The sequence below is a fragment of the Megalops cyprinoides genome, chromosome 4, assembly GCF_013368585.1.
Source record: "Megalops cyprinoides isolate fMegCyp1 chromosome 4, fMegCyp1.pri, whole genome shotgun sequence".
Lineage (NCBI taxonomy): Eukaryota > Metazoa > Chordata > Actinopteri > Elopiformes > Megalopidae > Megalops > Megalops cyprinoides.
Window position 1 is genome coordinate 18,090,927 of NC_050586.1, and position 144,179 is coordinate 18,235,105.

The 144,179-nt window shown below is 39.5% G+C and overlaps 2 protein-coding genes across 3 annotated transcripts; both read left to right on the forward strand.

The window, feature by feature from the left end:
• Positions 1–53,498: 53,498 nt before the first annotated feature.
• Positions 53,499–110,606, forward strand: srrm4 (serine/arginine repetitive matrix 4). Of its 2 annotated transcripts, XM_036526746.1 has the most exons (14): positions 53,499–54,363; positions 91,531–91,671; positions 97,019–97,105; positions 97,304–97,378; positions 97,739–97,765; positions 97,853–97,903; positions 99,617–99,703; positions 102,000–102,171; positions 105,946–106,280; positions 106,545–106,742; positions 106,925–107,032; positions 107,359–107,511; positions 108,136–108,156; positions 108,505–110,606. In XM_036526746.1, the coding sequence occupies exons 1-14, from the start codon at positions 54,233–54,235 to the stop codon at positions 108,839–108,841; spliced, it is 1,923 nt and encodes a 640-aa protein (XP_036382639.1). In that variant the 5' UTR covers positions 53,499–54,232; the 3' UTR covers positions 108,842–110,606. The 2 variants fall into 2 exon arrangements, with proteins under 2 accessions (XP_036382639.1, XP_036382641.1); XM_036526748.1 differs by lacking the exon at positions 108,136–108,156.
• A 2,639-nt stretch (positions 110,607–113,245) lies between these two features.
• hspb8 (heat shock protein b8) lies at positions 113,246–119,557 on the forward strand. Its single transcript, XM_036528005.1, has 4 exons — positions 113,246–114,041; positions 115,397–115,460; positions 118,518–118,690; positions 118,862–119,557. Exons 1-3 carry the CDS (start codon positions 113,654–113,656, stop codon positions 118,684–118,686), a joined length of 621 nt encoding a protein of 206 aa, XP_036383898.1. The 5' UTR covers positions 113,246–113,653; the 3' UTR covers positions 118,687–118,690; positions 118,862–119,557.
• Positions 119,558–144,179: the final 24,622 nt, after the last annotated feature.

Genomic DNA, 144,179 nt, shown 5'->3' on the forward strand with positions numbered 1-144,179 from the left:
CTGAGACAATCTGGCAAAGAGGAAAGAACAAAGAAAACAGCAGGGTGGGTATATGTAGGCAGGGAGATGATGAGGTGACAAGACACAGGTGTGTGGAACAGTTCAACTTTTCTGCCTTTATTAGGCTTTTTCTCTAACATGACTTGTGTATCAAATACTGTAACTATTCAGCACAAAAAATGAACTTTTCCCTTATGTTTGGAACAGAAAAAAAAAAAACATTCACAGCACAGAAAGTATAGTTTCACAGTTAACATAAACACCAGTTATTTTGCATGTGCACACACACATATACATCACACACACACACACACACACACACATATTATAATGTAATATATATATCATTGTTTACCAAGATAACAAAAAACAACACACAAATGTTTTCTAGTACTCTTTACTATAATTACCATGGTGGGAAGTTCATTATGAGTCCCCTGTAAAATATCAATTTATATGTAAAAACCCCCAAGCATAAACTTTGCTGTGGATTATGACTGCTAGATTGGATGCATCACTACCATAAAGCATTAGTATGTTTGTGATTGATTCAGTTTGTGTATCACTGTGACTCTGAAACCCTTTGCCTCACATCACAGTTGAAAGAGGGCAAAAGAAAAATCATAATTATCATTAAAATGATAATAATGGTCACAATTCTTCCCCCTTCAAGAAAGAGGATCTCCCATTCCCTATCTGCAAAAGATTTTCTCTTGTTTGGCTCTATCTGAGTGCATTCTTTTATGAATGGTGCCTAGTATGGAGGTGCTTCTGTGGACTGACTAAGGAACAGTTTCTCTACTGGATTTAAAGGCTCAGCTCTAGGTATCCCCTCAGTAGTTTCATGATCCTTTTATGACACACCTATCAAAGGCAAACACTGCAGATCACTCAGTTCCTGAGAGGAAATTCTAATATTCTAAGATTCATCCGCTGTGGCAGATGAGAGCTGTTCATATATGGCTGCTTTTAAGACACACCATAACAATACTCCCTGGTATCTGATAGGGGATTTTGTTTTTTTACATTAAAGGTGTGTTTAGGTTGATTGTGAGCCTGGAATATTCTCTTGTGCGGCACATTTTGAGGACACCACTGTATTGTGTTTGGTTCTTTTGCTCTTAAGCAAATCTTATTGGCAAATCTTATTCTTGTGTATCCATCAGATGCCATTTTTGCTATTGATTGTAATAAAACAGCAATATTTCTTTAACGAACATTTAACATTCATTTACATTTATTCATTTGGCACACACTTTTATCCAAAGCGACTTACATAGGTTACAGTTGTTTTACAATGTTATCCATTTATACAGCTGGATATTTACTGAGGCAACTGTGGGTTAAGTACCATGCCCAAGGGTACAGCAGCAGTGTCCCAGCGGGGATTGAACCGGCAACGAGTCCTGCTCCTTAACCACTACGCTACACTGCCGCCCATTCATTCATTGCTATATATCTGTTGATGAAATTTAAAAACAGAAATGATCATCATTTAGAGCGTGGACTTTGGAGCTCTATGAACATTAAGACAGTGCATTTGAAAGAGGTTAGTTGTGGGTGCTTTTCAGCGGCATTTTGTGTAATGAGGAGAATATTCTCATCTCAAAAACTTAATTAAGAGAGTACAACTGAATAAAGGTTTTTTTGCACCACAGAATGCTAAGAGGTGAGAAAGAGAGAAAAATTATGAAGCCAATGCTGTACTCTCCCCACTCATTTTTTTCTCTAAGTGACAGTAGTTATCTAATTAGTTTCAAAATGTGCTCAGCTTGAAAGAGGACAAAAAAAGAGATCACACCCTGGAATCTCGATGATGAGGAGTAATATTGCGTAGCATGTGTGGAGCAAGGATTAAAATAGAAGTAAAATCTTTTCCCAGGAAAAAAAAAAAAAAACTGAAGGGCTGTGGCTTACATGAAGGCAGAAGGATAAATTAAAACGCTGGAGACGTGGACCTTCTGGAGGGAGGTGATAAAATCCATCATCTCAGGACTGCTCCACAAATGGAGCTTGCATTTGAAATCATTGCCCAAGTGTGGACATGAATATTAAGTAAGAAGTAGTTTACCAACAGCTGTTATGCGTTAAGACTGAGCAGCTGGAAGTCACCCATTCTGCTTCTATATTTATTGAGCCCAAAACCAGTCACGTTTTGAATATTAGTAAGAGTGAACAAAAGCCAAAAAAGACAGGAATTTCAAGCAAGACACCTACAGTGCTTCTCTTGACCCATGGTCCAATAAGGCACATTGCTTATTTAAGCAGACACAGTTCAATTCTCATCACCCCATACTACAATGATCTATGGTCTATATATGAATCCATAAATCTGATTGCTCAAAGATGCTTTTCCTTGTAACACTTTTCAAATAAAAAATTTATTTTATTGGAACAGCTGAGGAATGATGCTCCAGCATGACTCGATTCATCACTTAATTAATTTATTAAATCCCAGTCACTGTAAATGTTGAATATTACATTGAGTTAAAAAGTAAACACATATTATGATAATAAAGACAAACACACAGGATGTAGATTACACCCATTCACTAAATAGTTAAGCTGTTCCTTATATTCCCATAAGCATTTAATATCTTTGCAAATTAAATCCAATTTTTATTTATGTAGCACATTTAAGAATGAGCGCCACAACATACCTCAACAGAGAAAACATAAATCAACAAAGAAGACTACATTTTCAGACAATTCTTAGGCAATTAATAAGGTGGGATTTTTTTTTTTAATAACAAAAGTTCAAAAGTATGAAAATCCCACTTTCCAATTCTGTTTCATGTCAGCTGTTCACAGAATCCCTCTTCCACCTCATGCCTTCCTTTTTTCTTTTCCCTGTATATTATGTCCAAATGGTGGGCTAACAAGCTTGGCCCATGGCTAGGTGCAATCCCTTAAAGCCAAAGATCAATGCCCCTATACCCTCAGTGACAGCAACACTTACATTTCTCATTGTAGTAAGGTTAATATCTATTTAAATTAAACTAATATAATCATAATTAAACTAATATAATAGCCCTCAAGGTTATGAGAAACAGTCTATTCTTAGTTCAGTTTCAATCAATAATCATTACATGATCAACTGTCAGTTTTTCACATAGACAAACATTGATTTTGTACACCAACATAATATTTAAATGCATACAGTATGTTTATGGTTTCATTTTTGGAATGGCAGCATCAATTGTCTTAATGTGCACCTCAGAGAAAGAAGAAAAAGCATCTAATTCTGGCCAACTTTCTGCTTCCTGATTCTGAATCAACAGAGGAGTACCCAACTACAGGGAAGATGAAAAGGAATAAACTCTAGCCAGAGCATTACATTGTAAAAACAGTTGGCATAAGAAGTACCATCTGCCCTGGGAGCTAAATTTTATGGGCTGTTGTATTTTGACCATACAAAGGCAACATCCTCACTTGTGTTTGAAATGAAGACCTGCAGGACTGTTATCTGAAGAGCTCAGCTGTCCCTTTTTTATGTCAATGCAATTGATCTGCTCCTGAGCACCATACCTCAAAACCTTTCTGGGAGGCTGACAAAACAAAGGGAGAAAAAAATGGCCTTTCAAACTTATATGTGAAGCCACCATTTCTGTGTTTTGCTATGTTTGGAGTTATTTTCATGCATGGTCACTTTCACTTGAATTACATTTAAGGTCAGCTGCAACAGATTCACACAAAGGATATCCATTCCTCACTTCCTTCTGAACCCTCTGAAATTCAAATGATGTTAAATATGGATTGCAATAAACATGGGTTTATCATACATACATAAATTTTACAGAAATAACTCATCAATCGCTGGAATAAAGGATTGGAATATAAGCACGGTGGGTACTGTAGTTCATATGGAAACCATGTCATGTATCCCTGGTTCGGTAAATGGAGAGCATTTAACCAATGTGAAACATTTACATTTATTCATTTGGCAGATGCTTTTATCCAAAGCGACTTACAAGTGAGGTACAACACAAGCGAAAAAACCATACAGAGTCAACAATATTAGAAGTACTGCATGAAAAAGTTCCAAAGGTTGGCCAGGCAAGGTGCAAACTAGCAGGTAAAGCTAACAAGTGTGTTAAACGATTGCAATTTTTTTTTTTTTTTAGTTTAGTTGGAGAGTTTTAATCATGAGAGTTCCTTTAGGGGGGGAAGTGTTTCAGGTGCTCAGGTAAGAATGGAAGAGCTGTGTCTTCAGATTTTCCTTGAAGGACTCAGTAGAACGGAGCGTGGAAGTTCATTCCATCATCAGGGGAAAATGGCGGAGAAAGTCCTGGATAGTGATTTAATGCCACAATGCGACGGGACCACCAGGCGCTGTTTGGTGGCAGAGCGTAGCAGTTGGGACGGAGTATTGGGTTGCAGCAGTGAGTTCAGGTACTTAGGTGCAGTTTTGTTGGTCACCCTGTACGTGAGCATCAAGGCCTTGAACATGATGCGGGCAGCTACAGGGGAGCCAGTGGAGTGAGAGCAAGAGAGCTGTAACATGAGCCCTTTTTGGTTGCTCGACATGTCTTTATCACTTTCCGATGTGTCATGTAGGTGCAAAAGGAGTGAGAAAGTTAGAATTCAAATGCCATACATGAAATCATTAGTGTCCACTTGAAGCCCAGGTAACATAAAATTAATTTTCACAGTGTCTGCTCTGATTTAATGCCTGTGAACAAGCAGAATATTTGACCTCTGGGTATAAAACAGGGGACAGGATTTTCTTCTGTCGCCAATTACAGACAGCTGGTTATCTGTACGTGATAAAAATGTAACAAATAGATCATATTGTATTGTACCTCACTTGTAAGTCGCTTTGGATAAAAGCATGTGCAAACTGAATAAATATAAATGTAATGTAAATGATATGTTAAAATTGTTCTGCAACTGAAATACTCCCTCAGTGTTGTCTAATTATTGCACTACCATGCTTGTTTAAAAATAAAACATCCCATCACAACATTTAGAAATTCACACACATTGTGTAATTTATATGATTGTTTCCGCCTGTAGCCTCACAATGCTACATCTGCTTTGGTGTCATCAGGAAATCCCTTGAACTGATGTTGACTGCATATTGCAGATATCAAATCTAACACTATTCACATTAATTACATTGGTGACTCACGGAGAGCATTGTTTCAATTCAGTGAGCCACCTGCAGCACGTAAAGAAAATGTTTTGACAGTTTAAAGCCTCCTAAGCCATTAAAAATAATCCTTTTTCACCATTTGCAATGATTTCATGGATACACTGCTCTACGATGGCATGGCAAACCACTAGTATAGGGTAAAATAAGTTTGCTTGTTAGTCAGCTAACCGAACAGGGAAGCTACACGCATATTTTCACAGACCTACTCTGGAAGGTAGGTGACCTTTTTCCACATTCTGCTGACTTATCAAACATTTTATGATCATTAATTATTTGTTTGTACTTACATTTTATATGTTACCCATTTATACAGCTGGATAATTACTGAAGCAAATCAGGTAACTTTCCTTCTCGTGACAGGCCTGAATATTTTACCACTATGCCACCAACTGCCACCCTGGCATTTATTAACCATTCATAGATTTTGGTTTATTTGTAATTAACATCTAGAACCCAAAAGCTGCAAATGGTGCCAATATGAGCTCAGTTCCTTGTTTGCTAAAAATGGTAATTTTTTTTACATAAAAACTTTATTTTTCTGTGTGCACAAGACATATCACTTTCAGTGTGTTGAATATAGTGTGAGTAAACCAAAAATTGGTTCTGCAAGACACAAAAGTCTGACTACATTTTTGTGCCAGCGGTTTTCCTGTTTAGTTAAAAAAAAAAACCCAACTCCAATTAATGTTCACTCAATATCTTGGTCATTTCAGGACCTTCTTTTTAGATATGTACCAGAAATGTGGGACTAAAATGGTGTTCAGTTGTAAAAACTAGGATTGTATACAACAAAGACGTAATTTCTGCCTAGTGATAAGCACGTTGTATTCAGATGTGGGTCTCTCTCAGCTCACCTGACCAAGAAGATAAGACAAAATTTGATAATTACTGATGGTAGCTTTTAATTGGTAGCATAACTGACATAGGGACTGATGTATTATTTATCCATTTGACTCCAATAACTTGTAAAAATGTATTTCTGTTTTATATTGATTTTAAAATATTGTTAATGTAAATAGCTATTTATTGTTGTGATTGTTGTTTTATCTCAAGATTTATGTAGTTATTTATTGTTTGCAGTGTGTAAAAGAGCTGGTATTTGCTTTTGGAGGGGCATTCAAGAAAACACTTTCATCAAGCTAAAATGATTTTACTTTATATAAATGGGGTTATCAAATTCCTCCTGGGTTCTAATGGCATTTTCCATTAGATAACAATTAGTTCTCAACAAAATCTTCTATGGTGTTGGTAGCTGTTACAGGTCCTGAGTAACATTATTACACGTAAGACAGTTTTTGTGTTGTCATTCTGCCTCATGTATTGCCTGCTATGCTTCCCCTCCTCATTTGGTACACAGGTGACTATAACTGGTGGTAGGTTCACTGACATGAAATAAGTTTATGGATGTTTCAAAATGGGATTAACATGGGTGTGCAACGGAGATACCATTGGTGATGTAACACACGTAGTGGTGGGTAATTTACGGTTTACGATTTACAGCTCCTAATCACCTGACCTGGATTGACAACTGACCATATTTGGTGGTAGGTTCACTATCATTCATTGAACTGGGGTTACATACTGTATGTAACCATAATTTTCTTTCCTCCTGGAGATTTCTACTACCAGTCAGACCCCCCTTTGATGTTGTTTCCCCTCCCCCTACCAGTCCTATACATTTTTCATGGAGGAGTGTTTTCACAACGTTCTAGCTACATCACACACTTTATAGGCCAACTGCTCACAGTAGTCCATTGCACAAGATTATTGATCAGAATGTGGTTAGTTTGCCGTGAAAAGATTCTGAGCTCTTCAAGGAGGATTTGGGGTTAAAACCCTGGAAGCCCAGTGCTAACAACGCCACTGATATGAAGACAGACAAAGAAGCTTCATTAGATCTCTGGCCCTTGTTGTTCTTCCCCCACACTGATTCTGCAAAACGGTACACTTCATGTGATGGGGTTTGCTTCTAATATTACAGAACTTGTGAACTGAAGAATGATATAATGGTAGCTCATTTGAAGCAAGAAACAAGAGTTCAGTAACTAATACAAGCAGAGAAATCAATTCACAAGTGCTTATTGCATGATGGGAACTCAGGCTGTGTGCATGTGGGGGATGCCGCTATTTCTATAGCTTCTTCCAGTTACAGCCAAAAATAGTTTGTTGAAAACCTTAATTTTTGCTCTTTTGTTCGCTGGTGTGAGTGCATTTATGGCCTATGCTTAGACATGTATTGTATGTACAGTAAATCTGTACATGCAATCTATAAACTACAGTTGGGGGCTTCCAGAAATTTCATACCCATATGAAAATGAAGAGATGAGGATATTGTTTTTTTTCTTCATCAATTCCTTCAGCCTCATGATAATGGATATTCCTCAGCCATGAAGGATATCTCAGTTGCTTAATTACCTGTCATGAGGAGGTTACAGTTATTCATAGATAAGAGAGGGGCTGCATCGTCCAATACCAACAGTAGTCTAAACACTAACCTGTCTCTGCATGTATAATGCCAGAGCTTCTTATCACTCCATCTTTTCATTTGGAAAATACATTTGTAATTGGCAAAAAAATAAAGTGACTGCCCTGTGTTAATTGCATTTTGGAAATCCAATGCTGAGCTGAAACTCACTTGGGGCTGAGCCTGTTAAAGACCCTAGAAAAGCAACTGTAAATCATTTTTCTCCGTAGATTAATTCAGAAGGGCGAAAATCTTTATGTATATACAGTATGTAACAAGTTTTTTTGGAATAAAGACACAGCTGAATGGGAAGTATGGAATGTGACTGATCTTCTTTGTAATACATCTATGTTATGATGAGTTGACATACTGAATTTAGGTTTTAGCAGTAGTAATAATGGTTCTGTCGCAGCCAGCCAGAAAGTAAAAACAATGGAGTAATAATGTAACAGCTGGTAAGTAGTATGGCAAGTGTGCAATCTTACACGTGGCAGCATACTGCTACAGTACCTTATACAGAATCTACATACAGTATTCACTTAATGTCAAGAAACTGCACAAAAAGCATGACATGTAAGATTCCATGCATTTCCCATTTTTTACACAATTTCATTTACGTTATAACGAACATTAGTTGCAATCACAAGTCTGTGTACTGCGAGTCAAGCTGGCACACAAAACAAGTGCTTTTGCAAAGGCTCAAACACTCATCTGCTTCTGCATTGCCTTTAGTTTTGGCTCTCATGTTTTGCAATGTCTTATATTGCATAGTTGTATTACTGCTTATATGGTCAACACTAACAGCTTACAGAAAACAGCTATTTTTTATTTATGTTCTGTTAAGGGATGCTTTTTTTGGTTGTTGGTTGTCTGTTGCTGCTTGTGAAACCCAATGCTGAAGACAGTTTGATATTCATTCACAGCTTGTAAGGCTGAAACAAATGCTTCACTGAGTTCAAGCAGCAGACACATCTCAACATCAACTGTTCAGAGGAGACTGCATGAATCAGGCCTTCGTGGTAGAATTTCTGCAAGAAACCACTACTGAAAGAGGCAAATGAGAAGAGACATGCTTGGCCAACAAACACAGGCAGTGGACATCAGACCAGTGGAAATCTGTACTTTGGTCTGATGAGTCCAAAATTAACATTTTTGGGTCCAGATGCTGTGTCTTCAGGAGATTCAGAAAAGGTGATTGGATGATGTCTGCGTGTGCGGTTCCCACCATGAAAAATGGGGAAGGAGCTGTAATGGTGTGTGGGTGCTTTGCTCGTGACACTGTTGGCAATTTTAGAATTGAAGGCACACTTAACCAGCACGGCACCACAGCATTCTACAGTGATACACCATCCCATTTGGTTTGCGCTTAGTTTGGCGGTCATTTGTTTTTCAGCAGGACAACAGCCCAAAACACACCTCCAGGCTGTGTAAGAGCTGTGATGGAGCGCTGCATGAGATTGCCTGTCATCCAGAGTCACCACCTAAACCCAATACAGATGGTTTGAGATGAGTTGGAGTGGAGAGTGAAGGAAAAGCAGCCAACATGTGCTAAGCATATGTGAGAACTCTTTCAAGACCATTGGGAAAGCATCCCAGGTGGCTACCTGATAGAGTTGGTTGAGAGAATGCCGACATTGTGCAAAGCTCTTATCAAGGCAAAGGGTGGCTACTTTGAAGAATCTAAAGTATAAGATCGTTTCGATTTTTTTAACAGTTTTTGGTCACTGCATAATTCCATTTGTCTTATTTCATAGTTTTGATGTCTTTGCCAGGGGCGTTTCTAGCTATTGAAAAGATCAGGGGCTAAGTCAAGTTTGCCTGGGGCTTGTCTTTTTTTTTCGAAGGGAGATCGACATCAATAGGTTGGGGAGGTCATATCTACCTTTATTATAAATAAATGTTATCACACCTTTGGATGTTGCAAGTCAAGTTCCCCTCTGTTACACAGTCTGTTGTTTTGCTATAAACACTTCCTTTTTCGGGAGGTGAAATATTCGGGGCTACGCTTAAAATATTCGAGGCTATAGCTCGAATGATCGGACCTAATGACGCCACTGGTCTTTACTATTATTGAAAAATGTGTAAAATAGTGAAAATAAAGAAAACCCCTTCTGAGTAGGTGTGTACAAACTTGTACAAACTCAATAAAGCATATATATGCTATATTGACACATTGTAATCAACAACATCTAAGGATTAAAAATGAAAATCCTTAAATATTTTGGTTGCATAAGTTCTCATACCCTTAAATTAATCCTAATTAATACTTGGTGGAAGCTCCTTTGGATTTGATAACTGTATTGAATCTGTTTGGATAAGTCTCTACCAAATTCTCACATTTAGATTTTGCAATTTTCTCCTATACTTCTCTGCAGTAGAGTTCAGGTTCGCTTAATTTGAGAGAGGACAGCTTATGAACAGCTCTAGCAGAGGCATGAAGTCTAGTCTCCTAACCTCAACTCACGCCAAAGAGGAATTACTGAAGTAAGTGTGTGAATGTGAGTGTGTGTGTGTGTGTTTGGCAGAGTAGAAGAACTGCAGGGCCTACAGATTAATGTCATTTCACCATAGGAGATTTTGAAACTATTCAGTAATGCTACAACACCTTATTTTGAAGCTTAATAATACATTGCTACTTTAAATTATCCAATATATTGTTTTGTGTGTTAAAAGGGCTGGTTACCTCTGCAAGTCGTGATTAAAATCATTATAAAATAGAGATTTATAGGATTTATTTGTTCTCAATCACAGACATTGGGGCAAATGAATGTAGTACTACATTCAGACCGCAGGCTTTAATGCTCAATTCAAAGTGGTTTTTCACATTTGATTTTTTGTCTGACTGTTCATAGTCATTTTTGAAAGTGACCTATATCTGACATCAGTGTGAACAGACCTCCAAAAAGAAGTCGCATCTGTTGCGAAAAAAGATGGGGATAGCTTCAGAAAAGATTCAGTCTGAATGTAGCCTAAGAAGCTGCTTTATCTTTTAATGGACATGGTGTGTGTGGTGCCTGTTGGATGGAGTGATATATGTAGCAAGTGAAGAACAGTATGCTTACTTTTGTCACTGGGTCCTGGGAGAAGGCAGACAGAAAAGAAGGGGAGGCATAATAGGAAAAGAAAACTGTACTGGCACTCAGTTGTTATTATTAGTTAGTTACTAACATTTACAATTTATGAATTTAACTGTCAGCAACTGTGGGATGGGAGTGTTACTAGGGAAGTGCAGGTGGGTGTGGTCAGTTGTGGTGGTTACATGCATAACACCTGGAACTAGTTAGCCAGCAGGTTGATTCCTTTTAATATAAACAGACCTGAAACACGCAGTGAGTACTGTGTTGAAAGATGATTTTTTTTCCTGTTTTCAGATCATACATGCAGCTAAGCTGTGTTTGTGAGTCTGTGTGTTGTATATCAGTGGAGTGGAGAGGAAGAGGTGCCAGGCGGATAGTAGAGTGGGGACTGGCATGGGGGAATTCTGGAATCCACTGAGTCCAGAGAGGTGACAACTGAGGCTGAACAAGAAGGGCAGCAAAACCATGCATATACTGGCTAAACCCCATTCAGTTCAGGAGAGTAGGCTTGCCTTATGCTTGCGTTGGCATGTGTGACGACCCTTGTATCGACACAGTGCTGAGTTGTCTCATCTGTCGACAGGTCCATGGTGGCAGTGAGGGAAGCGGGAAGTAGCATCCATTTGGTGGCCCTGCAAAGAGAAGGAGAGAGGAGGAGACTGGTGTGAGAAGGGTGTTGTGGAGTGGCAGTGGCTCCAGGACTCTATTTTTGATGGAGTGCTCATCCTGGCCAGCAGATTCTCAGTATGTGGCCCCATTCCTCCTTTGTGTTTTGTGTTTGTCTAGTCAAACCTGTGGTGTGGAACGTGTGAAGCTTTGCCTCCAGTCAGGTGACTATTTAGGAAGAGGGTTTCCATAGGGATGCGAGCACCTAGAAACCAGAACGCACCTTATTAGAAGGAGAATGGGAATGTGTGGATTAACCACCTAATGGAGTGAGTTGTTCCATGGGCTGCTGATTTGTGTGAGCGATGTGCTTTATCCTAGTGCATGTAGTTACCTAGTGTACTTACCTGTGTTGCTCTGTTCCCAGGGGAGGTGGTCAGAGGAGCTGGGGCTGTCCGGGAAAGGCAACCTTTGGCTATACAATTTTATAATGCTTTATATGGTTATAATGGTTTATAATGGTTACATGTATGACTTATAAACTGTACTAAAGATTACAGTTTTGCTACCTTACCTCTGTGTCCGTGATCTGCTTGGAGGGGCTGGTGGAGGATTCCTATTGCTGTGGTCAGTCTTCTCCCAGTCTGTGCTGTTGTGGTGCATACCGCACACCACTCCACCAGCCAGCCCCACCATTGTCTAACCTACTTTGTTCTCTTCTTTCTGCATCAGGACCGTCCCCCTGGAGCCATCTGACCACTGCTGCTAGGCACGCTGCTACTAAACATGCCACCTCCATCACTCACACATGCTGACACCTACAAACACTGTGTTTTTAAACAGCATAAATCATCTTTGCCAAAGTTTGCATACTTACTAGCCAGTCAGCCCTTATTGCTGTGAGCTTTCCCAACAAAGAACACCATTCCCTTCTTATCTGCCCACACCACCAAGACTGATCACTCATCCCTTTCAGATGCGCTCAATAATCTCTACTTGCCCCGCCTCCTGCTCAAACTACAGTTTTACTCCTATCTCCAGCTGCAGTTTCTTCTGCTCCCACTGACACAATGATATTGTTTTAACTGTGCAAAAGACATTCACAATACATTCATCTCACACCTATGTAGCTCCTCTGAGAGATATGGTTCTACCAGTTCCATCATGGTTTGTTTTTTTTTTTTTTATATTTTGCCAGTGCCTCCATTTGTAGTCACTCTAACCATCCACTGTTTAGGGGACCTTAAATAGTTGTTGTCATTGGATTTTTATTTCGGTTTCAAAGTAATTGCACATTCTGATGAGATTATCTGTCTAATGACTTGTAAACTACATAGAGGCTCGGTGACATAAAAACTGATTATGAGGTAGCAATGCAGGTCACACAAAACTCACAGCCCATCATATAATTTGATGCTTTGGGGAAAACTATTGGAACATAATGAGGAAGATGAATGCTACTGAACTTGATAACATCTTATTCAGATATTATCTTGTAAAAATCAAGTATCATGCTGCATTTATGAGGCGGCAGTATAACATAGTGGTAAGGAGCAGGGCTTGTATCAAAAGGTTGCTGGTTTGTTTACCTGCTGGGGCACTGCTGCTATACCCTTGGGCCTACCCTCAGTAAATAACCAGCTGTATAAAAAATATAAAAAAATATAAAAACTGTAACCCATGTAATTTGTTCTGGATAAGAGCATCTGTTAAATGATATCTGTGTAATGTAATCTGGTTCAAATCTGTCATCTTGAGTTCCCAATACTGGCATGTTACCACATAACCAGAATGGCAATGTGGTCTGAAAACAAATAATTGTCAAAAAAAGATTGTCAAATACGACTAGCTAGTTTTGGAGTTTTTGAAAAAATACAGTTTTTCGTCCCCCCCCGCAGGCTCGTAGAAGTAAATAACCTTTTAAACCACCCCCCAACACACACACACACACACACACACACAGAGCAAGAACACAAAGCACATGTTTCAGTAATAACTGTCAGTGACCAGTGTGTTCAATGCTCTGATCTGTCATGTCCAGCCCTCCCTCGTGGATTGATTGTAATAAAACTGAACTGTGAAAGAAATGTTGCTGAACATATATATGGATAAAAATGTGTGCCTTTCCTCGTTCCTATGGCCCACCACAGTGTTTTTATTGAGCATAACATAGCGTATTTTATCAGTGTGTAGAGGTATATTGTTATAGATTATAATTACGATTGTTCATTGAATGTAACAAATTCAAATTCAAGATTTTAACAGCAGTTCTGTGAACATAGTTAATTCATACTGTCCAGCTATATTTGTTGTGATCCTGATGGTTGATTCCATATTTATTCTATTTTACAAATGCCCGACACATTAGGGGAGTGTGTACAAAAATCAGTCTTGCTTGTTGTGAAAGTTAAAATGTTGAAAGGGGAGTGCTGTGAATAATTAGTTTGATATTACCTACAGATGATTTATAAATTAATGACTTTCAGCTGATGAATTTCAGCTACTTGGTCACAACAGATAACATGAGTTCAGCTTGTTTATCAAATCTTGTTTTTAGCTTTGCTGTTTCATGGCTTCACAGTGCTCAGAATAAAAATGTTAGGAGGATACACAATGTACAGTTTTATGACATGCTTGTTACTTGCTTTGTTCTTTGTTTTAACTGAAACTGTTACTGTGAAACTATTATTGTGAAATCACGTTATTTACAATAATTTTTTAAATGTGTTGCTGCCACAATTGGAAAGTGTATGCTTAGGGGTCCAAACAGCAAAGACTGCACAGATTTTTATTTTTTTTTTACTGACATATTCACAAAAGCAATCTTGTACGGTCTTCAATATAACAATTACATTAGTCACATGGTATGAACATCATATTGGATTTTATGGATAATTTTCAGTATGCCCTTGTTACAACACCAAAGACTGGGAAGACCTGAAACTTCATAGGTACCTTTCTCTCTTTGATCATAATAAGTCCAGTAAGCATGAACAGCACAGGTCATGTGTTTGGTGGCCACTCTGATTGATTCCTAGGCTAATATGGATACACCAAAGAAAATAAATAGAAAACTAAAATAAGATCTCTATATATGATTGTACAGGTGTATCCTATTTTGTTCTAGTACTTTTCATACCAGGCCACATGGCCACAGCTTAAGAACTGCTTTGTTGCTGTAGTTATAGGGACCCCTGTATTAATGCTTGTAACTATATTGTTACATGCTTGTAACATATGACATGTGTTTGTGGCAAACAAAGGGTAATGATGAGGGATCATGAAAATGCAATTTATGCATGCATTATGCATGCAGTTTAACCATACCCATGTCCGCACAAATCGCATTGAATATATTTCAGGGTAAGAAATATTATGTAACACTTAAAATAAAGTGTAATGATTAGGATTAATTTATAAGATTGCATTTTATTACATTTACATTACAATTAATTTTTTGGCAGTGATGGCACCAGAACTGGAATTTGTGTGGGGCTTCCCTGCTTCCTGTGTAAGGAGCTCTAGGGAAATACTTTAATTATAAATTACTTTACCTAGCCCAAAACATTCATTAAACTGCACTTTGCCTTGAGAGTCTTCAGTACACTGATTCAAAGGAATGTGAGGTGAAATAAGACCTCAGCCATCATCACCTTGACATGCTCTACAAATCTGCCTCTGACCAAAACTGTTTGGATCATCTCTGTATTGTATTCACATTCCATAGCTGCCTGTGACAACTTTCATAGTCTAGCCATTCTCTCAAGCCTGCAATGTACTGGTTGCATGAAAGGCATTGTTTTTTGACAAGTGGGGTATATTGATTCCTTTTGTGGTTTTCTTTCTTGCATGCTTGATTGAGGCTTTACACTGGACAGGTTCAGTCACCTCATCACCTGTTCCCTGCCACTTCTCTGACTAATGACTAATCATGCAATGGTCTGGGGCGCTAGGGTATATCACTGGTGGTCGTGAATGACCAATAAATCAAATTGAGGTGAAGATATTTAAACAACATTCACAATCAATATACTATATATTTCTAAAAATGTTAATATCTATAAAGAGTGCTACGTTTTTCACACTCTGGTTCTGGTGTAACAGCAGCCAGAACACATAGATATGTTCTGTATGTTAGCAGTGGATCTAAAGTGTTTCAAAGTCTTTGTTACACACATGTTGGTTACTAATATCATTATTAATTACTTCAAATATATCACAAGATATAGATGCTTGAAATACATAAATACTGCAAATTAAACACTAAAAAGCAGACAAATAGTAGGCAGATGCAACAAAATTAAATGGCAAATGCAAATATTCTTATTTCTATGCAAGAGCAACATTTAGTGCTGCTCTATTGTAATAGGATTATAATATAAAGAAATGGATTTGGAGCTGTGGAAAATTGCATTTTGCACACAGGGAAATAATCAAGTACACAAACATATTTTTCTCATAGTCTAGATTTTACAATGGAGCAAATGCTTAAGCTGGATTTAAGGTTTATTTAGTGTCAAGTACAGTTTATCACAGAAAAAGGAACAGACCATATTCCAGTTGTCTTTGACTTGGATCCACTTGGCAACACTGGAAAATAAAAGACCAGCACAAATCTCCCTTGAGTCAATCCCTAATGGACAGCATTGCAAATGCCCAAAATAACATAAAAATATTTTCCGTGAAATGCCTCTGTCATCCAAAATAAATGTACATGGGTCCCAGGCGCAGCTGGGAGAGTAACTGGTGCAAATGACTTTTTCCATCACTGGGTGCAGTTTCTGGGCAGTTTTGCATGACACACAATTTATTTTTTGATTTGGCGCCTTCCACCTCATTCTCCCAGTCCTCCTTACATCCACTGAATCCACAAAGAGCACAAGGCTGGTGTTGCCCCTCCAAACCTTTCGCACCAAAGGCACAGACAAAAAAGTAGCAGGTGTAAGCACTTCTCCAACCTGGGACTTCACCTTTGATTCTTGCAAACCTTCGCAAAAGTCTGCTGTGACTGACCCATGTGAGGGTACATATAATTTTTAGATGTGTTTAAATATATGTCTATCTACACCTCTCTGTAACATTATGGATGACAATTTGGCACAGTGGTTATGGATCCTAAATTTGTAGTTAAATGTTTGCAGGTTTGAGTCCTAGCTGGGACCTTGCTTTTTGTACCCTTGAACAAGGTACCAGAACATGATCTCTTTCAATAAACATGTAAAATGTAAATTGTACTGGCTAAAACAATCTTCTAAGCAAATACAAGCACTATAACACTGGAATTTTCCATTGCAACTGCACTGCACTCTTTCAGACTGCATGGATATAGCTATGTAGCTACAACAGCTGTGGGAGGATTCATAATGCACTGTATGCACATCATTTCAGTCATGAAATTTCCAGTTTGTGCAACACCCAGGTTAATACATCAGAACTGCTCCCTCAATGCTAAATTCACATTTATATGTGTAGTGGCCTTGAAAATTCCCCAACTAGAGACTCCCTCACCAGTAATTATAAACTTTTAATGTTTCCTACACTGTGAGCCAATTAAATGAATACACAGAATAAAAATAATACCAGCCACCTTAGCTTGTCTAGCTGTTGAAAAAGATTTTAAAAAATACAGGGATAATGAGCTTTATATCGTATGCAATATTTTGACAGGGTGTTGAAATATACTGCTGCAAGCAACAACTTCATTTTCCCCTTGTCTAACAAAGTAGAAGAGAAAATGGAAATGAAGAGACAATCATTAGTTTTAATTTCTAATGTCATCCCTCACCAGACAAGTGGTGGCTGCTACTGATAAGCATTGATTTCTTTTGTCTGGCATTGTTTCAGGGACTCTTTTCAGTGCTGGGGCGTAAAAAGACACTGCATTGTACATCACTTCAGTTATTGAGAAAGCAGTTGGTTGTCAGAAATAAAAATAGCAGAGGGTCTACAAAGCATACCTATGAATTGACAAATTTTCCAAAATTAAAATGACTTTTGCATGAAATATATTTGTAGTGCATACTATTTGACCTACAGAAGCTGACAAAATAATTGAAACACCAAAAAATTAATATTTATTAATTAATCTTGCGGGTTAGCAGACCCGGACACCCAACTGCCCCAACCACCATCAGCCCACCACAACGCGAGACCAGGTAGGTAGCAAAAACCACACTTCATTGTTACAGTTGTGGTTAAAGTCTTACATCAGTGTAATTCATGTTAACACCCTGGAGGCACGCCCTTTTGCCTGCTCTTCCCACTGTAAGCCCCAGTGGAACCTTGGCCCCTCCCTCCCGAAGGATAGCACCCCTCACAGGTAAGTGCACGCACTCCAACCCACAGCACATGGTGGTCCCCTCACATCCTGTCAGAAAGAAAACACTGCAAATTCCCCTCACAAGCCTTGGTTGGCACCTCCCTCTGGCCAGGGTCCCGAATCAGGGGCTGACCAGGTGGGGGTCACAGGCTGCCACAGGGAGCACACACACACACACACACACACACACATTACAAAGCAGGCGTTGCTGATAATCGCCTCGCCCCCAAGCAGCAATGCCAAAAATTAAAAAACAAATCAAAACACAAAATACCACAAAAAGAATCCCCAAGAACACCCTTGTGTCCCCAATAAAATAGAGTCCCTTGGCTGTCCGGACGCCAGGCTCCACGTAGTCATGCTGCCGGGTGGGATTACACTGCCTCCCAGATCTGATCCCTCGCCGCCCCTGCAACTCCTGTGAACATGAAGAGGGAACGGAGAAAACCAGCATAGCCACCCCCAGTCACACACACACATGCCTCGTGCAGGACTGAATGCAACACATTCCTTACGATAAGCAGGGCAGTCACTCCTGCCATTTGTGCCAGTTGACCAGCCGGGCAGCAGCTTCTCCACAGCGGGTCTGCAGTCGACAACCTTCCTCACACAACCGAAAAAAACGGAAAAAAAACCCCAAAGAAACTAATACAACAAAGGAAAAAAAACCAAAAGCAACTTAGTACACACCAAGACAGAACCATGTACCCCTGCTGATTTTCTCCAGGCGGCTGACTTTTTTACCACCCCAACCCACTGCCTTTTAAAAGGCTGCAAAGCAACCCCAACATGCCCAGCTCACAGGCGCCTGGCATACCTTGCTCGTTATTTCGTCATTCAATGATCGCTGTGCCACACCCACATGCAACTCCCCGGGCTGCCCAAACCACCACCTGACAATAAGTATTTGTTCCATGCTTTGCTTTCTATCTTTTTTTTTTTTTTTTTTTGCACATCTTGCACTGTTTCTAGTGGGATATTGGACCATTCTGCATGAAGGAAAGCCTCCAGTTCTTTGAGAAATGACGGAGGTGGAAATCTACTCTGCACTCTATGTACCTAAAATTCTCATAAAGGTTCAATGATGTTTATGTCTGGTGATTGGGGAGGCTATGGAAGGTGTTTGACTTCATCCTGTTCATGACATCACTCTTGAATTTGTATAGCAGTGCATACATGGGCATTATTGTGCTGGAATATGGGAACACTCGAGGAAACAATATTTGGCTAAAATGGCTTTGTATTCCTTGGACGTGCAGAGGAATAATTGGACCCAATGACACCCACAAGATGGCTGCCCATGTCATAATAGATCCACCACCATATTTAACAGCTGGGTACAGGCTAAGGGGGTTAAAGGCTTCCTTTGGCTTTCGTCAAACATAAACCCATCCAGATGTAGGAAGAAGAGTAAAAGACTATTCACCCCTTAATTACCACTACTAACCACTTCCTTTGTGTGTCAGCTGTTCACAGCATCTGTCTTCCACCCCACTTCCCCCATTTGATGTGTATGATGCCCACACAGGGGTCATGAACCTTGGCCCACAGCCAGGTGTGATGACTTTGTCAGGCTCCAAGCCAAATAAAGTACCAACATAACCATATCATTGTTATCAATGCAATCTTCACACTTTGATTTCATGGGAATTCATATCTGCCAAATTGTTATTTAAATCATTAGAATTTTAATGTTTGGAGTATGATGCGGGTGACTAGCCATACCAGTTAGTGTGCTACAGCTAAATTATATAAATTATATGACAATACATTACTTGGCAGATGGGTTTTTATTATCACCAAAAGCTACAAAACACCACTGCATCACATTAATATCATTCTCTCATTCTGTTAAGAATTTCATCAAACATATAGTGATACAATGGTACAGCACTGGTGCATTTTCAAACACACATGTTGAGAAAATAGTCCAATACAAGGAGCACAAAAGGCATGCATGTCTGATTTGGTGACTCAAGATCAGGGTCTTTTTTTTTTTTTTTTTTTACCAAAACCACAAAACTGTAATGCAAGCAAATCTGTTTTCAGCTTAATTGTCTTGTACCAAATTCATGTGCATTGTGATGAGCTCGGCTCTTCTTGGTGGTTTGACATCTGAAAACAGACAGGTGTCAATACGATTGTGGCAAGGCAGCACCTTGATACTCACTGCAAATGAGCACTTTGTTGTTGTTTACAGCAGTTGAAAAAATGATCAATGTGCCCTGTTTCTCCAACATTCAAATTTGCATTTGACTTTGCTTGATGACCTCTGGTGAACAAAGGTTAATAAAGGCTGTAAGGGGAATAGATAAAACAAAGACATAAACAATGGTTGATTATTCACCAAAACAGCTATGCCCTTCTTGTATTAAATTATACCTTGTTTTGAATTGCACATTGCATTACAATCATTATGATCTGGCCAATTGAAGACCATGAAAGGAAGTGTTCAGAAGGTATGAATTTATGTATAGGAAAAAGGAGACCGCATATCTTTAATAGAGAGACACTTTAGTCATTTCAGTTGTACCAATTTTTTCATTTTGCACTACCAAAAAATAGGGAAATTTATTAAATGTCTAATAATTGTGTCTATTCATATTTTAGGCAGTTGTTCAGGTGAAAACTAAAACGATTTACTTCGTCAATTAGGCAATTATTGATCAATAAAAAGATTTGTTTTTTATCTCTATGTGGGGGTAAATACATGTATTTAGATGGTTTAAATTGACATATGTAAGGTAATTTTGCCATTCATTCCATACCTGTGTCATAACAAAACAAAAAATGTAACTATTGTTTATTTCAACATTTTTACATGCCATACTGATTCAAATATCAGAAAACCGCTGATTCAACTAAAACACATCTCACACTTTGACATCCCAACATATAATTTACTGACAACTTTTTAAACTTTTTCCATGTCCTCTTTTCACCTTTCAGAAGTGCTGAAACAGAAAAACAGTACTTATCCACAGTGAACAGCAACAGCTTTTCATATCAGCTGGGAATGTTTCTGCCTACTCAATATGGCACTTGTCCAGATTATATTGTTCAACAATGACTCCACTTGACCCAAGCCCAATGGCATATCTTCGCCCACTGCCACCATTTTATGAAGACAACTGTACAGTATGTGGTAGCATAGGCCTACTGCCATGATCTATCCATAGCCTCATATTGTAGTTAATGCTAGTAGTGAATAGGTCTTTCTGTACATGATTCTTTTTGAATTTGGTTGATTTGAAACAAGGGGTGGCTCATCTTATACCAAGGCTCAATTCAGCCCACACTCCCCTACTGTATACTGTAGGGATTATAAACCCCATTTATAAAGGTATTATTCTGAGTTCATAGACTACTTGGTTTCATAAGGCATGTAAGAACAGTGTCTGAATGAATTAGGATGAACTGTAATTTATAAAATCAGTGAAAAGAAAACCACTATTTTGACTGGAGTAACAATTACAATAAGACAGGCTATAAAATTAGATGCTCTGTCTTGTTCTGAATGCAGATTATCAATAATAAAACGAAAGACAATCATTTTTAAATTAGACTTGTCTCAAGGAAAAATCATCAGCGATCCTTTTAATCATATATTGAAATATACATATTCCATTGCCCAGAGATGGGCAGTATTTCTGTTACTTGTATCTGAAATACGTATTTCAATTACTGTTTGAGTATTTTGTAATTTGTAATTGTATTTGAAAGGGCTGAAAAAATTCAAATGTAATTTGTAACAAGATACTTTAGAGTGGAGTAATTTTGTATTTTCAAAATACTGAAAATACTTTCTCCATGATTCATAAAACATAAAAAATCATGTAAATACATCTTAAAATGCAGAACAATACACTTAGACACACTCACACACGGTGATTTTGTAAGCTCACACTACTCACAGTATTTCCGTAATCAAGTTCATCTTCTGTGAAGTTCGAAATGGAGAGTATAACAATCTATTGCTGAAACTTACATATAGAGTAAGGTACTACTATGTGTCTAGTCATACAATAATATAACCATTAAAACACAAATGCTCATCAAATGTTCCATTTCTGTAGTATTTCCAAGTGCGTTCACATGCAAATAAAGTTTCTCCTCAAACTTTACATTTTATAGTCTGAGTATCAGACTGGCTCCTCTAACATACCACGTCGCTGGTCTTGCTCCAGCTGAAAGGTCCCAAGTTTAATTTCCCTACGGTTGCTTTTCCTCCACACTAATTTCCTTTACATGGCTTGACATCTTTGGACGGCAGCCAAAGTCATGACCAATAGGCTCACATGATTTATAGCGTGATTTGCCTTTGGATCGAGCTGTCTCACCTGCTGACTGCTGGACCTGTGCTCCAAAGGAGGGAGCAGCTTTCTGCATTCCATTAGTTAGCAATGCACTGTCTCCTTCAGTCTTAGAATGCTGTCCATGTGAGGGTGTTCTCATTTATTTATTTATTTATTTATGTTCCTGCTTATAGGCTAAAGAGTACCTTTGAGTGGGTGGTGGGATGTTGAAGACAGCATCAACAATATGGTACTGAGCATGTACCTGTTCTGTGTAGCATATGAAACTTCCACTGATTGTCACAGAAAGGGACACTGCATCAACGTAAATACATTGACTTCATTTCTAGCCACTATTTACAAGTGACAACTTGTAACAATAAAATCATGATTGAAACATAACAAAATATGATTCTTTTAAGGTAATGCAGAATTATTACACTTGATAAGGAGATAAATTACAAATAGCAAAGATACCTGACTATATGACTTCACGGGATGTAATTTCCATGCAAAGAGGTGACATGGTAATAAATTGTATTTAAACAACAAAATCTTTAATATTTGTGGAACATAGGTATAGTGCTTTGTAAAGGTAACCTGTGGGTAAAGGTTGCATGTGCCTGTTTGATTCCATTAGATGCCACTAAAGGGAATTATGAAATACTGAATCACTATTACTTTAGCGGTACAAAAATGAAAACACTTTTACAGTAGAATCAAATGTAAGAGTCAATCCTTATGCTAAATTACATATAGAAAGCATTGTATGTGCAACTCACTTCTATGAAATTAGCTAAATTAGCTCACTTGAACTATATATTTTCAAAATAATTTTTCTCAGGATCGGTGGATTTATTTACCACATGCATTAATTAAATAAGAATATTGTTCAATTATGGCTGGCCATACTAATGGTATAGTATGCGTGGAATAACAGGATTCAGCTTTCACCTAAAGTAAATATGTAACAAAAATAGAAAGATATGGATGTCTTTTAAAAGAAATCTGTGTTACAAATACACAATGAATCTGTTAATCTTCATGGTTTGAAACACAAGTGCAGATTTCTAACATTCTGAAATAACTGAGATAATTTTTACAATACAGGAGAATATTTCTGTATTTTTGCTGGATATTTTGTGGTGTTAGCTGCCAGTGAAAAATACCATACTTCTCTGACTATAAGGGTTTATGTGGAAAATGTTGGAATGTTACTGATAAAAATGTGCTTTATAAATTTGAGCTTCAAGTAATAATGGAATACGTTCATTATTAATATGTCATATATACATTATATGAGCAATGGCCTAAACATATATAATTATAACATCATGGTTCAGTAATAGGGAGTGCTGCATGAAATGAACACATGAGACATTTGAGATAATCTGGGAATGATGAGAGTCTCCTGCATATGTCACCTTGCTGTACAAAGGATGGAAATACATGTCAGTAATGTTACTGTGCTTCAGGAATCTTAATATTTTTGCATTTTTAGCATTTTATAACAGCAGGGGACTGCTCTAGAGCAGTCAATTCCCAGTTCCCAGAATCCACGTCTCTGGAGGAGATACCATCAGTAGAGAAGTTACTCCTCAAAATGGGGACTCAGATAAGAAATCCCCTGTATGATTTCTCTAATACCTTTTCAAGATGAAATTGGAAGATAACTCACCCATCTAAGTGCTATATTGCCATTGCTGAAAAAAGGATACTCTCAAAGTCAAACTCCACTATAAAGTTTCTACCTTTTGTGTAAAATGGAAGTCATTAAAGAGGGCGTATTTCCTGTTCCTGTAAATGAAAATAGCTGTAAAAAATTACACAATAATACATCTCAGGTGTACATTCATGAACTGTAAATTATTGCTTTTTTAAACAGTGACCCTTTCCAAGATGCTTTCAAGGAGAGTAACTTCTTGTACTGGCTTTGCTTTTAACAGGAGGAAATGAGAACAATGAAATAAAAGTGAACTCATTAATTTCTGTCTTGCTGTGTGAAAGCTCTCTATGAGGCAGGCAAACAGAGACACTACTGCTTTGTATTCACAAGGAAAAATACATTACTTACCAAGCTCCACTTCAGCTGAGCCAACAGGCAACAGAAAGATGCCGGTAGTCTCCAATACCCTCCCGGCAGTTGTAGTGAAACTGCAGGAAGTCCATCCTTTTTCATACTTAAAACGTTCTATGGAAACAAAAAATGTCACATGAACAGAATAAAGACTTCCAAGGATAAAGAAGGAATAAAGGAATATATTCTAGAAATACATTTTGTTTTTTTGTTTCTCACAAAAGAGGGACTTAATTCCTGCAGCTACTTCAAAGCTGCTTCATTTATGTGAGCCCAGATTTCAATAAACAGCCATTCCTCCTTCTGAGCACAACTTTGCATTGTATATAATAAATGATCTAGAATTCTAGAACAAACAAGTCCATTAACAGGCTGAAGTGTTCATACAGTAAACTCCAGGAGAATGTTACATCAATCCATTTTTAATGCAAGGAGTGCAACTGAGGTTATGGTCTTTATGGTTTGAGGTCATCATGGCACCAATAGAGTATATGTCACAAAACAACACCTCACAATATTACAGACAGTAGCTGTAAGCATAAGCAGACATGTCACTTAAATTGGGTGAACACTGTGGAATTGATTTCTCCCATCTGAAACAATTTCTTGCCATTCATTCTGACTTTGATAAAAGAGGAAATAATGTAACTTAGAATATCGAAGGCAGTCACTCAATTTTACAATCAGTCGAGTATGTTTTGATCTGGCGAGACTTCATAGCTAAAAGAACAGGAGCACCACATGGGGAGAACAAATTGCTTTAGGGCCTCACTCTGCACCGGTTAACCAGATCAATAGGCAGCAAACCTTAAACTGACATGACAGAGATAGAAATATGTTGTTGGAAATATGTAAATTTGGAAATGTGGACTTTGGCAGATACTGTACTTTGTATTTCCTGAAGGTGCTCCAGTTTATGCATCTGGGATAGAAAATTGGTCCTAGGAAGACTGTCAAGATTCTGCTTTCTATTTTGTTTAAAAAAAATCCAAAAATATGTTCTTTATTGAGACAAAAACATTGAATTCAAGCTGCAAAGTATGGTGTGTTGATGCTGTACAAAAGATAATGCATGTTAGGGATGTATCAAATCAAATCATCATTCATGTGAAAATTATATTTTTCCCAATATTAGCTTGTAACAAATACTAACATCAGACTTCAAGGTACCACTGAATGTGATCTCTCCTGTGGTCTGTCAGCCTCATGCTCGCAACCAGATAGGAATTAAGAATGTGTGCACCCTCTCTCTGTCTCTCTCTCTCTCTCTCTCTCTCTCTCTCTCTCTCTCTCTCTCTCTCTCACACACACACACACACACACACACACACACACACACACAAGCATGAAATATTTACATCTTACTATAAGCAGTGAGAGGAAAGATTTTTGTGTTTCATGCAGTTGTATTGAGTATGTAAATTACATAGCTGACTTTAAATTACATTATAATTATATAACATTATATAATTCACAGACAGAATTTCTTACCAGGTGCAGTATAGATCTCTTTCCATTGTATGGTTCCACCAAAATAATAGCTAGTGTACACTGTGAGCTCATCCAACCAATCTTTTATTTGATAAGGTACATTTTTACAAGAAATTTGTCGCAGAGCACTTTAAATTAAAAGGAAAACACAGACATTGTGAGCAGATCAAAATCAAGATATCCACAGCTTTAGATACAGGCTCAATACTTCACGCTCTGCCACAGCAGGAATATAGGTCATTATGAGAATGCACAGCAAGATGATGACCATTGTCAATTTAAACTGTGTGCAACTATGTGAAATGTTCCAAAGGACAAATGTACAATCAGTCACATATGTCATATTTACATGTAGACGATGATTCACTTTTATTCTCCTCCTGTCTGCTTAATGTCAGACATTGCACACACAGCCATGCAATATTTTTATCTGTAATACAATAGTGATGTTATGTCTTTAATGACACAGAAATCTGGAAATTTCATTTTATACATAAACAATGGTATCTGTGTTTCAGTATAATTTAGTGTCATATTAAACCTTTATTTATACACAAACACATTCACTTGGTGGATGTTCGTATCCAACACGACTTACTAAGCGACCAGACAAAAATGCATCCTACAAACATAGAAGGAAAAAAGTGCATACAGAACACACAACAAACCACATCTGAACATCAAAACATTTGTTCTTTTCAATGTGACCTTTGTAATACGTTGCGTACCTCTACAAAGTAATCTCTTCTCAGAATAATAGACTTTCTTTAACGCACAGCTTTATTGTCATGTATTTGTAATTACTTTATGTATATTCCCTGATGCACTTTTGAAAGGCTGACATCCTTAGCAAGGGGATATTACAATATGCTGTATTTTGTGAAATAGAGCTGCATATTTACAGAACAATTTAGCTAAATCACCTTGCTTAAGAAAACTCATTCAGCACTCAGATCCATGACCCATAAATGTAGAGGGTCCAGTGTGTTAATTAATGCACCATGTCCTGCCAAATTAAATCATGTTGTTTCTACACATGTAACATAACACACTGGAAATACTCAGTTTCAGAAAAGACAAGCATGTGCATTTTAATATTAATCGAAAATGAGAACTTCATACATTCTTGATGAATGGCTCATGCATTTAATTGATTAAGTGAATCTAATTTCACCTCTGGCCAGGTCAGATATATCATTTTACAGGGAATATTTTTGCACTAATAGAAGAGTGTCAGTGCAATACATTGGAGTGGTAGGGTGTTGTTGTGGCTTAAGCATTAGACTGGAGAGGGTTGCAGGTTTGAATCATGGGTGCAGTACTGCTGTTGTATCCTTCAGCAAGTTTCTTAAAATTCTTTCAGTACACATACTGCCGTATTATTGAACAGGTGGGGTCCAGGGCTTGACAGGGCTTACTAGTTGTCCAAATGCAAAGGAAATGAAATTTCAACTAAGATTGGACAACCATTTTGTGTTGTCAAAAAACTGTAAATTGTTTTTCCCTCTTTAAATAAAACTGTTTCCCCTCTCATTGCCTAACAATAGTGGCCCACCTTTACAATATTATCTCTCACCATTGCAGAAAACCTCAGTGTTTCCCTTACCATATATTAGAGGCTGCACACTAATTGCACCTAAGGCCCTCCCCCTCATTCATGATTGTTCCCACCATGCTTTGTGTTTCATTCAAGTTTGTTATTTGCGTTATTATTCTGTTCATTCTTTCATATCGCATTTAGTTAGTAGTAATTGTGCTTATGTGTTTTGCTAACTGTTTTAGTGCCTGTCCACATTTCTAATTGTGATTTTATTTTTATAACCATGGATGAGCCCTTCTCCACTGAATTGACAAGGTCATATAAACACATCTTGTCTGTTCCTAACACGCCTCAGAGTGAGCTTCTTAGTGATGAGGCTACAAAACATACAATTTTGTGCAATACACAATTTACTTATCCTTTTATCCTTATACCATTATGGACAAGGATCAAAGGATTAAACAATGTTCTCAGGAATCTAACTTACATTTTATACAATCACTAAGTAGCCCCTTTGCCTACTATGAGAAACCTTTACTTGCAGCTGTCAACTTTTCCCCTTTTAGTTTTCCTTGCTTTGCCCATTCAATGTGCAAAGCAAATGTGATAGCTGTATGGTCGATGGTTAGCCATTTCGGTCTTTTTTAGCACTGCATTGATGCTGTATAGCCTTCAGTTCACAGTGCTGGCTTCTCCAAGGCTTGATGCTATCTTTAATTGCGCTATGAATAATGCCATTCCCAGGGATCAGATGAAGACGGAAATGATGTTCAATGTTTGCTGTGTGGAATGAGCATTACTCCACTGAAGCACCCCGTGAGCCCAGAGTGTAATTACCAATGTAGATGCAGACAGAGCCAAACCAGTAAAAGCCTCATCCGTTATGTTCAAGACAGCCTCTCCTGAGGCTCTCTGGAGGAAAAATAATTACACATGGAGAAAAGACTTGAGAAGTGCAAGGCAAGGTGTCCCAGGTCTGTGCTTCAGGACACTTTAAATTAGTAGTGTGAGTGCCACCAACAGAGACTTGACAATGAGGTGGCCTGTCTGATGTTTTTTTTTTTTTTTTTTTTATTACTTCAGAAGTTGAAGGAGTGAAACATAGGTGGTAAACATTCCGCCGCGTTCTGCCTTGTGGGATGATGGTGTGGAAGGGCCTATGGATTGGAGCACTATTTGGTGGAAAACGTAAGCAAACAGTACTCTTGCATTAAATTATAAGCTGAAGGACACGTGCTATTTCACTGTAATATAACATGACATGTGCTATTTCACTGTAATATAACATAGTCTTGGTGTTATTCATTATGAATAGTTTCATAATAGCATTAGATTTATAACATGGGCTACTACAATTAATGCTGGGCATATTTGATGTTTATTACAGCCATGCTGGTAGTTACAATCAGAGCAGCTGTTTGTTACTGAAAATAGCCTAATGGCTTTACATATTAATCTGAATTCAATAACAAACTGTCATTGATGTCGGTAGCTAACAGTGCCTGAAACAGGGCATCAATTCTACGTATTTAAAAATATCATTGAAGTTACATATGGTTGCCCTAAGCTAGCCATTTATACTTTTCCTTTATCGATAAAAAAAATACTAGTGGGCAAATCAATTTGTATAAAAATAAGAAGAACCTAGCTAACATTAGCTAAGGTGGCCAGCTGCTGTAGATGAAAGTAGGAGGTGTGTGAGGTTAAGGCCTACCCAGCAACAGGACTTTATTGAGTTGACAGGTTGACTATCTACTTTGTTGACATATCTAGTCTTTACAAATTGTTCATGATAGAATAGAACTTAGAACAGTAATTTTTGGTCTCATTTTAATTTGATAGATAGCAATCTAAGTGATACTCTAGCAGATTAATTTCTTTGCTGTAATGAAGACATTTTATTTAATCTATAAAATTTACAATGAATTCTGTCTCTCTTCACATATGGGATTTAAGTATCTGATGACAATTTAAAATTAGCATGTCCCACCACACACACCACACACACACGAAGCACTGAAAACATTTGGTTTCAATATATGAACTGGCTCATGTTGCTTAGGATAAATAAATAAGTAAGAAATAGTTCTTAAACCTCAGTAGTTGATGGACTTTCTTAATGTTGCTTGTTAAATTAGACTTCAGAAACCCTTGCCTTTTTAATGTACGTGCACTAATCTTTGAAAATAATACATATACACAAGTAGGTTTTTTTCATTTTTACGGTGTTACAGACCGTAAAGTAGCAAAATAAAAAAAAAATAGTTGATCAAGCGGAGCAAATGAGTATTTTAGCCTTTCATGTCTCATGTAAAGCATAATCATGAGTATCAGCAGCGAATAGCACAAGTAAAAGAGTAATTCATTAATGTATGCATTTATTTTGTAACATCTGATGCAAAATGGGTGACTCTCAAAGCAATATAAGAATAATCTTAAAACCCAGCAAGCCATGATCTTTTAAATTTTTCTGACAGTAATGTGTATTGATTGCCAATAGAAGTGCAAACATTGCTCCAGATGCCTTTCACATTGATTGATGACAGACACTTCACTTTTCAGTCATCAGAGATGTACTAATCTATCATTGCAAAATCGACTACCCTGGAAGTCTTTTGCAGATATTAGTAAAATTATTTTGCATAGCATTTTCAGTGAAATTCCTCTTCCCCACTTCAAGAGCTCTTTTCAGGTTCTCAGTTCACAAAAAGCCAATAAAGCCAGAAGGAAATTACCCATCAGAAAAACTGCCTCTACTCCAAACTCCTGTATGATCGCTTAACCTTCAGGGAGAGAGGAGGCAACAGAGAGGCAATTATAATGAACAGCATGTAACAATCCCATTGTATTTCTTGAGGCTACTATATTATTAATCCCATAGCAACTGGTGTGATAACTGGAGTAGGAAACCCACCAGCCCTCCACCCACGCTAGTTTTTTTTTTTCCAACAGCTAGTTACCAGAGCTACAGTTCTAACAAGGCAAAGATGCTTTATTCTGTGGCATTTCTGTGAAACTGTAAGGGAATGTAATGGTGGTAGTACTTTTGCATGCAGCTGAGCCAAAGTGCAAACTTTTCATTTTGCCTCATCAAGCAAATTCTTTACATTTTGTTTTCGTACCATGTATTTTTGTTCAATTTATGGTTCAAGATTTTCTCATAGAACATTCATAACATATTCATGAGACATTCAGACACATAGAGTTTTTTAATATTTTGACATAGCACTGTTATTTGTTATGAAGCTGTATTGAATGAATTATGACGTGTTCATGACTGTATTATTTAGTGTGTGACAAAGCAGACATATGAAGTGCTGTGTCAAACACATTATAAAGCTTGGGGTTGTGTCATATTTATTTAGTCCTTTTGGGTGTGTCATGAATGAACTATATAGATCCGTTGATGCAGGTCATTTCTTCCTACACTAATATTGCTGTCAATGCGTGGCCACACACAGTTTGAGTTACTGTGTGTGGACATGCATTGACCCCAGTGTTGGTGTAGGAAGACATTCTGTTGGTAGGACAAAGTGTAGTATGTACCAAAAATACAGTATGTCACCAACTGCAACACTACAACACTGTCCTTTCAGGTTTTCCCTTTAACCAATTTAATGAGAGCTAACATTCTGTACTAACATATGAAGAATACAAGGTTTTGCACCTGTGAGAAAACCATGTTTTCACACTGAAAGCAGAGGTTATAATATTCATGAGGGCCAGGTGTGGTTGTTTAATTAAGATATTTTCTCATTCACTATGAGATTTAGCTATTTTATTATATATTTATTTATTTAGAAGTAGCTCATTCCCTCACAATTTGTTGGGGATGCAAATGAAGACTACAGAAAAGTTCCAAAAAGGACAGAGTACCCTCCATTACATTTTACAGCTGTTACTGTATCTATTGTCAGAACATTACAATGCTCATCTGCAGAGAATTATAAGTGAGTGGACACCAGATTTCAGACTTCCTGCAAAATCTGCAGGAAATCTAAATATCAACTTCTTGTTACTGTTCTGGAACCATTAGCATATTTCCTGGGATGTTGATTTGTAAAATTTGATTTGAAACTGACAATGATCCTGTCACCATCACTCCTTGTTGCTTCTAGTCCCCATGATTCACAATGTCCGTTATCAACTTTGGCTATAATATTACTATTTATATTTGAAGTGATCAACACCTACCAAAATCTACTTGTGTCAGACACACTATCTACACTGGCAAGTTCAATAATAAATGCTCTGTTATGTGACAAAGGACAGGTGTGGGTGTGAAAAGCAAAAGAAATTAACATGGCTCTTTCTGGATACTTTCCAGGCAGCTGAAGTAGATCTTGCCTCGTAGTTCATATCGGTCTCTCAAAGGGCATGCTGGGATTTAAGACAACCACAAAGGAGTACCTTCTCTGTTGGTTACATCAGCATTCATTTACTTTCAGTGCTGAACATCATATCAACCATATGCAGTGCTAGAAATATGCCCTGGTGAAATCAAGAAATCCTCCATTTTCTAGTACTTTGGGAAGTATGGCAGGACATGTGCATCCCCTATTTCATGGTACCCAATCTTCAAACTGTAATCAAATCAGGCCTGGTGCTGTGGGGGTGCTTAGGGATGCATTGCACCCCCAAACGGACCTCAGTGCACCCCCAGTGGTGTCCTTATATCCTGATGTCTACATAGTATTTATGACTTTTTGTGCACCTCAGTCGATTGCAATTGTACCCCTCTGTATTTCTTCCTGGCGCCGAGCCTGAATCCAACCCATCTTAATGGTCACAAGTTTACCTAGCTAACCAAGACAATGTGTTGTACCATAAATTAATGTCTCCATTAACTCCTGGAGCAGGTGCAAATGGACAAATGCAAATATTAGAAAATATGATGATCTATTTAGATTTCTTAGCTGCTTTACAGTCCTCAACTACCCTGAACTGATGGTTTGGCAGAATTGTAAAGACTGTTGCAAATTTCTACAATGTTATGACAAAATTAATGTTTAGATTACAATAATGTTACTGCAAAGTTGTTTTGCAACATTGTGGCAATATTCCAATACATCATAATGTGGTGATGCAGAGCTGTACCAACTTATTTTGACAACCTCACTTGCTCTTTCTTCTTTCTGTTATACATCACAACACATCACCTAACAACCTTGCCATGCCAAAAACATGTTGTTACAACCTTTTGACAATGTCCTATTGTTAGTGGGGCATAGCATTATTAAATTTAGTCAAAATAATAACTCCCAGGGTGAAAGTCTGAGCCAATTATACATTTCATTAGATGTGTGGTGTGGTGTAATTTACTAACAAATTTTAACCCAGGTTTGTTTTATGATTAACAAGCCAAGATACCAGTACCAACTTCAAAGCCACATTTCCAACAGATTGTTTATCAGAAAAAAAGTTTTGCCATCCTTCAAAAGGAGAAATAGAATAGACGGTATAACACTTGTTGTTTTCTGACACCCCATCCATCACAAATTATGTCGATGAGTTCAGCCCTCTCCAACAGGATGTTTACAGTGAGACTGTAAAGGCCTGCAGTTAAAGTTGGCTGTGAGCCAGACAGGTTTGTCTTCTTAAATAGCCTTGCCAGCAATGATTTTCTCTCAGAGAGCCGTGACAGATTTGGTGGATTTGGCCTAAGCATCTTTATTAATCAATGAAATGCACTGCCTGATAATCAAAGACAGATGCTAAAAACAGTAATAACAGATATGGGACAACTGAAGGAAGAGTCTACACTGTGTAGAATGAACTGTTTACCTAATAGCTCTCATAGTCTCTTGGGGGGGGGGGGGGGGGGGGGTGGGAATCGTATTGGATGACATACTGTGCAAATCATTTATGATGTTTTAATATATTTTTTGACTTGAATCAATTGACATTATTGCCAGGGAAATATTACACTTGTATTTGTATTCTTGAAATGTTGGAATGGATAATTTTGCATTTTTAACAAACTGTAGTGACACAGCCAACAAGCAGTGCATATCATAGACACACTATACTACCTGGTTTCTTCTTGCTGTTAGTAAATTTAAAAAAAACAATTGCTCTGTATCTCAGAAAGACCATCATTCACTCTCTCACTGTTGTTTTCTTTTGTATTGATGGTAAACATAAGTTCAACAGAAGCCCATGATGTAGTCTTAAAAATGAATCATATAAAGTCCTCCTTTGTGTCAGGTATTGTGTCAGAGAGACAGTATTACCTTTACTGTGTCCTCTACAGTTGCTGGGTTACTATGCTAATGAACATTGCCATCTGTGATCATTCAGTCAGTGTGTGCTTTCAGAAATATGCAGCGCAGCATAGTCAGTGCACATGCCATAGAGGAACAATATTGTTCTCCGCTCCAGTTCAGTTTCCTTGATCACTATGATGCCATCTGCATGGTGAAAGACCTCATCTCCCAGCAGGTATCAGGAATGTAATTCACCGGAGTACCTCACAAACAAGCAATAGGGAAGGGCACACACAGCTTGTTCCCACTCAGGCATATCCAGGTGCACTTAGGCAGGGCCATGCCTAAATTGTCCTCTCTCCTTACTGTACAACCAGAGGTGCATTCAAGGCAAACAAAGGCAAACGTCTGCGAAAATTTTCAAACAGTTTTCTGTTTCCTTTGAGTTCACTGAGAACGTTTGCGAACACACAGAAAGTTCGCCTGGAACTTTCGCCTCAGTTTGCCGAATTTGAACACACCTCAGGTGTAGGTGATGTGCAGATTTGCTCACCAGACTCCATTGTTCCCTACCAACTGAAAGATAAAGATAAGGGATGTTTGAATAAAAAAGCACTTAAAGAGTGTACCTCTTAGCCTAATCAGTGCATAGTACGCACCAGAAATCAAGTGTTTTTGAAAGTTAATATCATTTGAAAACATTATGTTGAAAACGTCCACTCTTGACTCTTTCTCTTCCAGCCCGAGACTGTGATATGAAAATATAGAACTATGTTTGGGTTTTTCAGCCATATGGACCTTGCATTTCATGTTTGCTTATTACTGAAGCATAGTGGATAAAACATGGTTTGAAAACCCAATTGTTTTAGCAGCATTATCATTAATATTAATAATGAAGGAAATATCCAGGCTAAATCAAAGGGGGATGTAAGGCATAGATTGTACAAAATCTTGGAACATTTGTGGGACATATGTGACTAGCCGCCTAACCAGGTAGCTACCTGAGGTAACAGTATATATAAATAGCTTGCTAGCTACCTAATTCTTAAAATGATCAATTACAACATCATTCTGATTCACCACTATATCTGTAGTTAGCTTGCTTGCTATTTAGCTAGCTGGCTAACTCACTAGCTCATACAGTAGCAAGCTAACTAGCTACCCTCTCTTTGTCCTTTCCAAGTCATGGGTCTGCAACTTGGGCACTGGGCAGCAAAGTAGCATACTGGTAAATAGCAGGACTCACAGACAAAAGGCTGCTGGTTTGATTCCCTGCTGGGGCACTCCTTGGACAAGGTACTTAACCCAGAATTGCTTCAGTATACATCTAGCTGTATAAAGGGTTAACATGAAAAAAATTGTAAGCTATGTATGTTGCTCTGGATAAGGGCATCTGCTAAATACCAATAATGTAATATAACTTCATTTACATGGAACACCAACTTGACATCCTGCCTTAACTTGAAGCCACACCTCTACGTGATCCTACGTTTAAAAAATAACAGGCAAATCTATGGGGGAATGAACTGTGTTTGTAAAGAAAAATGGAATGCAAGTCTTTTTAATTCTAGCTCTGCCTGTTTCTGCACCGTGGGAGACTGTGTGATCGCCTGAGCTCACAATTCTGTTGGATAGAATATTGCATTAACCATAAAGCATTAGAAGGTCTATGGTATTACAATGACAATGTCTGCTGCAGTATCAGCCTGCCTTAAGCCTATTCACTCTAATGGCTCCCTTACACTGCAGAGGCAGGAAACTAGCACACAAGGTCACACAGAAAGGATGAATGTGAAGGACTTGCATAAGCATCTGTTAGACATGAAGGCAGTGAAAAACAATAAGCGGGTTCTCTGCCTCTCCTTCCCGTGAGAGCAGACCTGCGCTCTCTGAGGCTGCCTCTATCACTAGAAGTAATTTGAAAAGCAAACATTAAATGGTCTGGTTAAGAGCGTGAGAGGAAGAGAATAAAGAGGATTCTTGTGGATTAGATAGTCTTGTGGGTCAGAGAGAACCTGAGGCGATCATGTCCTGCTGGGCCAGTGTGTCACATTTTTGCTTAACCTCTTGGATTCCTCAGAGAAAGTGTGGAAATGGCCTAGACTGCCAAACAAGAGTATTTGTTTGAGCGTTGTCAACCCTAACGTAGATTCATTCACATATAATGATACAGTATATCATTATTTTATATGTCTGTGTCTAAAGGGTTTTAAAATATGCTCACATATCAAGTACAGATTATTTTGCGTTAGGTATACAGATATAGCTTGAAATGCCAGATACGGATGATACATCACCAGTGTATCAAAATGGGGGGATTCATAAAACATAACGTCAAAACTCTGGAACAGCTATAGCATATATATATATATATATATATATATATATATATATATATATATATACACACAGTGCCTCGAAAAAGCATTCAGTCCCCAATTCTGTTGTCACAATTTATTCCAGATTCCATATTTTAAAATATATTAGAGTACGATTTTTTTCAGCTTGTCTACACAGTCCAAAACCTTTCAAAAAATTAGAAAAAAAAAAACAGTTTAAAAAGTATTCATACCCTTCCTAATTATAAGGCTAACCTTGCTCGGGTGCAAGATATTGTCTTTTAAACTCATCCAATTTGATGGTCTCCACCTGTGTAGGAAATTAGTGGTAACCATCAAGGGGATGGTTACAGTAACCATCAAGGCTTTTGGGCTTTTAAGTTTAGTTTTAGGTCAATAGTCACGCACTCACAGGTAGAGGTTTGGACAAAAGCGGCAACATCAGCCACAAGTGTAATTTAGGTTTGTGATGAATTCCCAAAACTTGAACATTAATAATATACATACTGTCAACAGAATGTTATTACAGTATAATAAGTATAACCAAATAATAAATACTAGTAGTCTGATTATTGATGCTTAAAAAATATCAGATATACTGTGTTTAAATGTTTTAAATCTTCAAAACTGCTTAGCAATAGCTATTGCATGTTCTCTACAAGCACCAGGAAGAAGAATATTAAATATAAGAAAAAGAACTAGAGTGTCCTCCAAAAGCTGCAGTGTCTCGTGTCTGTATTTTCTGAGATGGATTTCCTTTGCAGTACCATCCGTGCAGCACTGTAAGAGAAATAAATGAAAAAGCCAATATTCATCGATTGAAAAACATGAAAAATGGAACTGAATTCCATTAATTTTCAATAAATTAATAAATCAGTGATAACCTAATAGGCCTTTACTGTGAATCAGATGTTGTGTACTTTTGAATTCTGAAAAGAGAGCTTCTTCTGCTGTGTTAGGGGGTGTTACAGGACAGCATTTTTTTGAGCTTGGGTTATTTACTCTTTCCTACAGAACTGTAAAGTTCATTTGTTGCCATCATATTTTTTACCCTAGCCTTCACCCACTTCCTCTCTCCTTTCCTAATTGCTAAGCACTTGTATTTTGTGAAACCATTTTGTTTCATAACCTCATCAATTGATTGGCATCTTACATTTTTAGGTTGAAATTCTTGATTTTTATTGATATTCTTGAACACCGATTTTCTCATTTGTAAAGAGTGGAGTCATCAGCTCAGATTGTGAGCAGCTTCATGACCAAGGGTGACCCTTTATGTATTGATTAGTTATACTAGTTGAAAAAGCACTGGGACTAGAACATTTTTCTTGCATTTTTCAGGTTGACTTTATGCACTGTGATTTAGGAATACTTACTAGTATTTTTCTGCAGCAGTATGTGTAGTATAAAGATGGAATACAGTAGCAGTACACACACACAAATGAACATAAATCAGATTAGTGAACTGATGAATTTATTCACTCATAAAATTAAGGGTTTAAGACACCAACAAGAGCTACAAGCTTTGGAAGGTAAACTTAAAGCATTTGTTGATGCCAACATTAGCATCTATAAAACAATAGAATCTTTGTGGTACTTTTGTATTAGAAGGCAACTGTAAACTTATTTATACCTCTTAATGCAAGGTTCCCCAGTGCATTTCAAACAAGGCTTCCTGAAAATGCAGCTGGCTGTCTTATTGAAAGAAGGCCATTTGGTTTTCGTGCGCTGTTGGGCTGAAGTGACAATCCACACGTGGGATTTTAACAACGATGCCGTCTGTGCACCTTGCATGACACCATCTCCACAGTCCCTCTGGTTCCTCTTCATAATGTCAGTACAGGTATCCTGTAGGATTTCAAGCCTCTGTACAGCGTTATCTATTGAACACAATGTGTAAAGAGAATGGGAAATTCACTTAATTAATCAAAGGGCACTTTAGTTTTAAACACACACTTGGATTGCTCCACTTTTCTTATTCTGTGCCACAAACCCTCAAATGACTCACTTGCCATGATTGTGGAAAGCATTCCAATGGGATGGATGCATTTTTGCGAAGCTATTTTAGAAACAGATACAATAACATGGTGGTACAAGGGCTCAACAACTTTAGAATGTACCTCCTGAAAACCTCATTCCTATGACAATGGGTACAGATCTGGAATCTTCAGAATTCTTATTGTTTTTGTACAAGGGTGTTGGCATATACTTGAGATTCCTCCATTCCTTTCTTTCTCCTCACAATGTTTCAGCAACACTGAAGTGTGACAGTAATTAACATGTATAAAACATTTTTTAACATTTACTGCAATGGATCTCCAAATGAAGACATCACTCATCTCTCATAAATGGGACAGCTGCTTCAAAACAAGTTGACTAATGCTTTATAGCATTACTTGATGTATGATGAGTATTCATAAGTCATTTGTAAAGGATGAGTAATGTCTACTTTAGGAAAGGCACATATGAACAATTAATGTCAAGCACTGAAAAACAATTAATGTTTGTTAACAATTCTAATAAATGCTGATAATGTTTTATTTATATACAAATACATTATTGAATAATGGCATCTTCAATATACAGTTTTACTGATGCTCCCCAGAATGCAGATAATTTGGTTTACCCACTAAATATATCTCATTAATCATTGAGTATAAAGTGTCAGTATATATTTCAAAACTTAAACCAAACCAAATCTTTGCTTACACACACTGTGCATTGTACCCAGTATACATAATCTAGATGTTCTGGATAAGGCTGCTTTATATATGTTTTACACCAACATGCAACCATATGTGTTGATATTTTCAAGTGGACACAAAATGGGGAAAATTAATTTGGCATGTGAATATATTCCCCTGAATAAAAGAAAATCCTCTACTTTAAAATTCTCTAAAAAAAAATCCTTAATTTAACATTAGTTATCTTTTCAGATGAACATTTCTATGTTCAGTCTTTTTTTTTTTTTTGCAGTGTAGTGTCCCAGTTTAAAATGGTAATTGCTATTCCACTTTGAGAGTGCAGCACAATTATTATGAAAGAACAGAGCAGACACTGTGGTCATGTTTTAATGGGAAAGTGACAGAAATAGCTCGGGTCATAGCATTTTACAGTTAGGACCATGGGAAAAATTACACTTAATCATTTTTTTCTTTCAGCTCTCTTTTTAACATCCTGTTCACATATTAGCAGTCTCATGAAAAATGCATCTCTGAAGACAAACACTCCAGGAATAAGACTCCAACATACTCTACCTGCAAAGCAGAAAGAAAAACATCCTGACCACCGATTCATATTCTAGTGTGGCATGACATAATCCATCATAAAATCGTTATGTCTGCATAAAGAGATCTTGCCACTGAAAACAGGGGTAACAAGAAGTCTACTGATGTCAGTGTGCTGGGTCTGTTTTACAATAAGCCTGACATCCTTGTGGTGAGACAATAACGTGAAGCAGCTGAAGAGGCTTTTAAGTACTGTCAGTACCAGTTTTGTTTGTGAACTTGCAATATGTAACTGATTTTTCACCAAGGCCACAGGAATTATGTTTGTTGACCTTGCTGTGTGGTGCTGTGACTGATCACAATTGTAAAAGTTTGCAGCAGAGTTCTCCAATTCGGCTTTTATAAGCACACAGAACATGAATTGATTCTCAGAAAAAAAAGTTTTCTCTGAAATTTTCAATGAAAGAGCACACAAAAATGATCCCCAAACAAAGTGCCTCTGGTGATAACTGACACCAATCTGACTTTTCACTTCCAAAAGTGGTCTCAAAGCTTAAACTGAACATTCTTTGGAGATCCTGCAGTAGTCCTGCAGTTCTCTTGTTTAAATAGAGTCACACTGAAGGTGTCTACATCTGAACTGTCCCTCTGTATCACAGCAATGTCTGATGTTGGAAAACTCTCCAGTGTTTACTTATAATAAGAAATCTTTTTTAGTGGTTATATCTCTTTTTTATGAATGTTTTTATTCAAGATTAGACATACAAATATTTTTAAAATAAGATATTTAGAAATATGGAGGTTCTAGTCTAACAAGAACGCTAGATAATTACAAGAATGTGTCATTTTTTTCATTACATGAGCACATTCATTCTTGCCTTTAAGGTTTGACTGTAATTAGTCTACAGTACATTGAAGAGACCGTAATTAAAACAAATTACATCCTTTTTATAGAACACACAAAGTTATGATGAAAAAGCAGACTTGTCAAAACAGAGAAATCATCTAGTATTACTAGTATCTAGTAATTTATATACAGCAAAGTATAATTTACCATATCTATAATAAAGTTTTTATTTTTACCCTTAGCCAAGGATCTGAGAATTGTAAAGAAGAACAAAAACAAGTATTTTGACATGTATCTCAGCATTTAATTGTCTAGTTTTATTCTCCTCTTTGCTGTCGCCAGATACGGATGTCAGTGTAGGGTTTGGAATGCTTTACCATACATGTCTAGCATTACAATTTATTTGAACTATTTCAGGTATGCTCTTCATCCTGTCATCCTTCATCCTTCCACTTATTATTCAAGGAATAATGGCTGCAAAGCAAGTGAAAATTGATATATACATATTTTTTCACATTTACTTTATTTTGATTGTCAGTAGAATGAAGTTTGATTACTATTGCGGACCGATATGGCAAATTATCTTCCTGTCTCACATCAGACATAGATGAAACACTGTTATCGGCTGTTATGCATTTTTACATTTTCGCTGTCACTCTGCTGCAGGTAACCAGGCAACAAGAGATTGGAAAAACCTTAAGGACTCAGTCGGAAAAAATGTGAAGGGTATAACTCAGGATAGAAAACTCCAAACAATCAGAACGTGTTTGATAGTATACCTTCTTTCTTTCAATCTAACCGAAATTCAAGGTTTTTTTTTTTTTTTTTTTTTTAATTCTGGGCCTAACAATTCCCAGGTTTAAGTGCTGGGTTCTCTATCTTCCTGTCTGTATTTTGTATTCCACACACTGTTCTCTGCCAATGGTTCCCTTCTGTTTTCATCTGTACAAACTCCACCAAGGGTGCTGGAGTGATTTGTCTCAATATAACTGAACACATTTGTTTAAATGTTACTTTATAGTAACTGTAATACAACCATTACATCGGGACAGAAAAAATATCACCACACACACAATCCATTATGGATCGAGAATAAACACATACATGCTGCTAAAAATAAGGCTAAATAATAATAAATAATAATCTGGTCCTTTTCAGTCAGGACTGGCGCTTTGAACAGGCCTTGAACAGTCAATCCTAAATCAAGAATTTAATGGTATTATCTAAGACAAGAAAGCCTTTTCTGCAGCAAAATTTGATCTTACTAGCTTATGGCAGGTCCTATTGCCCAGCCACTACATCACACCACCACTTGGCTTTCAGTGCCAAAATTATCAGGCAATTGTTCTTGGGTTCTGAATAAGCGCTCCCAAAACAGTAGGTACAACTATAGGTGAGTATGCCTTTTAAATGGAAAAAGCACTTCAAAAGTAATGGCTCTAAAAATTGTGAAATGAGAGCAATATCATTTTAGAGTGCATCTATCTCTCATCAGCCAAAAAATCTGAAAAAAAAAAGTTATATTCCAGCCCACTACATTGTACTACTTTAGGTTTGTCTCTTTGCACTTGTGTGGAGTGAGATGCACACAGCCCTCCAATACACACAAGCACACCAATGGGACTGAACAACACTACAACATTGATGTCATCCAAACAGCTCACAGGCTTAAAGTGGTGTGATGAGGGGACCATAGCCAGTCCTTGTTGAGCTTGGGTTCAGCCTGAGCTCAAGATGAGCACCTTGCTGACTGAGCCACTTTAGGTCCCTTTTCAGAGCCAAAAGCTAAAAACGCCTGCCATCACTTGATGATAAAACTCAGTCAGCCTACTAATCTAATCTGGAATGCAAATAATGTTGAATGAAAGGAATTATCTGCAGGCATTCAATAATCTGGTTCCTGCATTAGCTAACTGATAACTCCATATTTTAGTTGCCTTGGAATTGTTTGATTGCGACCACATTACTGATCTTCCTTTTTCAGAAGATAATAACCAAAACACACCAAAACAATGGATCAGCACATTTTCCAGAGAACATTATGGGCAGATTATACATTTCTGTCAAGTTGATAAAATTTCTTTGCAAGTGTTATTTAACTGTAATGATAGGAAGGCCTGGTTTTTAGCAGATTTCACTAGATGTTTGCATTCCCACAGTTCAGAGAAATAAAAGCAAAAACTAATGGCATGCTGCAGCTCATGCCACCACTTAAATTCAGACACATCAACAATCTCTGTTTGAAAATAAAGCCTACGTATAAAGAAAGTTAGCTGACTGCCTGCAAAAAGTTTGGTGCACTTTCAGCACTGTCCTGTGAGTACCATTATTGCTTTCCATGCATCGGTCACATATACCAATTAAATGTGAACTACCTGCTACAAAGTACAAAGAGAGGGACAGAAAAAACGGCTGCAGTGATGGGCAGAATCAATTTGGCCAAAATAAATAGAGTCCAGGGTCAATTATTTCCCCTCCTGCTGTCTTCCCAGAGAGAAAGTCAGTTTCCCATGTTCAATAAAAGCTGCTCGTACAAAGACAGGCAGTCTATAAATAAACTATCATGCAGGTGCACCACTTCCTACCCTTTCTTAATTGCTGGCTTTATTTATTGATGTGTGCATGTACAGTTCAGTGGCACTGTAGGTAAAACTGTGTCTATGTGGCACAGTGCCTTTTAGGAAACGGCTTTTAGGTTAGTCCTACTTATTACCACATCACACACTATGGATGACACTAAAAATGGCAAATGAAAATAAACTCTATATAAATATGTCTTATGGTGATAGGAGATTATTTCAGTATTTTCCTCTTTAATTTTGATAATATCTACCATCAACAAGTCGTCACTGTGATGCTGTAAATCCGTGCAATCTCTCTATAAGCTGTTGCTTTGTGACTTTTCTCTTCTTTAATTTGTTGAGATTGACAGTGATGGCTGTCTGATTTATTTGGAAGCAAAATGATTTTGCTTGTTTGATTGCTTTTTATAGCACTGAGCCAAAATCTTTGCCTTTCTGGGAGCATGAAAATACCCCACCCCCCATCATGCTTTACAAATCTTCCGGAACACCAAACAAGCACAGTTTGTGAGCTCAAGACCATGTGGTTCAAGTGTGGACAGAAGACATTGCTGCTCTAGCTAAGGGTCAGCAGGCTTAATTCACTGGTGCAGTATTGTATTATGTATTATTATTAACAATTATCATTGTTGTGCTATGTTATGTCACCATTAATGTGTGTGTGTGTGTGTATATATATATGTGTGCAGATATAATAAGGAAAGGCAGTTTTGGTTAGTTAATGACTTCATTTTAGTATGCTTAAATAGCTGATGAAATTTCATGGCTGTCCAGCAGTTTTGTGTGTACATATAGTTGAATACTTATGCAAAAATCATAATTAAGTTTATTTATTTTTCTAAAAAATTAGAAAATAACTTAAAACCAATGTCACTTTAAAATAATTAATTTTGAGTTTCAGTGTTTTTATGTAAAAATGTCACACAGAACATGTATCATCTGGAATTTAATAAAACGTCAGAATTTTGTCTGACTACTTTTGCAAGACACTGTACATACATATGATTTTTTTCTATGTTTTTCAGGGCACTTACAGTCAAAGGTCCCATCTGCTGGAGAACCTGGGGAAAACCCAGGTTTCCAGGCGATTGTAAGGGCTCATATAGTAAATGAGTGCTTTATACCTGTAAAAACTGCTGGGCAGCCATGAAATATCATCAACTATTTAAGCATACTAAAATGAGCTCAACTAAGCAAAATTACCTTTTCTCATTATATGTACACACATGCAGTCACACACATATACACCCACACGCATTGCGATACAAACACTCTTTTCTGACAGTTTTGAACTACATTTTATTCCACACCTATAAAACACATATAAAAATTGAGCCATTGATTTTAATATTTTATCCATTTATGGAATATGTCCTATGCATATTGCACATACATAGTTCACAACTGCTTTGTTTTTCTTCATTTTCTACTATAACAATACAAATGCATGTTATGATAATACATTCACATAGGGTTGTATTTTCCCATGCACGTAAGTCAAAAAAAGCGCGCAGCTACGCACTTCAGCCTACATGTATTCTCGCCTTGACTTAAGTCTATGATTTGTGCGCCGTGAAGGCAGTAACACACTTCGGGCGGAGCAACCCCAAAATCTGTGCGTTTCTTATGTAAACACCATTTACACGTATTCTGCCTTTGACTTACGCGCTTTTCAGCTACGCGGCTCTGAGGGCTGTAGTAAGTCAAGTGCCACTACATGGCGAAACACCATATTGCCCTTTAAGTCGGTGGTAGGCTGACTTTTAACATTATTATACATGTACAAATAAAATTCAAATTTTATGATATTTGTGTGTCATTATTTTTAAACTACAATAACATTTCTTGTAACCCAATATTACATTGTTAAACAGAAAAAAAACGTTTTATTGGTATTGGTATTGTGAACAAGCCTGGTAAATAATTAGTTCAATTAGAATAAAACAGAAATATCAATTAAGATGAGTATAAATAGGACCAATCTTCTAGTATTCCTTAACAATCCTAAACCAAAATGCCTGCTCTGAATTTTCTTGTGCTCCTGAGACAGTGGGAAAGACGGAGAAGAGCTCGCCAAGCACAAAGAAGACAGCCACGAGTATTCCGACCTCGTTTGGATATACTGGGGCTCACTGACACGCAGTGCATCCAGCGATTTCGTCTCAACCATGAAGCCATCATCCACCTGTGCAGACCCTTGGATGAACAGTTTTCCAGCCACAGTAATCACCCACATTCCCTACTGGTCTTCATCAAAACCAGTGATCTGTCTGTTCTTGCATGGGAGAATACGGCCCATAGTGCTTAAATATATATATATACCCTATCAGTTGTTCAGTCCAGTCAATCTTTTTTTGCTGCACTAAACCAGAATAAAACCAAGCTCGTAGTATATAATAGTGTACATTGTTTTGCTATTTGCATCTTATTAGTCTAAGATACGCAGATGGTTACAGAATTGTAAAGAGAAAAGCAGTTTTTTTTTTTCTTTTGCCTGTGTTCACAGTATGTTTTTGCTGAAATGGCACTGTGGTAAATATTGAACACCTCCCACTTTAAAGGTTTCCATTCAAATATCATTAAATATTTTACTTGGATATTTATTTTTACTATCTTACTTTACAACTTACTGATATTCCATTGAAGAATCCACTTCTTATTATGTATTGCAATGCAAAGGAAACTATGCAAATAAATTCATCAAGGAAATTACAGTACAAATGAACCATAAAAATGATATTTGCACATAGGCCCATGGTTCAGAGAAGACGGCATTTCTGTTTTCTGTTGTTAACGGAGTCTTCGATGTCTCTGGAAGCAGTTTGATTGCATCTTTGCATTGCCTTTGCTGTCTCAGCAAAGTGGTGTTGTGTTCTCCCACTTGGCGCATTTAGCTGAAATGGCAGAACTGAATGTGAAGAATCCCTCGCTGAGGGACCATCAACCTGATGAAAGCTCAGCACCCACCATTGCGGGGACTTTTTCATGCACCATCCATCCCTTCCCAGCGAGTCTGTTAATAATCTGTTAAAACCCTTCACATCCCCTTTATACACTCTCATCAGTGCAGGCATTGAGCAGGAGAACAGACCAGGGTGGCATCTGGAGTTCACTACAAAGTCAGTCGGTCAAGGTTAAGAAATGATATGCCAAAGGAATTGAATATTCCCGTAATGTCATTACTTAATGGCTCCGGGCTTCCGTTTAATTGGTTCACTTTGATAACAATCATCAGTTGTCAGGGGATAAAGTGTATTGATTCCAGATAGAATGTCCTGAACCCTCATCCACCCGCCCACCCACTTTCCCCACGAGAAATGAGGAGAGGCTTGAAGGTCCAGGCAAGATTTCCTCTAATGAAGGGAAATTAAACATCCTTGGTTGAATAGCACATGCTTACAAGGCTATGGGGAGTTGAAATGTTGTGTGTCAGGCTCCTGAGCAACTCAGTAAGTACAGGCTCTCAATCCAAACGCAGGCTAAGCCCTATAGCTGAAGACATTGTTAGTTTGACATTGTTAGTTAGTCTGGGCTATGTCATTAGCCAGCTGTGACCATGAGTTCCCACAAATGGTTGTATCAAACTAGAGTAGTGTTCACTTAGTGGTGACAGCATCTCCTGTACCTAACAAGTGAAAATGGCTCCAGTATTTTGACAGAGCAGTCTAAAATCTAGTGCTAATATTAGGGTTCTGGATATCATGGGACGTGCTCTGACTGCCTCAGCATCGCAGTTGTTCACGTCTTAATGATAAGTCAGATTTCAGGGTGAATTTCTCCCTTGCGCATTTCAGAGGAAGATCGCAACTTCTGCCGTAACGAAAATGTGTGTTTGCATAAATCATATCCTCCCTTAAAACTGCAGAGGCAGTGATTTTGAAACACCATCGGCACCAATCTGTGCTTTCCCTGCCTTTCATATATACTTTTTTTCTCTTTTTTGTGCTAAGATTGCATATGTCACTTCACTCACACACTTCACGGTTATCGCAATGGACCAACGCTTCACAAAACTGAGCAGTTCCGCCCAATTATGTATCATGGAAGCACATGAATAAATGATGATTTCTGTGGGCATTGTGAAAGCAGAAGGGGGGCTGGTTGGTGACATGGATCATCTTTATTTCATGTACATCTGTACCCAGAAGGCAGAGAGAGAGAGGAGATCCACAACGGGCAGTGTAATTACGCTGGGAGATTGACTGCATGGCAGGATTTCTCCTCAATACCCCCGCAACAGCCAGGCACTGCCTTTCAAAAGATCTCTCCCCCCCCCTCCCATGTGTCTTTTTGACAAGTGCCTGAATATATCGGCGGTACGCAATCGAGAATCATGAAAGTGACTCCACAAAAAAAAAGCGATGGCACTCCGTGCATTCTGCTTGTTCCGCTTCTGAGCCCTCATCTGTTTTTCACAGTTTCCTTCCTCAAGTGGCCAAGCCCTGTTTGCAGTGTTGTGTATTTCAATATGCAAGAGTGCGGATGAGATTTGCATTCTGGCTCATGGTGTTTGCCCTGGCAGTAACACGGATGGATAAGACAGGAACCAGCACTGAGTAAAAAAAAAAAAAAAAAGTCGCTGGTATGTTGGGAGGTTATTTCTGTTGGGTTCGTGTTTGCTTTTTAAAAGATATTCTCCATCTGTTAAGCTAGGTTTATATCCATCTGTTTCTGATGATTCTGTCATTGATTCTAACATCAGCTACAAACACAGGTGATGCATGCTTTTGTCAGTTCATTGCAAGCACTGATTAAAACATTCACTGAAACATCCATTAATTTCTCATACTCTGAGCACTCTCTTCACAATGTGTTCACTGTATGATATAGGAAAAACAGAAGACAAGTAGACTATTCTAGCTGTATTTTGCAAATTGTACAGATAGCACCTTTTCAGTTTTGTTGTATAATGTCATTATAATGTCACTATGTGCAATGTTTGCTCATAAGACAAATTGATAGGGGGTTATCAGTCATAAAGTACAGTCATAGAAAAGACAGCTGCTTTTCTCATTGTAGTACTATTTAGCAAGGTATGCTTGAGAGAGTAAAAGTCAACCCCAGAAAATGATACATTACACAACAAATCAAATTTTGGCAGCTTCAGTTTTGTTTCCCTAATGGTTTATCATTAAGGTTGATAACACACGTCAGGCATCATAACAAAGGAATTATTATTCAGAATGTTGATTCAGAATGCAGATTTGCAGAACAAAAGGAATTTTGTTTATTTATTTCAAATAGGAGAGAAGAGACTCCCCATTTCACTCCATCACATTACCCAGTGACCCCATTCCCCCAAAAAAGAAAGATGCAGTGGGAAATTGTTTCTCCAAAATATGCCTGATTAGGTTCAGGTATGGCATGTGGGTTGATTAAAATGTGGTGCTACAAGCTAGTCCAAAAATATGTAACAAATAAAAATGGAATATCTTATCAGCATACCACAGGCTGCGGCAACAGCCCATGCTGGGTCTGCATTCTAATGAGAGTGTTTGAGTCAAACACTCCCGCCAATCAACAAGCTCCTCTCTCTCCATCATAAGCACTTCTTCTTGAATGTGTCTATTTATAAAAGAGATGTCAACCTTGAATTTTGACACAGTTTCACATGTCGAAGAGCATATGTGAGGCCTGGCATTGCTCATCAATCAATCAATCACTCAATCAATCAATCAAATCTGACTAAATTTGGCACTCTTAACAGTGCTTTTAGTGAATGAAGCATTAGTCACAGAGGAGGTTGTCAGAGAGGCGTTCACAAGGCTGTTTGCAGAGTCCTGGGACCTTATCAGAAATACAAAACAAAATATATCAGACAAAAATATTACATCTGTAAGAAAAAGCAGGGTAGAAAACAGCTTTGTATGTTCACGGGTATGTCTTAACTTCATACTACAGCATTGATGGTAATCAATGGAAAAAAATCTAAAGCAGTAGATTTTTTTTCTCTGACTAGACACGTGCAGTATATTCTCCCTGGCAGATTTGAAGCTTTATTATTGTAACAATTAAGTGGCTGAGTTGAGCACAACAATATTACAGCAATATACGATAATATATACATAGCTACTCTTCCTTGTGTATACTGTACATGGTTTTGAAATCCAAGCATCTGTGTGAATGGCTCCAGCAGAAAATAAGTGTTCAGTTTGTCACAGCAACCTAATCCTGGGCTCATAGACTAGAAATTCCAGTTGGTGGCTTAGTACATCTCTATAAGGCCCATGGCTGACAGCTCTTCCATCCCCCAACAGCTGGCTGAGCTCCCAGTGAGAGGGAATCTCACTGTTGATGACAATTGTGTGTGATAGGAATGGACTGTATCTCCAGACTCAATGTACTCCCATAGCACAGGGAATGGCCTGTGAGATCCATCTTTCTCTCAGGGAAATGTGCAGAAGTATATTGCTCTGTAATATGTACACAATCCTGTTGTTCTCACAAGAGGAGGCTGGAACTAAAAACCGAGGCTTAACATAAATGAAATAGAACACGATAGGTGTCTCCGCAATTTCACAGCAATGTCATTGTCACAGTGTTGGCAAAATTCACCACCAGCTAGCTCATGTACATTTCACTTCTTTTGCTTGTATTTTCACACAGTGTCATATGCATTTACACAAAGATAGGTGCATATCATTCCACGGTTTTGCTAGATCTGCCATCAAAATCACCAAATTGGAACTACAAGATTCTTATTTTGTTCTGTTTATATGGGGTTTGCCACTCCAATTAACAGAATGAATGCGCATTGACTCCCACCAAATATGTGAATTTCTTTAGTCTTTCTTCACAAAAAGCAATCCTGACCATAAAAGTTTCTTTGTCAAAAAAGTGAAATCTCTCTTGCAGAAACAGAATAAGGACTTTGATGACTATTCTGTGTCTACACCTGTGTCTCTCCTTAAATTTCCTCTCACCTGGCCTCCTCACAGGCTATTTCATATTACCAAGAGAGAGAGAACGCAGAATTCAAATAAGAAATAAACACAAATTTCATTACCAAGTGATTTGTTCCCCTGCAAGGCCCCAAAGTCCTCTTGCGTTTTCGCTTGAAATAGAACTGGAGCAAGCAAAAGCAGCAGCCTGGTAGTCAGCACAGGTGTCTTTAACCTTGTGAAAAGATGAGAAAACTATAGGTGTTGGTCCCACTTGAGTGTGACTCAGCCTAGTTATGCATTTCAGCAGTTGTGTTGTGTGGGATGAGGGTGAGAAGGAGAAGAAAGACGTAAAAGTCACTTGCCACTGCAGATGATAACTCTGATGGATCCTTTTGGAGGGTTCTATTATAGTATGTATGCAGCAAAGAACATTATGACTGTGTTCAATGTGCAATGCAAATTGCAATGGCGGAGAAAAGGGGACAATAATGTAGTGGTTAATCATAAAATTAATTGTTGCAAGAAAAAAGAAATACCATGTCGTTAAAATATGTTGATTGCAGTGTGCCAACATTCTTCATTGTCTTAAAGGAGAATTAGCCCCAAGATAAACACTGTTGAAATGATGGATTGTAATATAAATGACATTATCCACCACTGAACACAGAATTTTGCTTGCATTCTAACTTTTCATATAAACAGCCTTTTTTGTCCTAAGACCTTTGACCTAGCTGTCTCATGGATCAAAGTAGCCATTTATCCAGCAGTTGTATGCAGTATAAGAATGGCTGTCAGACATGAAATGTAATGATTTTCTGCCAAATAAAAACTCTTCCTTGCGTTCAGATTGATTCCTGGACTTTTGGTTGCACTATAGGCTGCAGAGAATGCTGAAAGAGATGCAATATGATTTTTAAGGCACCAAAAGCCTTCTTTGGCTAGAAGGTTTTGAGTTTGTGATTTGAAAAAAGTAAGTATCTTTGTTGGTGAATCGATTCTTAGGATTTTCTGCCATTTTAATCAGCCACTAAAAATTCTCATTTGAGAGGCTTTGGGCTCACTTGATTAAGGTGCTTGTTCCTTCAATTCAGATCTGGGTTCAAGTCTAGGTTGTGTCATTCACAGATGGTGACTAGCAGGCCGTAACGCAGTTGTCATTGTCCCACTGGGGAAAGGTGGGTTTCATCAGCAAGGCTCATCTCCGCCCATCTCCTGTGACACCCTCTAGTGGTATGTGATGTGTCTGCGAGTCACTCAGATGACATCAGCAGAAATGCACTGATCCTCCAATTGGTGCTTGCACCACTGTGGTGCGCTGTGGGACTTGTGTGAAAAATGGCTGTTGGCTGCATGTGAATGCATTAGAGGACGGAGAGGCTTATTTTAGTACAATTGGCAATTCTGAATTGGGTAAAAAATGGGAAAATACTAAACAAATTTCCATAAATTCCATTACAGTGGTCCCCCCCTTATCCGCGGTTTCGCTTTCCGTGGTTTCAGCAGTGGCGGCGGGTGAGCTGGAAACAGGGGAAGCCTGAACACTACCTTTAAATCTATCATTACTTCCAACCTGTTCCCCTTTATCCTCCTTGATTAACAATAAAACAAATAATTCACAGAATAATCGACACCAATCGCATAATTTGAATAAATGATTATGCACACCGCAGATTGTCTGTAGTTTGTGTGCTTGTGAAAGTTACGTGAGATTGTTTAATTAACAAGGATGGCATTTATCGATTTAAATTACATTAAATGCTCATAATACATCACAGCTTTTGTGAGGTCTGTGCTCTAAACGTTATTGTACATTGCGCTCAGCTTAACCTAAAAGTTTATTCTCAGTAATTTAAAATGATTTAACTAAATTAAGCTCCGTTTTGTAATTTGAATTTTGTAACACAGGAAAGCTATAATGTGAAACATTTAAGAGAAAGCTTTGGGATTACTTGCCACTTAATTATTCACATTGCCATCCTTGCCTCCTGAGTAGGGTGATTAAATCTTGCGCCATCCTGCCCGAGACGTGAATCATCCCTTTGTCCAGCGTATCCATGCTGTATACGCTACCTTCCCATTAGTCACTTATGTATAGGAAAAAAACATAGTATATATAGGGTTTGATACTATCCACTGTTTCTCCCACATATCCACATATCTCCCATGGATAAGGGGGGACTACTGTATAGGGTTTGTACAGAGTACTGAACTATATGTAGTATATACCATATTTAATCATGCTACTGAATGAAATGTCAGCATGTTATTGATTGTTACAATACTGGCTTGAATTCCTTATTGGGGCATGCTTTTAAATGACAGATGCCAACTACTTTTACTAAAATTTTGCGTTATTTTTCCTGTGCTATGCCAAGCACTGGACAGAAGTTGCTGAATGAATGGAATGGTTATAGTAACAAAACATGGCAGCTACCTGTAGTTTACACAAATGCAATCCTGAAGCATTCCCATTGACTAATGAATTACTCTTGACTGAGCATTAATTTGAACACTGTTCAGGAGTGAGCATCATTAAACGGGTTATCAGCAGTTAGTCTGTTATGATAATGGGCCCAAGGAGAGTATTTATTCCAACGGAAGGATAAATGTAAGGGTTTTTCTGAAAGTAATTCCAGGATGTTTGAATCCCTTCAACAAATTAGTAATACAGATAGATATTAACTTATAATTTATTAAAATTAATTTGTTGTTCAGTGGGGCCTGAAATAAATCATTAAGCTTATTCTAGACAGCTACACCGAATTTTTTCAGGGGCATGCATTTAAAACAATACGCTTCAGTATAGCTAGTATAAATACGCTAAACTCTTCATTTTAAAATTGCTCCAGCACAAGATCCCTCTAAGAGCATATGTCTACCACAATGAATTTACAGCTGATTAGATGTAGAGATGTCAAATAAACATTAATATTCAGCTAACAGCTCATTCAAAGTTAATTCAATGATAGCTCAGCAGGACTGAACACCAGCATACACAGTTGATCTCTAGCAACAGGTTCAAGAAACACTGCCATACTCCTGGAGTAGTCCAGCAGCTCATGCAAAATATGTTAAATTATTTTTATGCATGGACAAATATGATTGTCGTCCAGTATGAATCCTGCCATTATGGCTAATATTGGCCCTGTTTCCCTCCCCCATGCAGCTGACATATGCTCTTTGAAAGCATCTAAAGCATATTTGCCATCTCCAAGAGCTCACAAGCATATCCATGACATTTCAGTTGTGAATAACAGGTGTTACTTATGTGGGTTCATATTTGGTCTTACAGCACATAATCAAGGCATATTTGCTGTTCAGTTGCACATGTTTTGCGTTAGTCCTTGTTTAATTTGAGTGCGCTTAAACTCAATCTTTATTCAAGGCACAATGATGAAGCGTCCACTTAGCATTAAGTGGCTAGTGTTGTTACACATCAAGTCTCATGTTAGCAGCTAAAATATGCATAACTAATTATAGGCGCCAGAGTTTGCAGTCTGCTCTTGCATACCTATTAGTCTCAGAGATATGAGATTGTGATGCTGAATGGTAAAATTGTTCTGAATCTTGAAGAACTTTTCTCAATTTTGCTCGGTGGAAACAGAATACTTACTTATCAAACTAGTGCAGATGATGCAAAATCAAATCAGCAAACCCAAGAATAAACTAAATCAATGTGAAGTGAAGTGATCCAAACCACCTCACCTTTTCAATCTGTAGGCACACACTACCCTGATGCTACTACTAACTATTTCCATGTACTGTCCAAGGCCCTAGCTTAGTTAAAGTATGTAATTAATTAGTGTTACAAAAAATATTATATATATATATATATATTTATATATATATACATATATGTGTGTGTGTGTGTGTGTGTGTGAACTATGATCTTTTACACATGTATTTATATATAAGTTTATATAAATGTGTTTTTGTGCACATTTCATCCATCAATGATTTTCATATAATACAATAAAATTAATAATTATTAAAATCTCCTTTATTTTTAATTTGGGATTTTAAGACATATGCAGTCTTTTACTGTCTATTAATAATTTAAGTTGTCCAAATAGAGCCAGAGGGCTAATAGTAAGATGAATGGAAATTATTTTGTACCCTTGAAAAGAAATCTCACAGACATCCAGAATTGGTAGAGGGAAGTATTGGGGAGGATGGGCTGAACAGCAGCAGGAGCTGGCTGTGCGGGTCAGGGGAAACGCCTGCCCTTGGGGCATTGTGTCAGGCACACGCACCGCCTGTTCTACACAATCCACAGCCTTTTGTTATGCCAATGACGGCAGCAGGCTTTGCCTTTTGTCAAAGACACAGAGGGAAAGGAGCAAGAGGGAGACAAGGGGAGAGCATGGGAGGAGGGAGAGAGAGAGAGAGAGAGAGAGAGAGAGAGGCATCCCAGTCCCTGTGACCCAACCCAAGCCTCAACGTCACAGCACAAACGAGACAAAACAAGCCACCGTCAGCCCAGGCTTATACTCACACGCTCATGCACACGCGTGCGGCATGCATGAACATACACACACACACAAACACACGAACGCACCACGCACATCACAGAAAAAGAGAGGAAACCCATGCTCACAAGCGTGAGCTCTTGGATCCTGCCCTCTCTCTACGTGCCCACACCGGGTCCTCACAGCCACCGTCCACCAGCGCAGAGTGTGCACGCTCTGTCACAGACAGCGCTGTCCTCGCCCATCGCCCGGGAGCTCTGACTCCAGCAGAGCAGAGAAGAGACAGGAGGAGCCAGCTGGCCGGGGGAGGAGGGGATGCCGTCCTCCTGAATGGTGATAAGAACAAAAGCGGCCGCGTGTAGCAGCCCCTGTTCCATCACGTCCTCCGAGGAGACGCCACATGGACTGAGAGAGCGACGGTCTTGCTTTCGGAGAGACCTGAGGGCGGCGCATCCCCTCAGCGCATCTGGCGGCCTGGGTTCAGTACTTGGACAGCTCCCCGGCTTCAGAGGCGTGTGTGTGCGCGCGTGTCTAGCACAGTGTTGAGAGTGAGGCAGGAGAAGCAAAAGGTATTTCGGGCAGTGGAGGCAGCAGACCCACCCCCAGTGCCCTCTTTGTCTCCCCTTCTCTCTGAGCCACCCGGGGAGCTCCGAAACCATGGCCAGCCTGCCGCAAGGGGAGAAGCAGCTCTTTGAAAAGTTCTGGAGGGGGACCTTTAAAGCCGTGGCTACTCCGAGACCTGAGAGTGTCATTGTTGCCAGTATCACTGCAAGAAGGACCGTGACCAAGTAAGTCTTCATTTCCACTTCACCCCTTCTCACACCTTCCTTTTCTCAAAATCTCTAAAAATTGACTTTAAAGACAAAAAACATGCATCTCAGGTTCTGAAATGTTGTGTATAATTTTTAAAAATCCTGGCAGTTTGCATATCTTGGCACATTAAACAGAGATCCTTCACATGCTTTGTTTTATTGTTAGTGTAAGTAACAATAAGTATCCTTTTGAAAAAGCATTCAAAGGGAGTGCTAAGCCCATTAAAACAATAAAGCTCTATGTACAAGTCTACATGCAGTTATCACAGGTTTTTCAACTGTAGAATACAATGTGTAGAATATTAGTTTAGTTTCCACTGTTGCAGATCACTTTTCTGAATTTTAAACTGCAATAGTACGAGATCTATTAAATACTGTATACATATGAAATTTTAAAAAATAGGCCAAGAACGGAGTAAGGTGAAAGTATCTTCTGAAAGAGACAGATGACTGCGAGAGAGTTCTGCTGTATTGTAGTGTTGCCTTTGAAGAGCAGCACTGTTGTGTAGTCAGTTTTTATTTTATCACTGCTGAGGTTGCTGGCTGTATTATCTGCTCTCAGCGCCGGCAAGCATAAAAAGTAATTTGTGATTCACTCCCCAACCACCTCGTGTTTATCAGCGTCCCTCATCCTGAACGCTTCCCGTCCTCACAATCGGCACAGATCCCCTCTCTGACAACTTTATCTGTTATTGTATCCTGTCCTTATGCAGTTGTTTGTCGAGCACTAAACCGCAGAGTCTCGTAAACATAAACGTGGCCTGCGTTCAGATGAATGTTGCCCTCCGATGATCAACAGTGCCGTAACCATAACCGCCATGCAAAATTAAGAATCGTTTCAATAACCCCTGCCTGTGTCTGAGCCCTTCACCATGTTAACACTGTCAGTTAAGACTTGGTGTTTAGTTTTTCCTTCTGGTTCTGCTGTCACTGAAATACACGTTTCATGAGAACTTAATTTTGTAATCTAGGACTGGAACAAAAAAAAAGGATCTAATTATTTCGCTGAGGAAATGTTCAGGATGTCGTCGATGACCTTTAAACAGTGTTGATATACTGCTCTGAAATGTACACACCAAGGCAATCTAGTGTACGTATATTACACTACAGATTTGGTCGTGACTTTGCGGCGGCAAGATCTTGATATGAACTGGGATATCTGAAATTTCTGCTCCACAGCTTGCCCAGTTTATGAAACTGGCCGAAGGGCTGCATGAGAAAAATCATTATTGATAATTACTGTGCTTTCTCATACCCTCGTCTGTTTTTTATTTCCATGTTAACTTGCAGAATAATTTCTCTCCAATTAATTCTAATCAGTTAACCAGTTCATTTTTTTCACGGGTGTCATCTCAGTTTATATTAAAAGACAGTGAGGGTATAGTCTGTAAAATTGTTGTCATAGGAATTCTGGATAGCGTGTGCAACAGTAGGAAACGTGCACTTGTCCAGACTGTCTCTTTTCCTTGAGACTTTGTGCAAAGTGCATATTCATGAGGCTCCATTGCCTTGGGGGTATGAGGTGACATTGATGTTGATGCAAGCAATGCAGTGAAATGATAGCAACATTTACAATGAAGCAAACATTGCTAATTCACGCCGTTCCGGCTGCGAATCCATTATGCCTTTTTCCAACCTCCTTCTCTGTATCGTCCTCAAAGTGAAATGGCACAAACCTCCCCACAAACTGCAGACAAAAAAAAAAAAAACAAGAGTGAGAGAGAGAAAGAGACAGAGAGAGAATGTTCATCTCATTTGAAGTGAAGCATCTCCCTTCTGTGAATGATGTCAGCGGCCAGACAATAACTTGAGACCACTCAGTCCCTTCGGATCCAGCCGCCTCGGGCCTTTCCTATTCCGCCAGTGCAACATCATTATTCGCTGTGGATAAATGCTGGATGATGGACTATTTTAGTAAACACCGGGACTGCTCACAGCAGCTGGGGGGGAAGTGGGGAAGGATAGATGTGTGATTATTTTCCTTTCAGTTCCTTTATTGTGCCTCGGCTTTTTTTTTTCTAACGTCACCCGAGCCTGCTGCCCACAGTGGGGTAATTAGAGACAGGGGCACCCCCGCCCCTTCCCCCTCCCCCTTCCCTGCAAACACAGAAAGACAGGATGAGTTCACTGGCTCTACAGCTGGAGGGCCTCGCCATGAGCCATTATATCCTGCAAGCTGTTTTGTTCTATGGTGTGTTTCATTAAAAATGCAGGCTGGTTCAAACGGGGGGTTTGAGAGGCAGGGGGAGGGAGGAGGCTTGGCCAGCAATGAAGCAGATGGTGGGCAGGGAAGTGAGGGGAGGGCATGTGTGTGTGTATGTGTGTGTGTGTGTGTGTGTGTGTGTGGGGAGGGAGAGCTCTTTCCCCAGCAGATGCTAGTTTAACAAGGAGGAGAGTAAAGCGATTAGAGGTAGTACTTCTGGGACCAGGGATTACACATTCATACGAACGGACCCCACGACACAGCGACTGAACAATGTTGCTCTCCCCTCTTTGTGTCTGTGACTCTTTCAAAAGCCAATATGAAATGTTTAAAGCACAATACATAGTGGTGTGTGGAGGACGGTCGCATTGAATCCCACATGCAGTCACTTCACGCTCCCTCCATGCCGGCCTCATTATTAAACGCGAAAGAAAAGACAAATAGCCCAGGCAAGTTTAACAACATAAATTGGGCCCATGAGCCTCTGTGTTGCTTTGTTCAAGTTCTCAGTTCTGACTATTGTTCTGTTTACAGGCCATTTCTAAACATATCCAAGTTGTTTGTGCCCTTTCATTTTTATCCTTGGTAGTTATTATCATCTTGAGAAATAGCCACTTACCTTTCTTTTCAAAAATTCTGTGAGCAGATCCGATTACAGTTAGAGTGATACTTCAGCGTGAACAGAAATGGTATTCCTTGATATGATAAGTTATTGAAATTTTGGATGAATTCTGTGATGAGCTCACAGTGGTGGCAGGATACATTCACCGCGCAATCTCGTCTGGTGACCGGGTAGGTGAAGTCTCTAAGGAGACATAAAAACAGTCAAGTTTGATTGTCAGTGTCACTGTGTGTTGTCTAATTAACATGACACAGTTTCTGTGCCTGCAGGGCCGTAGCTGTTTTTGCGCTGAAAGTCCTCGCTTGAGCAGTTGATCTCATGTTTCTTTTAGAGAGAAGTAAGAACAATTATACTACACCTTTCAATCTGTGTTTACCAGCTGTAAGAGACTCTGGTCCACCCACACAGTTGTACTCTTAAGGCAAGAGTAGGATACCACATATTAAAACAAATAGCTGGATACTGAGAAATAACTTTGGTCAATATTTATACTTAGACATAATTTCAATATTGTGATTTCCTGTAGTTGAGGTGGGAATGTGTAATTTAATATTATTGTTCAGTGACACATTTCATCCCTATCCCAGAAACGTGGTCTAGCCATGCAACTTGCTGACAAGCCACTGCCAAATCCCCCCTGATGCCTCCATCAGGAACTCAATTCTAAGTTATTCTTTGGAGTTGCACAACAGGCACAGCCCCAGGAGAGCTGGGTGTAGTGGGCAAGCGCAAGATTGAGGGGAGACTGCCGAATCACTGATGAATGCACTGCTGATTTGAATTATCAGGGACAGGGACGTGACACAGTGGGGAAGTAGCATGACAAAACGAGACGTGCAGGCCTGCAGCGTCACGTGGAGCAGGGAACCTGGGATATGGACTTTTTTTTAATTTGTCTTTGCAATCATCATATCATTTCATGTGTGTCTTGTTTTTTTTTTTATATAATATATAGATTGTTACTTCTCCGCTGTCCCTAAACCTAGCTGGCTTCACAGTGCACGTTAGCACTGGCTGCTGCAGCTCTCACGGCTGGACAATGATTGAAAAGGGACTACAGCTTTAAACCCACTGTGTGCTTGTTTGGGCTGGGCTGTAGTACTCCAAACCCTTGGCGCTATCGTTTTTGGTCTCGGCTGCAGCACTGTTGAGCAGCTGATATGGTTGCCTCCAGGGCCCAAGAGAAATTCCGCTGTAATCTAATGGCAGCGGCACTCCGGAGAACAAGGAGCCACAGTGGAATTGCTCAGAGATGCTGCCTCCGCACAGCAACCCAGGGCCAAGGCCTTGGACAGTCTTGGCACGCTCCGAGGGGGCTGTTCCATCTAATAGCAAAGCAAAGAGCCTTACTGATACCTGGGAATAATTAAATCAATTTTGCTTTAACTCCCGCAACCTTTATTTGGTTTATTTTAGTTTGGAGACAATAAAATAATGTGTAAATGGAGACTAAAATGATGGGGAATTGTTTGGTGACATGTAAAAGTTTTCTGTAAATATCTCTATTTTGCCTAAATGGTTTGACTGCATGGACCCCTGCTAGCTTAATTACACATCAGAAGTGCCTCAGTAATACAATACATCAGTTTTAGTAATAGATTTCTAATGAATAAAGTGATTCAACTGTATGTTAGCATGAGGTACAATATGTATTAATCCTTGTAAAAGTATGACCATATGGCAGCAAAGTTAATGAGTTTATCATTTGAACATGAACTTTACCTCATATTTCCAATGAAAATACTCAGAGCTATATTGCTACTAGTCAGATTTTCCCTTTGTCTTGAAATCTCTTAACGTGAATCACCTGATTAAGATCAGTTGACATCTTGTATTGTGGTAGCTTGTTAAATGTGTCAACGCTTGTGGACTCTATTTTGTTAAGGTTATTATTAAAAAGAAAAACTTCTGAAATGAAACTTTGAATTGGATGTTCAAATGAAGAGAGCAAGCCTTCTACGGGTCTTGTGATGGTTGTGATGCATCCTTGACAGCTGTATTAAACCTCTGATAACATAAACAATATGAAGCATGCATTTCTTAGAGTAAACCCTTTATTGCACAAATCATTTGCGTTTGGCATTTAAATGGCCACTTGGCATTTAAGCTTATGCATATTAACTAAACGGATTGCTAACTCCTCGGTAAATGTGTTTATGATTTGACGCTCAATCCTCCGTTTTTATCAATACCCTGCTTTAAATGATAATTCACATCAGTGAGGCGTAACCACCCTGCGTCAGCTTTTTTTTTGAAAGTTCTCCCCTCTCATCTGCCTATGCATCATCCAGCAGTTTGTAAACCATAAATGACACATGCATGGCATTGTTGAGGATGGTTCTGTGAGAAAATAAGCTGAAAGAATGAAACAAGTTTGTTGGACCATTTATGAAGTAGCTTGTGGAAGGCGATTCACTGGGATGTGTGCTTAGTAGGTCCGATTAAACATGTTTGCGAGGTGCAGTCATGAGCACAGTTTTTTTCCATGGACTTTTATAAAATACACTGTTGATTTAATTTCAGCAAGTATCCCTGGTTGCTCTTTAATAGTGAATACTGGTAGTCACATTTTCCAGCTTCTTAGACATATAGTAATCAAACAACAAGGTAGTTTTGCCTATTTCTCTTTTCACATGGAAATTCGTTGGCCCGTGTTCAGACTCAAATATTGTTTTTCTTTACATAACAAATTGAAGCGTGTTTCTTTTTTTTCCTTTTAGTTTCCTTTTCCTTTTTTTCCTTAAAACTTCAAGTGAATGTTTTACACATGCTAGAATTTCTACACATGCTAGAATTTCTTGCTTATTGGCAAAGTACTCTTCTGTCATATTAAATATGTCCTTTCAATGCTCAGACACACAGCTATACCTTTGCAATTAATGATGTTTAAAACCACCCGCAAAATCCAAATGCGCATTTTTTTTTGCTGTAATAAAGAAATATATTAGTTTTACATTATTCAAGCATAATTTATCTGCTTGAGTACATAATAGATGAAATTCCTATAATTCTACAGAAAATCCATATCATTTTGGTAAAGCAATGGATTCACTTGAAAAAGCAATATGAGCATCATGAAATATTAACAGCCAAATCTTATTTGGCTAAAAGCTACATTAGGACATTATCTGCATTCTTGGACTTTGATATTTAATGGTTAGCTTTATTGCTGACGTTTGCACTGAAACGCATGTGATAGTGCTGAAATGCACTCTGTATTTCAAATTATGCCAAGTCTCTTGAGTGTAAGTACCGTGCTATCCGTTTCCTGGCATTAAAATATGCAACTCCAGCTGCACAATTTCAAATATGTTATTTCCAGAGCACCTTACTGGTGCCACAGCCTGTCTTGCATTCCAGCAGGTTTTTGGAGGACATCGAAAGCATGGCGAATTGATGTTGTTCAGAGAAGGCACGGCAGTGGAAAACGCCCATGTCTTTCAGATCCTCATTTTTTGAAAATTCATTTTGAGGTGCTGTCCACTAGTTCTCACAGCAAGCTCCATTTCCAGACTCTTCATAATCTGAGACTGCCTCTGCCTGACTCACCCTTCATGACAAAACACTTTACCGAGTTGCAAAGCTTCGGATCGCTGTCAAATCCTCTCTCTCTCTCCCTCTCTGTCTCACGGCCCTACTTTGAAATGTCAACATTAAACGGTACTGGTTATATCATTTGAGGTCTCTGGTGCATCTTTAATTGGAATAGTCTCTCTTCCTTCCCTGTTCAGTGCACTGCAAAATTAAACAAAGAAGTTAAAAAGAAAAATGGCTGCTCACGTTTCTTTTTTCAGTTTAACTTTCCTCATTGCTGAATCAAGAACCAGCATAAATGAGACAGTTTTCCATTAGGAGACCATAGTACAGAATGTTCTGTGTGGCAGATAGGGAAGATCTTACTTCTAAATGAGAAATAAAAGTCAGTAGCATTTACTGTGGATATTAGAATCACAATGGCTGGTGGTGCTGTATGTCTCTCAGGGTGTCGTTTTCTCAATTTTGTTAAAAACAAAGAGCTCACAATGGATGTCAAGGTTAGTGACAGATTTACCACTAAATTAATGGGATTTCTTTTGGTATTTCTGTGTCCTTTGACCGTTTTTGCCTCCAAATCAATGCTGATACAAAACCCCTGAGAACATATGAGCTGAGTTGAGCTGGTTTCAGTTATTTTATTATTTTACCAGTGTAACAAATTTCCTGTCCATTTCCCTAATTATTGAAGCACAGCTGTAGGCAGTCACAAGAGCCATTTGCTAAAATAACTGGGAAAAAAAAACACTTTTGTAAATACCATAAAAATTAGTTCATGATTCAAGCAGCATCCTGGGAAAACATTACAATCCACATACCTTTATTCACTCAACTCAAAAACGCCAAAATCTACATTTGCAGAACTGAGCCGGGGGCTTATTATATTTATACATTATTATTTATGGAATTCAGTATCACAATTTATCTTTTAAAAGGTTGCAAAATGTTGACCTGATATTATTCTCTATGGTATATATTGTTTTTCCACTTGTTTTTTTCTATACTGCAGTATAAAACCTGATAGTATGCTGTGTATACTATAAAATATATTTACAATCATCAGTTGTAATAGCACTAAAGAATTTGAATGTTAAAATAAAGATGGCAGAGATTAACATAACTGCTATGTAGGCAAAGTGTTTTTGGTTTGCTGCCTTCCTGCATCAAACTTGGTTAACCCTCTGAACATTTAGTTTTGCTAACCACATCAGTTCTATGTTATTCTATGTACAGTGATATTATTTAGAACACATGCAATCCTTATTCACTCCACCAGATTGCTTTAGAGTACTCCAACTTATGTAGTCAGTGTGGAGGAAAAGCATTTTGCAACCAGCAAACAACACTGGGCGGTTTAGTGGATTGAAGCAGTAAACCAACACGGCAGTAATTCAAGGACTAGGTCCATTTTCTTAAGTTCAGTTCAAATTAGCCAAAGCTTGAATTAGAAAAGGAAGCAATTGAAGGAGCAAATCACACTCGACTTTTAATATAGTGGCCTGGGGATCAATACTTTTAATGCTAACATTATAGACTGCAGAAGCTTCTCAGAATAATGAGCAACAGCCAGCAGAGGGACTCTCTCAGAATTAAACCCTGCGTTCAAAATGGACCAAGGCTGGCAGGAGGCCAATTCTGGAAGTGTGCTGTACTCTCTCTCTCTCTGTGGTTTTTCTCAAGGTAATTACTGACGGTTGATGGGTAAACAATAACATCTTCCTTTTTAAGGGCAGACACATAAAGAAAATGAGTGCTTGTATCTTCCCAAATTCAAAATAAGAATGTCTGAAAAAAAAATCAGCAGAGATTGCATGCAACATTATAAAATAATGAAAGAAAGAAAGGAGGGGGAGATGAAACAATTTCCAGTTTTCCAATAATGCATTATGCTGGAGGTAATTAATCTTTCAGTCGGCACAGAGATAACTTCCTCCGTGTCTCTCCCCTCCGCTCCTAGCTGATGCATTGTGAACAGCTCTGAGCAATAGATAAAATGCAGCGCCAGAGATAGATGCTGCTTTATCCAGTACTATTAGCACATTAGCCCGTCAGCACAGACTATTCATACATTCAACCTACTGGCAACTCTATTGCCATTCACAATAACCACTAGATAATAATGCACCACTAGAAATATCTAGAAAAGAAGGGCCTATACATATATGAAGACATTGAACTTCACAAAGTCCATTTTCACACTAAGCTTGAGTATTGCTTCATCTTCATAGCAATTCATTTATGGATGAGGTTAGAGGTCATTTGAATGAACCAAAAGGAGTACAATCAGAGCATCCACTGAAGAAGGCGCTATCCCTTAAAAACCCTACGGCTGGCAGGGGTCTCTGTGGGAGTCTATACTGATCACTAGCTGGGGAGTCATTTGACAGATGGTGTGACCCTGGCCATTAAGGAGAGAGAGGAGGAGAAGAAAGGGAGGGGAGGGGATGAGACAGAGACCAAATATGTGGGGAGAGAGTTAAAGGGAGGGTGGTGGTGAGAAGCAGAGGATGGGGGGGAGGAGAGCTCTCTCTCCTCCCCCCCATGGGATGGGGATGAAGAGAAACAGGGTAGTTGAGAATGTGCTAAATAACCAAACATAGCACTGGGATTTACTTGGTTGACCCACTTACCAGAAATGCAAACCTGTTACTATCACTGTAGAGCTGAAATGTTCAGCCAAGCCTGCTGTCAGCAATGGCTATTTCTTGGTTGTTAGTGTTAGGTCAAAACATTTGATCCAGTCTGGCTTTGTCTGTCTAAAGCAGAACAGGCTCAAAGACTAAATCAATACTTCTCATTTAATGGGTTTGTAGATGTTTGCCTGTTGTACAGAAGTCTTGCTCAATGCTCCAGACACATAACTGTTCAATTAGTTGGGTAAAAGAATCATCAGTGTTCTCAGCTGTATCCAATAGATGTGGGGGGAAATAAAATGAAACTACAGGCCTCAAATGAGTATGGGTGGACATGAACTCATTATGAAAAGATCAGCAGTGCTTTGGGGGACATAAAATGGTGAAGTATGGGCAAGGAACACTGCTCTATCAGATTTAAACACACTATGATGTACCACAATCACTCATAATGTCCGCACAGAGAAATAACCGCGAGCCAAAGATTGCTCAGAGACTTGTGCTTCATTAAATATGCATCTCTACTGAGCTGGCATATTGGAAAATCTGAAAATCCTGCATAATGGGCTTCACAATATCTCACCAGAGACATATCCAGCATGTGGGGACGCTAGTTAGAGGTCTCTTTTGTTCAAACACAAGTGGAAAACAGGCTGACATTTTTAAATAATAATTCTTCATCCATGATTGTGGTTACAGTCATCGAATTAAAAAAAAGGAGTTCGTTTTTAGCAGATCTGTCTCGGCGCATGCGGCTGGACCCTGCAGCCATCCGATCGCATTATTAGAATGCAAACTTATCAAAGTCAAACCCTCATCACTTAAATTAAATCATTTCAAGGTTGACTGGCTTCCTCATCTTCGCCTCCTCTTCATTTTTTATTTCCTTCACTCTCCCTTCCTCGTTTCTGGAATGCGAGACTGCCATTCATGCGGAATTACCTACCTCGCCATAGCTGATGCCTCAGGTTGATGGGAGCACCGCAGGACTGATGTCACAGTCAAATATGATCGGGAATGGGGGAGCAGTTGCCATTAATTGGAGCATTGTCATGGCCTCACCATTGCACAAAACCTCCCTGTCATGCCTGTGGCAGGTGCCAGCACGGGTCGAGAAGTACCTGAAATGTGAAGAGCAACTTAGGCCAGTGCATTATCTCCCGATTCTTTCCTTGGTGATGCTGCAGACAGTTGTTGCTGGGTGAAACGTTTTTAAACAGGATTATAAAAATGGATAACCAATATGCTTAATGTAACGTGTTGTTTTTTCTCTCTGGGGGGAGTAATACATACTCCTACAGAAGCTTAAGATGAAAGAGAAGCCAGATGATGTGCTCCCAGTGGTAACCCCCTTTTTGTGTGCTTATATCCAGATTATTTGTCTAAACATTGATATAAGCAAATCGCACCTTCCTCCCTTATCACCAATGTCCTTGTTATAGAGATGTCAATTTTTCTGTTTGAGAGACCAAAAAGAGGCTCATATTATTTTTTCAGTGGAAAACATGACTGATCAAAAACGACTCCAATGGAAACATGACAAGCCCAGCAGACAAGTTGGATAACTCAAGTGAAGTTACTATGAAGAATTTTGTAGTATTTGCAGCAGGAAAAAAAAAAACAAAAAAAACAGAGAGCGATGAATTCTGCAGAGACGTGCTTTAAATTGTAATGACCTTCCTGCATGACTGTTATTGCGACTGACGTTCCTGTAGCCAGCAGATTTGGCTGAGTACTGATTAGGAAAAAATGAGCTGACAGACTTCATGTCTTTTCGATCCGCATGGGTGCATTGTAGAGTGCATTAGGGGTATTCTCTTTAGTATATTTATCCAATCTTTTTTTTTCTTCTCCTTGTGTGTATAAGCCTCCAAAGGGTTATTGCAGACATGTACAGTATTATTGCAATATGCACCTCTAATTCTACTTTCAAGACAAAATTGCAATGCTGTTCACTTACATAACCTTACATGTGCTAGGATTAATGTTGATGTACAGAGGGAGAGTGTGAGAATATGTTTCATATGTAAGACATAGAACACTCAATGGCATGCTGTTCTGCGAATATATTGCTTACCTAGCATGGTTATATATCCTGAGGCTAAGCAATGGGCCCATAACCATCCACCGGAAGTGTATATTGGAAAAACTTCAGAGGTCAGAGTGGCTTATACCACTTTAACCCCAGCTGCTATTCCACTAGAAACAATAGAGTGCTCTGTTTTATATATATATATATATATATATATATATATATATATATATATATATATATATATAAGTGGCTTCACTTTGAACATATGTTGATGTGTTGATATGTTGACAGATCTATCAGTACAAAATTAAAAATGCAGTGACACTGTAATATCAGTAAAGGAGCCAGATCAAGTATTTGTCTCATCAGTTAACATCACATCAGGCTTAAAATGGAATTGAATGCTCTGGAGATCTGTTAGTAAAATGAAAAAAAAAAGTTCTGAGGTTATTTTCTCATATCATTACAAAATGATTTTGAAAGCTTTTATGTTGCTTTGGAGATTCATACTTAGTTCTACTTAATTTCCAAACTATTCTGTACCGTTCATATTTCATCTGCTAGAGAATCAGTTATCCTTCTTTTCCATTCACTTGCAAAGTGAAAGAAGGCTTCAAAATGGCCGTATAATTAAGCAGTTAATTTAAAGTATTAATTAAATGGTCTTTTCTGGGTCCTTGTGAGAGATGCCTTTTCAAATTGTGTTACTTTGTTTCAGTCTGCTCTTTGAGAGTGACTCCAGAAGCACTTTGTATCTGAAACCCAGTAGCAATAAAACCCCAAGATCAGTCTAAGTGGAAAGGCTTAGAACCAATGATTGTTGCTTTGATCAAGGCGCAGTAATGCACTGCCGTCTTTGTCCTGTTTTAATGAGTTTCGATTTGACTCAGAAACTGATGCATTATTTAAACAGCGCTGAAGATTTGGGTATTTCTTTCTCTTTTTTTTCTGAGAGCTGTGTCAATGCAGAACACTTTGTTTTCTCTCTCTGCTCTCTGTCAAATGGTGCACATTTTAGCTAAGTATCGTTGCTTTATGAAAATCATAAAACAGTTCTCTGTGGGATCATTAGAAATATGATCATCTGCTCAGTATTCCGTAGCAATGAACTTGGTTAAAACAGGGATCACAAATTATCACGGAAATGACAAGTGAAAACTGCCTGCATGCTGCCTTTGCAATCTGAAGCTGATGACAGATACTGCATGTGATATCAGCTACACCCAGGACTGTGTTGTTATTCTTAAATACAAAATCAACATTAGGCAAGTAACAACAAGTAACAACAAGTAACATTTCAAATTGTATCCCTGGCACTACGACTATATACTGATTGAAAGTGGTAATACTGGTATAATACACAAAATAGAGCAATCATGTGAAACCTGCATATAACCATCAGTGCATATGTTTTCAACCCCATGGAGTCTGTGCAGTAGATTTATGCTGTGCATTGCATTTACTTAATGGATGCCCTTACCCAGGATCAATCATAGAGATTGCATTTTGTCCACTTATAAAGCTTTATCAAGCTATGTAATGAAGGGATGAATCCCTCGCATAAGGATACGGCAGCATTACCATGCTCAAGTCCAATTCCCTAACTACTGTACCACTGTTGTTATATACAGTGGTGGGTGTGTCATGTCCAGTTCATCTTACAAGGGTACCCCAGCCAAGGGGCAGACCTACAACCTTTCAATTGCGAGTTTTCTAACCACTGTGCCTCGTGGCTGCCATGTTAAGATTTCCAAATGAGCTGCACTGTAGCACGCTAGGGGCAGCTCAGCATCAGTGATGAAATATCCACTGTGGCAGCGCTGTCCCCGTTAGGGGTCACAGGTTGGTTTGAACATGCTGCGTGGGCCCAAATGGCACCGGCCAATTATCCCGATGTAAGGGGAATACGGAGCAGTGGCCTGAGTCCAACTCCACACTGGCAGAAATCAATGCCTGCCTGAGGCTTTGCCTTTCCCTCACACTCCTCTTTAAAAAAGACAAACAAACAACAGAAAAAAAACAAGATAAATATTACAGGGGGGCCTGAGCGTTTATCTCCTCAGCCACACAGGGAAGGAGGCCTTATCAGACCTGTCTGACGGCTGTACAGCTTCTCAAATTCCCCCCTACACCCCCCATCCCCCCCCACCCCCCCTTCTTGAACGCGAAGGGATGGCCAGGTAGAGCCTCCCGTCCCGGCAACTTGACGAAACACAAGGCCGTTCGTTGAATATTTATGTTCCACGCTGCTGCTGCAAGCTAAATCGCGGCGAATCCACCTTTGCCTGCTGAAGGGATTAGCCGCTAATAAGGTTTAAACCGCGCTTAGAAGGCTGTTTAACTCAGCCAATTATTTTAAGTTGAATCGCTTTAATTATTTTTCAATTAACTTGCATTATCATTTTTATGCACACTGCACTTGAACTTGGTGTAATTAAAATCAACACTGGCACCTGAGCTGATATGTATTTAATTTCATTCAATGTATGTTGGACATGGCCACCCTGATGATGAAACCAATCACGTTAAGATTCAAAATTATTCGTGACCCCATATGTTATTTGTGTTTACCTAATTATTTTTCAGGGTTGTACCTATTATATCCAAGGGCACTTCCTGTTGGGTCGCCAGGCATTTGTATGCATACAAGTCAAAATAGCAAACACATTAAAATACATGCATGATAATCTGTTTTAGAGAGAAGTCCTATGGTACCAAATAGAGGCATTGGAGGCTTTGAATAGGCGTTAGAGGCATTGAATAATTCCAAATTCATTTGTAGAGGGTTGCCATGAAACTCTTATCATTTACCAGTGTTCAGTCTTTTACGTTAAATGTGTTAATAGTAATAGTGTAGTTCGACTGACCTTGAGTCTATAGCATACACTTAAAAACGTTCTCTCCAACAATTGTGCTCTCCAACAATTTCAATAAAAACCTCCCTAACATAAAAAGGTAATGGGCTTCTTCTGATGGGGCACTAAATAACACTGAAGGTGAGGGGGAGAGATGTGAGCCAATTTATTAGGCGTCATGGAATCATTGTCCCTCCTGGCTTTGAGAGGGGAAGGTCATCGTACCTCATATTACCACCTTTGCAGGAAAAGAACACATTCCATCCACAATATCAATCAAATGGCTCCAACTGAACACATTACCTTTCATGCATTGATCTTTGAGACAATCAGGTTCTGCTCAGGAACCAGTGAACAAGCCCATATTAAGGAGAACAAATGCCAAAAAATCTATATCAGATCTGTGAGCATTTGAGGAGGCAGTGTATTTTCAGGTTGAGAGAGTCCCAAACCCCAGTGTGCCATATGCTCTGTATTTTTAGCCCAGGCTTTTGATAACTTTCAATGTTCCACTTGAAAGATGCATGTATAATTTGTAGACTTTGCTTGCCTCTGACTTGCTTCCCTGCCTGCTTCACCCTGGAATTGCTATTATGTGAACAAATCTTACCCCTTGCATGTTAGGCCATTTTATCATGTAGTCAGGTTTAATCTGCGAACCCAGGCGGCCCTGGGAGGAATTTCCCGCTTTGAGTGCTGTTCATTAACGTCTCAGGGAACGGTGCCCTTTCCAGCTGTTGTGCGCGGGTAATGGCTCATGTTGGCCCCCTGGCCATGGGGTGCTGCAGCACAACCATACTGTTAGATGAGCCTCCACTGTTTCCCGCTATGCCCCCCCACCCCCACACTCACAAAGAGTGCCGTGTCCTCGACACTTCTCTTGCATGCACGTGACTGCTGGGAAGTTGCGAGTTTGATGCCTCCGATGAATAACGCCACTGAAGTGCAGCCTACTCAGTGCTGTGCCTCCATCTGCCCCGCAAACCAAACAGGTGGTAGGGAGTGATGGGACGCCTGTGGGCCCGGATTAACTGTGGACACCCTGGAGGTGGAGTAGAGGCGCCTGGAGAGCGCTCACCTGCACAGCCCAGCTGCTCCCAAAAGCAGCTCAGCATGAGGCTGTGTGTGGAGCGACATGTCTTGGACCATGGAGGTGACAGAAGGGACCCAGGGGCCCAGTTTTGCTTGGCCTGAGAAAGCCATGGCTCCTTCGCGGCCAAAGATTCCCTCATAGCTTCGAAACCTTTTTTTTTCTTTGAATGTAAGATGAAAACATTTGATTCTGATGCCACTAACTGGATAGTTCGCTTAAAGTTTTGTTGCTTATTGTTACTGAATTATTATAAACATGACCCAATCCTACTGTACCACTGTGCCAATTTTGCCTAACTTTGGTTAATAAATGAAGCAAGTGTTACATTTTTTTACATTCTAACTGTTAAATTTGCTCTTCAAGGAACACAGATCACATTTCACCTGAATTCTGGGCATTAGAAAACATAACATTGCTTTTGCAATACACACCAATGATTTATTTAAAAGGAAAAATTCCAGCTGGACACCTTTATATTAATCAAATTAGTCATGAACTGCTACACAGATGCTGAAATTACATTGTAAAGGAGTGTTGCCGAGAATGGAAATTTTTAGGATTTTACAGAGAAATCTAAAAGAGGAAATAAACAGGCATTGCCATGCTTGCCAGTGCTACTTGTTACGTCATGCCTGCCACACCAGATCTCACATTTTTCTTAAAAATATCATAAATATTCTGTAATGTTATTGTGTATGAATGTATACCATATATATTTTTTTCATGTCATTATTCTATGAAGTCCCTCCTCTGAGGGGTGCGCTGTGGCTGTAAGTATGCTTTGTGAATAATTCAGCAAGCTGCTTTGCATAGCAAAGGCCACCAGAGCACTGGGAGGGTGAGGAAAGGGTGAAGTGGAGCCCAGAATGACATCAGTGCTTTTTTCTTCCAACCTCACATTGTGCTAATTACCGCGTGCCTGTTGTCATACCTTATACTCTTCCTACAAGCAGGTCTTTATGTATTTCAGCTGGGGGAGAGGACAGTACTCTGGCAGAAGAGTCTTTCGCTCACCCCGTTGCAACCTTCATTTGCTCTGGTTGTGGGCACATTGGTTTTGAAGCTCACTGCTGTTGCACTTTTGAGTTTGAGATTGAAGCGAGACTTGCATCTTGTGCCACTGGGTATCAGCTACAGCTTGGATGGTAGCAGCAGAACAGTGCTGGGAATTGTGTAGAGGACGTGTCCAAATGGTGTACTTTTTAACGGATTTACTATGCTCCCTGGAGTTTGTTGATTGTAAACAATGGACCCACTGGTTTTGAAAGCAAGAGCTAGTTACCATCACAAAGAGCTCAGTCATACCATATTTCATTCCAATAAACACGTTTTTCTTTTTTAAAGACAGAGGAGAGAGATTGTTTGACGCAACCAATATCTCACCTAGAATGTGGATTCAACGAGACTAGTAGTGACTAAATTCAGCGTCTTTTCTGTATTGTCTTTTCATCTTCAGGAAGTTTAGTTTCATTTATGAAAGCCTCCTTTCTTACAAAAAAGTGCTGTTCATGCAAACTGAAAGCCGGCTGGAAGAATAAGAACATAGAGGGACACAGGAAAAGAGAGAAGGCCAGTCTCCCCTCAAGTTGTTGATTTCCTGTCAACTCAGATTTTCTAAGTGGACCCAATTTAAACCCACCTATAACAATTCTTGGCCTGACAGCTACTTTTGTCATTTCCAGCAATTACCCAAGCAAATCCATTCTCAGTGGTGTGAGTAAAATACAAGAGCATGTCATAGAGCATGCATTTATTAAAATTCAAGGGAACCTTACATATATACACTGGGGTCCAAAATTATTGGGACACTTTTTTTTCTGAAAACCCACAATATTTTTGCTGCATATTCCATCAGACATTGGGAAAGTCATATTTATGTCAATGTCAATTTCAGCTTCATCTTCTGTGACCATGTTCCAACCTTGTTAGGTTTATATAGGCTTCAGGATGAGTGTTCAATTAGGGGGCAGGGCAACGTTTAATCAGGCCTAATTGAAGTGATGGTCATTTTTGTTCACTTGTCTGCACTCAATAAGTACGTAGGTACCTTTTAAAATTAAGATAATGTCATGGAATTGTCAGTTTGTTTGGCAGAATTAATGTATATAATACATACATTAATTAAAATGTTGGAAATAAGGGTAGTCATCAGGCAATCGTGTGCCAACCACATAAAGAGATGTTTTGAAAATGTTAATAGTTGCCAAAACATGTAACTGTTTTCTCCACACCATAAATTAGGTTTGAGTGATAAAACTAATAGCTACATGGACACTTAACCACAAAATGCCCAGGTGTCCCAATAATTTTGGATTCGCATGAAACCTCCCTCTGCTCACTAAATACATTTTTCACTAGCATATCCTTCTACAGAAATAGGAAGCCCTGGGAGGGCTCGATCAGGTGTTTCTGTGCAGGGTAATGGCTGCAGATCGCAGAGAGGATGCATAAAGGCTACAGTGTGCCACTGACACACCTGTCATCCCATCGGGTGGGGCCACGGCAGTTCCTGTGCAAGGGCATTGTTTATCGCGACTGCCATCTGCCCGGCCCCCAGAACCGGGGCCCTCTGTCATGGGGCTGAGGAACCTCGCTGCGGGGGCAGATGGAGGCGGGGCAGGGGGTGGCCACCGGTGTGGTGTTCAGATAACCAGGCTTCTGTCCCCGCCCAGTGCAGCCCACTGAATATGTGATTTGCAGCAACACAACACCCAGCTTAAGACCTCCCTATTTTTAAGTGTGGCTTTGTGAAGTGCTGTCCTTTGCTCCCAAGAGTTCCGCGACAGCGGACAGAACCGATACAATGCGAGAGCTTAGGAAAGTTGATATAAAGTCTGACATCATTTCAAGGAATAATGTCCTCCTGCCCGGTAGAGAATTCAGTTTCCAGATGAAAACACTGTATAATTTATGGGGTCTCTCTTTAGAGACAGTGTAAAGTAGCTTAGCCTCGCATGGATGCGCAGCGTGTGAGCCCTGGAGTTTACAGTCATTAGCAGCTTTGTTTTTTTGTGTTGCACGGCCATGTATCACAGATCAACAGCTATGCCGAAATTATTCCCACTGTTCCCTTCCAGACTTGACAATTTGCATCTACTAATGCTCCTCCCTTTGTATGGGATGTTAATGAGAAACTGTTTCCAGCTGATAATTGCCATTGTCTTCACCATCATCTTGTATGGTGGCATTCGCCCCTGCCAAGTTACCAGAGTCACCTATCCTTCTCTTGCTATGATTATTCATTCTTTTAAAAATTTGAATAGGAAAAAAAGAACTTAATCAACATCCCTCTGCTTTTTTTGTTGTGCATCTGCAATATTTCGCATGCCAAAAATTAAAATGAATACTGCTCAGGCATCTTGCACATTCGGAAGCTTGCTGGATCCATCCTCTGAATGTTCTCCAAAATCAGCCTCGGATATATAATTAAGGCGTAATAGTCTGTTGTTTTGTCCTATTGTAAGTCCCATCTGACACTGCAGATATCAAGTGGGAAGTTTTGGCACTGAGTTCCATATCTTTGTTTTCAACTTGCATTGACTGAGGAATTGCACCCAGATGGTCTGACTAATACTTTCCTTTACAATCTTTCTGGCCATGTCTTATTTTCCTGTTTATAAAAGAACGGATAATGGATGCCATGAATTCCTATTCCCTACTGTTCCCTACTCATCAAAGCTGGCTTGAACTTGGGTTGTACAACTAACAACTAATATAATAGACAGTAAACAGCATTACAAATCGTTAAAAGCAGAGCTGTAAAAAAAAACTACAGATGAATTGACATTAAATAAGTAATTTGTGGGTGTGTTTGGCATAATGCTTTATATTCATAAAACAACAGTCTCCATCATTATTTCTCTTCTTTTAACCCAGCTTCCCTATGGTTGAGGACCTGGACCAGCAACTGCAAAAAACAGCTGTGACTTAGAGCAGTGTTTCTCAACCCTCTCCTGGAGGACCCCCTGCCCTGCATGTTTTAGATCTCTCCCTGCTCCAACACAGCAGATTCAAATGATCAACTCGTTATGAACTCCTGAAGCTGCTTATTAACAAACTGATCATTTGAATCAGCTGTGTTGGAGCAGGGAGAGATCTAAAACATGCAGTGCAGGGGGTCCTCCAGGAGAGGGTTGAGAAACACTGACTTAGAGGACCACTTTGAAATTGCTCCAAATGGCCATAATACCCTTACTGTGATACAAACAGTTTTTGCTATCCAAGTAATCACACTACCTGCTGGAGGACCCCACTACCGGGGTACTCCGATTTCATTCAGAATTTTTATTAAGGGATTTCCCCCTGGCACGCTGAGCTTGTACCCAGCCATTTTCAACTTTTCAAAGTGCAAGGAACAAGATGCTGGGCAGAATTTGTCCGTCTGGCACCAGCAGAGGTCACACATTCGTCTTACGCTGAGCGCAACACATTTCACAGCGTGTCAGCCCGGCTTCCGCAGCAATACGTTTCACCACCAGGGGAGTCGCCAGCCATAAACATGAAAGACGTGTCTGTCTCATGCAGCATTCCATTCCAACGTACAACTGGTGCCTGCACCAATAATTATATCCTGAGTCAGTAATTCATGTAATGTTGAAAGAAATACCTAACAGGGAAGCAAGAGCTTACAGAAACCTTGTGATATACATTTATTGTAAAGCACATTATTTATCACCTCTTGACAGCACTATGGATTAGTAGGTGATGTTTCACAGTGATTGTCTTATGCAAAGCCATAACCATCTTCTTGTCTGTAATATGGTAAATGGAAACACTGAGGATAAAGAGCTTTGCGCAATATAGGTGTTCCAATGAGCTTCCTTTGCTAAAAAAAATTTACTCAAGTCTCCACTGTCTGAAAAGTAAGTGAGATTTCTTTCATGCCTGGAATGATCTTTGGTTGGGCGCCTGAAGTGGTGCAGTCTGCCTGATGCTACACCCTAACCCTAACCCCCTAACTCTTTCATAGTTTCCTGGAGTCATGGTGCACACATCCTCCAAACAACAAGAGTATACTCCAAGATGCATTGAGTGCAAAATCTGTAGTTTGATTACAAGCCAAATCATTTCAGCAATTGACAGCTGATTTTTAAATAATGGGCAGCTTTCCTTTGGCTTGGATGCCACACTCCAATCAGACAGGACTTCCAAAGCCCAGCTGACTCCTCTCCTTCCGTCTCTAGTCCCACAGCCTTGCAATTAGAAGCAGGGCTTTCCAAAATTGGGTCTAGTTTTTCTTAACATATATTAGCATACATTTGCACTTTTGATAGGCCAGATATCATAAAGAAACACATCATAAATGCTCCTAATTAGAACTCATGAGCACAAAGAGCAGTTAATTGTTTCTAATTCCACTTACAGCACAAATAATTGACACATCTGATAAGGTATTTTACAAATCATGAAACTGTAAAATAGTGCAAATGACAGTAGATGCTGATGACACCAAAACAGCGCTATATTAGAGATGACTACCATTCACAGTAAATATAGAGAAGGTTGACAAAGGAGTGAAAGTGTCAGTGCTTCTGGGCATTGTGTCTGAAGCTTCCTTAGACTCACACAAATGAAGAAAACAGAAGCATTGAGTATAAGGATTATTCAACATTATGATCATTATGATCCAGAACCAGATTTTGTTTATTTTATATCTTATGTGTCTCTACAAGGGTCTAAAAAGATTTCAGAGCAAAATATCCTTTCTCGTCATCTCGGAAGCTCAACCTGACTCCCTGCCTAACACAACGTTGGCCTGCATTCCTGTCTTGCCTCTGATTATGAATAGTCCCTGATTGGAGCTGGCAAAATTAAATAAATTGGCTCATAATTCATGACAGCTTGTAACAGTAATGGAATTTAAAGAGTGTCTGAGGAAAGGGGAAGCATCCATTTACAAGAATCAGGGAAGCTCTTGTGTGGTTCGTCCCCACAGGGCTTTGAAAACAAAGACGGCAGCCGACCTGCAGGCTCTCCTTGTCTCCAAGGTTGGCGGTGCTCGACCCTAATTTGAGTCTCACAGAGCTGCACAGCACCAAACCCATCCAGGCAACGGCTTTCACCTTCTGTGTGGCAGACTTAGATATTTACCATCCATACCATCACTTCAAATTCCCCCCTAATTTCTTTGTCTCTGTGATTGCAAGTTCATTGTTTGCTTGCAATTTTCACATCATAGATTTTCAGAGTAAAGTAAGGACTCGCTGTCGATGCCAGTTTTGGAGCTTTCTCCAGTGTTTAGCTTGAATGAGATTTTCATTATGGCCACAGTTCGTTGCTTGAGGTTACATTCTAATCTAAAGGGGATGCTTCTGCCTTTTTAAGTTTTACATTGTTTGGATTATATTACATTTAAATGATTGTAATATCATTCTGTAATGCAGGTAGATGAGAATATGCACCTTTGGTGATTGACTGACAACAAGCTGTGAATGATGGATTAGCTTTAGTTAACATTATTATTAGTCTTATCACATATAACCAGGACAGAAAACTTATTAAGATCAATATTTTCATTTAAAGTTATGGTAAACAAAAGCTTCAACCTAGATCCATTTTTTTGTGTTTTCTTCGGTATTTCTGCAGTACCAAAAGGTTAGAAACATGTATGCATTTCTAGCTAGCTAGTCACATTTACTTAATGGCATATTGATGAGTTATAACAGGTTTGAAACATCTAAATGGTGTATATATGAAAATGTTTACTATGTGCATCAAGAGCAATGCTGCATGGTAACATTGTGCTAGAAAGTCTTGATTGTGGATTTGATAAATTATGACTCAGAAATCCTTCAGATTTTTTTTAGCCTTCAGTGTCACTGTTTTCCATCCTTGACACAGTGGTTTATTAAATCTTGCATTGTCTGGTAATGCCAGTCTTAAGCAATTAATGGCTGTGGTACTGTATATTTTACTGGGTAATTGCATTTATATTGATGTTATGTTAATTGACAAATTTTTGCATTTAATAATATGTTGTGCAGCTAAGTTTTGCATATAAAAGGACATAATGATGATACTTAGTCTTCTCCTAAAGCTTGTTGTCAAGGTCTTCCTGACTTGAAATTGTTCAGCCTCCTCACCTCCTCGAAGGTCACACACCAAGCTTGTGGGAAAGATATCAGATAAAAAACCTCCCATTATTTGTTCAAAGCAAAACAAATCAGAGAAAACAAGAACTGAGGGATTTAATGAAAACTGGTTCTCAATTATGACCTCATTCCAATGCGTCTGTAAACGATAAACAGTCAGTGGCGCAAAGCAAGAGCAGAGCAAAAGCGGTGCATTGATATAATCGTGTTTATATGTGTGCCACCCGAGGCCTTCCCTCGCGGTGCCCCTCTTCCAGACTGTCCCGTAATGAGCATTATTGATAACTGTTTATGTAAATGCAGATGGAATCCACATGTAAGGAATATGGCTGCATGAGGGGAATCTTGATTCAAGCTGAACGCTGCCCATAGGAAATTCTGAGGTCTGCAGGCATCCCCTTGGGCTGTGCATTTTTTCAAATGCAAATTGTACTGGAACAGCCTTCCATAGGCTGACTCACTGAGTTTTCAGTGTACAGAAACAAGAGGGGCAAATCTCACTAGAAAAGAGATATTATTATAATATAAAATGATATAAAATGATGATCCTATGCCCCTTCCCAAACTTGAAGTTGCATTAAAACTGATTTTCGCTGCTTACATGAGTCTTTATTTTTTGGATGTGCTGTTAGCTCTATTTTCATTTATCCATCTCAGAAAAAAAATGTATGTGTGAAAAATAGTGAGTTTATGATTTATAATTGACATAGACATATAGGCATTTCCCCACAAAACACCATGTAAAAATCAGGCCTGGTGCTATGGGGGTGCTTAGGGGTGCTTTGCACCCCCAGCCAGACCTCAGTGCACCCCCAGTTGTCTTTTATATCCCAATGTCTCCATAGTATTTATGACTTGTTGTGAACCCCTCTGTATTTTCTCCTGGTGCCGAGTCTGGTAAAAATCCGTACATAGAATATTTGCTATTAATTCTCATAGAACACCCATGCTGACTTACTGTGCAGATCAAGGATGTATTTGCGCCCTTAACTGTTATTTTGTGAATGTATTTACAATATAGATTAAAGCGAAGGTGAACATTCCGAAAAAAAAATGTTAAAAAAAATAACAGGAATGGTTGTCATGCAATTGAGCTTTAATGATGAAGAAAGACAGACAAGAGTGATGGAGGGAGTGCAGTTCCCTCAGTATATTGATCCTATTAAATCCACACAAGCTCACTAAATGGGATTTGAGCAGAGGCAGTGCTCACCTGGCACCTTCAACCGTCTTCCTCCAAAGATCCGGTGGTCTAATTAACGGGTGAAGTTTCTGAAGAGGTTGGAGTGCGCAACCCAATCACTGAGGCTTTGACTTTGAGTGCAGTCAAAGCCTTCATTCAACGCACCTGTTTATTCATTTGTTCTTTAGTCGACCCGGGGCAGCATCAGCAGCTAGAGAGATGGTATGCGCCGATGGAGAAGCTTGAGTAATTCACATTAATAAGGTTTTTTAGCTTTCTCCATGGAAGCGGTAATAACTGCCAAGCGTTCATATCGACCCTGGATCAATTTTCCTTGAACTTCCAGTGAACTAAGTTGCACAGCAGGCAAATGGAGTCCTGAGTAGATTTCCTATTTATTCAGACTCAAACTTGCACTGGGTGCCGAGTCTGTGACTGAGAGTGAGAGTCCGAGAAAAGCGGCGAGTTTGTTTTGTTTGGAAGTGATTGCGGAGTGGGTTGGTTTAATCTGATTGATGTGCAGTGCGCGGCGCGGTTGTAATCACGCTCACTGCTTTCCGTGATGAGGAAATTAATCAAACCATGTTACTCCACTTTGTCAGACTGCAGTAACTGAGCAAACTGACCTCAGTTGTCTTCAGAACCACTTTATTCAGGCTTGACTGGTGTTCTTCATATAAGAAATTTCTAAAATTACATCTGAAATCAGAATCAGAAATATTCGTCTGGTTATTTCTTTGGACCATTTCCCTCAGTGTATCCAAACAGGACAAGGTAAGAAATAGAAGTAAATCATATTTTCCCTTACAATAATTCAATCACAATGATTTAAAAGAGGTTCATATCTGTATCTCACACAATGCTCTAGTCCATCCGAATCGAGGATTGATTGGAATAGAGTACACAGAAAAGTAAGCTGCAAACTATAATTCTACCTAATGTGGCTGCAATGGTGTTAAATCTTCTATGTCCTCTTCTATCATCAGCTGTCCCATCATCCTGGGCTGGAGAGGAGTGGCCAATTTCAGTCCCGTCTCGGCTGCCTGAAAGCATTTGCATCTTGCAGGGCAATTCACTCCAGCAGGAGTGTCACTGAAAATCAATTACCAGGCCATGTTCATTTGGGATTTTGTGAGGAAAATTGACTGAGGCAGGGACAAAGTTCTTGAGGGAGTTTTCTTCAAGACAATAAAGTGGCACTCCAACAGACACTATGTACACCACTGTGCCGCGGTCCTCAGTTCGCATTTCCAAACAAAGTTGAGATGCAGCAGGGGTCTTTGACTAACAACACTTTTGCACAAATGGGCATAGTGCTGCCTGCCTTCTCCATCAAACAAGAGTGCGCCGTCTGGATTAAATTTCAAGATAACTTGACGACCCCCTCAGCCAGTGATGTATTGACACAAGCCTAATTCGTGTAGCCCAAATTGACAGGCCGCTGCACCCTTGCTGCTGTACCATGTGGCCCTGACAATGTGATAAATAGCAGGAAAGCCTTGCAGTGCTAGCCTCATTACTGTGCCTAAGCCTCCTGCTTGTGGCTGTGAATTTGGACAGCCTGCTCTTGCCCATATATTACAGAAAGGGAGGAACATGAATAAATGCAGAATTCTGAAGCAACAGCTTAAGCATGGGTCATAGTACATTTGAGGACCATTTTGTGTGAGATGGGAAGCATACGGAAATATGTATAAACGGGGGAAGTGCCTGTTTCTATTCCATGTGGTGAGGTGTCTGCCTAAATGGGAGGTTGGTTATTCTATCCAGCTTATTCTGTCTTTCATTTTTTTTCCTCTTGTGAAACGTATCAGGAGCGTTCAACAAATGCTCCCACTGCGTGTTTATTGTGAGGATGTGTGGGGGACTGTGAGGTGAGAAAGCGGGCGCGCAGCGGAGGAACCTCGCTAATTAGCGCGCAGAGGCTCTGATTGCTGCATTTCACCTCCTCCATGCTAATTTCTATCAGAGTCTGACCTAATTGCGGAGAGCGCAGTGTTTACCTCTCATTAAAAATGCATATGACTTCAGTCGCGTAGGAGACAGTGCTCACGAAGAATACCTGAGCAGCATGCACAGGGCAAGGCGATGGTGGTGCTTTATTGCTTAGGGAACAAAACGGCCAGAAGAGTCGGTGGCTTGACTGTAGTGGAGTGTTATATTAATTACCATGTGAGACGCTTCTGTGTCACGACAGTCCTCAGAATTCTGCATCTAGGTGTCACAATTGGTGCACTACCATTTGTGTTCAGACCAGAGCATGCTGAATTTCCGCAGAGCAAACAGTTCCATTAAAATTCAGAATACGCAGTAATGTCTGATGAACAGGGTGTGACTCAAAAGGTTGTCTCATACCTAAGGTGCTGAACGTGGGCAAACAATCTCATTCCGAGAAGAATGGGTACACAGGGACTCTGCCCAATTTGTCCTTAATTGCAGCGCTTCATCATCTCTCTCTCTGCATAATTACTGTTATTATTATCACTTTTATCATTATTATCTATGATTTTTTTCTTGCGGATAGCGTCGACAGAGAAGATGAAATGCTTACTAACCCCTATGAACTGTGGAGTGGTCTAGGGACTCTTAAATCATGACTGATTGCAAGGAAGGGAAGTGTGATTTTCTCCCTCTTTCTCTCTGTGATCGTGGAGCACTGGGACAGACGGTAATTCAGGTCTCCTCCATTGTCACCAATAACTCCAACAGGATGACGTGTTTATGAGCTCACGGTCAGTCTCAAGGCTTGGGAGGGTTTAGTGATTATTCTCTGTTGATATCATTCGCTGCTTTTCATCCAAGATTCTCCCTAGATGACTCTTCTTGCATGTACCATGTAAAATGTTAACTCAGCGACTTCACTATAACCTTTTCTATGATCTATGACTATTTTGGTTTGTACAAGGTAGGAAAAAGAAAATAATATTTAAAAATATCATAAAATAGCACATTCAGTTTGTGGCAATGCACATATCTTGCAAACCTCAGGAATTACTGTACAAAAACTGAAACGATTGTTTCCTCTGGGACTTTGTGTGCTCACTGCACAGTAATGCAAAATGCCCTGCAACAGAGCCGGAGACAAAAAAATGGCAATGTGTGTGCTTAAAAGCAGTCTTCCCCCTGAGATGGTTGCTTTCTGTAATCCGCATCTGAACTGATCAGCAAGAGTCAACAACATGGTAAGCTGCAAAGCACAAGATGTGCTTATTCAAAATGCTTTGAAATAGATTTATTCCATTCCTCTTTAAGGACCACATGCCGTTCAGAACACTTTTGCCAAGGTTTTCCATTACTGCGAGGAACGAAGCAGTTTTACTGCACTCAACGATCTCTACATACAGCATTCTCCATCTGGAAAGTAACGCAGTTGTTTAGCAGTAGCCTATTTAACTTATGCAAATACTGAATATGGGTTTGGCTAAGATAATATTGACACTGCAGTAAACTAGCTACAGAACCTTACATTAATACTTGTTATCCCCAGCGCTCACATGAATACTTTCAAAGAATTAGGGCTACAACCCATGTTGATTTGGTTCTTTTTCATATAACTACTGTAGAGCAACGGCTGTCATTTTACACCAAGGTGGCTAAACTAGGAGACCACAGGAATAATAGTATGCTTCACAGATGAGAACACACATTTGCATACTTGTCAGTGTCAATAAATATGCTTTTTTCTGTATTCCATAATTTGTTCAAGGTGGCCACAGTTGCACACTGGAGTTCTTCATTTGCACATGAAATATCCTGATTGGCCCAGATGCAGTTAAGAGTAGCTATGTACATAGTCAGATCCATGGACCTTTTGTACTGAGCTTTTCCCAAGTTCTTTGGTAACGACTGCTTGCAAGGTCTACTTTGCTCTCCAAGCACCATCAAGGGTGAAATTACATTGCCGGAGTATGCAAGGTCCATCTGACATTTACCTAATTTCAGATTGAGATGTGAGGTGCAAGTGGTTGAGGACATTGCTGTTGTACAGTTGTTGGGTTCCATGGCGAGTTGCACAATGGAGCCACCTTCCCATTTCCTTACATTGCACAACACAGCCTGACAAAGCAATGGAACATTAAGGGACAAAGAAACATTAAGAAACAAAAATATTGCAGCAACATTTGCATGATAACAAAGGAATTCATAATTCATTTACCTGTCTTTTCAAACCATGAAATGTGTGACTTGGAGTGTATGACTTCATGATGAATTATACCAAAACTGATTTGATTCGAATGCACCATTGAATTCATTGATTGAATGTCTGCCTTTTTATGACACGCTACTTGGGGCACTGGCTGTGTTGATGTTTGCATGTACGTTCCTAGCTGCTTAGCACTGATTAGCTGTATTAGGCATGGTGCTCAGTCAGCTCTGAAAAGGGTATAACTACCGGATTCACATGTGGCTGGCATGGCAACCAAAATTAGTTTCCACTGCCTTATATACAGCAGAGCAGCCATAATCTTTTAAAATGACAAGGAGGTTGAGAGTGCATTCAAGTTCATGTGTCCCTTGCATTTATCTAAGACAGATCAAGTGAAGATAAAATGGTGCCGCAACATTTTTGCTGATTTGTTGAACATGCTTATTTTGCTCAAACCTTGAAACTGCACATACCGCAAAACTTCCAATAAACGGCAAGGCATTTATTTGTTTTAATTACTTAACTTTAGCAGCATTTATTGGAGACTGCGATAATAAGAGACCTGTGTTTATTTCACCTAAAGCCCTCAGGCTTCTGCAAGTTAATGGTAGCTGAACTGACCAGGACATTTCACCATGTTTTTTTTTCCAAAGTAGCCTACTTAACAAACATTATACAGCGCTCTTTGGTAGCCACTCAAACAGGAATCACTAATAAAGTTAAACATTGTCATTGCAACCTATGATGGGAGAGCACAGTCTGTAAAAATAGCAGTATCACTGTGAGTTTAGGCTAATTCTAAACAACCTCATTTAGCCTAATGTAAAAAATTATTTGTTTGTGTTATTTTGTTTCTTAGCCACAAAAAAAATAAGAAGGACTACTGTAAGCATTTTAACCCACTTCTCTTTCGTTTTATAGTTACGAAAAATAAATATAATTTTCCTCTGTGTTTATTTGAGGCAGGTGTTTATTTCACTGAAAGGGTCGCGCACACCGGCAATTATAAGAGGCCTACGTTTATTGGAGACTCGGCTATTTTTGGAAGTTTTACGGTATATGCACACATTTTCTTGCATGTTTTAAGGAAATTTTAAGCAATCCCACCCCTTTTTCTCATTTTTCCTGTCATTGCCAAGGTCTCCTGTTTGCCACGTCTTTCCAAATAGTGTTGATACTTTGTGTACAGAGACCAGTACACATTTATTATCTCCAGTTTCACCAGTCACGTGCTTTGCTTTACGATGGAAAATCAATACTCAGCTGACTTACTCCATTACTCAGTCTCCGAGGAACACGTCCCCCATCTGCATCTTCAGAAGTTCAGACGGAAGGAAGTATGGGTGCTCTCACACAAACAGATGGATCTGGATTTGAAGATTGTTTGAAACAGAACGAATGCCGCGGCGTCCCGTAATGTCTCAGTTTATCACACCTCACAAGTCGGTAAGACCGAGGAAAAATAAACAAAGGCCCAGGGAAAATATTGTAAGCTGCGCATTTAGGAACACAGCCTTTAGCAGCGGGGCGTCTCTTGGCAAAGGTTGAAGCTAAAAGGCTGCCTCACTATCACAGTCTTTGTTGTGTCTCTGTGGAGGCCTTCAGTGCGCTTCACGCTGGCTCCGTGTCCCCAGACGGTTTCACAAATGAAATGTAAATCTCCGGGTTTTTCTTTTTTTCCTTGAACATATTTGGTAAACACTTCACTTGGAAATCTGCAGATGGAGAAAAATCGGATATAGAGGAAGCAATTATGTTAGCGTTTAGAGGGAGCCAAAAAAACAAAGGATGCTGCTTAATTTCATCCAGCCTTTTGCTATTGTCACCCGAGTTTCAACTTGTAGGTTTTGCTGTATGAGAGCAAAGCCCCTAAGGTGAATTTGCCTGCTGTTCTTGTGTCTTTGATGCCTGCACAATTTCGAGTGGCATTTTGTGTACAGATGGCCAAAGTCTCACATGCCATTGCAGAATTACTGCGTAGCGTTTTTCAATTTTTTATGCAGTTCATTGCAATTTTAAATCAAAAATCCTTGCCATCAAATCATAATAAAATAAATTGGTACATGGCACACAACTGGATGTGTATCACAACACCATTGTAACCTACACAGACCCCTGATCAGTTATGACTGGCCGGCTATAGTCGAACTCACTTCAAACCTTGGTGATTATTTATTTTTAAAAAAGCCTCATGATGATAATCTGGAGAGTACCTCTGTCTCAGTTAATATTCTCCATCTGTACAGATGCAAGTATTCACATAGTGTGGGCAATTTCACTGAGGAGGACTGAATCATGGCTTCTTGATTGATCTGCATCTAAAAGAACACACTTTTGTTCATTCTCTCCCCTCGCTCAAGGGACTTCCCATCTCATGCAAGACACACTGAGAAATAGAATGGCAACGATCCATCTGCTCCTTCCCATTGTTTGTTCTGTCTGTCAGGGTTTGGAGGCAGTAGGACTAGGCCAGGATGTAAAGCAGATAACTCTAGAGTAAGATGGTAGTGTTGTAGCTATAACTCTAAGGTGAGAGTATGTGCTAAGCCTGAAATCACCCGTGCTGAGGGCCAAGCCCAAAACCAAGTGACCAGTGACCAGTGACCTGAGTAACCTATAAATTAAAGACACAACAGCTCAATACACCAAATGTCAATCATTTTTGCTAACCCTGAGAGGTTTTTATCTTCCTGTCTATGTAGATAAGGATGTGTACATATTCTACGCTTATTAATCACAGATAGCCGAAAATAAACTGAAAATGTGTGTGAATTAATATCTCAGATCAAGGCATAAATGCATGAATTACATCAGTCTTTTTGGAAGCTTTCTGCACTGACCGATTTAAGTGGTCACTGGTAATAACATTAAGCAATCTGCGGTATATTTTCTTATTACAATACAAAAGAGAATGTAAGAAAATCTCTGGTTATGAACGTAATCATAGCAATATAATTGTAAGCTTTAATCAATACTGCAGCTATGTCAGATATAATTCTGTACAGTGCAAATGAAACTGTATCTAAATATTTTAGATCTGAAAAGTTCAGTCAAAAAAACAGTGCATCAAATCAATGCTCTTTGAATTACATTATTATCTTGGCAGATTATCTAGGGCCACATACATATTGTACATTTAAATTTTAAATTTAAGTGCATTAGTATTGAACCTGCTACCTTTCAAGCATAAGCCCAGCTCTACACTACTCAATTTGTCTTTAAATCTAACTTCACTACAAATACTGGAATGTAGTAATATGTAAAGTCAGGACGTCTATAGTGTAGCCTGAATCTGAATCATAGGCTCAAGTACTGCAACCTTCCTTGGCCTCAGCTATTGGCTGGAATTTGTACTTGGATCTGTACCAGCATTGGTAGTGCCATGTCCAAACCACACAATAGCTGTTCATGCCTGAAGACCCAAGCCAGAGCCAAGAGGTAGGACTCACTGCCAGTTAAACAGGGACAGAGCCTCTGAACCAAAAAGCAATTAAGTATTCATCTCCATTATCTCAACAGACAATATATAATACTTCTAATTGTTCTTTGGTTTGGTAAATGGTCAAACACTCTTTGGAGTCTTTGGATCTGCTTTTTTCCACAATGTAGATAGTATGTCTCATCACTGTGTGGGTGAGGGAAAGGAATGGAACATATTGGAAGTTTTGGCAATGACCACATTTAAATTAATGCAGATCATAGCCATTTTTAACTTGGACATGATACAAAAACGGTAAATAAGAATACTGTATAAGAAGTGAAAATGTGTGTGTTTAAGTCAGTATAGCAATGTGCATCATGCAATTACCTCAACCACAATGCACCTACTCATTATATATCACATAATGATTCCCAACTAAAGCAAACTTTCCATTTTTGAATGGATATAGCTTGTCTTAGCATCTTGAAGAAAGATCCACACATCAAACTTATTTTTCTCACCTTTTGAAATGACTCATCCTCACACAGAATAAATGCATTTAATCCTTTCTTTTCTTCATTGTGCGCTGAGAGGTTTTCTGACTGTATTCTCAGAGAAGCCCATTTTGCACTCACTACTATTTTCTGATGTCTGGAGTTATAGATTACAATTACAGAGGATTTCACCTGCCTGGAAAGTTTCAGGGCTGCAGCAGATATAAACTGCCTACAATAAATCGAGGTGCTTATTGCTTTGAAAGTTCCACCATAAATTCCCGGTCTGATCCAGGGAAAGTGCATCCCTGATGGAGAAATCGATTTCATTTAGAACTCTCATCAACAGAGCTTTCAAGCTGACAGCCAGTCACAATGAGCTGCAGAGAAACACAACGAGGGTTTTGTGACCACTGCAAGAAGTCCTTGATTTGGAAGGGTGATGAATCTGACAACCAAACAAATACTTTTTTTTAAATACTCACTCTCTTGCTTTTATGGTAGTAATGGCTAGGGTATTTCAATACAATTCTAATACAATGACATCAACATGATATCCAAAATGTGATCCAACTGGGCAATGTGTGTAAAGAAATTTTACTCATTTAGCAATGAGATAAATGAGATAAATATCCACAACTCAATTAATGGAAGTCATCATATAAACTTTGGGTACACAGATAATATGTTGCTAAAGAAACACACACAAAGCGTATTTACATTTTTTAAGCAAATGGTTAAAAACGGTTTGCTTCTGGTAAATTAATTACACATTAGGTATTGTGCAGTAAGATACCTTTTTTCAGATTAATATGTTTATGACCTATCCACTATGTGTAAGGTGATTGAAACACAGAGGTTCTCTTTAACTTGTTTTTCGAAAGCAGTAATTATATGGAAATCATATTCCTGTTCAAGATTCCTATCAGTGTCCTCAATCATCTTTATCAGACACTTACTGGTGAGTTCATTTTGCACATTGAGTGAAAGTTGGAAACCGTGTTTAAGCGCACACCCTGCAATTTTTAATTATTGGTTCAACATTCCACGGCTGGTGTTTTCAAAGGGAAGGAGAATAAGCATTTTCAGCGAGGTAGAGGAAGCAATCAGCCTCTAATCTCCGAAGCTGATTAACTTCTCATGATAATCAGGCAGAGGCACTTGAAAGGAGGAGGATCGGTAATTACGCAGAAATCTACAATGACTAAAACAGGGATAACAAGCCACCGCATTAAGGTCCACACACATAATTTGACATGCATTTATTTATTTATTTTTGTGTTTGTTCAACCATTCAGTTTAGTTGGTTTCTGTCAAAATTCCAGCATCATGTGTGCACCGTGACTCTGCAGTTTTAAGTGATGTCTCTGAAGCTATTCATATTTGACGTCAATAAGTTAATTGGCATCTATTGTACCACTGTCTATAGCCTCAAAAGCAGCAGATTTTGTTTTAATTAAAAATTCTTATTGTAGAATTTCCCGAAAAAGGCCCCTAGATTTGTTGCTGCATAGGTAATTGTTAAACAGGCTCATTAAAACAGCCCTGGAGACCTTTTTTCTTTTTCAACAAGTCTGTTTTATCAAGTGCAGGTTAGTAAGGGCATGTGTTGTATTTATTATGACAAATTCAAGTATTAAATCTACAGGTATTGCCATGGGAATATGCAAATATCCTAACGGCATTGCCAATTTGCCCACGGACCAGTGAAGCTCCTGTTCCACAAATTGTAAAGGTTGCTTTAGACATTTGTGGAGGGCGCTAGTTTATGTGCCTACAATCACAATAAGAATATCAATCCTTAGGGGTCAGTCACTACAGCGAGTGTGAAAGTTTAAGGTCTTGCTCTAATTTATCATTTAAAACGAGACTTGCGGTCTGTTGGAAATTTGCCCCTAAGCACCTCATTATATTTTACCCAAATAAGAAACCATTTTTATGCTCAATTCCATTTTAATGGCCTGCCTGAACAGTACTATAGCTCAGAAGATCATTTAATAATTGATACCATTCTCCTACTAATTCAAATCACCCTAGTGTTCTCTTTCAATTTATACATGCCTACAATTCATTTACATTTACATTTACATTTATTCATTTGGCAGACGCTTTTATCCAAAGCGACTTACATAGGTTACAGTTCTTTACAATGTTATCCATTTATACAGCTGGATATTTACTGAGGCAATTGTGGGTTAAGTACCTTGCCCAAGGGTACAGCAGCAGTGTCCCAGCGGGGATCGAACCGGCAACCTTTCGGTTACGAGTCCTGCTCCTTAACCACTATGCTACACTGCCGCACAATTCAGTCTGATGACTCAAAATATTGATGAGGACATACCAGGTCAGAGAAGTAGAGATGTGATAATAAATTATAATAACTAAGTACAGGCAGATACATATATATCTTGTTTTGTGGCATAGCTCAAGGTCTTGGTTTCATCTCACTGCCCCAGGTCAAGACTGGGACAGTGAGATGAAACCATGATGAAATTGTTTTCTCACTAACAGTGTCATTGTCTCACCTGACAGAAACAGCAAGCAACGAACATACTGTAAATGTTTAAGCCATGTCGGGTGACAGAGAACTTTTTTGTAAATCTGTTTTAGCCAAGAATAATGTACATTATTGGACTCGTAATACTAATATCGTTTTTTTTTTTTTTTAAAAACTTAGCTATCATTGATGGTTGCAATTATACAATGAATACAACATGAAATAAACTCAACAGCTTACTTTTTAAGTAACATTTCTAGTCTCATCCCTGTTTTGTGCATTCTCTTTGGAGAAATTTGAACTCGTGAGGGCAGCATTTATGTATATGAGCAGGCAATGATTCTTATGCACATATCAATGTGGCATGGAAACAGTCTTTTCTGGGAGAAAGTCTTAATTGCTTTTAACACCACAGGCAACAGGAGTTCATTTCAAATGAAGAATGGCAAGTCTGTTCCACTGCTTGCAGTCCTCTCTTTTTTCTATCAGGTAGCACCAGAGCTTTGATATGCTGTTGCTGTACCCATCAGTCATAAACAATTTCTTCATCACATCGTCTTTGCAAACCACAGCATACTCTAATAGAAGTTGACAAATCTCTTCCCTATTTTAAACTCTCAAGTACAAGGTTTTTGAATCAGGCGTAGCACCACCTATCCATTTTACCACAAGATAATCGTCAGAGTACAAAAAAAAAACAATAAAGGACTTTGATATTTTTCCATCAGAGCACCAGTCAATTCTTTCAAAGCTGGGTGCTTATTTGTTTCTGTTTAGTGTCCAACAACTGACTCTTATCGCTCTTGTTATTCGATAAATAATTACAACAATTTTGTTTGTACCCTCCATAAAAAAATTCCTCATTACCAATGAGAAATGATAATTTCTTTGCACAACATGTAATGTAATGGATTATTTAGTTCCTTCTAATGCTTCTTTGCTTCAATAATATAATTTTTTCATGATTATTTTTGAAGGAAATAAGCATTTCATAAGCATATGGAGCTGTTTTGGGCTTTTATTATTGAAACAGTACTGGAAGGAGCATTCACCTGTCTCCAGAACTGCTGAAACTTAAACTGTTGTATTTAATTGTTTAATGATCCTTCATTTTTCCAATGTACTGTATTTACAACAGAGAGATTCCATACCATCAGCTTTATTCTAAACAGGTTAATTGTTAATTGTTAATCTTTGTGTGAGCAAGCCATTGGTTAATGTGCCACACCTGCCTAATTAAAGGCATATTAAATATAGATGTGTGAGTGGAGGGCAGGAGAGCTTATGTTTTTCCTCTGCAGCTGACTATGTGGTGAGGCTGGTTACTTGTTTGTTGGGTTTAAAGTGTTTTGAATGTTGAATCTTTGCTCTTTCTGTTCATTTTTTGAGAAGTGTTCACCAGTTCCTCCACAACTGGTAATAGCTAGGAATAATTTCATATAACTTTACCTGTGACGTTCTACATTAATATGATGAAATAACTGTTGGAAAAAAATTGTTTTCTCAACATTACCATGGTCATTAAAGAGATTAATTGTCATGTTTTTAGTTGGTGGCCCTAAATGTTAAGTGTGCAGAAGCCAAAGGTTTCATTTAGGTTTTTTTCTTTTATGTCTCCTATAATCCTATGATAGAATCAGCCTTTACTAGTGAAGCTCAATACTTACTGGGCATAGCAGTACACACCTTTTCATCCAAACAGTCATGTTTAATATTCTGAACACACCTGCAGACATCCTAAACTGGGCATTACAGGCTTTTGAAATAAAGCTGTTCCAAAATCAAACTGTAGGTTGTAGAAATGTAAAAGTATAACATTTGGCTTTCTTATGGGTCAGTTGTTGGTCTGGCTAGATTAAATCATACATCATATTGATGCATGATGCTATTCAGATCAATTGTGAAGAATTTGTTCAGATCTATACATCACAGACGCTTGCAACAAACCTGGTAATTTCCACGTATAGGCAAATCCTTCTACTATATATTTCATCAATATGATAATTACATGGCAAGCTGGCAACAATTTGATGGTTCTCCCTTTTGGTTGAAACATGTCTGGTCTTGACATTACTGGTTCAAGGGAACATTTTTAAATATGCATCAATTATTAATTCCATTTCCCATCATTTTATAAATCTAGAATTACAGGTGCTTACAAAAACAAATACTTAGATTCACTTTTCTGAATGTAATAGAAATAAAGGTCAAGGGTCAAGAAAGCAATTATGCAAACATTGTGTAGCGTCGCTTTCAGCTCTGATCTTACATGGACAATTCCCATCCTGCCGCATACCTGCGCCCAGGAAGAGAACCTTACAGTGGTGGAACAAGGCTCTTTGCTCCAGCCTCCCTTGTTGGAGCTCCAATGCTATGCCTGACAACCTTGAGATGTGAAAATCATTTTGAAAATGTCAGAGTAGGTGAGGCATGTAAATAGGGGCTTTTCAATTGACAGCTCATTTGAATGGCGACCGCATTCTGCTTCCACCTTTGTAGAGGCCTGGGCAAGAATATGAAGGAAAAAAAAAAAGAATACCGAATACCACCTGAACAGTATGGAAGCATTCCTTGCTTAGAGAAAACTGCAGGACATGAACTGGTGCTTATGAATTTGCAATATTACTCCTGTCAAATATCATGTGATCCTATTGATAATCCTATCCTATAAATAATTAAAGTGCCGTAATGAGGACAGTGCACAGGAATTGCAATTCTCTTACCAGGCTTCAATTCAATAAATAAACCTAATGATCATAACAAAACAAAATAAACACAAATAAAAACATGGCATTGCAAAAAAGGAATGAGCTATGCAAATTACAAAAAAAGAGAATGTAAACTGGAAAAAAATGCTGTGAAAAAAATGTAATTTGAAATTTCTGCTGCATAAATTTGAGTTTTTAAGGAAGATTGATAATGATTTGTTTAAAAAAAAAGATTACAAACTACTTTGACTTGTCAGTCTAACAGACAAAAAGAGTGCTTTTCTTGACTGATTGAACACCAGATCTCGACAGCTTTGTAAAGGAGTTCAAACGTGTACCACTAGCTAAAGTTCTTCTGATAATACACTGAACTTACTCTGCAGTATTGAAAAACATAAAGAATGCAACTAAGTGGACATAATATCTGTGATGGAGGCCTCTCCGCATTGGAATACATTTTTTTTGGATAAAGATTTCAGCAGAGTAGTTCCATGCTTGTGTACTCTTGCACAAAAAACATACATATTTCTGAGGGTGAGCTCATTTTCATCTACAAAGGGTTTATTCTACTGAAAAGGGGTATCTGTGAGGGCCAGGCGACTAAATGATTCCTTCATCTTTCTCCAGCACTGAGACTTCAACCTGCCAGTCACACAAAGCTGATGAAAGGCGGGAGGAGCCAGCAAACACGACAGTTGACACTGTGGAGAGAAATGGATGTATCAAAGCCAGGGAACGCAAGCACGGCAGCCGTCGACGAATGCGCAGGTGAGTGCCTCCTCCCTGCATTATACAGCAGACATATAGCAGAGCTACATTGCTCTAGTGTGACTTTCACAAGGAAACAGACCTACCGCAACTCCTGTTTTCCCTGACCCTATTCAAAAAAAGGTTTGTGTTGATAGATCAATTTTCAGTCGTGTTTTTTTTTCCCACTTTCTGATGCCTATCCAATTTTTGCATATCCATCGACAACATAACACAATTTTCATTTGAAAGGGGATTATTCCAGGCCAGATTCTTGGGCACTTTCTCAGGATGAAAACAATATTACAGCTCACTTTGAAGTATTAGTCACAGTGGGATTAAAAAAAGAAAACACAGTACAACTGAGTAAAAGAGTGTAAACTCTCTTATCATTCCAAACACTGAGCAAACATAAAGATGTTGTGGAGAATTTCAAGCTGGGCGTGAGATCATTTCCTTTTATGGACACCTCCTGCAGTCCACCTCATACCTAGCGAATTAAATCCTCGGTTTGAAACGTCTCAGCAAGGACGTCAGTTCAACCAGATTTTAAATCAAATAATTCCTCTGATAGCTTCAAAGTCTGTGTGGTGACACAGCAAGAAGCTACCACCACCATGTAAAACATGAGAGGTACCATTTGGAACATTATTTGAAGCACCAGGGCATTAGATTATAAGATCGGTGAAAGGGGTAATTCTGTGTGAAAATGTGGCACAAAATGCTAATGATTATTTTTCAGGCTTTTTTCCAGTAATATATCCTAATGATATTAATGTGCTGGGTTGAGGAAGTTGTTTATGTTGAAAAAAATGAATCGGTGTGGACAAGTTTGTGCATGTTACTTCTCTCTGCTTATTTAATGCACATGCTCTTCTGATTGGGTTGACCAGATCACATGACATGTTTGAACCAATAAGTGAGACATATACACTGTGTGCAAAGGGGAAGGTAAAGCTCCCATTTGCACTGTCACTCATTGTTTAATTGAAATATTGGTTTGATAATGCCATTGAAAACAGGGTATCACAGACATACCTATCCAAAGCCACTCCATTTAGCTTGCATTTTTATATATTAGTCATTTACAAAGCTGGATAGTTGATGAAATGATTCAGGTGAAATCACATGTAAGTGTACAGCAGCAGTACCCCACCACAATCCACTACCTTGACCATTATGCTACACTGCTGTCCAATAACAATGGTGGGTGTGACCACAGTGGACGTTCACAGAGCGTCTGACTGCAGCCTGCAGCTGCCTGTGCCTGTGCCTGAAGATGAAGCTCCAAGCCACAGGCCAGGCTCACCCTTCCCCACATGTCAGCCACTGACAGCTTAAGTAATGGCTGCCATTAGATGCATGTTTGCCACCACACTGCCCTCAAGGTCAGGGTGCTGAATGGAAAAGACAGCGGCAAAAAACAATCCTGACACAAAGCCATTAGAGCCGAGGAAGCAATATGCAGCGATGAAGGGAGCAGGGGTTGTTGACAGCATGTGGCACATTTAAGACACAAAATTTCAAACCTGTAACACAGGCTTAACTTTCACAATGTGTCACTGCATGTGGCAGAACCTCCACTTAAGTTTTACAGGTTTTTCTTTGAGGGCTGTGACTGAGCTTGCATTAAAGGTGTCTCATGTTACACCTGCGGCTAGACATAAGTTACCCCACAGCAGTAATTTTTTTTTTTGGTATTTGCCATTTTCTCCCCAATGTGGGATGGCCAATTCCCTGAATTCTGGGGTGTTCAATTAGTCATCATCGATGTTTGGTCTCATTGCACAACCCCCAGTGTCAATCCTGGAGAGCATGCCCTCCTCTGAGACACGTGATGTCAGCCACTGCTTCTTTTCACACTGTGGTCACGTGATGTCAGCCGTTGCTTCTTTTCACACTGCGGTCACGTGATGTCAGCCGCTGCTTCTTTTCGCACTGCGGTCCACAAGCTAAGCTAGCACAGAGATGAGTCAGAGGAAGACATTTCATATGCAGCTTTTACACGTGGACCACAGGCACCCAATCAATCAGCAGGGGGTCACTGTTGCTAATGGGACTGAAGCCCCTGCCGACATACCCACCCCTATCCCTGGCGGAACGAAGCCAATGTGTTCCCCCTGTGAGCTCCCGGTCGCTGTCAGCTAGTGACACGGTCGGGTTCAAACCCGTGCTTTTACCGACTGAGCCACTTGCGAGCCCCCCACAGCAGTAATATTAAATATGCAGTGAAGTAGACAAATCAGTAATGTGTTCCAGCAAAGGTATAACTGGATATTTATTTAAATGCCATGACTAAATCTATTTTTGTGCTTCTTATAAATTGGTTAAATGCTGGTAAAGAAATAGAATTCCAAAAGGAATGAAGTCCCAAAGGAATATATATAAAATATATATATAATATGTCACATTACTATGTTTTAGTATATATATACTAAAACACAGTAATGTGACATATTACAATCAGACAACCAACAGCTGTGGTGACCTAACTATTCAAAATTACAATCAGTCAACCAATTATCGGCACCATTAAGGTGTATTCAATTGGGATTCCCCAGTAATGTTAGTCATCAACTACCAAACAGAATGATCAGTACCTTGAACAAATGGCTAGGCCAGTATACATGCTGGCAATGAAGCATCATGTGAAGAGAAATACCTTAAGAAACAATAATTTAAATAACTGCTTTCACTCTCCTATTCCACTCATTGTCATTATATGTCTACATATAATAATAATGAAGCAGCATTCACAGCCTGAATACTATATGTGCTATTAGCAAATGAACAAATGGGATTTGGACATCAAAGTGGTCACTCCTACAAAGAATCATTCCAAGATCAGTTTACTCTCATTCAGTGCCAGCATTGAGGTTTTCTTTTGATGTGCACAGCATTAAAATAAAAATTAAAGATTTAAAATAGCAAAACGCCTCCTCTTCTCACTGTTTCATGACTGCACGTAACACCCACTCTGTGAAGGATTATTGCCAGCATGAAAATGCAAATGGAATCATGCTCTGGGCCGGAGTGGGAAAAGCATTAATGAGTGACGAAGCTTTCCCATTAAGGGAGAAGGTACTCACTTTGCCTCTAATCAGCTTTAATGCATTTCAGCTGTTAATGCTCCAAATGCAGCTTCTGCTGTTGTCATTAATTACACTGAAATGGCCACATCCAATTGTAAAGACGGGGTATCCCCAGAGCAGTGCAGATCAATTTTCATTTGAGAGGAGAAAAGCAAGGATTGCAGGTCTGTGTTATAATCACACTTAATAGCCTGTTATCAGCATTCAGATCCTCTAACGCTCATGGGGCATAATAAACCACTACACCACAGTGTGTGAATCATCTGCTGACAGCAACATTTTCTCCATTACTCAAAAAGTCCTAAATTCTATGTAAAAATATTTAGATTTCCCGTTCCCACCAACAAGTATGATCTGCAAGATAGAGAAGTTACAGGCACATTATGCTTTGAATTGTCTGAATATGAAAAGGCATTTTACTACTCCTTACTGGAGGCTTTGGAAATGGCTCTCTGTGTCTAAAACATTGAAAAGGTTACATGAAAGAGATCGAGGAACATGACGAGTGTTGATAGCTTGCAAGATTCAGGGGATTAAAGCAGATAAAGGATTTCCTTTTTTGATCAAGCCAAATGAAAGATTGCCGAGGACTGCATTTCCTCTTTTGGGAGCTGCACTCTGTGGTTGAGATAAGTCTAAATCCCTACCGTTCAGTCCACAAATTGCACAGACAGCTTTTACGTGCTCAGTTAGTCACAAAGTAGCTAGCTTTGCTATGTGCTGTTTTCTCATCCAGGCTTCTGTTTGAAGCCTTGTTTTACAGCTCTGATATAATAACTACAATATCCAATTATTTATTCCTTATTACCCCTAGTTTAAGAATAATTCCATTGCTGCTTTCCAAATTTTCTGAATCAGTGATCAGATCATCAATTTGAGGCTCCATTGATTAGCTAATCAAAATTAAATTAATTGGCAGATTGGAGACTTTTAAACATTTTCATAAAGCTTGAAATTGCATCGGGAATCCAGGAATTAGCAATGTGCGCTCACATCATGAGTTCATTAGCAGTGCATGAGCATCACAGAACTGTACCCCCCCCCCCAATGCAAGGCAATTCACCTATCCCTCTCAGACATTGCACAACCTGTTTCAACGCACTTCCTCTCAATGTCATTGTATTTACCAATGTGTTTACTCCACCACATTTCCGTAAATGCCGGGGCAACTCCTGCCTAATTCCATCCATCTAATTTAATTTCCTTTGGACGCTCTCCCCCAATTTCCATGATAAGTCTCATTTTCTACCTCATTATTGCCGGAGTGATGCTGCCCAAATGAATTGCAAGTTAAAGGCCCCCTTCCCGCATATCTCTCTACCTGAAAGGCCAATTTAATAAGCCCGAGTTGCTTCAAAGGCCTTTATCCACGCCAGCCGCTTGGCGGGTGCAAATGAAGTGGACCTTTTTGAGAACACTGATCCGGAAAAGGCAGAACAGATGGGATTTGACAAGAGTCTCATTTCAATATTGACAAATTTAAGCTCACAGAGTAGACAGAACATCAGCAGGAAGGGTGTTCGACGTACTGTTACGCAAAACCAACCTTGGGGGTATGTTATATACAGCGAACATGCTAACTGAAGTGACAGTACACAATGTTGACTCTGATGGAACCCAAGCTTGCCGTTGCTGTGACTACTGACTTGCCCTCTGCAAATCCTTCTTTTGTTCTGTAATAATGTGCCAATGCTCTTCGGATAGATCCCATGCTGAAATCTCACTGCTGATTGCATGTAGGCAATACTCAGAGGTTTACAAAGGATGTACAGCTAGCGATTTTCATCATTGTGTTTCAGCAGAACAGTATATGGGGGGCGCAGCTGATATTTCAGCTGGAGGTAATCTGATTTATGTTGCATTTTACAAAATAAAAATGGAAAAAATGGTTTCACGTTTGTTATGTGGAGTCTGTGTTATTGCTGAGTTGAGTGACAGCAGCTCCTGCAGAAAAAAATGTCTTACCCTTTATCTTAAGGTTACCCCGCTCTTTAAATAATCTGTGAATATTATTTGTTAAACTAGATCTTAGCTCATCTTTTGAATCTCTTTGTGCATCACACCATGAAGTGTTGTAATTAAATGTATCCTAAATAAAAACTGACTGACTGATCAAGTAAAACTGATCATACTGCCAAGTGTACAGTTCACATTGCCAGGTTTCCATCACCTAATGTTTCATGGTGGTTTAGGATGTAGCAGTGTTGACGTGCACACAGAAGTCCTGGCATCTATTAAAAGATGTGAAATAATGTGAGTTCTGCTGTCTGTTACAGCCTGTCTTTTGATGTTGATCTTGACTCCCGGCCTGCACCCAAGGGGAAGAAGAAAAAGAAGAAATCGGAGAGAAAAAGAAGGAAAAGGTCAGTTCATCAAACACTGACAAAAGGACATTTTATGGTCTGGTACAGTGCTATCCCATACAATGCTCAAATCATATTCTGAGCACAAGTCTTTGACAGTGGAGAGAAACTAGTCTTTGCAGATGTGGAAATGAGAGGTATTCAGGAACAGTGTTCATGATGTCATGTTCATCCCTTTGATTTTATTTCATTTCATAGGTCTCCCTCGTACAGCCTCTCACCTGTAAGAAAGAAGAAGAAGAAGAAGAGCTCTAAGAAAAGAAAACGAAACAGGTGCTCCCCAGACCACTGTCAGATTATGTTCAACATGTGGTATTGTGATGGAGGAAATGTGTCTATAGGAACCACCTGACATACATATGGATTCACTTAGCAAACTATAATTTATTCTTTGCATTTTTGGGAAGAATGAATATGAGTTCATTTTATGAACATGAACAGCAGGAGTACTTTTTTTCCAAGCACCACTGTTGTGTTTGTATCAGTATGTTGCATATCCTAATGTATAAATTCAATATGCAGTTTAATGTGTAATCTGTAATTCAAAATGGTAAAATCCTTATGTGTTATTGGTCCAAACAATGTAAACCATTTTATAGTAATAACGAAAGAACCTTATCTTTCCTCTTCCAGGTCTGCATCCAAAAAGAGAAGGCATGGGTATGTATTTCAGCTGTGCTCAAAACAAATTAATGCCTCGCCAGACCACAGTCAGCAAGTCTCATTTTGTCCTTTTCTCTTTTTCAGTTCTTCACTTCCAAAAAGCAAAAGAAAGGATGACAGAAAACACAAGAAAAGGTGGGTCATTGTGATTTTTTTCTTCATCTAAGTCAACAGGGATATGAATATGAACGTGGGAATGACACTTCTGTCTTCTTGTGGTGTGCTAGAAATGCTGTCAGTTTGAAAATTGCATTGGGAAATCATAGCAGCCAGGACCTTCATTATACAACTCACTTTTATGTTAGCTAATATAACAGTGTGCTTTTCAGTAGCCCATGCTGTCATTCGGTGAAAATTAAAGGTAGGGTTCCCACAGAAAAGAAAAAAAATTAAAAGGCAGTTTTGTGGTTTTCTGTAAGGCCAAACAAATTTTCAGATAAACAGTATGTTGACTGCAGCTTCTTCATGGCAGCCACTGTTCTTTTTGAATGGTATTAACACAACATTAACATTGGCCAGCCTTCCGTGGATGGATAAATGAAAAAAAAAAATCGAAGCAAAGTCAGATCAAAAGCAATGTCCTTGGATTAGCTTCAGTATTTTTGCACATTATGGTTGGGGTTAGATATAGGGTTGGGTAAGATCATCCTGGATTGGTTATCGAGGGGCACAAAAAGAAAGGGAAAGGTGAAACTGGTGACTGTGCTGATGGGATCTGGGGCTGTGCTCCATGCTTTTTGCACAGCTGAAGCTCCATCCTGTGGGTAGGAGTGCAAGCGTTCGTCCACTCACGGAGACGCCAGTGGCAACTCCAAGATTAGACTTGGAAGAGGGAGCAGACGGCTCTGTGGCACTGTGCCAAGAAAGCACTATGAGGTGCACTCAGGAAAAGGAGAGAGAGAGAGAAACCAATTTCACACCGGGAGCCTGCAACATTTATAGTCCTTTGAGGTGAACCGAGCCACAGTTCTGACCTTGCAGAGAATTTCTGGAGGTGTGTCTCCAGCGGAACTCCAGCCCCTGCCCTTTCATCTCTGCACCAGTTCTGCTCTTGTAGAAAAGCTGTAGAGATCGAAGCTCTGCCTTTGAATGCAAGGACTCTTTGTGTTCCTTTCAGAATGTTGGGTACAATGCCCCCACCATCCCACACACACAAACAAAGAATGTGCATTAAAGGTGATTTGGCTACATAAAGTGGGCGAGAGGGAAAAAAAAAACACGTTTTTTGTTTTACTACATATTACAAAAGTATTACATGGCTAAATACATTTGTAGATGTCTATGATTTTGAGAAATCATTTGTTCATAGCTTTAGATATGTGTAAAATTTATGTTTAGCCAAAGAATTACATAATTTATCTTATCTAACGTATGTGTGGATTGTTTACTGTGTAATTTGAGTTTACATGCAGCTGACTTATTAAATACTGATTGAAGAAGAGGGTGAGGCATTTTGTAGATAATGAAAATGTAGTGAATACCAGTATGCTGTCTCATCCATCAGCAGTGTGTGCCATGCATAGTCATGTGACTTCAGCTTTTAAATCTCTCAAGATATTAATTGCACATTTCAATGATTTGAGTTTGGATGACTGTTGATTTTGTCTTCTTTGGCCTTTGAGTCATGGGTCCCTGAAGGATTCTTGTCTGAATGATGAACTAAATGTTCTTTATCACACCAACACAATCAGAGCAGTGTTGTTCTTGTATGTTGAAGTATTGATAAATGACTCATCTCCAAAGAGCACCTCACATTCTGAAAGTACTCTCAGCCAAAGCTGCTGCCATTGCTTGCCTCTCAGCAGGGGGTGAGTTCATTATCTGTCTCACGTCTTGCTTGCTGTGCAGGTCACGGAGTCGCCTACACAGGAGACGGCGCTATCGGAGGTCAGAGTCAGAGAGTTCCGCTTGCCGCTCCTCCAGCACCGACAGCAGGTAGGAGGAGAGCGAGTCCTGTTTATCTTATCTGCAGGAAATGTCCATTTGTGCCACACCGATGACTGATACAACAGAGGTGACATTCTGATGGGTGGAAGGGGAACTTTAATCGGCTCCGCACAGGACAAGACAAAAAATGGGGCTATGGATCAATAGGCACACTGCAGAGGTAGCTTAGTGTTCTTTTCTCCATTACTTTCCTGTGATTTCTTTTCAGTTACCTTTTTTTGACTTAGGAATGTTCACAAGAGGGGATATATTGGAGTAAATTGAATGGGAAGATGCATTACAGAGTACACCCACACTAACCATTGTCCTTTGACCATTTCTGCCCCTTCACTGCCAAGAGGCTATGAAAGTTACAAAAAAAATGTCAGAATTTAGAAAGAAATTAAAGAAACATATTGCAGACCATTTTTATAACGGCCAACAGTTTCATTGTTTTCGGCAACTGTTTTTGAAGAAGACGTTATTGTTACGTTTTATTTACATGCCCATTGTACCATTTACTGTTTGCTAATTTGTTCATCAAAGATTGAATGCATGCATTCATTCACACTGACAGCTCAGACCTCTTGCCATACAGAAGGGGAAAAAAGGAACCAGGGTTTCAAATTGAAATAGTCTTAAGCCAAAGATGATTGCTTTTAAATCCCTCTTGATCTCTCTATTATTTGGAATTTCCATGGGATATTTGGTGGCGGAAATCATTACAGAAATTGAACGCTGCATGGCTTTGCACTCCGCTCCACATAAAAAGGACGAGGGGCCTGTTGTATGGAGACAACGGGAACAATTGGAATTGTCTCCAATTCCCACAGATTCTGTGACTCCCTGGACAATTGTTGCAGAGTAATTTTGTTTTGTACAATTGTGTGCATGCATATAAAATCCTTCTCATCCTCTCCAGGCGTGTAGTCATAGCTCTTGTGTAAGATGCTAGAGAAAGGTGTGAGATCCAGCGATTCTGCCTGGTCAAGGCTGTGGTGCTACACTGGTGATGTTTGCCCTGGCTGGTGGGAAGAGAGCCAAGTTGTGGGTCTATGTATGCCAAGTCGGTGCCATGGGTATTAAATCGCCAACAGCTGATGTGCTTTCTCCCTCTCTGGCCATTGCATGCACGCAAACAGCTTTTGCAGCTTTTTCCCTCTTGTGGTGACAGTTTGGCCAATTCCCTCCAGCAGTCGATTTGAGCTGTCTTTGTTTATTACTCTCTTCTCATTGGAAGCTGTAATGAGCGATGTATGTGATTAGCCAGTCAGGAATACCTTCTTTAGCCTATAGACTGCCGGTTCCCCTCTTCTGGAATAATTTCGAGAAAAATTGAAGGGCCTGGCCTGCTCTGTCTGGAGACTTTGGAGCTAAACAGAACCTTGTTTTATTTGTCAAAATCATGGGCCTGATGTGTGCCAAGAAAACACGTCTCCTGTTCCCCCAGGGTAATACAGCCATGTGACGCACATGCTCATAAAGGTAGCTGGTGTACCTTAAAATGCATTAGTAAAGCCTGTTTGCATCTTAAAGCCTTGAGCTGTGCAGTTTTATGTTTTGTGGTGACCTTTCACACTGTCATTTGTATACATCAACTGTGAAACAGTATTTACAAAAGCTATCATTTGTAGTTCTTGTAATGGCCCTCTTGAAAAACCCATTATCATCCATGTATTGTTCAATTTTTACAAAAAAGTGGTGTGCTTTAAGAATAGTGGTGCTTCATAACCTGGTCTCTGTTCACCATCCTTGTGGCAGAGCCAATAAAAACCTTGGAGGAAAACATAATCATAAAAACCATAGTAGAACCCATGGTCAAGGAACAGCAGCCATATTCTTGAACTGCTGAAGTCCCGTAGCTCTTCTAGGTCACTGTAAATCTCTTATTGCATAGAGACTTTCATATAGCCAGGTGACATTCTTTGTTATGTGTTGCATAAGAAAGTGTTATGTCTCCCTTTATGAAGTATGACAGTTGCTTGTGTATGGTTTACGAAGGCATTATGTCGTGTTTATGAAGGCTTTACGTAAGCTTCATAAAGCCTTTATAAGCAACATTTCATTTAAAATGTGACCTACTTTTGACAAATCATGGCTAATAGATTATGCATATAATTAATGCTTGTATGAGAGATGCCCCAAGAGGCCTCTCAATTAGATTAGGCTGAATAGGCTTCAATAGGTAGAATTTAGTAAAACAAAAGGTTAATGTGTTTTGACACATTCAAACGTTGGGAGGGTGCCAGTACGGAGTGAGCAGTTGTACCGTAAGGAGCACTGACCACTGTGTTTGCGTCTGCAGGCGTCTCTGCAGGTCTGCTGAGCACACTCAGTTGGAGAGTCCAGTCAGACAGCCCAGCCTCAGAGAGAATGGCCATTCATCTGTGGACCAGATGGGGTTCGAGTGGAGGCCGGTGATCAAGTCAGCCTGCACAACTCCTCCAAGCTTCCGCTCCATCCCTTCTGATTGCAGCGTAAGTGTCCCTCGGGTTACTGATAGCTCCCTAATGTGCTAAGGATTTATTTTTTATTATTCAATTAAGGCCATGTAAAAGTGTTGCTTTATTGCAATATTACACGCTGAGTTGTAAAGAAGCCCATTACTAACACTTGCAAAAATCTGTGAGTAATAGCATTGATTAAACCTTCCTCTAAACCAGTAATAACTCCAGTTTAAATATTCAGGTTCATCAAAATTAAAGCGCTAACACTCCTCTGAATCACAATGAAAACAAACATTTCAGTTTACATGGAGGCACGCACAGATGCACAAGCACATAAGCATGTTCACAGTTTAAGTGATATGAAATTCTCATTCTGCTGGGCAAAACTGATTTATTAATAGCTTCATGCTGTTGATTTCATCTGAAGCTGAAAGTTGAAACTAACATTTTGGATGCTAATTAATTTTACATGGCCTATCTCATATTTACTTACCTCTTTTTATTCTTCCTCTTTATTTAATAGAAATGTCATCTGTTCTTGTTTTTATGTTTTTATATTACACCATTGAATTGATATAACCCCTAAAAATACATGAAACAGATAAATGTATCGATTATCCTAATCAGGGTAGAGAATCAACATATAACTCCAAGACCAAATGACACAGAAACAGACATGTTATGTATTTCTAAAAAAAAAAGGAATTAGCTTCATGACTCTCAATTACTCTCAATTACTGTATACTACCCATCACTATGATGATGATACTAGACACATGATGTATATATGACACTGTACATTTAGATTTGATTTTAGATTTACAATTTGATTATGAAATGACAGGTAATTATAAATACAGGTTGAACATTATTGTTGATATGGCTATATCTATATCTCTATGGCCATATCACATATAATTTATACATCTGTTGAAAACAGAACATGATTTAAATATCATCAAATAACTTGTGTACAGTACCCCTTGTACCTTTGTCCAGTTTTATTGTGTAAATTGTATGAGGAAACATTGTTCATGCTATCTCAGTTTGGTATGGAGGTCAAGTATTTGGTAAAATATTTTGACCTTGAAAGAATAATGAGTTGAACATGACTGACGTATTTAGAAGTAAAACATTATGCAGATCCTTTTGAGAGCCCAAGCAGAGAGGCAGCAGTCTTTGTTGACTTTATCATCATGCAATTTCCTTTTAAACCTAGATCTGTCCATTGAGTCATTTTCTCATGCTTGATGAAGCAAGCAAAATCTTTCATTTTTTTCCTAGCAATCATTGAATTATGCTAATTATGTCATCAGATGCTTTAATCACAGACAACAGTCTTTAATGGAAGTGTAATAAACTTCATTGAAGCATTCTAAGTACAGGCCTTATTCTAATGACACGGTGGTAAACCCAGTGAATGCAGTGGCTGGTAGCATTTCTTCAAATGACACTGTAATTCACAATTCACAATGCACTGCAAAACAATATTTCATCATTAAGTCTACATAGAGATCTCAATATGCACTGAAACCATCCTTGCTTGCAGGTCTTGTTTCAACATTCAATATCAATTCAAAATCAGATTGCACTGCATAGTAGTAACAACAATATTATGTTTTTTTTGGCTTGTTCAGTCCAAATTGGGTATTTTGTTCATATTTCCTTTCTAACAAAGCCTTCCTCATGAAAGGGAAAGGTGGGTATTGGTCTAAACTGAGTTAAAAAATAAAAACTAATATACTTTTACATCTGGTTGATCTTTGCATTTTATTTTTCCTAGCATACCCAATTAGCTGTGAAACATGTCTTGCCGATGTAGTTCCCAATAGAGTAGCATTTAATGAACCCTGCTTCTGAAGCCTTCTCCTCTAAATCGACTGCCCTGTTGTTTTAACTGCGAGTGATCACAGGGGCTAGAGGTGTTCTTTACAGGAAGATTGTGTCCACGGGGAAGCCTGTCTATCATATGTGGAGGAGCTTATAGGAAGGGACAGGGGAGCATTAACTAATCGACTAAGGAAAAGAATCCCTTACACAATGGAGTATTTTTTTTTACTATGGTATTATTTATTCATCTAGCAAATGTCATTATCCAGGGTATTTGAGCTCACATTTTACCTATTATTCACTCATACTAATCGTTACTTGAATGCCCAACAACTCCACTTGGAATGTGAACCAGCCACCTTCTCGTCACACTACAGTGCCATAACTGTGTTAGCCATACTAATAAAACATGCAATTTAGAAAACTGTAGAAGCTGTAAAAACTAAGAATGTTTCAAGTACAAATTGTGAAATTAAATGAAAAAAATACCCATTAAAACAAGGGACACAATCTTTTCCTTAGTCTTTTTCCAGGAGGATGCATGGGGGAGGAGAGAGAGGAGTCAGTGGTCCTTGATGGGAGGGGAACTCATCTCTTTTCCTCAGTTTTGTCCCTTTGTTCCACTGCGGACTTCCGACTCCATGTCTGATTTGAAAAGAGTGAGAGATTTACCAATGTGACCACCCTGTGGAAGGGGGTTGTTGTTGTCCCTGTTCGGAGCAACTCAGTAACTAGCTGCACACAAGCGTGACTGAGTGCACAGGCGGGGCAATGGGTGCAGTCTGGTACCACGGTGATGCTACAATCAGATTAGTACAGTAAGCAATAGCATAGGGTTAGTGGAAAATTTAGAAGTACTCAAACATTTTTGACATAAAAAACAAAAACAAAAAACAATTAGAAGTAAATTATTTCATTAAACAGAAATATTGTTTTGAAGTAATATCAGTTACTTCATCTCTTTAGAATAATAAAATTGAATTGGCTCACTGACAACCCACAGAGTGGGTCTAAATCACTCACGTCTACATATCTAAGCCTAGGAGCCTTAAAGCTTTCAAAGTGAAACTCTGTCAGCATTTGTTTTGTGATTAACCCTTAAAATCCACTTTGCGTAAATTGGTCTGTCAAGTTACTTTTTCACATCAGCATCATGTCCCCAAGAAATCCCCCCTCCCTAAAGTGAATCAACACCTGGAGAAACGAGGAAAGGACAAGAACAGGCCGAGGAGGCTAATTTGCGCAGGGACTGAAGAGAGGGTTATTTGTCTTTTTCTTGTAATTTACGACTCTAATGATGCACTTATGTTACCCGCTCTTCCCTTTTTCTTACACCTTACCTACTTAAGGAGGAAATCTTGATTGGTAAGTCGATGCTATCCGCAGACTTAGGGATTTACTGTAGGTCGCTGGAGGCAAGTTAATTTCTTCTCACAGGGAAAAAAGCACAAAATCTGTACCTTTTTCTGAGGGCTTTCTTAGTTAGAGTGATGGAATATCTCTTTGTCTGCAATTTTGTTTAATTTCTACATAATACCCATTTTGTGATGTTTGTTCGATGTCCTTTAAACAAAGACGCTTTTATTGGGGCTCTTGTTCTGTTTTTTTTTTTCTCTTTCTCAACTTTAAGCCGTTGGTAGTTTTATTCACACATATTTTCTCTTTCCTTTTGAAACACTTCTTTTTGGTTGTTCCTTTCATATGTTTTATTAGTTTAAATGTTTACTTATTCAAGCAATACTTTGTTTTACTTTTTATTTAATTAGATTCTTTTGAACATTATTCGCATGCTATAAATTTGCATGATGTCTTAATCTTTCCTAGTTTCCTGTCCCAAAATAATTTCTTCTCTGTGTTTTGTAGGAAATTACATGCCTTTAGAGAGTATTTACAGTGCATCATTCAGGCAGCAGCTTGACCTTGTCAACAAAGTCTCCTCAAGTAAAGCAACAGTTCCTTTTTGTCTGCTTGCAGATTGTGCAGTCAGGGTCTGGAGGTGACATTTTTACCAAAAAGGGATTCCCCCCTGACACTCTGTCCAGTCAGAACAAAGGACAACAGGATTACGACTCCGGGAACGACACCTCCTCTCCACCTTCAAGCAAAACAAGCTTGTCGAGGTCAAAGGTCAACGAAGATAAAAAAGGCCTGTGTCCAGTAGAGTTGCCATCCCCAGAAAAACTGAAATTCACAGACTGTGATAATGCCTCTGATTCAGGAAATTCAGTGACCAGTTACTCTTCTCTGGGTAAACCTCTGCCCTTGGAAAATGGCTTATCTACAACCCTTTATAACAGGAACAGTCACAGGTGAGTGCTGTGTCATTAAGATTTCACACAATTGTGATGTGACAATCATTTGTATACCAATTCACATATACTCACATGAAAATAGGTACAAAGTATTTAAATTTCCTAAAAATGTGTTTGCTTTTTAAACCAACTAACCTTGTGAGATTTTTGTAGGCTACGAAGATGTATTACCACAATAATTAGCTGTAGCAGTCAATTAGGTTTAGTGTGGAACAGTCTATGAATGGACAGTTTCTAACTTAAGCTCACTTAACCTGGCAGTGAACCAACAACCACAAGCTGTGAGGCACTAGCAGGGAAACTGAAGCCTGGGATCTCTCCTGGCCCGAACGCAGCACCCTCCAATGGTCGCTCCAGAATGTACTCGAGGAGCAGCAGCCGGAGTAGGAGCGGGTCCTCTCTAAGCTCCAGACGTTCACCACGCTACTCTCGCAGCCGATCACTGTCCTCAAGGGAGAGGTTGGTTCTGCTTCGGCAGTGCAAATCAGTGTTCTCCTTTTCCTCGTTAATCTTAATCATTGCGCTCCGACATTTCAGGCACTTGATGTCCCGTGGATTCCCATTTGCACGGGTCCATGGATGGACTTGAACGAACTGAGCTCCTGGCTTTGTTTGACTAATTCTTGTCTGCTTGTCTCAAGGTCGTACTCCCGATCGCCCAGTTATCTGGCTAAGTCGAGGAGCAAGAGGAGTCTGGGGAGTGCAAGTTCCAGCCGGAGCAACAGTTATTCCAGATATAGCCCAAACAGGTAATGAGGACTCCCTATAGCAGTGATAGGATGCACTATGTGAAAAGCAGCAGAGGCGGTAAACCATGCCATTACAATGTCTTGTTGTTCAAGATACAAAATGAGAGTGTAGCAGTAACATTAAAAAAATCTGTAAATAAAGGTGTAATTTCAATTATCTACATCTTCAGTGTATATAGGTTTGACTTGCATATTGTATATTTAATGGGAGCAGTTGTGACAGGTTATTAAATACAGCAAAAATGTGATGTTAATAATTCTGTTTTAATGCTAACAGCAGTGTTTCAGGAGTCAGTTCTGTGTCCTCTTGTTTTGTTTTGATTCAGGTTTCGAGAGCAAGAGAGGGACCACAAGAAGCACAGTTCGTGTGATAAAGAATCAAAGCGTGGGAGGGAACGCCGTAGACGTAGATCCTACTCTCCCATGAGGAAAAGAAGAAGAGACTCCCCAAGCCACCTTGAGGCACGAAGAATCACCAGGTTGGTGTACAACTGTTAAGTATTCCAATGGTTTACATAATCTGCCCATTGTAATGTTATAAGCTTTCTGATTAAATTAAAACATTAATGAACAAACAGTAAATTGGACATAAGTTTTTTCTCAGAAAAAGAAGAAAAAAAAACACAAAATCTCTTTGTTCATTCTGAGTCCATTGAACTGATGTAAGCTTTTACATATCAAATAGAAGTGTAGTAAAACCAGAATGGGAGGATTTCCCAAATTCACTGTGACATAAATGTGAAATATCAAAAATGAAAGTCTCTGACAAATATTTTCACTACTTAATATGTAATTATTTCTGAATACAGTATCATCAATCGTCAAAATTACTGACTTAAGTGGTCTTTTGGCATTGCTCAACATAAAGGACTTACCCCATTCTTATTGGCTTGGGACTATATCTTTGAGGACAACATCTTATTTTTCATTTCATTATGAGTTTTAAAAGATTTTACTTCATTCACTAATGCTACTTTCTCTCTATTATAATACAGTTTTCAACTATTAAAAAGTTACTTTTAAAATAACTTTGAATTTATACATGCTCCTTGGAGATCTTGCTGATATTTGTTTTGTTGTATTTGTTGATATCTCTTTGTCAGACTGTACATGCTGGGAAAGGGGTGAGCCATAAGTTCATTCATTGACAGTAGCTTTTGAGATACTGGATAGCAAATAGCACAGCTTATCAGAAGGCCTTAATACATATACATTCATGTTAAAAGGCTAAAGTTAGTCTACCACTGTAGAGTGTCTTGCAAACTGCTTGTTTCAGCTGTTTTTAATCACTTGAAGTGGCAAGACAGCTTTAAACTTCAGTGCCGATAATCAGATTTGGGAATCACTCCAGCAGTTTCTCGTTTGTCACTGAACTACTGCTGCTACCCCAGAACAGGCAATTTGTGAATCAAAGTGTTGTGTCTGAAAGCACCTGTGGCACAACTGATTTTGTCTCCCGCGGTCCCTCGCAGCGCGAGGAAGAGGCCCATTCCCTATTATCGGCCCAGTCCCTCCTCCAGCAGTCGATCCACTAGCTGCTCCTCCTGGTGCAGTATCTTCACGCGCAGTCGCAGCCGGAGCCGGAGCCGGAGCCAGAGTTGGAGCCGGAGCAGAAGCCGAAGCCGGAACCGGAACCGGGATCGGAGCCGGAGTCGGAGTCAGAGCCGGAGCCGGAGCCGGAGCTATTCCACCTACAGAAGCTACAGCCGTAGCTCCTGGAGCTCACTCAGTGGGCACAGCCGGAGTCGAAGCAGGAGTCGCAGTCGCAGCTATGACTCTGTGGGCAGCTACAGTCGGGCACGGCGTTAGGGCATAGTCAGGCCAAGATCACCCTGTGGAGGACAAGAGGGACCCCTCCAGGCCCCTGGTCCGATGGAATGGGGATGGATACCAGATCATGCGCTTACATGACAGACAGCTAAAATAGAAGATATTGGCAATGTTTTCTAGAATCTTGAGTTTCTTGTCAACATTTTTCGTATTAGGACAGTGGCATCTGTGTCAAGCAAATGACTGTAGATGAAGAACCAGGAATGTATAAGTGTTTTTTTTTTCTCCCCTGCACTGTACTGTAGCTATGTTGAGAGGATGAATGCAGACTATTGCGGAGGTCTCTCCTGTGATGTGGCTCAGAGATATTGAAGGTCTTCTCATGATCCCTGGAAACACTCTTTTCTTCTCTGGGGTGTTCTAACAAGTCATGCCACCTTTTATCCCAGTAGTTTTTCTCCATTATCGGGCCTTTATCCTCCATGGTCATTGACATTCCTAGAATTTCAGTAATGCTGTTTCAACAGTGACTGCTGGAAGTAGACTTCCATATGCTTTTTAAAGGTCACTTAGTCAGTCTCTGTAACGCTATGAATAATTGACTTTTCATCATTTAATACAAATACCCTGTTTATTGATTTGTTCACACAAAGTGGCTGACTTTTGGCTGATGAGCGTTCGATAAACGTTTGGTACTTTGGTACAATCAACCAGATGCTTTCTCTAGGTTTTATATTAACCATTCTCTGCACCATTTAATGTAATTTCTTGATTTGTCTAACAGCTTCTTTGAGCATTTAGCTTCATCCTCTACTTCACAAGGTCTGTGGCTGTTCATAACTCCTTTAGATACAAAGGCTGGGTTCCATTTCAGTGAATACCGAGGGAGAAGAGGGAAGCCATGTGGTAAAATGGCCATTTTTTAAAGAGGATACTGGAGCATACAGCATATTCAGAGCATGACCATTAGGTATGTTTTCCCATTTGTTTTTTATACAGTGTGATTATGATACATTGGATTGTTGTGGCAATAACTGTTTTGAAATTGCTCCCTATCTGAGGAAAGGAAGTTAGCACTGGGCATTGTGTGGCTCATTTTTATTGTTTTTGAGGTTTTTCTGAGCATGATTTTATGCATCATATTAATTATTACTCAAGAATCATTGTATCATTACAACCACAGCCACAATCTTGGCTTCAAAGGAAATATTTTTCTGTGGTGAAATGTTCCTGCCCATTACTTATCCTCTAGTTGATCCCTATTGCTGTGCTGCCCCATTCTCCTTTTTGTGCTGAGAGGCAAAGCTAATTGTCTCCTGTGACAAATATCAAGGCAGCAAGGGGTTCCCGTGAGAGCTCCAGGCAAGAGCAGTAACACAGCTCTTTAAACTGGGGTATAGGACAGACCATGCATCTATGAGACTCTACTGTGGATTCAGCTAGTGAGTCCCATCACATCAAACCCCACTGACCTAGATATGAAACACGAGGTCAGCCTTTGTTGTGATTTTATTAACCTACTTCCTCTCTGTTATATCTCTTTGAGGAACACCATCATCTCCAGCCATTTGAAGCTGAGAAGTGAATGGTTTTGACTTTGAAATACTAGTATGCTGTCTCCTTATTTATTACAAAAATGAAGCCCTTTGCTTTTTTTCTCAGCACTTTTTTTGGAGGTTTGAAGTATACTCCTCATTAAGTTCAAAATGAGCTGGTATTTCAAAGGTACCATGCACGTGTCTCATATGTGTTTACATGGGCTATCATTTCCCTGTCTAGATGAATCCACTAAACATAAAATGAAGTTATGTAATTATTTAATGCATATTTATTCATGTATTTATTGTTTGTGTATTTATTACTGATTAATTTATTCAGATGTCTTATTCATGTGTAGCACTGCAAAATTGACTGCTGATACTATGCTACTATTTATTTATCAGTTGTCTGTGACCAAAAGTTTACATTAGCTGCACATTAGATGAGATGACATTACTTGGTATTCTCTTCTCTTTTACTTGTGTTCATGGTTTGCATATAATTATCATGTTCCTCAACTCAAAGTGAATGTTCCCAAACTCTGTTAGGTCTATCATAACTACAAAGCAAAATCTGCAACAGTACCTTAAGTCAATTATCTAATAAAAGGTTTTTTTCCCATAATTTGCACGGTAATTATCATTTTAAGTTCAGAGAAAAAAAACAAAAAATGATACAATAAAGTAACTGCCTTAAATTTGGTATGGTCAAGATTATAAGGGATCACAAAACTAATTTCATCAGTAGGTGTAACTGCAGAAACTGAAAAGGATCTGGCATTGGCACAATGACAATACCAATTTCCACTATATCCTTTTCCCAGATAAAAAAGGCCATATTACAGTATATTAAGGAGATGTATTAAATGTTCATCTTACCAAGGTGTGCTCTCTATGCATTGTATATATTAGGAGGACAGCTAAGACTTGTGACTGATATTAATTTATTGTATGTCCAGCAAGTTAGAAGATTAGAGGGAATGGAAAATAACTGCAAAGAAAGCTATATTTCAAAGTAAAGTAACACAATGCTTTTTGAAGTGGATTACCTTTATTTGCTTTTTGGTATAATGTGTAAAAATGTTTGAATATGAATATGTATATTTAATGTTGTGTAAATATGCATCAGTATAACTAAAGGGAGGGAGGATATTTATTTTCTTCTAATGTGTGTGGTACATTATATGATAAGTGTGAAGAAATTATATGGGCTGATTCTTTTTGGTATGTAGATAGTCCGCCTGTTTCGTTGGCTCAGTAGACATAAGCCCAGTAATTCTAATAAAAGAAATCAAGAGATTATCTGAACAAATCTTCCATGGGTTTACTTGGATCTATATAATAGATATATAATATGTAATGAAAAACCCCAAAAGTCCCAAAATCAGTCCCAAATGCTTTGACTGCATTTAAACTGTTGAAATAACTACATCCAATACAATGACACTTATAATATGGGCGCAAAATTACTTGGGTTCAGAAGTGTCTGCTAGTCACTGGTGATTGTTTTGACAAAAAGCTCTTACACTTCAGGGCTGTATGTTTTTCTCTGACATCTTGCATCACCTGCATTAAACCCAACTTCAGGATGGTGATCAATTTACTATATTATTATATGGACTCCCCAATATAAACATTTCCTAAACAATCTAAATTTAAATGTAATAGATGTAATAATTTCACCAATTATTTCATTTCATTATTTTGGTTATAACTAATAACAATACTAACTGCAAATATTTCAAGCACAGTCAATGACTTCACCAATATGAGTACAGGAAAAAAAAAACTCAGTACTGTTCGATTGAGGTTGTAAAAATAAAAGGGAGTGTTGTTAAATTATTACAGTGATTTTATAGTGCCTAATACTTCTCTTTAAAATCAACTATTTTTTGAGTATGTATTGATAGTCTGAGTGTACGAACATGTGTAATGCATCTGAAATGGGTTACCTTTTTTCTTATTATTTGTTAAATATTGGATGATGTTGAGGTATGTTATTGATGAGTTGGTTGCAAGCCACACCTCACAACATTTTGTACCAACAGTAAGTGAAATGACCATGGCCTGTAAAACACAAAGCTGTGGTAATTAGTTGAAACTCGTATGAGAGTGAAAACAATAGTCAAATTGATAATGATAACTCATTTGAGGATTAGATATAGTGACATGATCGCCATCTTGAGGCCGGAGGGATCAAGGCAGGTGAAGTAACGACGCAAGAAAAACGCATACCCTACCACTGAAAACGTAGTCAATACCAAAATTTGAAAACTGTATGATTGCGTTAAATCTCATTTACCATGTAAGCCAACAAATGAACCTAATATGAACTCAACTGTTGATCAAAAATACGGATGCATTTCTTAAGTGTGTCAGTTTAAACTGAATTTAAATATGTGTTTATAATGTGCCCATCAATTTCCCAAAATCTTGCTTGTACTTCATATGGAATCCCCTTCAAATTAGTCTTCCTCCTGGATCTTGTGAGCCTGTAAAAGTCCTCAATAAAAGCTATTTGACAATATCAACTCATATTTATTCAGTTTGTATGTTTTACTCATTGTGATGTATAGCAATGTGTTTGCTATGAAATGTGCTAACTTTGGGCGATCTGCCTTTAAGACATACCAAAGTAGCTAGCTAACTATTTGTTTTAAGGGAAAACGCAAGTGTGTCACGTTGTAATAAGTTTTGCGATATAAACCCTTACAACATGTCATAGGTACTTACGTGTTTGTACGATTAGGAGACGCTGTTTTATTTGGACAGTGACATCACGTTTGTATATGACTTTTGCCCAGCTCCTGGCCCTGCTGCCTTGAGTCCATGTCTATTAAAAAGCTAATGAATTACGAGGGTGGGACGAGTCTCTGTGTGCTGGCTTTCCAAAAGACAGACACGGTCACTTGCTAAACTTGGACAGGGAGCGTCGCAAACCCCCCTGTCAGCTGTTGCGCCGCGCACATTCTATTGAAGGCGTACAACCCAGACCCATCGCCTTGGGGATGCCCGTTATATAAAACGGTCAAACAACCTCTGGTGTTTTCCAGAAAACGTTTAGACTACAAAGAGGAAGCTCCACTGGACTTAACAAGTACACTTACGTGTATATATAGACCGCATTAACTGGAGAGTCAATGTGTTTACTGAGCTTTTCGGGAAGAGAAAGGTGGCATTTTATATTTTCTATACTCTCCGGTAAACTGAAATACGCAGGTGATATAAGCTTCCTAAACTTGGGCGTAGCGAATAACAGTTTTTAAAAAACTTAAAAGAAAGTTTTCGCTTAGTTCTTCAGGCGAATTAAACAATGGCGGAAGGAGACTTCTACCCCATGGGCAGCAGACAGAGGATGTCGAGGGACCCCTTCAGAGATCAGTCACTTGCTTCTCGCTTCATGGATGACGACTTTGGAATTCCGCCTTTTCCCGATGACCTCTCCATGGACTGGCCGGGCTGGGCTCGACCTCGACTGAGCACTCGATTGGGCTCGCCCTGGTCGGGATCCATGCGTTCGGGTTTCCCTCGCTCGTCCACGGGTGTTACCCCAGCCGCTGGGTTCAGCTCAAGGTACAGCGAGCCCCGCAACTCACCCGTCACTGTCCCCGGCGAGCCATGGAAAGTTTGTGTGAATGTACACAGCTTTAAACCAGAGGAGCTTAACGTCAAAACTAAGGACGGCTTTGTAGAAGTGTCAGGTGAGTGATCATAGTCGTGCATAATAATACAAGCACTGCGGCTAATACCAGGAGTACTACTATTAGGATTTATAATAATAAAACAATATGCATTCTTTATTTATTCATTATATTATATTATATTATATATTATTATATGATATTATATTATATTATTGTAACAAATTTACTATGCTCATGAGGTTTTTATTATTGGCTGAGTTCTGGGGCCTAAGATTAGAGATGTTTGTGCATTATGGGAAACAGGAGTTATAGCCAAGAGGACAGTACCATTAGTCCTGCCATGTGCTTTTTATAACTACAATTTTGGTATGCCAGATGGGTCACTCAGTCACAGTGCTGAGCCCGAAGGCTCTCCAAATGACTTGACCTCGTTCTAAAAGTGCACGCCATAAAATCACACATACAAGTCATGCAGTCGAAATACTTCACACGTGAGTCAAGCGTGCCACTTCTTCTCTTTCAGAGGGCTGAAAGAGAGATCATGAGGCGCAACATACAAGCTATATTTTGTGACAAATGTTCAGTTCTGGCCACCGTGTCCCCAAGTGGTGCTTTGAAATGAATAGGTTCCGAGATGGCTTTCTGTGAGTAGAGAACACAGACGAGAGTCACGGAGCACCGGGAGGCTAAAACCTGTTACGGAACCGTTCTGGAATGCGACGTCGTGTTCCGCGAGGGACTAAGAATGGGACCGGAATGAATTGTGCCTCACCAGTTGTGTTCTCCCCAGAACCCCCTCTCTAGCACTTTCCACTGTCAGCGATGTCACCGAGGGGGTTTAGGATTGCAAATAGCCTGGCTGACAGAGGGGCGGGGCTGTTTTGACATTTAGAAGCAACAGATAGAAAGAAAGCAGCTGCACAGCGTCACCATGAGCAATGGCTTCAAGGCAGGTTCTCTGCCATGCATACCTCACCCTGTTCAGACAATGTCTAACAGCTCATTTGGAAGTACATATTATTCAAAATTAAATCTATACTTAGTTTTATAAAGGGAATAATAATATGTACAGCCCCCCATTAATGTCATCAGATGAAATGTAGAAGCAGAACTGTAGCTTGAAAGGAATGAGTGAGGTCTTCATGTATGTCATAGGCCATTGCGTTGCCTCTCAAATGCCTCTCAAAGCCTGACACTTTCAGGGAATCCAGAGAGCTTATCAGTACTGCCCTTTATTTAAACCTTAAGTTGGAAATGTGCACCTTTAAATGAGTCCTTCATGAGGAATAGGTACATATTCCAAAAAATGAAACACAAGCAACCCCTCTGTTATCAATACATAAATTAAGTGATTATGTCCTGGAGTGAGTGTCTTAGCCTTGTCGATTTAATATGATTTTGTCTCTATGCAGGAAAACATGAGGAAAAACAAGAGGAGGGAAGCATTGTAACCAAAAACTTCACCAAGAAAATCCAGTGAGTATCCAGAAACTTCTAGAAAGACTGGTGAATGTTGCTCACAGGAATACACTGCATTACTCAACTTTCCTATTTTAGGGTACTGGTCATTAATACCGTTATGTTTGACAAACAAGCAAAATGATCTCTCTTTTATCATAGATGAAGATTTGCCCTCCATTCAGGGGAACTGTTATTGATTCAAAATTATTGTAATATTTTCTTTTGTACATGATTATAGTGTTTCATTTTTTCCAGAGTCACATAATCGTTGAAACAGAGATTTAAACATCAATCTAAAAGATAAATATTAAAAAACAAAATTTCTTTGAATAAGCAAATGTCTTCTAAAAGAAAATAATTTTTAATGTTAGGAATGTTAGGCTGTGTTTATTTGTTTGTCAAATTGACCTTAATATACGCTCATCGTAATAATACACATAGGTGGCATATTCCATGTCCGGGTATGGTTACTCTTTGTTTACGAAGAGTGCAAAGCACATGAGTGTGTTGCCACGCTGCCCTATCCTTTGATTGGATCACAGAACTTTGAGCGACACTGCTAATCAACAGCGTGGGTGCTGCCTTATGAGAGTGTCACTTCAACGCTCTTAATTTCCTGCCCTCTAATTAGCAGGCGCCTGGCCCATCCCATCAGGGCTCCTCATATCACGATCCCTGTAACTGGGGACGCTTCAGATTCTGTCGACATTCCAGCAAAGCAAAACCCGAAGCAAAAGACTGTCCGACATGGGCGTGTATAAATAACTGTCCTCAATACGCAAATCCGCTGGCTGTGAATGCTCTGTGCATTCACCCCTCATGCTGAGCAGGGAGCAGACAAGCTCTCTAAGCTTTATAAAATAAATACAAAAATAATGTGGCTGTTTATTTCCGAATGGGCTGAGAGGAGGGTTCAGTGAGAGCTTGCTAGAGTAGTTAGAGTTGGTTTTTTTTCTATTGAACTGGGGGGAGGATAATCACTGTTGTTATTGCTATTATATGTTACCTTTTTTGGAACCAACATATCAAATATGGTCCATTATTGAATCATCAAGAGTATTTTTTATTGCATTGTGTCTTCTCAGTAGGTGGATTGGCATTGTTGCTTTTGCCTTTTAAAAGTCAAAGTGATAGACCATAATGGCGCCTGACCGTTTCGGGTTGAGTCACTCTGTCTGCCGAATGGCCTCTTCCCTTTCCCCTCCGCTTCTCAAGCTGTGTTTCACTCTCTACAAAAAAGCATATTGGAGGTTTTTCTGGCAGTCACACAGAATTAATGTAAGCGATAAAAAACTATGGCCAGAGGTAAACAAAATCCAGCATCGGACAGATAAGGTCGCGGCTGTGTCCAGTGTAATAAGGTGGCTGAGTGATGTGACTTTGCCAGAGAATGATGACTTTGCCATGCAATGTTTGCTCTGCTGAAAGGCTGTGGTTTTAAGCTAGCATGGCTCAAGCAATGATGTATGTATTTCTTATTCCCTGATGCCACATGGGAAGGAAATAATATTCTCTCTCCCTCGCACCAGACTCTCTAGGTATGCATCTATGTGTAAGGATTGTGGAAGGGCTGTGCTAATTAAATGGAGGGTGGGCTTGAATTCTGAAATGGCCCCAGAGTTTATTTAAGCACCTCGGCAACTTGGCAGCTTTTACGGAAACTCCGGCAAGGCCTTATTAGGCTATGGTACTTGACAAAGCCCCAGCAGTCTTTCTCTCTCTCCCTCTCTCTCTTCAGCTGTTTCAACCAGCTATGTCTTTTGAAGCTCTCTGGTATGTGATTTGCTTTTTTATTCTGTATAGGATACACAGAATAATATGATGATAGATCTTATGGGGTCGGGGATAATTTATAGATGAAGATTCCTTTGCAATGCAGATCTTACAGATAATGACTCACACAAATGATTCATTTGAATTCATCAATAATGTATTTGAATAGATATATGAAATATTAACACCATCACTGTAATTATGTCTTCATCTAATTATGTCTGTCGTAATAAAATAAGAATGCAGAGCTTTTTGTATGAAGCACTGCAATGCCACAGATAAACACTGTTCATATCCCCATTGCTGTTTTGACAATTTGGGGATGATAAAATAGGTGTGATATCCAGTGGATTTATGACGCATAGAAACATAAGGCAAGTGGTTCTAAAGGAAACAAGATATGAAGCCAGCTGGGCAATTAAAAGAGAGGACATTTACATGGTTCACACTACCTCTTTTTGTGGTTAAACCTAAGACAATCCTGTAAAATCTGACTTTAATGGTATCAGTTGGAACTCCTAATCCATGTTCTCCTTTTTGCCATGTTATTTATCATATCTAAATTTTTACTTTTAAGCTTTTTACTTTTATACTTCCTCTCCCTCTCTCTCTCTCACCGCACCCCCCCCCCCCCCCCCCTTCCAGCCCCCACCGTTCCTCAGACAAAGTTATTATTACACAGCTTCTATTACTCTGCTCACATCTGTAGTTCTAACAAGTCTGAAAATCTTACAGGAGAGAAAAAAAGAATTTTCTCCATCATGAAATTGGCTGCTGCTAGTCTTATGAGCTGATTAGAATGTATGCTGATGGAAATTTCAGGTGATAAACTTACCATCAGGCAGCAATTGGTAATTGGAATCAGACTTTCTATCTGCATTCTGCACCTAGAGCAAGTCTTTTTTTACCCACAGCAAATGATGCCGCCGGAACATTTTAATGAAAACCAAGACATAAATTTAAAAGTTATCTTCAGGCTTTGGAGATTCAAGTTTGGAATGAATTGCAAATACATTTGTGGCATAAATTTAAAGCTGGATCTTGAGCCAAGGTGTCATAGTCGCAGCAGCAAAAATTTTCCCCTCACGGATACCATCGGGCTCGGTATCATCTTGAAAGTCCTTTTAGTACACAACATTCGACAAGGTGTCAATCAAAACCACAGACTCTATGGAAAATTTTGATAACTACTGCTTTGCAGGTTAGGGGGTTGTGTAACCTCTGGCAGTTGTGCCAAGCGTAACACAGTTCTCTTACTGGTTTTGGTAGTTTCACACCTACTCTCCCTCTGTTTTCCAGAATACCAGTGGATGTGGATCCTCTCACAGTTTTTGCCTCTTTGTCTCCTGAGGGGGTCCTCATAATTGAGGCACACCAGACCCCCCCTTATTACCTCTACAGCAGTGAATACCCCAAAGACAAGGCGGAAGAGACGGAGCTCAAAACTCAGGAAACCCCTGTGGCTTAGCAATGTGAGTCTCGATGGGACACGGGAACACTGCAGGCCCCCGTGACATTTAGGAACTTCCCACAGATTAGATGAGCACATGTCTGTTTGCAGGGTTTCGGGCCTCCTACATGAAAGTCAAGCTTAGACCTCCCTCGGCACAGATTGCTAAGGACTTTGCTTCATCCCCCTACAGAAATCCAATCAGTTCATTGTACTAGAATGCAGCCTGCCTCAAAGGAGCTAGCTTCCGGCTGATCATGACAATACACCTCAAGGACAAAGGGAACCGCTGGATGATCCCGTGATGTTGAGTGTGGGCCCCTTTGGCTGAACAGGAGTAAACATACTACGGTAGCTGGTTTTCTGCATGCGTCCGCCCTCTGTATAACACATCTTTCATCATGAGTCACATGATGCAGACCATGATGCAAATGGGCTGATTAACAGGGTGTTGTGTCTGCAACGTGTTGTGTCTTTTCAAGGTTGTGTTTAACCACCCAAGTCTGCCTTTGTGGATTTGCTCAAAGGAGGCAATGCAATATGATATTAAAATTGATATGCAAGTGTATGCACCTCATCTAGCAATGGGGCGAGTTCTTATTCTGACAAGTTGGAGAGTTTTATAGCAAGCAACACCTTCAACCATAAGAGTTTGTGATATGAGTATACCAATGTTTTACCAACTGTAAATAATTTGTTTTGAAGAAAGCCATACATCAATTAGTTCAAGTGAAGTTATAGAGGTCTTACAAACTAGTGTTCTTTGCCTTTTTTTTACTTGTACATGTTAAGATGATGTATGTTGTGAAAAACAAATTTTTGACAGGGCTGTACCAGATGTCTTTATAATGTTTATGCAATAAAACTTACTGTTGCTTCCCTGCTCCATGTCACATCTGTGTGTTTTGTTCTGTGTTTAGAGCCTTTCAGAGGTTTTCCAAGGGATGTGTTTTTTTGCACCACAGCAGTAACTGGGGATTTGTAAGAGGCTTGGTTATGGTGCTGTTGCCTCACTGTCATAATCCCCTACGTGATGAGAGAATGCACTCATTCCTACGCACCAGTGAGCCTTTGACAAACTGTAGACCTAGACTCTTTTATAGTGGCATATTGCTTAAAATGTTTATGTTTATGTATATGGATATGGTCTGTAAGATTTTTGAAACTCAGGGCAAGGAGATGGAAAAGGTGGGATCCCAATCTGATTTTAGGTATAGAATGAATTGTTTTGAACAACATTGTTTTATTATGAGGCATCATTTCGTGGTTGAAATAGTTGTGCTTCCTCCTAACTGTGTAGTAAAGTTTACTTGTGTGTAATATTTACATCAATTGCACTGTCTCTGGGAGGTTTATACCGGGAGTACAACAGGACATGCTAGCACTGGACTATTATACCAAAGTTTCTAGTGTGGAGAAGGACTGCTTTTAGCTCATCATATACCCTTTTAGGCAATATGTATTGTTCATATTTTATAATCAAAGTTAATGGTTAACTTTATTGTTTATTTTGTGAATAAACTGATATCAGAATGAGTTGTTTTCTATTATACAAGAGCAGTCTCATTGCCATGTGCAAATTATTTATTAGTGCTCCCAGGTGACAAGGGTACAGTACAGTCACCTTAGACTAACTTTCTGGGTCATTTCATGCTAGCGCTGGGACAGTTGGCCGGCGAGGAGAAGGGCAGAACCAGGGAAGCTGCAGATCAATTGATGAAGCCCCAAACTCATCATAAGTGTTTGGGTGGCCCCTTTACGTCCTCAGCCTGCTGCATTTGCTGCGCTTCTGGGACACCCACCTCCGAGGTCTGGGGCTCCTGGCTAGGAGGCAACAGTGGATCTTGAGCAGGAGTGGCCTCTTGGGGCTCTTGCACAGGTTCTCCAGCAGGTTCCTGTTGGGGACCAGCCTCTGGTGCTGGGTCACTTGGCTCACCCTGCTCACCCTGCTCGCCTATTCCTACATATGTGGAGGTCTGGATCCCCTGTTGCTCCGAGGAATCTTCTGACTCCTCTTCCTTCCCACCCTCCTCTTGGGAAGATTTCTTTTCCACTTTCTGTTCAGAACTTCCCACTGTTGCAGCAGGGCTCTCCTCACCCCTTTGTCCGACAGCCCCTTCCTCTGCCCCCGCTGGCATCTCAGAACTCTCTGTCTGGAGCTCTGCACCTTGTTCCACAGTGGTCTCTGATTGCACAACGACAGGATCTTGCTGCATGTTGTCCCCACCCTCTGGTTCCTCCTTGCTCCCCTGTTTGGGTGGAGACTGGTGGGCTCCAGTATCTGCAGCCTGCATGCCACCACTCTCCTTTTCTTCAACAGTTTGCTCAGGCCTGGCTTCCACCTCTATCTGTTCCTTCTTCTCTTTCTCCTTCTCCTTTTCCCCCTCATCACTTCCATCCTCTTTCAGAATCTGAGGCTCCTCCTCCACCTGCACAAAAATGTGGTTTCATTGGCAGAACAGACAAAAGAGCCCCAAATTGTAATTTCTGATGATTTATTGAGGTTATGCAGCGTTATGAGGAGAAGGCCAAGTCTCATCATGCAGACTTAGAGAGGAGATACTGACAAACATGCAACAGCTAGACATTGATGAAATGAATAATCAGAAGAAAATAACATTTGCTCTTTAAATTTAGAAATTGTACACCCCAAACACAAACAAATGAATCAGACCATGTACAAAAGGACAATACTTCTAATTGTCTTTTACAGTGTCTGCACTGTAAAAAAGTATTTGGCAGCTGGTCAATTATGTGTCTGAACTGTTTTGTGGCACCAGGTTTAATTTTATGGCCAAGGAGCTGAGACCAATATTGGCAACCAATGGAAGACTAGCCAATAGCGATAACAAGTGCTTATAAAAAGGCAAAAAAGCATAAGAACAAGTGTAGCATAAAATTTCAACAAGCAAATTGGAAAAAGGCAGCTGATTTCAGTCCAAATCCAGCCATTTCAAATTACACCTCAGGGCACTACTAATGTACATGAATTGAAAAGCTGTCAGTTGTTGAATCATAACATTGGGCAAAAAAAAAACACAAAACAAAACAGAAATGCTATCTTTCACCAAGCTGTGCTTCCAGTCAGCAAAGGTGGGCTTTAGGCCTTGCATGAACCCATCAGCTGGGCATTTGTTGTTGCATGTTACTTTGTATCTTTATCTGTCTTCACCTGAATGGGGATGACAATCTCAGCTGGCAGGGCAGAGGTGGGGAGGGGAGCTTCCACGGACAGCACCCCATCTCCGGACAGAGAGGAGCTTATGTGCTGGAGATCAATTCCAGCTGGGAGCCTTCAATGGGTAACAGATCCAGTCATTGGGCTCATAGAAAATGTAATTTACAAAATTACAAGCAGTGAATATAGCAAATTTGTGGCCTTGAGATTATTGAAAATTAATTACTTCACCAAATATACATTTTTGGTGATACTCATGCTGCTATACACCTAAAACAATGAATGAATTGTATGTAGCTACTTTTAAACTTACTTGTATTTCCTTGTAAAACGTCTAGAGACAAATCCATGCTCATCCTGCCGCTCTTCATGTTGACCTACAAATTAAATTCAATATCAATACATGACTTAAGAAAACAGACACAATTCAACTCAAATATATTAGTGCCTCATCCACGGGTAGAAACTGTCACACTGATTGTTCATTCTCAAAATTACTTTCTTGAAAGGTTCTGGCTAACAACCAGCTCCGACACTTAGTAAATTCTATAACTTAGTAAGTAAACTTAAGCATTCACTGTTCTACAGTTATATGAACTTGATTTGCAGAACTGTGGTAAAGAAAAAATGGATGAGTAAAGCAAAGAAAATGCTATACCTTCAATTTCCAAGTAGCCATCTTTGGTCTTGATAGAAATGTCATCTGGTGAAAAGTGTTGCACGTCCAGGTTGACCTTCCATCTATTCTGTTCAGCCCGGATCTCAGACATCCCCCCTGACAGCTGTGGCTCAAGCTTGGGGCTGGTCTGCAGTGGGGCCTGCGTGCACGGCAAGAAGAGAGGGGAGCGCATGTAGCCCGGCCAGGAAGAGATGCCCAACCGCTTTCGGGCACTCTCAATCCAGCTCAGGTCACGCCGCTCCAGGAAGGGGGGCATTCCAAAGTCCTGCTCAAAGATGCGACTCAGCTGTGGCCAGTTATGGAATGGGTCCCAGCTCATGTCCCGGCAGAACAGGGGACGGGGTAAAGTCTTCTCGCTGTCAGCCATGATTCACAAAGTGTTGGAGGAGAAAAAAATGAAATACAGTGACCCTTTGATAAGACTCTTCAGTCCCTTTGCTCGCACATTTGCCTTTACACTACCAAATCAATGAAATTTCAGTCCCCAAGCAATTACAAGGAATGATTCAGGTTTAATGACATGCGGCAAGACAACAGAGTGGGATTAATAATGGGAAAGCTTTGTGCGGCTGGAAGAAATCTCCCTCTCTGTTTATATAGCCTGCCCATTCATTTTAGCACTTATTAAGCATTAATAGTTATCCTATGAGATGAGAAGGTAGGAATGGCGTGATAACTATGGGGACATTGCCATTACTTTTCTGTTGTCTGGGCTATAGAGACAGAGATGCTAATTATCTGTATTTATAGCTCTGGAGGGGAAATGGCAAATAGCTGGTGGATGACTCTGGCCATGGTGCCGAAGCTGCCTTGCACTGCCAGCCCCCGCAATCATGTTACATCTAGATGCCCTTTATTCTCTGGTTACGATAGCCCTCAGCTCTGAGATGGAGCAGAAAATGTATTGCTTTCTATGCACTGCTGTAAAGAAATGTAGTGCTTAGTTTACTTGAACAATCATGAAGAAACTAGACTGAAAATACACTTTGAGGTTAATTGGAACAGATTCATACAGTATTGATTTTTAGTGCCATCTGGGGGTCATTAGCTAGTCTGTTTTCCATTTCAGGATTTGTCATTAACTATAATATTTTTAGAAGTCCCTATATGTTTATACAGTGGATCTAGAATGTCTCCACACTCTTTTAGAAGTTCTTTATTTACACATTACCTTAGTTTTTCAGAAAAGTATTAAAAATGAAAATCTTGAATATCTTGGTTGCATAAGTCTGCAAACCCTTTAATCAATACTTGGTGGAAGTACCTTTTGCTTTGATAACTGCAGTGAGTCTGGATATGTCTCTACTAACTTCTCACATATAGGTTTAATAATTTCCTCTCATCTCTGTAGCAGAGTTTGAGTTCACTTAAACTGAACACCACAAATGGCCAACTCTTTTCAGGTTAGTCCAAGATTTGCAAGGGGCTGAGCTGAAGGCTCTGACTGGGCCATTCCAGTACATTGATCTTCCTTTCGTTCAGCCATACTGAACTGTAGATTTGGCTTTGGGTCAATGTCATGCTGAAACATGAAATTCTTCCCCATCTTCACCTTTTTGCAGAGGGTAGCAGATTTTTCTGAAATTCTTTGGTATTTTGCTCTGTTCATTTCCCCTCTGTCCTCACCAGAGCTCCTGTCCCTGCTGAAGAGAAACAGCCCCATAGCATGATGCTGCCATCACCAAGCTTGACAGTAGGGACTGTGTTCTTTGGTTGATGGGCTGTGTTGGCTTTGACCCAAACATATCATTTAGAATTAAGGCCAAAAAGCTCTACTTTAGTCTTGCCAGACCACAAGCCCTTTTCCACATGGGAACAGGAGATCCAGAGTGTCTTTGCATAATTCAGGTGAGACTGGATGTTCTTCTAAGAAGTGGCTTCCACCTTGCCACCCTACCTCACAGCTCAGAATTGGGGAGAACCTATGAAACTGTGGCTATGTACATATGGTTGCCAGTCCTTGCCATGAAGTCCTGCAACTCTTTTAATGTTGCTCTTGGACTCTCAGTGGCCTCACTAATGAGTTTCATCTTTTCTCAGTCATCCATCTTGGAGGGATGGCCTGATCTGGGCATGGTCCTTGTAGTGCCATATTTAATCCATTTCCTGATTATGGTTTTTACTGTATTCCATGATATATTTAAGGTCTTTGATATCTTTTTTAACCCTCTCCTTATCTGTACCTCTCAACAATTTTATCTCAAAGATGTTTTGGCCCATAGTTGATTCCTTACACTGTCATCCACTAAGAAACAAGGAAACCTGCTGAGAAATTCGACAGAAACAGCCGATTTTATCCTGAACTAATCAGAATCACTTCAATTAGGTACAAATGAAGTCATTTAGCTTTGGGCATAATTTGGATGCTGAATGCCTAGACCTGAGCACAATTACAGCTCCCATTATAAAGGGTGTGTAAACTTATGCAGCCAAGGTGTTTCAGTTTTTCTGTTTTAAATTAATATTCATAAATGTGTGGCCTTTTCCTCTGATGTTGTGGGTTACCAAGAAAATAAATCTGATTAAATATGTTTTCTTTTCAGGCCTTAAGACAATAATAACAAGTTTTGAACTTTTGAGTGTGTAGACTTTCTAGAACTACTGTATGTCTGTATATATACATATATGTGTATGTGTATAAGCCTCAAACGTAGGCTTGCTCCAGCAATTTTAGTTATGTGACTGTTTTAGAATATCTTAATTTGCAATTGCACATAGAATGTGAAGACAAAAATTATTTTTTGCTTGGATACAGAGATTACAGTTCTGATACCCTAATTAGAATTATAATGTACCCTCTAAAGACGGTGAGGATTTCCACTGATGAAAGAGCTGGCTGTCTCCCCCGTATCTATTTTTCTTTTCCTCTAATGAGTTTGTGTCGCTGCTTCAAGGTATTAATGAACTAGACCCGCCCTAACAAATTCTAGAGGAATCTAATAAAGCCTTGCCACCATACAGTGTGAAATCTGAAGCAATCAAATAAAAGGTTTAATCACCGGCCAGGAGAGCTGATATGGCCGTGTGACCTCGGAAGGTTAAAAAAATAGCCCAAATGTTTTCCGCAATTGACATTCACCCCGAAACGCTGGTTCAGAATAAATTACTGGCTACCTCCAACGTGCAGGTCATCAGTCTTTGATTTCAACACAAAGGTTCCTTCAAGAGCCTTTCAAATGCACTAAATGTCTATTTTGAGCTGGAAGAGTCTGATTCTAAGCCTAAAGTTGTGTATATACATATGCAAAACAAGCTATCACAGAGCTATATTATTGGTAGAGCACGTCAGGAAAGAGATTTTAGCATAAGCCTTATTTTCCTCAGGGCTAGTTGAGTCACACGCGCTGATTTACATTAGTTACAAAGGCAGACTGAGAAACTTCCCGTTCGGAAGTAAAGTTGGTTTGACGGACAGACAGGTACAGAGAGCCGTTACACAAAACAACATAAATGAAATAAATAAATGGAACAACCGCCTGTTTTGTAGCTTAATACAATGTGCTCGACGCCTTGCTTTCCTTGCTTTTTGCATTACTGAAGCAAATTCTTTCATTGTCGGTAACCAAGGGAAACAAAACAAGTCGCATGGCAATGTGTGCGCAAGGTTCAACCTACACACAACCGCCTGCAGCTAGAATTGGTGAGTTTAAAAGCTCATGCTGCGTTATACTTTAATTATGCTGAAAATGAAAGACCACGGCTTGGAATCGTACGCATAAATATGTGATGTTTTTGCTCTCCACCAGATGTGGTTCTACCAGCTATGATAGTTAAAATAACCACACAGCGTTTAGAGTTAGTGTTGGCGTATTGTGTCACCTAGACATATTCCTGTTAACCAAAACGCAACTTTAGACTCTAGCCATTTTGTTATTATTAGGTTACGTGTACTTCGGAGACAAAACTACCAGCGGGGTGCAATATCATGCATAGCGACTGCAAACCAGCCCGGGAGCAGGTGCTCCGGGACAGATACAATCGGCGACCAGAACATCTTAGCCAACAGAGCCACTCGAGGTCACAAGAAGATACTGTCAAGCGCCCTGGCCTGCACAGGACGAAGCTGAAGGTGGGTTTTCCCTTTAAGATAGATGATTGTAGCCTATTGCTTGGGGTGGGGGTGGGGGGGTTTGTTTATTTCGTTGTAGCGAAACACAGTAGTTGGCTACAAGTAAGCTTTAAACTTAATTAACAGGCTAACCAAATTACGGAGTAATACAATAAATTGCGCCGCAGTTAGCGCTATCAGTATTATACCCCTTGAAGAGCGGTCAAGGTGACCCACTAAGGCCAGGTGGTTATTTTTCCAGGTGATTTTCATTTTGCCAAATGAGAACTATCAGTAACATAGCACGATCTGTAAGGTATCTGATGATAGCTTGGTTGTTAGCAGGCCAGAGCCACATCTAGTGAATTGCTTGATGACATTATGCCATTCAGTTTTAAATCCAATGGGAAGAAGGAAAAGCTACAGGAGACACTGTTGTTATTCTGTGCAATGTAGATATTAATTAAGCTATCCAAAGATATGTCCAAATTGTCCAAAAACGTGTGCTGGTTTAACGTGTACTTTTGTAAGCTTGTCTTGTGTGTTGAGAGTGAGTGTGTGAATGACAGCAGAACATGACGCATGAGAGTGGAAGCTAGCAATTGCTACTCTAATTTCACATTTATCACACAAAGCGTAGGTAGCTACCCATAACATGTTGGTAAATAAAACTAATAATTTTTTTCTCATTTTTGATAAATGAAACAACAGCTTCCGAGCTTGATATATTTTTTTTCTGCTAATCAGTCTATGACAACATCTCTTCTGTTGTAATTTGTGTGACACATTGTGGCACTACAACAGAAAACCAATTGAGACTTGTCAGCCAGGCCCAAGAAGACTCCAGCTTGGCTTGGCTCTTTGCAGTTCTGTCGGTGGACTGTTAATGTATAATCATTTGAAATTGTTGGAAATTGTAAATAATGCATTCATTTCATAAATGCTGTTAATTGTAATTCTCTGGTTCGAACCTCCTAGCGTAATGTTGATTATTTCCCCTGTGGGAGTTTGATTTGGCTAGTGAAGTACAGCTGGATATGGGTATTTTGATTTTCATGTATATTAAATATTCATTAGTAACTGCAAGCTGTTGTGTCCATATTTGTGGTTGGGTCTGGGGTTTGAATTAGATAGACAAAGTGGATAAAGTCATGCAGTACAGGTGCTGTACTGCTGTACTGTATGAAATACGTTATATCATGCAAAAATTAAGAATAAGTTTAACAGCTGTCAGAGCACTGAGTATTCATATGGAAACTCGGTGCTGGACCTTATGAAGCAGCTTATTTCACAGAGGCCAAGAATGCTCTTAACAGGGAACTGTGTTGGCCAAGGATCCAACCATGGGTTCCTGTTGATTTGACTGATTGGAAGGTTAAACAACCAAAATGTCCTGTGGACTAAAACGGTATATAATGTTAAATATAATGACTGTTGCAACATTTACAGATCTTAGCCAGAACTTTCAAAGTAAAACCCACACATTTAACTGATTTGACAGCAGAAAATCTTCCAACAGACACATAACCAGCTAGTACTAATAGGTAAAAAAAATTATGTATTTAGTATTTATATTTCAGAAGAAGTTATTTTAGAATTTAAAAAGTTCAATGCATTCATTCATTCTTTTTAACTCATTCCATTTTGAACCATTTTGCTTTCATACTGTTTAAATTGCTACTAAAAACCACATGGACATTAACTTGATTTGACAGTAATGAATTCATTGAATTCTCCTTGACAATAATGAAACATTCAGCATTTTATGCTTTGCAAAACAATGAACTGGTGAGTTTTGACCTTTTCTTACCTTACTGTATTATCTGAGCTCCCTGTAACTTTAGATCAGGCTGTCTCTTGTGTGTCGCTCTGTTCCTGTGAACTCAGATGCCCTACGAGGGAGATTTTTCTCTGGTCGTGATGCGATGCGAGCAAGGACTTTCATTTCCTGACAAGCTGTCTATCTTCCCTTCATCTGTGGTCTTGCGACAGACAGGAGAGATCAGTTTCACTCCTGAACTGTTGCTAGATTTTCTCTTAATGGACACGGGGCTTTGACATTGAACAGATCAGCAATGCAAGGCATGTCACAAATCACATTTTTCCCCTCATGTGGTACAAAGTTGTTTTTCCTCTCGGCTTTAGGCAAGGGTGCTTGAGAAAGACTAGCATCAGCCAGAATTCCTTCAACATTGAAACAATGGCGTCCATGGAATTCTGTGTGATTGACCTGAGCGGTAATGCCCAATACTTTGTCATCATTAGCACTGTAATTACTCTGGAAATCTGGTGGGATAATGGATAGGTAGGATTATGCCAGTTTTAGGACTTGACTCTCTCTCCACTGCTTCTCAAGCAGTGTCCCTCAAATAACACACAACATGAGTCATCTGTATAGTGATTGCACCTGAAATTGGATTGACACTTCTGTGCACATCAATGTGTACGTTTAAACAGGTATAGCAGATATGGCAGCACCGAATGCATCATGGGATATATGCCAAATGGGTGGTTTATTTTTGAGACCATTGCATTTATCATGATTATTGCAGTTGTAAAATTGCTGATACAAGCAGCTTGCCATGTGCGTGTAGGCAGTAACCATATTATCAGTGAAATATGGCATTGTTGTTTTACACTCTTGAATATTTGGACCTATGACAGAATGGACTGAATGCAGCTCACTCCCCTCTGCTTCTGTCTCTCCTTCTTTCATAATTCAATAGGGACATAGAGTGAGGCTTAAAGGTTGTATATCTCTTCTGGGACCTCGCTGTTATACCACTGAGTGAAACACTTTACTTGAATTGATCCAGTAAAGCCTTACTTACATGATCAGTTCCAGTGCAGCTAATGTGTTGAAAAATTAAATTCCAAGAAGAGTAAATCTCTCTGGATAAACTAAGAAAATAGCTTTCAGCATGTTGGCACTAAATCCTTTTTATGTTGATCTGATGGTAAAACTTTGCTTTCAAATCTCCAGCAAGAGCCACGTGACACCTGCTCCATTCAAACTGATACAGAAGCAGAAATAAATGTTACTAATCCGCATAGGATGATATCGATATTTGAATAAGCCAGGGCCATTTGGGTAGTGGCCCAGAGGATTAAAAAATGCACCTATAACATTGTATGAGGGGAGGCAGCGGGTGGGGTGGTGGGGTGGGAATCTGTGTATCCACTGAGGCGAGAAAAGGCAATGATGTCTAGGCTTAACGTGAAGAGATTTACTGCAAATTAGATCATCCATCAGCCTAGGTATGAGAGAAACACAAGGGCAAGCGAAAACGGATCGGGGAGCGGTGTGTGCAATACATTGCCATGAAAAATGAAAGTCTTGTCAGCAGCAAGCTCCCGCCTATCACAGGATTCTCAGCTTGAATCAGCTTGTCACGTGCACTAGCCACAGGTGTGGTTTTCCCCCCCCTTGAACCTGGTATCAGCTATAGCTTCTACTGCATCTTGGGGTGAATTCAAGATGTTATTTTGTATTCTTGTGGAATTTTTTTTCTGATTGAAGTGATAAAAGCAAATCAGAAAGTAGTAGAAGGAGTGGGCTGTTCTGGAAATACATAGGCCTAATTTTAATACTTTCCAAATAAGCTTTGACAGATATTTTTTTTAAATGTAACTCTATTAGACATCTTGGGGTGGGCCTTCAGCATCAGATGAAGTTATCACGGCTATGCCAAACTCAGCTGGGAAAAGTAAGATAAAGTGCTTTTCATATCTTTTCATATCACCCATGTTTTTTAATGCCTGCTTATAGAGAAGTATGTTAAACTGCGTCGAGTGTCTGCAAGTTGACTACGTTTTATTTAAGTGTACAGCATGCACACATTGTCAGACCAAGTACAGTTTAACACATTTGCCAGTTGCATATCGTAGATACAATAGTTAGGCATGGTTCCATTTCAGAGTGCATTAACAAAGTTAAACAAGTTTTGTTGTTACCACTTCTGAAGTGGTCAATGAAATAATGAAATAATCTCCACAGGCCCCTTTTTACTCTTTCTTCAGTGCTTACCTTTTAACCAGTTCCAGTCTCGAAAGACAGAAGAGGCAAGTGTCCTCAAACAACACCTGTGCTATACAAGGTAAGAATCCAAGGTGCATCTTGATGTTGAAAGGTAGGTTAAATAATGTGCAAAACAGACTTTAACAGAAGGTGAGTAGATTCTAAATCTTGTATGGTGATTGTCCTTCTCTGATCTGTCTTTGTTCCTATTTATCTTTTGTTATTTACAGTAGTATTTACAAAAGTCCATTTCTCAGTAAACATTCACCCAACAACCATTCCCCCTGATACACTAAGACTTTTTGCACCACAAGGCTCAATGTTCACTTTGAAATGTGGTTGTCCAGCTGAGCAGTGGGTTACCAGTTTTTGGTGTCCAAAATTGACATATGGTGGTTGCCACATTTTAACACTATATATTTTGATCCCTGACCCCCAGACACTGTAAATTGCTTACAAGGGAATGCTCACCTGAATTTGTTGTTTCAGCTAGACAGTCAAGTTCAGCTGTAATTTATATTGCCATTCTTTATTGCAATAGATATGTTGGCTCGGCAACAGTGCTATGAATTACAAACTTGCTAGATCAAGCAGTTAGAACAAAAATTACATGTGGGATTCATAAGGTCATGTGACTGCCACATTGTTTTGGTTGGGGTGGGGTGTTTGGATGAAATACGTATTTCGGGTTTAAAGGAGCTGATTTTACTGTCCGGTTTTTCTGCAATTGTGAAAGAAAATACTTAAAGAGAGGCAATGAGAGGGAAAACAATTATATATATTTTTGGTTGCCAAGATGGGCAGGCAGGAAATATGAAATGTTTGCTAAAACCTCTTGATCTGTAAATTTTAGTTGCCCCAGGCAACTGAGCAGCCATTAAAGTTGAGCTCTGCACCAGAGGGTGCACTGGAGGGTGGGTGGCCACATCAGGCAGCATCACTTGAACCACTATAAAGTAAGACACTCTAGGTATGATTTGACAGCTTTTATGTTTATTCCTAATAGGATCATTTTTCCCCTTTCTCACTCACATTGTATATGGCATAATTGGACTTGGCAAATCAGGGGAATGTCTAAAATTTGAATGTAAATTTCTTCCATATTATTTCAGTAATTTACTGTGCTCTTCAAAATGACATGAGATTTGTTGTGCACCTGTTGTTGCTGTGCAAGGGCATTGGTGTATGGGGAGGATCTTCTTTATGGCTTTTTTTGTATTGATTCTTCAAGCAGATACATTCAGCAGAACTGTATGCACCTATAATGCAATGGTGTGAGTTGCCATTCTCGGCAAGGCTGTATTTCTTTTCCTTGTCATTTTGGTTTGACGATGTAAAATACAGCCTTTTCATATTGGCACAATGAAGTGCTAATCTATTACCACCTGCGCTTTACTAACAGATTGTGTGTAAAAATTATAGAATGGAGACGCTGCAGGCCTTGAGCTAGTCTGAAGAGTGGCATGGTTTCATTACTGCATTCACCAGCGGGGGACTGCTACAAAGACGTTTATCTCATATTTCCATGAAAAAACCGTGTTATCCCTCATGCGATTTTCAGAGAGACATTTTGTTGCACATTTTAATAGTGGTGTCAGAAAGACAAAATTGATTCAATGACTGGCTGTGCAGGCTCCAAACGAATATTCTGTATTGCTTGCTGTGAATTATACCCCAAGGAATTGTTTTGTTCAGCAGAAATATTTACAGCATCAAACCAGCCATGATTAACTACAGCTGTCTTCTGTCAGCAGGGCCTCGATCCCTCACTTTCAGGCCTGAACAACTTGGAAATTTTCCCCATTGTCTTCCAGAGTGAAGGATAGCAACCCTGGTTGTAGCCTCGTTCAAAGTAAAAACCTTCAAATCATCAGAAGATGTTTTGATAGAAATAGGGTGGAAGTAACACTTAGAAATTATTGGTTTAGGCATAGTCATAGCCTTAGAATGGAGAAAAAAGGCTACATTTGCTTCAATCCATCACTGAAAGTAGATTAAATCTGGAGTTTAGTTTACAAGGACGTACAGTAAATGGCTCAGAGCATTTAAAGAAACTGACAGTTGAGACTCATTTTTATTACTGTGTTTTTATGCTGTCAGGTACGTTCCATATTGATATCCTGTTTTGTTTATGAAATTGGAAAGATTCTGAAGACTTTTGCTTTTGAAGGCTGTTGGAAGGCAGTCGCGGTTTTTCAGTGCACATTTGCAGAGGGCGTGTTTTCTGCCTAGTGCCTGGTGGTGCGTGTGGCCTCGTGACGTGAGCTGCCCAGTATGCTTCCACAGCTACCCAGGCGTCACATGTAGGGATGTCCCAAAGTGCCACTTCTTTTCTCCCTGCTCAGACCATCAGCATTGTCACCAATAATAAGCTGTAGAATTTCACACGGACATGCAAATGTAATGGCAAATCAAAGACTGGGTGTGATCCAAAGGAGGGTGATTTGGTTGGCAGCACATCTGTGGGAGGGAGGGAGGGAGAGAGAAAGACAGAGAGACAGAGAGAGAGAGAGAGAGAGAGAGAGAGAGAGAGAGAGAGAGATAGATAGATAGATAGATAGATACTAGGCTCAGTATCAGTGATTTGGGTTCCTGTGTATAATAGTCAAGGAGGAGAGTGCCTCATTCCCAGTTTCCCAGTTTACTAACTCAGGGTAAACTTCAGCAATGAGTTCATGTTAATGTGCCTCTGAAATGACTGAACACAACATTACTTCCGGGGAGTTTGTATATGACTTTTCTCAAACATTATTTTTTCACAGCTAAAACCCAGCAAAGTATCTCACAGGATGACATTACATTACATTACATTATACATTAGTTTCACCGAGTCTGTGACTCAATTTTACATTACATTTTTTGAGGAATCACATGTTTACGTACTGTGAACCATTTTAAGGATTTTAGAAAAGAAAGCTGAATTTTTAACATTTGAGCCTTGGATGGTTGTTTGGGTTATACTACTGAAATGAGCAGCATCTCAGCAGTTGCAATGCATTGTTACATAATATGTTTACTGCCCCAATCAGTTAAATGTTGAACTTAGGGGTTGTGGCAAAGTAATAGATTGCAGTGACCTGTGCTGAATGGACTCTTTGAATAGGCACAGCTGTTGCCATTCAGCACACCAAGTTATGGATCTGCTGACTCTTCTCACTAGCAGTCAACACGTGCCTTTTGAGACAAGTGGCTAAGCTGTTTAGTAAACGTCCTTCTCCTGCCCACAGGAAGAATGCTATTGTCTTTTCTCGGCTTGAATGTTCCTTCAGTCTAAAATGACAGCTTGAACCACAGAAAAAATCATCTTGACTTCATGTGGACTAATGGTTAGGCAGTACGCCCAGCTCACCTTCAGGGTCAGTGCTTTTAGCGCCAAGAAATTTTGCATAGTGAAGAGCTATGCACAGCACAGTCTATTGCTTAAATATTTTCCGGATGCCCCTTAACCCCTGCCTTCATCCCAGTTCACCCCCTCTCTAGAATTAAAGTGTTTAAAGACACTGGAATTAGAAAAATAAGGGAATTTGTTAGAAGGGCTTTTGGAGTGAGTGAGCTAAGTACTGACCTTGGCCAACCTTACCATGCAGTCTGGCAGAAATTGCAAATTCACTCTACTTTTGACATGATGTTTATTATCTATCTGTAGGTAAGGACTGCAGCACCCATAAACCATCTCTTCTGTGGTTTTATCTTATGCTGGAGCTGCTGATTTGACGTTTGTGCCATTCTCTGACTTGGAGCCAAAGGAGTTGGATTGGGCAGCAGTGGACTCTAGAGTGGTCTCCACAATCAAATAATCAAACAGCGAAACGTGATGGACAACTGATGCATGTTTTTTTTTATTTAAGATGAGAGAGGCAAAAATATGTGCAAGGTAAAATACTGGTAGTCACAGGTAGCAGCGGTTATTATAACTGATGTGAAAAGTATGTCTATAAATATTGTGAATGGGAGTCCCTGCAGCTCTGTGGATACCCGTGGAAAAAAAATGACCATGTTGAGCTGAAAGAGAGCAGCAATGAAAAATGCAGTGGGATCTTGGGGGAAGGTCTTTGAAGTGAACTTCAGAAATTGGATCGAGCTGTGCTGTGCAACTGGAGGTGGATTTCCAGCATTCAGCATCAAGGAAATCTGAGCAGCACTCGGGCTCAAACGAAGCGGAGCAAATTATGAATCAGGAAATAAGCACTGGTGCCCTCGAAATGAGCAAATCAGTGGAGAAATAATTCATTCATGATTAATGCACTTAATTTTGGGCAAGACTTCTGTTTGAAATACTGTAATCTAGCCACTTATTATAAATAACGATTAATGATTCAAATAGCAGGGGCTTTCATATGCTGGGGGTTGTTGTTTTTCTTTATTCTTTTTTAATGAAATGCTGACTTCAAGGAAATTGTTGAAAAGGGAATATGTACTTCAATGAGAAAAAAACTTGCATTTGGGACCCTTCAGTAAAGCATATCTCTCCGAATATCTTTAAAACTTTCTGATAGAAATTTGAAATAATTACTAAATGCTGTTGTTTTATCGAATTGAAGTCAGTGATAAACTTGTATTTACAATGGCTTACGGTAACCCATATTATACATACTCTGTACATTGAGGAATGTAAATCACTTGCAATCACCATGGCAGATTATATTACATGGGTCATTATGAGCATATACAAATGCTTATGCCAAATGTTATAAAGCATGATTCATTCATTACTGGGAGATGTTATAGCTACTTTGATCAACAGATAATTTCCATACAATCAAAGCTTGAAGGTTGTATTTGATGTGGTTATAGTGGAACTTTTATTTGCCTTGGAGTCCAGTGAAGGGACAAGGCCCAACCTGGGCAAAGGTTGTTGACACAACCACCCCCCCCCCCCCACCCCCATGTGGACATCATAAGTAGGGAAACAAACTTAGGGGAGAGAGGAGGTGGAGGACATGGAAAGGAAGGAGTGGGATTTCTATAGTCATGGACAGGCCCGGTTTGTCTGAAAATTCTCCTCCTGAATCTTCATTAATACATCATTTATGTCCATATTATATATATATAATATCAACAATGATTATTGTTATAATTATTATATTGTAGTATTATAATTTATCTTCAAATAAACTTATTTATAATTATATATAATTATAGTCATAATTTATAATTGTACTATTATTATGTGAGTTTAAAATGCATACTGTATGTGTTAAATGAAACCAAGTGATAATGACATTTACATTACTATCCAAAAATCCAGTTACATAATGGCTTAGAGAACCATCAAGCTGATGCATACCCTTAGGCCATGTGAAATGTAATATTAAACATAAATCTGCATAATCTGAGATGATATTGAAACCACATCAAGGGAAGCTGAGAGGATTAAGGTCCAACAATGCTCCTGCGCTACAGAAAGCTAGATTTTGGGTTTTTTTTAAGTTTTGTTAATTATCTCATATTTTATTTATACATAGTTTTCATTCTTGTTCTGGTTTCTTATCAGTTTTTAAGGGTGTTTACTTTGTGTAAAGCCCTTTTTAAATGCTAATGACTCCTTTCTGTCTCTTTTATGTAAGTGGATGCAGTGTTATGAAGGAAAGGCTGGGGACGAAGGGCGAGGTTGGGATAAGATTTTGTAGGACGATGTATTCGGGAGGACTGCGCCCTGGAGAGCTGTTCTGCTATGGAAGGATTAAGGTCTACAGAGTACAGCCAAGTGTTCCAACATTGTTTCACACAGCAGTTTGCAGTCTGTCTTGCTGGACTACACCCTTGTGTTTCTCTTTGTTGTTGCGGTTGCCATGGGTGTCATTACCCCCCCATTTGTGTCACGACACACCTCGCAGCCTCTCTCTGGAGCCCCCTTCTCGTGGAAGACGTCTCCAACCATCAGTCAGCCTCGCGGTCACGTGCGGACTCTCACATGGGGGCCTCTGGGGCTTCCTTTCGAGCAGCCGATGCCCATTTGGAAAGTTAAAGAGGAAAAAATTGTCAAGATATATTATGACCTTAATTCTGTTGCAAAGTACAATGATTGCTGTGACACTGTGATACTGGTTTGTGTGTGTGTGTGTCTGTGTCTGTGTCTGTGTCTGTGTCTGTGTCTGTGTCTGTGTGTGTGTGTGTGTGTGTGTGTGTGTGTGTGTCTGTGTCTGTATGTGTTTAATTTACACTGGGGTATCGTGTAAAGAAATTTGCATGGCAACTAAAAACAAGCAAACAATATTTGTGAGGGTGACTGCGAACCAGAGCTAAATTGCTATAATGAAGTAATTATTCTGCCAGTGTCAGACATTTCTCAATATCTCATTATAATTTTCATTTTAGGGGAGGGGATATAATTTTGGCCTGCTGCAGTTAAGATTCATGTGGAGACCTGTGCTATTTGGAGAAATTGTTCCATAAGGCTGTGATTTATGGGAGTAATTGTATTTTCTTTGACATTGAAGCAAGTAATGCTCATTTGCATTTGTTCCACATACTGTGTGCAATCCTATTCAACAGGATCTGTAACATATGCATTCAGTCTGGCACTTGCTAGAGGAGCTAGAAAACAGGGAAACTATGTTATACAGTATAGGACTGATTTCAGTGAGATCTGTTGGATTGGGCAGTTGCAATTAAATCTTTCTGATTGAAATACTGCTTTGCAGATATCTGATGACAGCGGTCAGGCGAGGTAGAGGGTATTTCCACCTCCTGCGGAGGGAGGAGCAAGAGCTGCAGGAGGCACAGCTGGCAGAGAAGAGGAGGCAGGATGAGGAGCTCCGTGCTGCGTGCCAGCCCCTCTGCTATGACTCAGACAGTGACACAGAGAGGTGAGCCACCACAGTGAGTCCAATCTTGAAGGTTTTTCATTTAATGTGGCAGCAATATTACACATATCATAAGAGTCTGACAGCTGTTGGAAGATCACCTGAAATTTGTTAAATGAATCTTAGTTTCACAAGTCTGTGTTGGATTATCTGTGAAATTATTTAAAGAATAAAACCCTGGATTTGTTCTGGATACATTTGATTGTACCTGTTTATGTTATTGTAGTTCTGCATTATTGTACAAATATATTTTGAATTGTGTACTGGCTAAATGTTTCATTTGTACATGTGACTCCATTTAAATATGATCATACTGTAACCTGGTAACTCCCCCATTTCAACAATATTGGACCACCAAAAATTAACAGAAGAAAAACAACCTAAAAGTATAAGAAACAACCTACCATTGTATTTCATAGAGTTGATGTTCTGTTATTGGTTTTAAATGAAGGCGTGCTGCACTCAGCCTTTGGCAATGTGTCATCTTGCTTAGCCGAGGCTGGCATATGTATGCTGTCTGAGGATGTCATGAGTGATAAAAGTGGATTCCTTTGTTTGATTTTGAAAAAAAGGCTTTCATTGGACAATTTCAAAAACCTTTTTCCAGCATGGCCGTCTCTGCAGGAGCAAGCTGGTCATCTCGGACACAATCGAGAAGAAAGAAGCCAGCAGCACGACCTTTCACCCCAGTCCACCACTCACTGACCTCTCCACAGCTTAGCTCAGTGGCTCTGTGAGTTGCCAAAAGTCGGTTATCATGTTTTTCAGCATGTAGTACACATTGCTGTTTAGCAAGTAAAGAGTTATAATTTAGTAATGAGACTATTTTTCACTGCCTAGCTTTTAGTGGAGCATTTTGAAGATGTTAAGGTGTCCTTTTAATTGTTGTTTGACTGGAATATTGAAAGGTTGGCCACTCCCCACAAATGAACCTTTTTCTGTCTGTTGTTTTCCTTCTCAGGTAGAAGAATTCAATCTCTAAAAATCCATTAAAGCCCTCTGAATTAAACCATACAGTCAGACCAAGGAATGTTGCAAAATGCAAACATAACAGTTATAAAACTGTCAGATGGTGAATTTTATGATTTCTGCTGCATTGCATTATTAAAAGGATACATCCAAAATCTTTAATAATAGGTTTTTCGATACATTCTGAATATTCCACAATCTCTGGATTGCACCACATTTGTAATATCAAACAGGTGCTGTCTTCTCTCTACTGTCTCATATAATTCCTCTCTCATCAACTGCATTTTCAGTGATTGATGAGAACTGATAAATGAGGGAACCACATTTGCTTATAGGTGTATACATAAACATGATGACACATTGCATAGTTGTTCTGTTGGGATATTACGAGTAATTATCTTTTCTGTGTAGTACGTCCAACTGCGACAGGCCTGTGGTTGCCTGTTATCTTAGCCTTTAGAATGCCTTTCACTCACACTCATTTTATATGCTCAAGGCGAACCAGACATTAAGGGGCGTCTGTAGTCCATTATTTAGAGCCCAACTGAGATGTGTATGCTCATGTACTGCTGCACTCCCTCTGACACTCAAATTATCGTCAGGACTCAGCGTAATGAAAAATTGCCTGCCACAGAGAGAGGCAAGAAAATAACAACAATTTGAAAGGTCATTATCCATGTTTTGATGGATCTTAATCAGAAAGACTGTGCTTTCCTGCGCGCCAGCCTGGTAAATGTTCATTTTGATATGAAAATCTGTCGCCAATGAGGACTACCTAGTTATCATTTGAGCTGAGGAGACGGATTAAAACAAGAGACAGTGGTAAAGATGTGGAGGACAATGGTGAAATGAATGTTGTCGTCTTCATCACAAGACATCAGATGCCCACATAAACCATTCTTTATAATGCACTAACAGCTGTTATCCTTTTTCATCTATACATCTGATTCCAAACCCACAGCACTTGTGTCACAGTAATTCTGAATTGAGTAATTCGGCTTTTATGCAATTGTGTAGTTACAGATCATGACCACTTGAAGGAGTAGTGTGCTCCAGATAAGTTTCAGTACACCTTGCACGTCTGTTGTGTAATTATTGAATGACATTATGGGAGAAATATATATTCTGACAATTTGTTTTATTTTGCATATTTATCCATGCCTTTTAATATAATAGGTTTATATATATACTAGATGTCTAGTATTTATCATTGATTCATCATTTGCACCTAATCACAACATGTATAGATATTACTAGGCAAAGCTGAGATTCACCAAGCATGACCCTTCAACTTGGTAAATGAACCATGAACAAAAAATGACCGTGTCTGCGAAATAATAAAAAAAAATGCTTTGTTTGGTGGCTTGTCTGTGTAATTGTTCAGAAATCCCATACCTCCCCAATTTCAAATAAGCCACCTCTGTAATTGCTTATCCTTTTATTTGAGGTTTTGGCTATGAGTGTATTGATTTATTCAGTGGAATTACCGCTCAATAAAAACCTTCAGACTAACAGCCTCCTGGCTGCCCACGACTGAAAGGGAGGAATTGAAATGTGGTCAGGGTTGTTGCGTTTGAGGAAGCTGTTTAATGGCTCAGAACATTGTCTCTCTGTTGACAAGGATGTCCCTGTGTTGCAGGGAGTCACTCTTCCGTCAGTTGTGCTGCCTGAACTGGCTGCTGGAGGCGGTGACTTTGAACCCGCTTGGCAGAACTGGGCCCGTGTCCTCGTGCTGGGATCTGACGTGAGTCAAAGGTCACGTGCTCCCGCAGTGAGAGGAGCCAGGGCACATCTGAAACAAATGCATATAGTCACTGATCCGAGCATGAAGAGGCGCCAAGGGCAGCCTGAATCACAGACCTGGGTAATATATTCAGCTGTGACCTCAAAGTAAGCCCATGTTTGTAGGGGCTCATTAATTGCCTGACCTTTTCACCCCCGTGAAATGGGGTTTTGCCCAGAGAGCACCAGATCGCTAATGAACGTGCTGGGCGGCATCGCCCTGCATTGGAGAAATGTAGCAGTGTACACAAAGATAAACTGTCCCCTCTCGATGAACCAAGCTCCAAAAGGTGGAGGGCAAGCACCTGCTCAAAGTGGCCTGAATCCAAAGAACCAAAGAGGTCAGGCAACAAGGCCTGTTTGACAGTTCCATTGAGTCCTGCCTTGTAATCCCTCATAGCCAAATCCCATAATGCAATGCATCCACCACAGCCGTGTGCTGTTCCCTCTTCACACAAAATGTGGAGGTGGAAATGGAAAAGTGAGCTTTTACTGCATGAAAAATAATGACTTTTGATGTTCCCCTCTTAAAGGGGTCAGACAGCAAGATGGAGAAATGGATGGATTCATGAAGTTTTTAGAGGGCTCTGTGCGCACACTAACACAGGGAAATGTACAAGGAAATTACTGCTAATCTACTGTAAGTGGTAGATTGGCAGTGGGTTGTGAAGAGAGTAACAAAAGGGAATGCTTTTGAGAGCTCTGTGTCACAGCCTAAAGGCCTTCACTCAGCCTGGAATCCAATTTTCTATAGTCTTGCTCTTTATGGGGAAATGATACAGGGGAGTGGCTGGAAGATAATATCGAGCAGAGTAAAACTTTTATCATGGCATTGTAGTTCAGAGGGGGGTTATAGAGTACATAGTGGCTGTTGATTTTTTTGTCAGGGTGAATTATCATTTCGATATTGTTCTGGATCCGATCGCCACCTCCTGGGCTGAACGGTACTTCAGGAACATGGCAATAACTATTAAGATGTCACTTTACTGCCTTCTGCTCATTATTCTTTTCCACCTAGGGACCCCGGGAGGAGCAGGATGACAATAAAGACACTGAATAAAGAAAAAGCCATCAAGATGAGATGGGACCAGTTTATTTCACTGCCGAAGGTATTCTTTTTTCTATTTTTTTTTCTTCAGTCTCTGCTCCTGATGTTCAGTGGCTTTTATGTTCCAAATTTACTGCTGTACTAGTGTACTTAAAGCACATGCCATGTTAATTCAGTCTTCTGCCTTGCAGCACTTTCAGTGCACTCTGAGACAAATTAAGTCCAGTGTACTCACTGGCCAATAGCATCCCTACATAAGCTTGTATGTCTGTAGCTGTAGAAGATATGATGGAACACTGCCCCCTCAAGTCTTGCTTTCCTGTAATATTAAGATGTGTTTTTCCCTAACAACCTGTCTAGAGTCAGCTTCCCCAACCCAATCATAAATCCTAACATTATATGAAAAAAGCTGGAACTGATCTAGGGTCAGTGCTTGATGGCAGTATCTGTCTGCTCCCATAATTAGCCTGGTGGCTGTGTTAGATGCCAGCAGAGGCTGGGTGTAATTCAGAAATCGAGTCACACAAATGGAGCGATGCATCCCCTCTATCCTCAGCCTAGGAGGGGACACCTCAGGGCCCCACGCTTGCTGTCGGGGCAGCCCCTCCGCAACACCTCCATCATCAGCACGGCCTCCTCCTTGGCCACCATGCCCACCTTGCACAGCATGTCATCAATGGCCCTGGGTCCAGAGGAGACGCCCCTCCCAGGAGGAGCTGCCATCAGCGAGGACAGCTCCCCACAGTGCCCTGGAGATTCCACGACACCGTTGGTGTCCATGCGTAAGTCCACAAAGGCTTGCACACATGCACACCGTCTCGCTAAGTGCCTTCCTTAGCATCAGCTCCCACATACAAGCCTAAACCTTAAACGGAGCCACACTTCCACGATTTATGGGAAGACGAGATGGTCAAACTGTGATTGGTGAACCTTATAGTCTACTTCAGGATGCAGGAAGGCAGTCTGTATCTGAGCGGCCTATCCCTCTGTGCTGATTGCTCCACTGAAGCGTAGAATGAGGCCTATCTGTTTCCCATCCTGCCTGTCGGTGTTAATGTCATTGGACAGGAATGTCTGTGTGTAACAGCAAATGATTGAGCAGGTTGTCATAGTAACCATCCACTGATGCGGGCATGCACAGCAAGCCAAGCAAATAAATAAATATAAATAAATAAAAACTCATTCAACCAATACAACAGCTTTAGTTTGGGCCCATCTGAACAAATAAATAAACCCCTACTCTTTAAAAGATAACTTGTGCTTTCAGCATCTGTGCTCTTTCGGTAACAGACACTACCAGAAAAGACAGTACTGCTTTATGCATTGTACTTAATGACAGAGACCCACTGGCAGGCCAGACTAGACACACCGCTTTCTCCAAAAGGTGCTTACCATTGAAACATTGAATAATTAGTTATCTGATCTATTTTAAATTAGCAGCATAGCTTCGAGCACATTATCACATGTTGTTGAAAGATCGGAGGCTTGTTTGGCTACTTTTGTTTTCTAAGTCTTCGTTTGTTATTTCACTTTCTCTAAAAAGAGTCCCTGAATCAAAGGACTTATTCAGCCCCAGTGGTTAAAGCAATTAATTGGTGTAGCCACTAATCCCTTGAGTTATGCATGAAATCCGAGAATTGGGCACCAGAGATATTTCATTCCATTCAAGTCATATTGTTCCTTTTGAAATTAAAAAACTCCCCCCACACACACTTTAATGTAAAAGAGAACGAGAGACTCTTTGATGGAAAAAGACAGTCAAAGAAAGCAGGGCGTATCTCCGTCAGTTTTCATTATTTCTGTCCTAGTTCAAATAATGAGATTTATTCTCAATTGAATATACGATTTTTTATAGATATTTAATCCAGAGCCTTGAAATGGGATAACTCTGAACTATATACAGTACAGTGTATTAAACATTAAACCAACCAAAGAGATATTGGTCATTATATCAAAACTTCATTGTCCCAAGAATTTGTTTAAAATAGAGGCCATTCTGCTTCCAGATTATTATTAAATGCCTCAACAAAATTTGAGTCAGTATTTGAAATTTGCTTTAGTCGCACTGAGCATTGTAAAGCGATTTTGGGTAGCATTATGCCCATATTTTTAGCTAATGCCACTGATACAGAAATGTATGAAATTACAAAGACATGGAGCTATCTCTTGGTTTTCACAAGCTGACCAGCAGGGGGAACCATTGTGTTAATTATTTGAAACAAATACTTCATGCAAACAAGATTCAACTTGTATATGTCTTATGCTTACAATTTAGCCATCCTTAACTGTAAGTGCATAATTTGTCAAATTACACTGTGGGACTCTTGTGTAAATGTGACTGATAAGTTAATGGCGACATTATGAGGGGGAGGGTGTTTATTTTCACCTCTTCAGAGAAAAGTGTGGAAATATGGAAGAGTATACACTGAAATGTGGAAGAATATACCCTGGCTCTGTTGCAGATGGGCAGAAATCACAGGACACGCTTTCTCAGAGCGTTGCAAAAGAGTTTTGCTGGCTGGAGAAACGCATTGATCAGCCTGTTGACAGGTACTCGGACCTAGTGGGTTTCTTGGATGTTGTCTTCTTGAACGCAAACAGAACTGTAGCCAATGCCAGACATTTGCATGCTGCAGGTGCAATAGGTAATGTGTCAGGCTGTGCGAGGCTGTCTGTTGTAATGTAGTGCATTCTCTGAGTATGCATTTTTATTCATCCCAAGAGCTGTTTCCACAACTGCCTCACAGCTTGAGTGCATATGTTAGGGCCCCAGGTGCTGTCATTCCGAATGCACTGGTTGTCGTCTGCTGCACAATACCTCAGCTCTTGTAGTGCTGCCTGCTCTATAATTCCCATGCTTGTAGTTAACAGCAAAGCATAGTAAGAAGAAAATGGAAGAACTGTCAGCCGAGCAGACTGCAAAAGGAGATCAGCAACGAGCCAGGGATGCACATTAGGAGGAGTGAATGATAACCTCTCCTTT

Excerpts from the sequence above, each read along its gene's own strand:
- hspb8 (XM_036528005.1), top strand. The coding sequence starts at position 113,654 with ATGGCGGAAGGAGACTTCTACCCCATGGGCAGCAGACAGAGGATGTCG. Across the intron at positions 114,042-115,396 it reads CGGCTTTGTAGAAGTGTCAG|GAAAACATGAGGAAAAACAA; the intron begins GTGAGTGATCAT and ends GTCTCTATGCAG. Across the intron at positions 115,461-118,517 it reads AACTTCACCAAGAAAATCCA|AATACCAGTGGATGTGGATC; the intron begins GTGAGTATCCAG and ends TCTGTTTTCCAG.
- srrm4 (XM_036526746.1), top strand. The coding sequence starts at position 54,233 with ATGGCCAGCCTGCCGCAAGGGGAGAAGCAGCTCTTTGAAAAGTTCTGG. Across the intron at positions 97,106-97,303 it reads GAGAGAAAAAGAAGGAAAAG|GTCTCCCTCGTACAGCCTCT; the intron begins GTCAGTTCATCA and ends TTCATTTCATAG. Across the intron at positions 97,766-97,852 it reads TCCAAAAAGAGAAGGCATGG|TTCTTCACTTCCAAAAAGCA; the intron begins GTATGTATTTCA and ends TCTCTTTTTCAG.